The following is a 144,179-nucleotide window of genomic DNA, read 5'->3' as shown; positions in this document are numbered from 1 at the left end:
GCTATTGAATGGGGGAGATTGATAAAAGGCAATTTCTATTGATGTTAATTTAACATCTTCAAACTAACAAAACCATAGCACTTTCAATTAGATAGAAAGACGGACAAATGACTATTCTGATGACGAGTATTTTTTAAGCAACAAAGTTATTAAAATGTGTACCAAAATGGAAATAGTTATCGGTTCCAGCTTTAGTTTTTAAAACTTGTTTTGTTTTAAGATTCATAAATTAATTAAGCAAATCTACATTTTCTCCATTTTGAAAACAATTCAAGGATAAAAAAATAAAAAAGATATCAAAGATAAAAAATGGAAGGTAGAAAAGTGATCAAAGATAAAAAATGGAAGATAGAAAAGTGATCAAAGATAAAAAATGGTATAAATTTTATCTACATCATTTAATATTATGCATACTAATAAGTTTTATGTCATCCAGGACTCTTGTCCATGATCAATTGAACTGAAATTCTCCAGCTGTGCAATGCATTTTCTCTGAATAATATAGAAAAAAACCGGTTTTATGTTACATGAAAGTTATTTTATACTTTATAGCCGTCGTTGAACTGGTGACCCAATTCTGAGTTTACAAGTTTCAACGTTCAACTGCGCTGCCTTGTAATTTTGAACCCAACTAAAAAAACTCCTGAATTAAGAATTGAGACAAGCTTTTGATGAAAGTAACCCGCTTTTGAGTTATAGGAAGTGGGAAACCACGAAAACCTCCAACGGTTCGCCCGATGGCAAGGGGATTCTATACCAGGATCCGCTTAAAACTGAGGATATTATTTACGCTAGCACTGCTGTCGGTACAAGCCGGGTGCAAAACTCATATCAACCAGCCATCGCTTGGATTCAAAACTTGGGTCAACTCATTGGGAGGCAAGCACTCTATCCTCTGAGCCACCACAGCTTACATGAAAGTTATTAAATAAATGACCATGAACCCATAGCCATTTTGTTTAAATTGATGAATAGATTCTACCTGGCATGATCTAGCAATCTCAAATCTGGTCTTCTGTAGGCTGTAGGGTCAAAGAACAAGAGAAGAAACTGTTCAACAAAATAATAATTATCCCAATTATTACGAAGCATAATAAGCATTGCATTTTTTGTACTTTAAGATCAGCAAAACTTTGAGGAAATAAGGACATTAGTAAGGATGACGGGATTTTTTCTAAAATATTAAATCTAATTCAACTAAACTTCCATCTTTCTGCTATCAAAATTCCCTCCCATCAATCACCTCAAAATGCAAAATACGATTCCCCAAATGCACATATACTCTGATTCTTCATCGGCCAAAAGACGTCTTCAGATTCCTCAACATTTCTAGACTCGGCTTGAAGTGCAAATGCAACACGTAGGAAGAATCGATTAAGTATCGATTAGGGTGAAGAGAAACAGGTGCAGTGAGAAAACCCATTCCGGCGAAGGACTGATAGTTTAAGAATACAGTGTGAATATCGCTTAAGTCTGTTCTGGATGCACGTGACAGGATGGTGTAATTATGTTAAGCATTTATGCCCATTCTGAGATCCGCGTTCCGAATTTCACCTAAACACTATTCACAATGAGCATTTATGAATGCTTTCTCATAAATTCTTGTAAAAGTGGGTTATTGTTTGTTTTTTCAAGACATTTATAAAGTTATTATGCTTGAAATAAACATTTAAAAGAAAACAGAAAATAAACGTTCGAATGTGTTTTGTTACATATTCTGGTTAGGCAGAGAATATTTACTTTTGAGACAACTATCTCATCATGGGTTTTTGGTTGGTACAGATTCATTTTTTAGTAAGTTTGGCATCAACCATCTGCAACACAATTCTGAGTTACGGTCTTTGTCTTGATACCAGTCCAATTTTGACTGTCTTAAAGTTTTTCGTTGTTGAGGAGAATTATTCGTTGTATTAAGAAAAACATAGATTAATTATTAAATTATTTTACTCCGTACGAAGAGCAGGATGTTCTCTTATTTCAATATAAAGATTGATAATTACATGACCAATAAGTACCTCGTGATAGATATACATCTTTACTTATTTATTTACTTTTCTATTTACTTATTTATATTTATTTATTTACTTACTTAATTATTTATTTATTTTTTTATTTATGTTTTGCTTTGATACATTACTTTTCATTTCACTGTATATGAAATTAATATTAAATACAGTTAGCAAAAGAATACAAACGTAAAATAATTTAGATTTCGCTGTTTAGGACTATTAAAGTAAAATAATTATAATTTATTAAATAATTTTACCCCATGCGAGAAACGGAGTGTTCATTATTTCAATATACGATGGATATAACGAGCGTTCAATATAACGAGCATGACCAATAAGTACTTCGTAATAGATATATATCTTTATTTATTTGCCCATTTTATTTCATTTATTTTTTAATTTGATACATTGCTTTTTTTATTTTACTGCGCATGAAATTAATTTGAAACATGGTTGGAAAAAGATAACAATCGAAAAATATTTTGAATTTAGTTTTACTTAAATATCTCTCATCCACATAAGTGCACTTCTATATGTATACAAAATATTTGTAACTTGTTCAGCTGTTTTTTACAGCATTTATAGTTAATTCGTATAAAGTTGACAAAACAATAAAGTTTTAAAATATAGTTCAAATGCTTGAAGAAGCTGTAGTCAGAGGCAAGTTGTAGTCAGACTTCAACTCGTTCAGTATTTTTATGCCACCTTCAAAAAAGGAGTTTTGCGTTGTCTTAAAGAATATACAATTTTTCTTGAAATTCATATTGGATCTGATGAGAATACTTTTTAATACCCAATTTAAATCTGTTGACGAAATGTTACCCATCAGTGGGAGTAGATGGATATTAAGGGTCATTTTAAGAACGTGCAATCTTTTTGGGTTTAAAAACATTTTACGGTCACAGCACTATATAAGAAATTTATTTACTTTTCATCAGGTCATTATATACAACAGATGTTAAAGGAAATAATATGTTTTACGCACAGTTTCATTCATATTCACGTAATACTATTGCTATATTATATGAAACTGAGCATTTTGAATTCATTGAAATGTTTATTTAAACTTTATTCTACCGAGTTCTCAATCATTTGAACTTATTTTAAAACTTATTTCTGACTATGTAGCACTAATGGATAATTGAATAAGTAATCAAAAATTTATATGATTTTGAACAAATAAATGAAATTCTAAATTTTGACTAGATTAACTAAGAATTGAGATTTTAGTTATGGATAGCTATGAATAGTTGTAAGTGTAGTTATAAATTGCTCTAAGGGAAAATGAACTTCGAAGTGCACTTTGACGAAAATTAACACTGTATGTTTACATGCAAACGCACTGCCAAATGAAAGTGCGCTGAAAACATAATGCAATCAAACACAGTTAACAATAACTAAGCATAAAATTATAATTGAACACAGACAATAACTAATAACTAAACATATCTAGAACATGAAAAAATTTATAAACTTAGCCATAAAATCACAACTCAACATAACGAGATGTGCAACAAAATGCTCAGATTGCCATAAGTGAAGGATCACGCATCCCAATCGCCAATTTGGAGATAATCTAAAGAGCAGCTCAAAATATATCTAACTCATTACTATAAATACTGTAAGTAAAATAATAAGTTATTATGGATTGCTGCGAATATATTAAAAAATCAGTTATAAATATATTTGTGAATAGTAATGGGCGTATTATGTATAGATTTATAAACAGTTATGCATCAATAATTAGTATACTTAAAGGTGTTTATGGATCACTTATGATTATTTTTAAAAATAGTTATTGATCTGACATAAATAGTTTTGAATAAAATATGAAAATCTATGTTTCACCAAAAACAACAAAAGGATAAAATTGGAATAATAAATAGCGAATACTATTTGAACTAGAAGCTTAACAACAGTTAACTAGAGTTTTCTCATAAACAAATAAATTCATAGATTCATATTACCAATGCTCTTTAGCTTTTAATTTACATTTATGAAATAAAGGTGTTTGGGGAAAATCCACGTGGACTGTATTATCCATTCATTTAATATTTTTCTAACTCGAGTGGTGAATTCAAATTCGGAAATCTTTCTGAAATCGCAGCATTTCGTGACAGTCGAGTGATTTGACTTTTTCGAGTGCCAAATTCAATTTAGTCACACGGAAATATTCAGGAAATGTATGATAATAAGTTTAATTTCCTATTTCGTAAGTTATGCCATAATCTACATACTGCAACCGGTTATATTCATGTTATTCAATTCTGTGATTTGTCCACAGAATTGTACCTCAAAAGTAAATATTTCTTTAAAAACTGATATTTGGAATTTGTTTTAAAAAAATAAGTACTTTTACTAAAATTGCAAATAAGATTTTTCTTTAGACGTTTCTGTTCTAAGAGATTTTCTTCAGAAGAAAACAATTTTCATTGGAATTTTTTAAGTTCAATTATAATCTTTTTTTCTAGCTATCTGCAAGTATTTCGTATATAAATTTTAAAACATTTTGAAGGAAATTTTGAATTTTTAACTTTTATTTTTTAAATGTCAACGCAACTTTGACCTCATACCATTATCTTGCTTCGACCGTAACGACTGGATGTTATAGTAATAATTTATTGTTTTATAACAGAGATGAAAATAAAAACTTAAGAAAACTAAAAATAAGTTCTGAAATGAAAATATTTGGTTTTGCTTAAACTTTCCAATTCATTCTGACAATTTTTAACAAATTTCATTTAAGAAATAAAAGTTGCAGTTCCGTAAGCATTAAAAAGTTTAAAAAAATAAGAATCAAATATCTTCAGAAAAGTCAAATACCTTGCAGGGGAAAACTATTGAACTATTTTTAGTAGAGTGGCATTTTCTGACTTTGAATCGTCGAGCCTAAAAGGAATTGATTCAGAAACTTAAAAGTATTATAAATTCTTGAATGAAAATATCGTAATGTAATTTAGATAAATAAAAAAATTGAGTGTTCTTGGAAGTTTTAAAAATAACTCAAATTTATGCATTAAAACTCAAGTGAAGTTTGAAATTTTTGAAAGAGGTAAGATTTACTAAATGTTACTTAACCTGTTTGTATCCAACAATGTTGCAACCTCAGTGTATGAATATTAAATGAAATATCAAAGTACTACAATTATTCTAAAAACTAAATTTTAGATATTTCAGAAAATAATGGAAACTGGTATTAAATGTTAGCTATAACTTATGGGTCATTTGTTATACGTCTAGTAAAAAAAACATTGCTTCTACGAGATAAAACATTTTATTTTCAAATCGCAAAAGTACCCGAATTATATTTATAAATTTTTTTGAATTCTTGTTAATGGAATTCATGAACGTTAATTAGAAAAAGCAATTATAAAAATAAAATTTTATTTTCTGATATCAAGTTACTGTATGTGTATAACATATATTATTTGCGAACGAAATAGATGTTTCAATAATATACTGTAGTCCCAGAAGTACTTCTATTCGATATTTCTATACAATGTGTAGTATTTATAAACTCTCTTTTTTATTTGAGAAAAGTAGCGTGGTTTTAAAAATAGCATAGAAATAGCAGGACTTTAAATTAAAAAAAAGTTCCAAATGTAAATTTCTAATTAAAATTAATTGTAGAACAAATTCAATTAAAGGGAAAACAAGGGAAACTAATTCTATTTTATCACATATTCAACATGGGCGCATCACTTTTGAAAGACGTGCGGAAATTTTTGGTTATGATAAACATTGATTACGGAAGTGGTGCAAAAGTATTTATTACCACATGAAGTCTACTCTGTCAAAAATACTATTATTTTCTCCTACTTCGCTCACTAGAAAAACGTATATTTAAAAATTTTCATTTCATTTTATTATGTTTTTCTTTTTTATTTAATTTTATGCCCTGCTGTAATATCAGAAAGTGAGCAAAATTTTGATTTACACTAAAATAGAGATAAAATTTTGATTTAATATTTTTGAAAAAATATTGTAACTTTTACTGTCATTTGGCACAGAACGTCAATTAAAATCTGAGTATTCTAAATGATAGTGAACTAGAAAGTCGCTGAAATTTAAATCAACGGTAATTCATTTTGAAGATGACGGTCATAAAAGTATCTGTTTCTGACCATCATCTTCCAAAATGAATTTATCATTAAGTACTCCATTTAGACGAAAACTATTCGAAATTCTTATGAGCGATATTTTCATTTTAGCATAAAATGCTGATTTTGATAGTAATGATAGTAATTTATTAAACTGTTGTTAAATTAAACATGAGGTCTAGTTTATCTTTGCTCATGCTCTTGCTGGTCAATATGTGGTCAAAATTTTCCTCCACGCTATGTTCACTTTGAAAATAATACAAAGCTAAATTATGCTTAGTCGGGGTAGATCAGGATATAGAGCAATTGCCTCCCAATGAGGTGACCCTGATTCGAATCCCAGTGAAGGCTGGTAGATACGAATTCCACACCCGGCTCTTGCTGATCACAGTGCTGACGTAAAAATATCTTCAGTGGTAGAAGGATCATGGGTTAGAGTCTCCTTGTCGTCAGGCTAACTATGAATGGTTTTCACAGTTTTCCTTTCCATGTGACGGCCTGAAAGATGAAAGTATTTTTCCTAAAGAAATGAACAAACTGAAATGAAAAAGATCTCTAAAACGTTTTCTAGGTTAAAAGATCAGCAAACATATTTTATAGTAAAGTTTTGTACAGATAAAACTAAGCTACATTATACAGCACGTTATCTTTCCAAAATACATCATGAAAGAATTATCTTAAGCTTTTATGAAAATCAGCTTAGAATTTAGAATTATTTACTGTTCAAATTGCACTCAGCTTTACTTACATATATATATATATATATATATATATATATATATATATATATATATATATATATATATATATATATATATATATATATATATATATATATATATATATATATATATATATATATATATATATATATATATATATATATATATATATATATATATATATATATATATATATATATATATATATATATATATATATATATATATATATCCAAAACATACTGTGCGCGTTTTACTGATTTCGCCCTTCACGCATATCTCCATTCAGGTATGATCCGCATTCTCACAGCTTGCTCTCTCTCTCCCCGTCGGTTCTAGCTAGCAATCCGGCATGTTCTCGCCGGTTACCTTTTCGCAGTTTTTTTCTATGCTGCCTCAATGTTAAAGTGGTTGAGTTTTATATATGTTAAAATGTTTTAGTTAAATTTACAAGTTTCCTAAATGTTAATAAAGATAGTTATTTATTTAAACTTAGTGTTATTTATGAAGAAACCTATAACCCGTTCTCGGAAACATTTTCATTTGGAACGCTTTCCTAGAGTTAGATTTCTTTTTAGAGTTTAGGTGGGGAACTCTAACAAAGATACCAATCAACCCCATAGTATCTTGGCTAAAATAACATAAAGAATACGTTATAAAAGGCACCGAATTGGTCAAATGTGTGTAAAAAATTCGTTAAAAAATTCACTATAGTCAAAATAAGAATGGAATGGAAATACAAGAAGAGAAGAAAAAACACGCTGTAGGTTTTGTTAAACTAACGTAAAATTTACGTTAAGAATCTGTTATGAAATTCCCCTTGATAAAAATAAGCGTTAAAACACGTTAATATTCATGGTAAAAAACGAAATTTTAAAAATAACCCACATTTTTAACGTTTATTTAACGGATTTGAGACTACCATTTAAAACGAAAATAAAATGTTTGGTAGAAACATTTAAATACTCTTAACAGTGTGGCATTTTAATGTTATTTTCGCATAATTAATACTTATCTCTGCTGCATGGGTATATATCTCCTAAAACTATAAGTTTTGCGTTGTAGTGTCTGTTTTAAAATTAATTTCTGAAATGCACGTTGCGTTTTTCGCAAATTATAGTCACTTTTCATCAAAATTCTTTATATTAGACTTCCATTAATATAAAAAGCTATGATTCAAATGAAACGTTTTTTGTAATCAACTATAGATAGTTTCTGGAACAAAAATTAGAATTCTCAAAACCAAAGTTAAATCTGTTTTTCTCTATATATCTGAGAGCTTACACTACAGTAAAAATAACTTTATATATTTATTAACATCAGTTAGTGAAAGACTATTACGTATCAAGTGCTAACGTAACATTTGTAAAACAGAAATCTTTCAAAAGCAAAACAGAAACCAATTGAACTGGAAGCAAAACAACGTAAATGTAAATGAATTGGTCATGCCCTACATAAATCTAAGAAATTTAAAGCGAAAAAGTTTTAATTAAAACGCTCAGGGCAACAGAAAAAGAGGAAGACCTACAAATACTTGGAGCAGGACGATTATAAGGAAATTGGAAACAATAGGAAATACATGGAGCTAGACAAAATATCTCCCCACAAATAGAGTGACATGGAGAACTCTGACAGAAGCCTAATGCTCTAATTTGAAGTGAAAAGGAATAAGTGACTATGCATTTATTTGTAGATGGTACTTGAGCCATGATAGCTCAAGAGGCAGAGAATTTGCCTTCCAACGAGATGAACCGGGTTCGAATGACGGTGATGGCTGATATATACGAATTCCGCACCCTGTGCCAGATGAGTCATAGGTTACAGTCATCTTGCCGTCAGTCTAACCATGGAAGTTTTCGGTTTTTTCCTCACCATACAACTTAAATGTGGGTTAGTTCCCTCAAAAAGTCCTCCATGAAGGCAAATATCTCACAATGCTTGATCCAGGAGTTCCCTTGTCTTCTGGATTTTTTTCAAAATTACAAGGCTAAGACGTTGAACATTAGTAGTCGTAAATCCAGAAATTGGGTCGGCTGTTTAACGATGGTTATAATACAGATGGTACTTACAGAAACTGAACAATTAGTAATGTTTTTATTAATCGGATCTTGAAGCGTAACTGTGAAAAGTTTTTTTTTCTGTATTCACAGATCAGATAAACTTGTGTTTCTAGAAAATGCTTAAATTTAGATGTCATCACCATTTTTTTTACCAATAATTTTAAACTCGCAATGCAAAGCTCAATAGTATTAGAAATTTTTACTCCTTAATAAAAATAAGGATAGCTTTGCTACTTTAATTTCTTTAATTATTTTGTTCATATTCATAAAATATTATATAGAAAACGCTATTAAAGTACAGAATATAATATCTTTTGCCTTTAAAGATCTAAGAAAAGTCTTATATGATTGGAATTTCATTTGCGCCATTTGAATCTGGCCGATACTAGAATAAAATATCAAAAAGAAATTGAAGTTAGCATTAACAAAAAGACAAACAAGCTTGAAAATGAAGAATCTCTTTCTTGCCTTCTTTTATTTGAAATAGATAAGCTCTTCTCTTGCATCTGAATAAAAGCTTATTATCGGAAACCAACAGAATTCCATGCGACGAGAAAATACTGAATATTTAAAGAATACAAGACGTCAAATTTCTTTTTACTTCAAGACGTAAGACTACTAAGGGTGTCTTAGATTATATTTCATATAATAAAGCTTTGTATGGAATATTTAGATTTATTTTTCTCGTGTCTGATTTTTCTATATTCTTTTTTTTAGTTTAAAGAATATATAGTGTTATAAAAAGTAACTCCGGCATTATGTTTCGCAAAAATTTTATTTTATTTTTTTTCGCTTATTATATTTATCTATTTCAAAGCCATTATGTAAATTTTTAAGAGATAATAAAATGTTGATTGAAAAGTTCATGAATATTTTTATGATGCTAAAAGTTTGATTGTGAATATAATTGAGAATAATAATTGGGAAAAAAACTTATAATAGGGATAAAAATGATAGACTTGAGTGCGAAATAATTTTTGGATGATTTTCGGTTCGAGTGTGAAATTCACTTTTTCTAACGAACTACAGTTGATTGTAAAACTATTTGATTTGAACCGAAACTATTATTGAATTGAATTTGCATGCTTGAAGGAGTAATAATAATTGTAATCAAAATAATGGCTAAAAATAAATCATATTAAAGAAATATATTGGATCAAAACATACTAATTGCTATTGAAAAAAAGTTATAAAATAGAATTTTGGGAACATTTTACACTTATTAAAATAAGATATTAAAAAAAAATTTAAAAAAGCTTTAACTTGCTAATAAAGAACTAATTTTACTCGTTTATGAAAATTAACCTACATTATATTTCTTTTTTATAACAACAACCTCTTTGAAAAAATTTCCTTATGATGTTTTTTTTTAAACTGAATATATATTGACATATGTATAAAACTAATTTATTATACACACAGAACATGAACTAAAAACCGATTTTATAAACATACTAAATAAGGAACGAAAAATTTGAGGAAATGTTGCAAGAAAATATATTAAGTAATCAAATTTCATCGAATTATTCAGCTTCAAATATTTTCTTTCAATAACAAGACATTCGTTAAGAAATAGAAACTTAATCAGGCGTATTGTAGGGAAATAGAATCATTATTGATGCCCATCTGGATTTTTGCAAAGGGAAACATTTTCTTCTACTAGAATGAAATAAATTTCTGAACAAAAGAGCATACGGCGGAAACAACCTAATTTGTAATCATTTACTATCGTTTGTCATGGCATGTTCTGTACTGTGTAAAATTTTATGTTTTCATAAAATGAATTTAAATGAAAAATTATCTTTAAAGTAAGTATCAGAAAATATCGTTATGGTATACGTCGGACATTTATCTAGGGATCAGTATTTAATAACATAGTTTTCTCAGTTAGATATATTCTTGTTAGAAACAAACTGAAGCTAAGTATATATATAGAACCATGATGGCTCAGTAATTAAGGCTCTTACCTGTTATCGTAAGGAACTGGGGTTGAAACCCAGGTAGTAGCCTAATGCCCAGAGAACTGAAAAAGTACCAGGTACACTGTGAGACATTTCCCTGAAAAAATGGTTAAATAACAATTTATTCAATTGCTATTTTGCCAAATTATAACAAGACAGTTAAACAACCACAAACACGATTGTATTCAAACTAGTAGCTGAGAAAAACCGTTTCTTAATTGCTTTCTCTTAATAAGGTTAAACAACCAGAATTTCATCCCACCGACCTGTCCTATCATATGAAGCTACTTAGTTCCTTGAAGATGGGTACATATTATAGCCGAAGTTATCATGACTTACAGAACGGAAGATCGACTTCCAAAGTCGAAACCACAATATTTTCTCCATTTCCTTGAACATATGACGAAATTCCAGTGTCCTGCACTGTTCAATTTGTGACCTAGAATTATTAGAACACAATACTGTCATTAACGCATAGATAGCACATCCATAAACCTGTTTAACGCAAAAAAGTCTATTTCTCATCTATTACAATACATGAGACAGATATATATATATATATATATATATATATATATATATATATATATATATATATATATATATATATATATATATATATATATATATATATATATATATATATATATAAGTTCAAAAGGAAGAATAAAACAAAGAAAAATTATAGACATATGAAAAAAAGGGGGGGGGGGATATTAAGCAAAAAAATAACAAACAACAGTTTATATATAAGAAAAAAAAGAATGAAATTTTATTTGAAAACCGGAAAAAAAGATATAATCTTTTCTTCAGCCCACACGATTATATCCGCAAAACAGAGTGCTTTCTGATATTGTATCAATAAAGCCAAAGCAAAATATATCAATACAATAGTGTAAGGAGCACTCAAAATTTTTTTTTATGAAAATAACAATAAATAAAATAGATCACAAAAAGTAAAAATAAGTAAAAATAACATGTAAAAACAGAAAATAAAATGAAATAAAAAGAAAAAACATTAAAAAGGGGGTATAAAGCGATTATTGTTTTTCTTAACTTTCTTCGTGTGTTCGTGTATTTATGTATATATATATATATATATATATATATATATATATATATATATATATATATATATATATATATATATATATATATATATATATATATATATATATATATATATATATATATATATATATATATATATGTCCTCAAATCATAAAATTATTCATAAAAAAGATGTCTCGCTATTTTTCCTTAAATCATGTTTCGTAAATCTAGTCAACTTATGACTTATAGCTAGAGCAAGCAAAGACATAAAGTCGTCTTTGCGGCTCATCTTTTTAATTATATAATTATGCAAATCGATCTCAATCGGGAAATTATAGTGCTTATTGCTTGTATGATTAATAGCACAAACAAGAAACAATAAAATGTCGTCTTTATGACACATGAAAGATATTTAATGGCACCTTGTTTTAATTTTGCAACTGTTTGCGATTATATTTTCAGTTGAATTTAACATTTTCTTTCATATTTAAATTCCTTATTCTCCCTTTAAGCTATATATATTGCTCCCTCAATCTGATCTCATTATTTATCAATAACACAATAAAATTATACCGCTACATATCTGTAGTTAAGTAAAATAATCTTTTATATTTTCAATGAATTTAAAAAAAATAAAACTTATTAGATAATCATCTAAAAACAACTATTTTTAGACATAGAAGATTTTTTCATATTTTTTTCACTTTTTGTTTTATGCATAAAATTCTTGCAAATAGAAATATCTATCTATAATAAAGTGGAGAAAAAAAACCTAGTTGCAAGTTCTCCCTGTGTTAAATATATACTTAAAGTAAGCATGTTAAATGTATAGTCATACAATCTTAAAATTAAATTTAAAATATATATATATAAAATATGAGATCAGAGAAGAAAAAGATTCCTAAACTCAACTAAATTCAACAGTACTTTAAAACATTTTGCTTACATATTTGAATTCTATTTCCAAGAGAAATTTTTTCATGTGTTTAAAGTAACTCAAATCCTTTTCTAATATCAATTCAATCGAAAAGCACGCTCTCAATTTACCAAAAAATAAAGATTTTACTCTTTTGATTTAATCTCTTAAAAAGGAGTCTAAAACGAATTTATGCAATATGACGGAGAAAGTATAGGAGAAATTTCAATATCGAAATTTAATATCACTTTTCAAATATTATTTAAAATCTTCGATGTCAAAGAAGACGTTACGTACGTTTATTTTGCCATAAATCTTTTACAACCCTTTTCTATAATCTAAAATCAAAAGAGTTAGTCTTTAAATCAAAACAAACATTATTCTTTCAATAGTATGACAAACTGCATTTTCCAAATTCTAAGAAAAACCCATTTTCAAACAAATCGAATGTCACTAATGTTTACTTTAAACTACTGCCTCCTTCCATCAAATGCCGTTGCCAATCCGGTGTAAGTAATCTCATTCATCATAAATTCGAGGCTCTTATGCAACGTAGCAGATCTCGACAAATCTCTAATTGAACGGAGGATTAAACTCAGAAACATCCGATCAGAAGATTATGTCAAAGCAGATTCCACCTCTACTCCGACTGAATAACTAATATTGGATCATGACAACTTCACGTAATAATTTATTTGTGTTGTTGTGCAATCTTAGCTAGTTTAAAGTTGTTTTTTTAATGAAAGCGCTTCAATAATTTGTTTAGAGTATTTAATAATGACTTTGTACATAACCAAGAATAATTTTCTTAAATATATTTATCTCATAAAAAAGGGAACAAAAAAATTTCCGTCATTTTCACTCTGAGAAAAAAGAAACATGGTCAAAACTTCCTGAATATGGTAACATTAATCGTATTTCTGGCTCAATTGGAACTCCAAGAAGCTCAGTCATTTTTACCCAAGCGCTTTGGTAATGACTTTGGTAAGTTAACAAAAAAAGTAGGGTCTAATACGTGATAAAATTTGATAAATGGGGTAATTTTATTATGACACATTAGAGCATGGCACTAAGAACGTGTGTGTGTGTGTTTTATCAGAAATTTCATTTTCATACAGTGCGGTAATTTTACCAGAATTTCTTTCTCCTTGCATGATAAAATGCATTATGTGGATAACGCAACTTTAACTGATAGCTTTTTATTAATTTGATTTTTTAAGAAAGATGTTTCAATAATTCGGTAAAAATATATAAATGTTATTACTTATAAAATATATCTTCTGGAAATAAAATTTAAAGCAAAACATATGTTTAAATAGATTATACCTTTCCTTCAATTGAATAACTTATATCGTTTATGAGAACTAAATTTAATATTTTGCTCGGTATTCTTATTTGAATAAAAAAAATTTCTAATAAAATAATGAAAATATTTAATTGATACCGTTGATGCTATTTAAAAATAATGAGATTTATAATACTCAGACACAATCTTTGGATAATAAAATTTAGTAAGAATTATATTAAAACAGATTCCATCGCTTTTTTCCACTAATATTGATTATAACAGCTAACGTTGATTATTAAATAGCTTTACTAACTAAATAACTTTGAACCTTCTATGTTGTTATTTTGAAACCATTATTAATCTAAAAATACTTTGTCATTTTAATTAATGTTTTAACTGTATATTGATTATTATATTTAACTGTTCTCTGAGAAAGAAAAAAGCATAGTCCGAACTATCAGAAAATGGTAAAATTTACCTTGTCTCTGGCTTTATGGAAACACCAAAAAGCTCAGATTAAATTCTACAGAAATACTTTTGTAGGGATTTTGTTAAAATTAATAGAAAATATAGTCTTATAATGTGTGTCAAAATTTGTTATATGTGATAAAAGCCGAAAATTCTTAAAACATGGCATAAAAACTATTTATTAGGTTAAATTTGCTTTTCAGTTTTATGGTTTTTACTAAGTAGTTGCTAATAAGATCTATAATTTCTTAAACTAGAATCCATTATCGGTAACCATCAGAACAATTATACGGTAAACCGTTACCACATGAACGGAAAAATTTCAAGATGAATAGCTTAAGCATTGTATATTTTGCTTATTATTACCAGAATTATGGTATTTTATCCAAAAATGTCTCATTATACAGCACTGAAATTTTACCAGAATATTTTTCAGGGTAATATTAAAAAAATATTAGCATAGCATAAATAATTTTAAAATAATGATTAAACCAGAAACTATACTAAAACAGATTCCATCGTTTCTTTGACAGAATAATGATATTGATAGATATGATATTGATAGATATTGATCATGAAAACCAATCGATATAAATCATTTGGTAGCCTTTTCTTGTTACTTTAAAATTACTTCTAATATAAAAACTCTTATTTAATTCAATGAAAATATTTAATTTCAATGAGAGAAAAATAAAAATTTAAGTTACTTTGATATAACTCTCTGATAAGAAAATAAAGTAAGAAACAATGTCAAAACAAATCTCAACATTCCTTGGAGTGAATATATTACAATTGTTACGACAACTTTGATACAACTTTAATTATTTTTCTTTTCGAGTTACTTTCGAATTATATTTTTAAATGCAGGGATAAAATAAATTTTTTTAAATATTTAATAATTTTTTTATATTTTTGAAAATTTATAATTATATGCATAATCTTCTGATTATGGAATGTAGATATAAAATAACATCCGAAACAGATTTCAAATTTTTTTTCAACTGAACAACTGTAATGATTTTTGAAGAATTAAGAATGAACTCATACATTTTTGAATTGATTATCTTTCAAATATTTTTGAAAATATTTTTCTGTGATTGATCTAAAATATTTATTTTAATTTAGAAATAGTGCTATTTAGATAATCTAAAAATGAAATTTATCTCAGCAGATTATGTTAAAACAGCCAAATTTTCCTTTATCAAAATATGTATGTCTCTTTATGGTAACTTCAAGTAATATTTTGAATAGAGACTGTTTGATTAGAGACTGTTATTCTTTAATTAATTTTTAAAACAATATATTTCAATGATTTAAAAAGTAAGTGAAGCTTAAAAATGGATGCGAGATAAATTTACGCAAATATTATTTTTTTAAATTAAATCAGAATCAAAAATGAAGCAGTTTCTGAAATCTGGATGTAAAAAATTCATTATTTTACGATAGGTCATTTAAAGTATATAGGATAATCCAAACAGATCGTAATATATGAGAAACTCCAAACCTGTGATTGTCCATGAGAATGGAAAAGAGCTGAAAGGCAAAAATTACACAATATTACAAAAATAAGAAGTTAAAAAAGAAGTTTTCAATTTTCATCACTCATAAACTGTTCTACAGACTTTTGTCACGCATTGCACTAAAAGAGTTTTGATTACCTTTAATTATAGGGATAAATCAAAATACACAAAAAGTAAAATAGCATTTAGAATATCAAACTTTCTAAATAAAGAATCAATATCCTTTCAAAAACACATATGTTCGAACGAAGGATGTATGTTCATATGTTTTATTTCATATCTTTAAATATCGTCCGCTTGAATTAATTCGCAAATATAAATTAAACCTTAAAACGATAAAAAAAATCTATCTATGAACTTGGAAATCCGATAAATACATAAAAAATGAAGATGTTACAATTTTTTCCCTTTTGCGTTCAACCTAAGTCCAATGTTAAGATGAATTATTAAAAAGAGAGTTATTTTTAGAATTTTTGTGTTTTTAAAATTCGCAAGCCTGATATGACCGAAAACTATGCCATTTTAAGCACAATAACGACCATTTAGGTAAATAGAAAATATTTGCTTCTCAATTCTCCTGTCATGTTAAACAAATCAAACTATTTTCGCGTTACTCCTGTTTTGAATGCATTATTCATCATTCCTCCACCAGTTGAAAGAATCCAATCCCTAATACATTTTACGAACAACTGGCATGAATCGACTGAACGTGCTTATACAATTGCGTGGAAAATTTAAACTCTAAAATATTCAATCTTAAGATTGTATTAAAGCTGCTTTCAACATTGAGCAAAAAGTCAGTAATTTTAAAGAAGTATCTCACTTTTAAATTATCGAAACCTTTCCCGCGTTATGCAGTTGCATAACTGTTTTCATAATAAACCTGCAGATTACATCTAAAAATTTCATACTTAAACAAAAAATATAGATAAAAAAACTTTTAACTACTGAAGCTAAAAAATCTGAGAAAAAAAGAAAGCAAGTTGACGATTGAAAAATTTTAATATGAAAATACATCAAAAAATTTTAACTTGTAAACACAACATACAATAAACACACACTACTCTCAACAACCAATTTATCAACCAGAAGGAAAATTAATAATTTGCCTTTAGAGACCTACTACATGGGGTTATTAATAAAACAAATAACATTGCGTACCGTCTGCCTTTACTTCGGAAGCCAAATTCTATCCCTCAATCTGAAGCTAAGCGGGTTTCAAAGTAAGTCGGCTGTGTATTTACTATTCAAAACGAAGCACTCTTTCTCAAACTTTTAAATTCACATCCTGTCTTTTAATCTATTTTTGTTTCAAGCATGCATTAATTAAAAGTAAGTCATTTTTTCCCTTGCTCTTTGTGGGAATCTCCCGACCTATTATAATTATTATTAATGTTAACCAATAATAATTATTAATGTTTCCCTTTTTCTCTGAGATCTAATAAAACAGAGAGAAATACATGCGCTACTTTCCCTAGGATAAAATTTAAAGCAAACAGATTTTGGAGAGCGATTTGAGCTCCGCTAATGCCAGAAAGTTATCTAAATAAACGATGTGAATAACGTTTATATATATATATATATATATATATATATATATATATATATATATATATATATATATATATATATATATATATATATATATATATATATATATATCCAGAGAGAGAGAGAGTGGAACCCCGATTTTACGTTTTCAGTCGGGCAAGCGTTGAATGATGAACAAAGCTGGAGAACGTAAAATCGAGGTAAAAAAATATACGTATATTTCTTACATTACTGAAGCAATTTTTACAAAAAAGCAGAAAATAACGTAAGACGCGTTATAACGTATGAAACGGACAACGCAAACCCGAGGTTCCACAGAATATAATAAATAATTGTTGTAATTTTTAAAAACTTACAACACTTTTCGTTTTGAATTTTTCAATTAAATTACTATTTTGAAGAGCAAATATTAAATTACTACTGACATACTTTCTGCCTGATATTAAAATGTGAGGCAAAGCTGAACATCAATTCAGCTTCCAAATTTCAAAATCATTTATTTTTTTGAAAATGTTTTGAAACATTGAAAAAACCCTTGAGGCATGTTTTAAACATTGAATTGCAACTTAATACTCTATTTGCTGCATTTCTTTCAGTTACCACTTTTAGATGACATCTAAAAATAGAACATATCAGAAGACAAACTTTATTCTTTCCAGAGAGATAAGTTTTAAAAGAATGCCAGAGAAGTTAAAAGTTTGAAAAGGAGTTTATTTCCCCTCAAGTATCAATAGAAGAAGAGAAGAAGTTTTTAAAACATCAAAAAGAAATAAATCCTTAGAGCCTCGTTGGATGTTATGTCTTTCTATTTTTGTCGCTGTGTGACAAAAAATATAAAAGGCACTATCTTAGGTAAATGGATGGATTTTATCATAAAATGCACAAAATTCTTCTTTATGAATTTATAAGTTTGACAAAAATTTGTTTTTCAGTAAAATATATGTATTCCAGACAAGTTGATAGTATTTGCTATTAAACTTATACACTGGCAAAAGTATCCACAGCTCAACGTTTTATTTTTAGATTTCAGGTCAAAAATGAAGCAAAAAAGAATTCACCTTAGGAATCATGAACTGAAACTTAAATGAAGAAAAAACAAACATTATATCGAAATTTAACAAATCAACAGTTTGGAATGCGGTGCTAAGAACTTCATAACCAGTTCGATTGCCATGGGAAACAAAAAAGCATTAAAAAATAGTAATATAGTTTCAGTAAAATGTATGTATTCCAAACAAGGTGTTAGTATTTACTATTAAATTTATACACTGGTAAAAGTATCCACAACTCAACGTTTTATCTTTAGATTTCAGGTCAAAAGTGAAGCAAAAAAAGAAATTCACCTTATTAATCATAAACTGAAACTTAAATGAAGAAAAAACAAACACTATATCGAAATTTAACAAATCAATAGTTTGGAATGTAGTGCTAAAAACACTATAACAGTTTGATTGCCAGGGGAAACAATGAAGCATTAAAAAGTAGTTATTAGAAACATTTCGAAATTTTACTAGGCAGTCAAAATTGTCTCAACTCCATTCAGTCCTTTTTCTTCATGAGTGGTTTGATCTGGAATCAAATGAACATACTTGGATCTATTTTATTTAGGCTTTATTTAATGATCAATTTAATAAATATAATTTGTACTTTTAGCATATGAAATTAATCTCAACTCCTTAGAGGCATTGCAGGTAGTATTTCAACAGCATGGTATTTTTTTACTGAACGATAACAATAAATAATTTTTGAATAAGTTATCAAATAGTAGTTTTTTATTGCCGTCCTACTCTCTGTGCCTTTCTCTATTCCAAATAGTTTTATTTTATTTTATATTAGTCGTTGAAAAGTCGACCTAATTTTGAGTTTACGGCTACCAGTGCTCAACTCCGTAGTGTTGTAATTTTGATCTCAATCCGAAAGACAAGGGTACTCCTGGATCAAGAATTGTTAGAAATTTGCCTTCTTGGAGGACGCAAATGGGGAGGAGGAACTCATCCCCATTTGCGTTACATGGAGAAAAAAACTGCGAAAACCTCCCACGGTTAACTGACAGCAAGTGGACTCTAACCCATGATCCATTTACCACTAGGGCTATTTTGCATCAACACTATGGTCATTGCGAGCCGAGTGCTGAATTCGTATTGACCAGCCAGGGCTGGGATTCTAAACCGGTTCACCTCTTGGCAGGTGAGCGCTCCATCCCCTGAGCCACCACGGCCTTCTAATCGTAAGTTGATATTTTTAAGTCTTATAATTTTTGCACAGCAAGGCAAGATGTAACGTTAAATAAAGAAACGAGAAAAAAACTTGCACGCTTTTAAAAATCACTTACAATTGCGAAAAACGCTTGCAATTGTCATATTTTTTTCTGTGTTTATTTCGTAAACAAATATGGCACTTTCAGATTCAATCGCATTTAAAAACTGCATTATATAGAGAGGTCAGTACATAATTTTTTCCTGCAAGTTGAGCAGTAAATGATTCTAAATTCTAAGAAATCCTAACAGCTAATTTTCATAAAAGTTAAAGATATTTTTTTCATGATGTATTTTGGAAAGCTAACGTGTTGTATAATGAAGCATAGCTTTATCTGTACAAAACTTTACTATAAAATATGTTTGCTGATCTTTTAACCTAGAAAAAGTCTTAAAGATCTTTTTCATTTCGGTGTGTTCATTTCTTTGGGAAAACCACTTTCATCTTTCAAGCCTTTTGGGAATCCTACAGTCGACAAAATGTTCTTTTTTACGTTCTGTGGCCTGACTATTAGCCTTTTCTCTTTTTCAGAGAGACCTTTTTTCTGTAAATATTTTTTTTCAACCCATTCAATTAGTTTTTATTTCTTTTGGGCAGTTACGGCCATATTTTTGTTGCTCAGAAGTTTGTGACTTTATACTTTTTTTGTTATTATCAACTTTCACTATTTTTTTCTCATTCGTAGAGGTTAAAAACAGTTGTTTACTTAAAAGGTTTATTTATTTTTAATTTTTTAGTTTAAATAAGACTTTTTTCGGTAAAATTTACAAATTTTACAACAAGATTGTTCCCCCCTGCGTTTTTTAAGCTATAGCAAATAACGATACTCACATGGCTCGAGAGGTATGTAAGGAAGTAGTACATCATGTAATGGAGCATTAGCATGAGTTTTCTATTCTTATCTCAAGACAGAAATGGAAACAATTTTAATAAAGTGGTTAGTCTGTTTTAATGGCTATCGGACAGATTTTAAATTATTGTTTAAGTTAAGCTATTTTTAAATTATTGTTAAGTTTGTCAACAAACAAAGAACATTGTCAATATCGCTGACTTCGCGTGGAAATTGTTAAAACTGAAGTTAAAGTACTTTCACGCGTGCACAGTTGCGGGCAACAGCTAGATGGTGAAAATTTTGGTTAATACATTTTCTAAAACTAATTAAGGTTTAATGATTGGAGGAGGGATTGAAGAATTAAATCATTGAAAACTGCTGTGTAGGACATTCGGCTTGGTTACCATTAATTTTTTTAAAATTTGGAGGATAATTTTGAAAGGTGACTAAACTAGTTGCCAAAGCAGACTTGTTATTTTTTATTTTCCATTATGATGAAAATGAAGAAAAAAAATAACATTAAATTAAGCATAACGTGCAAAATTTTATTTAAATTCTAAAAAAAAACACGTGCATCTGCAGTCGAAATTATTTCAAAATTATGTGCTAAAAATAGAATGAATAATGTGCATTGCGTTCAAATAATTGTCTTTCCTGGAAATTAGAGGACACAAAAAATAAATCCTCGTTGTCCTCTTTTCTCGTCTCTCTACTGTGAATAAATAAGATAAGACGAGGCACTCATGTTTATCCTGAATATTTTTAGCTTACGTGGTCGAAAACTTTTGTTTGTGACAAATTATGAGTGCAACGTCGAGAAAGTTTTTTTTCTTCTGTTTTTGAAGTGGTTTATGGAATTTCTCCTATACTTAGAAGCTTCTAAGAACACGCAACTTGCTTAATTATCAAAATCAATAAGCTTTTTTTCGTCTTTATCAGAGAATAGAAGTTCGTTTGATTTTATCTTCTATTTAAAAAAGAAAGGAAAGAAGGGTAATTAAGGAGTGTGGTTTTCATTTTTCTAATAACATATTCGTCATTGACTTCTAAAATTATTTGAAAATATTTACTTGCAGTTCATAATGTACACAAAATAATCATATAAAAGCATGATTTCTCAGGCTTTTCTAGTGGTTCTATGACATTAATTTTCGTTCTACGCTTTCCTAACGGATTTAAAAATTTAAAATAACTGAAGCTACGAAAACTGTTTTATTGTTTTTATAATTTTAGGAATATTACAAAAAAATTATTTTTTGTTATTTCATGAATTTAATTGCATAAGTTTAAATATATTCTTTGATTAAAACTACTCTTTTTCTGCATTGAAAAAGCTTTAATTTTTTGCAGTCTAAAATTTCTTTATAAGCAAAAATATGAGTATATTCTAAAACTCAAAGAAAAAAAGATGCATGTATTTATTTATTAGTTTAAAATATGACATACTTCGATAAAAACAGCTGTTTTTCATACAAGAATTTTAAATTAATACATTCTACTAGGTGGCAAAATTCTGGTCACAAGTAATACGGTTAAAAAACCGTGAATACAAAACTATACGGTTTTGTAACCATTTTTCACTAGCATAGTTTCTGAAGCATAAAAATGAAATTTAAACGGACATTGAAATACTATTGGTACGGGTTCATTAATGCGTGAATGATAGGGTCATTTGTCTGGTTATTGTGAGGGAATGAGAGAGTTGTTTGTCTATTTCGGTTTAATATGGTTAAATAACAAATAAATAAAGGTCTATTTAACTATATTTTCCGAAAAATTTTTAGCAGTGTGCATCATGGTTCATGTTTCCTCTAAACAATATTAATTACAATCAATTAATTAATGCGATTTTAATATACTAAGTATCTTGTTAAATTAATACTAAGCAAGGTTTGTTATCAGTTTACCTTTTTTAAAATACATATTTATGGAGGATACGACTTAGCCGACCTGAAAACGGAAGATTTGTGATGACTAAAATATTTTTTCTTCAATAGGCAGATATAAATTTAAATAATTCAATGAAGTAAAAAATAATATTTATAATTTTATTGAATAATTTTATTGAACAACTTGTTCAATTAAAATTCAGGTGTGCAAGAAACTTCAGTTATTATTTTTTGATTGAAAAAAACCACTACCTGCAAAAAAAGACAAAAAAATGAAATAAAGATTAAATTTACTTAAGAGGACGCGATACCATGGGAGAATCTTCTCATCTCCAATTGTCTTTGACCTTCATAAGTAGTTTAAAAATGTAAAGTATATACCAGAATTTCCATTAAGCCGTTTCAGTATGAACGGGAAAAAAACTAAATAATTGATTTAAACTAAATAATTGGTTTCATTAACCAGAATCATGTTTTTTTCCAGAAATGTCAATACCACACGCAATATGGTAATATTACCAGAATTTTTTTTCCCTGTGTATTTATTACTTAACGTGAATCAAATAATTTTTTTCGTTTGTAAAGAATATCCTACATTAATTAATTTAATTTGACTTAAAATTGCACTTAGATAGAATGCAGCTCTTTCTATAACGTAAATTTGGAATAGAAAGCAAACGCAACACGTAGAAGGAATCGATTGTGTATCGATTTGACGAAAGAGAAACAGGTTCAGCAAGAGAAGATCTTTCTCTAAAATATCTAGTGTTCTAAACTTAAAAATTGATTTAATTCCTTTATCGTTGCAAGTCTTTGAATACAGTAAATGCTCTTTCATTTTCGAATTTTTTTTCAAAAAATAGCTAGTATTTTAATTTGCTTTTAAAAAGAACAAAAGTTATTAAAATTCTTTTCTTGTTTACACTGTTACGAATTTTTTTAATGCTGGTAATAACTTTTAATAGTTACGAATGATTTAGATTAAACTGCAAATTATTTTTGCTTACGTGATTAATTATTACAGGTGGGCTCCATCCCCAATTTACTGACACTCCTCAAACCCTAAAGATTGACATGCAATCTTATACGATTTGCTTTGCAAAGCATGCTTGCCTCATTAGCTACTAAATTTGTGGCGTAACTACCACTATAAATATTGAATACCAATTCACTAGTATATGAGACATGTTAACTTGATTCTATCTTGAGGTACCTTTTGATAGATGAAGGTTGACATAGTCGATTTATAATTCCAAACGAAATGGTGACCTGCGGACGTGATATGAAATTGTCAACATTGATCGATGGTCCACATTAAACAGTTGATTTGCTTAAAAAATTTACTGCTTGAGGAAAAAAAAACAATAATCCGGTGAAGTAAATAAAGTCTCCCGGTTAATAAACAGTATTGAAGAAATAAAATAAGAAAATAAATTAGCGAAATGCTGTTAAAAAAATTAAAAAAAAGCAGCATGAATCATCTGTTCATCGAATTCTAGCCCGTAAAAAATTTTGGAAAGTGAGAAATGTGGCGAAACTACCACTATAAATATTGAATACCAATTCACTAATATATAATTAGCGTTGACATGCTAACTTGATTCTATCTAGAGGTACCTTTTGATAGATGAAGGTTGACATACGATTTATAATTCCAAACAAATTAAATCTGTTTGAAATGTTTTTCAGAGTAAAATCTTAAGAATTTAAATCAGTCATTAAAATCGTCACAACTAATTCAACTTTAAAACATTACAATTTTTGTTTATAAGTTTTGGAATGAAATTTTTTTATTCGAAATAAATAAAAAGAAATTAAAACACTTCTGGAAACAAAACAATAACTATGCTTTTAAAAGTCATAAGCACCGAAAATGTATGTCCTACGAATTCTTCGAATATTACATCACTTATAGCGGACGTCAATGCTTTCTTCTGCTTTTCGAACATGTGTTTCTTATTTTATTTTATCACTGCTGTTGAACAACCGACCCAATTTTAGAGTTTACGACTGCCAATGTCCATCTCCATGCTTTTCTACTTACTTACTATTACTTATATGTTTCTTAGTTAAAAAGCGTAATAGTACGACTAATTCTCCTTTTTGAATTTATATCAATAATAGTTTAAATATAATTATTATTATTGAACCGGCATAAGTATAATTAAAATATAATAACAAATAGTTTGCTTGTTGTTATGTACAATTCGCTTATTACCTCTCAATACTTCCCAACTTATAAACCAGTTCATCTCAGCTCTTCGTTATCTTGCGAGAGAAGATTTTTTATTTTGAAATTTATAAATATGTACTTTTACACTTTCATGTTCATGACAGCTCACATGCTTAATTTTTCAATTTCTTGTTGCCTATGTGAAAAAGAAATGAGGGACTATCTCTGTCGCAGCATGAAGAATGGTTTATATATAGATTGCTGTTCTTTAAATGTTGCATCAGAAGAAAAATTTCATGTATTGTGTTAATTATATTTTTTTAAATTTCATACAACTAAGCAGTCACAAAATTGGTGAGTTTGCATATCAGTTATATGAAAAAATGCAAATTTTCATGGATAAAAAATAAGTGCTTGATTCTTAAAATGTGCAGGTAAATAATTTAGTCAATTATAAATAATATTCAAGTATTTATGTATCAAAATATTTGCTGCATATAATGCTTACCGAAACTATAAATAAACTAATGTTGATTTTTGTCAGTTACAACAATGAAATCGATATCATAAAGTAAAATTTAGCACAATATGTTATACAGGTTTAATAACAGTCTCTAAAGAGTGCAAAAAATGATTCGGAATGATATTCTGATAAACTATTGATATTCTGATATACAAAATTTAGTTATTAAATAAATCTGTTAATGATGATGGTAATAAAAATTGTAATGTTTCTACAATGAAGAATTTTAATTTCTTCCAGATTGCTCTTTCAAAATCTAATTTAGAATATATAGTATAAAAAATGACGAGATCACGTTCTGATAATTGATGTTCCGATAAATCCCCGTTTCAGTCTTGCATTTTTCATAAAATGCGTGGTTTTTCACAAATAAGGAACTATAATTTTCCAAACCAAAAATTCTGGTAAACCGTTACAAAATGAACGGAAAAAAATGTCAAATGAAAGTTTTAAATATAATATATTTAGGTTTTATTAAACAGAATTGTGTTTTTTTTAACAGAAATATTATTAATATACATTTTCGTAATTTTAACAGAATTTTTTCCTCCATATATTAAACTTATACAAAATTAAGCATTTGGAATTTCGATCGAAATCGAGAAAATTATTGATTAGTGCGTGCTATTTAAGAATAAAAATATATAGAAATAGGAAATTAGACAAGGGATATATTCGTCTTTGTTCAAAAACGTATTTTTTTCAAAAATTAGCATTATTGCATATAATTAATACCATATATACAATAACTTTGAACAGTTTTAACAGCTATGATAACTGAACGTTTATACTTGAAAATAGAAGCTATTTGCATCCAAAGATACACAGTCTGCGTATTCAGATAATACTTTACTCAATTTAAAATGAAATATATAAAAATAGGTCCATCATGATTTTAAAAAATACAAAATTTAAAAACAAAAACAAGCAGTTACTGTTGGAGATAATTAATTGAGCTGATGAATTTCATCTTTGTTCTATTAAAATGTGAACAAAGGAATTTCGAGAAATGCGAAAATCTTTTATCTTGAATTAAAAAATACTTAGAAGGTTAAAATTGTATCGACTTTCAAGCAAAGAATGAAAACAGCAGGAAAGAATATCAGGAATAAATCAGTCTTTTAAATTTTAATCCATAACCTCTGAAATCACCAATCCCATTCTGAATTCAAAAGAAACAAACCAAAACCATAGTAACATTCCACGCTGCTAAGCATTAATACTCTTAGCCCAAAAGACTCAGATATGTGGAATTACATTTTATTGTTACAATTTTTACGAAAAATGAAATGGTATGAATAATATAGTGGTTTCAAAACTTTTTCAATATCAATTATTATTTTGAGAACATATCGCTTCAAACAAGTAATAAAACCATCAAATCGAATCGACCGATATCGATGTTTGCTTTAGCATCTAATGCGGTTATAAAAATGTATGTCAATAAATAAATAAAAGTTATTGACATTTTACTACTTATGTTCAGTACTTTTTCGCTCGTTAAATTTACAGAAATGTCGTGTGTGTTTCGATTTGGTTAAAGCTATAATTTTGAAATTGTGCTCGTTTATTTTTTTCTTATCCAATAAATATTCAATTCATAAGTTTCGAAATGAATATTACATAAAAACAGATATGTGTTGCTATTTTTTAAAATGTGTATATTTCAAGCATCTGTATTTTGTTGGTTATTGGCTAAAAGAAAAAAAAAGTAATATAATTCTGAACACATTTAAGTTTAATATTGTAATTTTTATTTGTTGCCAACGGTTTTATTGTTGCCAACGGATATTGCATAACCTTGAGGATTGATTTTTAAGTTCATTTATTGAACTATTGCTGCGTAAATTGTGATACCTTACAATAATGGAAGAGAAACTTTCAATTTTTGACATTTTTTTCACATTTCTCAAGAGAAACTTAGAGGATTATTTTGTAACTTCGGAGGTGTTACGGTCATGCGAGTTCTCTTGCTTATCAATAAAGTTTCTCAACAATAAAACTTTCAGATAATTGAATAAATAGTAATAAATTACTAATGAAAATAATTTATTTTTATTCTGTTTTAAAATTATTATGCTTAAATCTGAAAAAAAAAATCAAAATTGTACAAAGCATGGACTTTTAAATAATTTCAATAAATAAATAAAAGGTAGCTCTTTCATAGTGCAGATGCGTGGAAAAAAGTAATAAAAAGTTTTCTTAATTTTGTAGTGAATCGTATTTGGTAACTCATGAGAAAAATTAAACTTGAATGTCTTGAAAATTTAAAATGTTTCTAGCAATTTTCAAAGTACTTCTTCAATTTTTTTAAAAAAAAGCTGTAAATCAGATGGGGTGCTCAACGAATTTCATTTTGTATCACAAAACAAAATTTAATAGCAAATAATAATACCTTACAATAATCGTCCATACACACAAATGTAATGGTATAAATAAAGAAAGCATTTGAAAAAATACATACTTTTTTAGAGTTTGATCCCCCGCAATGCTAATGACATTTCTAATAAATATCGTTTAATAGTACAAAATAAAATATGCAAAAATTCCTTATTATTTAGAGCTTTCTTCAAAAGAGCACAAGAAATACATAGAAAATTGCTAGAAATTTCATTTTTAATTTTTTCCGCCTATGCCCTCTATGAAAGAATTAATTTAAATGCTCATTTCTCGCAAAGCTTTTCGAGATTTTTTTAAAGGTTTTGAATGATAAATTTGGCATTAATTTAAAAATGTTCCAAATATTTGAGTGTTAATTTTTTTTAAAGTTATAGCAAAAATGCGCAATTAGTTTTTAACATAAAAATGTCCATATATTCATAAATATTTATTATTCTGAAGTTATTAATAAGTCACGAGCAGGTTACAAGCTATTTAATGGCATAGGATGCTCAAAATTACTTGTTTCCGTTCGTATTTTATTGACGGTCCCTCAAAAATGTGAAAACTTTAAAATATAATGATTAGAATGAGAAATCGCGTGATTCAAACACCTTTAAAGTCATAAAAGAATTTTAAAAAATAAAGCTATAAAAGAATTTCTTGAGGGTCTCTTCCATTATTGCAGGGTAGTGTATCACTTACGTTTTATCAATTTACATTTTATGAATATGTAAATTGAATGCAATTGATACATTGCTGTCTCAAAAATAAAGTAGTTCAGCTTTTTTTCCAGTGTCGCGTTACATTATTATTTATAAAATTCATTCATATTATCATAGGTTGTCTTAGCATCAGAAACAGTTACAAGCCAAAGTTTTTTTTTTTTTTTTTTTTTTTTGGTTAATGGCGGGCACTTAGGTCTATTTTCCCATTGGCCTCAGAAATGCCAGAATTGCTGCTCTCTTATCGTTACCCAGTGAGCACATATGGCTAAGCCACGACGGTGGAGTAGCGCCACCCACGTTATACAACCACAAACCCGTTTATAGGGCGGGCTACATTCACACAATCACACAGAAGAAGGGACATAGAACACAGAGTGAGAAAGAAGCATCCATGCCCTGAGCGGAATTCGAACCCGCAACCATCGGCTCCGCAGTCAGGCACGCTAACCACTCGGCCACCTGGTCGGCTACAAGTCTGAGTAAGAGACATACATTTTCTTTCGTTTACTTTACATAAAATATTACCTGAGAAAAATAACAGAATGAAATTTCACATCCAGTTATAAACACACAACAGGACATTCAACTCGTTCGTGTGTGTAAATTGCATTTTCTGCTTAATTGCAATTCTGATTACACTTAGCTTTGCAACTGGGTGAAACATTCAAATTTTTAATGTCTTTAAAAAAATTGAAATATATTTCGAACACGAATAGAAATATTCTGCGCATGTATCAACACTATTTGTTTGATTACGAACTTCAACGGTATAAAATATATGCCGTAAAAACAGTTTTCTTTCAAGATTTATTTTTCTTTTCGCCTGTGTAATGATAGGAAACGGTGGATATTCGGTTGACGTGATTTCGGGTTTGAATTCCCTTTGGAAATCAACGATGGGAGAAACTAGAGTTTACCAGCATCAATCCTTGTAAAAAAAATCTTTCGAACCTTGAAATAGATAGTATGAGACTTTTTGAGCCTCTGATCACTGTAACTGCGAGCACGTTCTTTGCGAGAACCTCTATTTTTTCCGAAAAGACAATCATTCATTTCCGACATTCAACAAAAAAAAAAAAAAAATCCTTAAGGTTTTATCCAAATATACGAAGTATATTTCTTCAACACATCCATAGTATTCACTTATGTTTATTTTAATGCGTAAAATAGTGTGCAAGTTTTACGCAAACAATATGCGGAAAATCGCAAAAATAAAAAAAATACCAATATGAAACAAGAGGGAAATAACACTAAGAGGGGAATAACACTATTGTATAAAACCGTAAATCAATAGAATCCTAGTAAAAAAACTATTTGTTTAATTTTTCGTTTACATTAAATTAGAATTAGATTCACAAAATATACTTTGGTATGATTAAAAATAGTTTTTCGGTGCAGAAATTCTATTTTAATATTTTTTTCTGAGATCATTAAAATAAATCTATTTTTGCAATAGCTTTCCATTTATGTTTATAGTCCAGTAATTATATCAAAAATAAGGTATCTCTTCGGAAAAATTAATACCCAAGATTTTTTACGGAACATTTTGTTGTGTAAAAGCAAACAATGGCTTACTTACTCCTGCATGCTTCACCTTTTTTATAGGAGAAATCGAGAAGATTTGTCTATCATTTATACAGGGAAATGTGATATTGTGTTTCTGATATATTTTTAGACGGAATTGAAGGAAATCAATTACAAGAGAATCTGACTAATAGTTTGGAAGAAATAAGGGTTTATGCACAGAAAAGTGCACGTTTGTACTTGTGCCTTTCTATTTTATCTGAATCCGCAGTCTAAGCAAGTAAAGCATTGTTCCTGCGTATTTTTTTATTTGTTTCGAGTCTATAAAATACATAGTTCAAACTTTTCCACAGTTTTCATGTGTTGCAAGCAGTGTTTTGGCTTGTACTTATGTACATACTTTATTTCCTAATGAGAATAAGAACATGCAAGGTACTGTTTCAGATATAATTTTTTCACCTTGAATTGAATATATATATCTAGTTATAGTCCATTTTAGAAGTTATAAGAATTTTATATAAAAAAGTACACTGCGATTTCCTTGAAATCAAAAAACACCAAAAAAGAAGGAAAATTGACGTTAAGGAGTTAAACTTTTGACCACTGTCCTGTCCTAACTATTGGACTATATTTTCCAGATTGAATCTACCTCCGTCTTTATCCTCTTGTGATGATCAAGAATCTGTGTTTCTCAAAAAATGTATCTAAGTTCTTAACTTAAAATGTCATCTACACCAAGGGTTGTTAAAGTGGTCGATATTGATTTTTATTGTTCGATAAAGTGTAAGGGATAGACAGTGTATAATACGGGATTTATCAGCCAATGCTGTTCAATCTCAGAGATTATAGAAAATTTTAAATTAGTGTATTATTTTCAGAAAAAAGCTAGCAATTGCTCTGTCATGCTTAATATATTATTTATCTTCATGCAATTTTCTATTGATAACCATTATAAACGATTATAACACTTATAGAATACGTATTTAGTACGTGTTGGCGCAATCGTATTGTCCTACATTCGAAAACATTCTTTCGATTTAGATTTTAGGGAATGAAATATTAAATGGCGAAATACGAAATTTGAGCGAAATCAGTCAAATAATTCAAGAGAAATCAAATTTTAAAGAAAATTGTTGTTTTGAAATTCAATTTCTCAAAATCTATTCGACCGATTTTGTTCAAATTTTGTATTCCGTTATGTAAAATGATGTTCTTTAAAATGATGTAAAATTGTATACTTTTACAATTCAAAGATTTTTCGACTGTTCTCAAATAAAATAATAAAATATAGTAAATATTTGTTAAATGTTTTTATTGCATAGAATCATCTTTGGATGAACAAATTTTATAATTGTGTGCCAAAACTTTTCAATTCACTTAAAATGTTCTCGATATATTTCGAAATACGCAAAAAAATTAAGCTTAAGTGTTTTTTTAGTTTGGACCATTCTCCTGACTAAACTATTTGGATTCCCAGATCGCTGCTACCCCCTATATTTTGGGGGTCAAAATCACCCCCGGAAAATTCATCTTTTGGAGGTCACCCCTTCTAACCATCAAAATTGAGTTCCAGAACGCGAGAATCGGTTACTATCATTAGTTCAAAAGTTATTTAGGTTGATGCATTTTCTCGTCGCACTGTACATCACATGTGCATTCATTTCATGAACAGCCCTAACATGTGCATTAGGTAAATTAGAATAATAAACATCATAATAATTGTAATGCTCCAATTTTTTATTTTATTTTGAAAGAGACTCGCACATTAGAAATATTTCCCCTATGTATTGAGAAAAGCATATCATGAGATAAAAAATTTTCCGGCAACGTAAATATGCATGTATCACTGAGTGCTTATTTAGACTATATCTCAAACATATTAATCACAAACAAAAAATCAACAGGCTTACATACAGCATTTTAAATTTCAATACCTCAAGACAAGAATACTATGAATCTTATCTCTGTTTCTTTTGGCATAGTAAAGATTAAATGAACTCCGTGTAAGAATTGGAAGAAGCAGTAATGAAAAAGTAAACACACTCAGAAAGGAAATAGTTTCTTTTTCGTTCCATTTGCAAGAGACGAGCTTTACTCTGAGTAAAAGATTATTATTGAAAACCACAGAATTCTAAGACGCAGAGAATTACTGAATATTTAAAGAAAAGAAGATGGTGGATTTGTATTTCCGGTATATGAATTCAAGAAACAGGATACAATTATTTAAGCGACTTAAAAATTTGGATATCATTTCATATGCTTTTCTTGCATAATATATAATCAATAGTTTAAATGTAGTTTTCAATAAATATATTCCATAGTTTTGAGATATATATTTGGAATTCACCTAAAAAAAATAATATAAAAAACTGTACATATTAGGTGTCATTAATTTATAAAGATAGGAAATATTATGGGTGGTTTTGGAAACTGTTGAGTCACTAGTAAAGAAGATGGAATAAAAAAATTTCAAACTGAGTTTGTTTAAAAAGAACTGGAATGTGCTTGTATACATAATAATCTCCTCACTTCTTATCTGAAAACCAGCAATTAAATAGGTTTTGATATTTTCAGTCTCGTCTTTTTGAGTAGTTATTCATTAGATTATGGATGCATGTCAGTTTCTATCTCGCTTAGAAATGGTTTTGCCACGTGCATCTTTCTAAGTTTATTTTTTAAGAAAATTCCTAGTTACTTACTCCACAGCCCTACAGTCTACGAAAGACCTTGGCCTTCTTTACCACACAGCTCCGCCTTTTTCCTGTCCTTGTTCATTACCTTTCGATTTTTATACATTTTTATCTTCCTTTACCTCATCCATTCATCACTTTCTAGGACTTTCGACCGTTCTCTCTTTCTCCAGTTCAAAAAATATATATTAAAGGTGAGCATTAGGAAACACCCTGCATGCATTCCCAGCGTGTTTTTTTCTGAAGTTGTTATAATTTTGTCTTAATATTAGTTTTGTACCGCAATATTGTAAGAAAACTCATAATAGTACATTATGTTACCTTGATAGTAATCAATTGACTGCCATTTTTTAAAATTATTCATTATTAAGTTGAAGCCATTTAATTAGTGGAACTTTTAAATTACATTTGTAAAACTGATACTCAAAAGTCACTGTGGTTAGATATTCAAATTAATAGTCATTTTGCTTCAAACATAATTAATTTATTGTGTTTTCACGCCTTCGTTAAATATATTTACATCATAGCGAAAGATATACATAAAAAATTCATGTTTATGATGTAGAAAAAGTATTGTTGTCATAGTATTTGAGTTTAATATCGCAATTAAAATCTGCATTCTTGAAATCTCTGAAATTAATCCTATAATTATGCAATTGTAATTCTGGTACTCAAAGCACTGCTTTGTTTTAATATTACTACTTTAAACACAGTAGGTGAATTCTTTGAAGTAACAATAATAAATATCAAATTTTGAAACAGCCAATGCTACAGAGGAAATTTAACTAACAATAACGCAAGTAAAGATATTTTTCTGGATTAATAATTTAGTATAAGCTAAAAAATTTTTAACTGATAATGATGAAATGGAAAATTTTGTGTTTAAAAACTTGTAAAGTATTCCAAAGTTCGGACCCCTTGATGTTAATTTTACTTTTTGAGTATTTTTCGTAACTCGAGAACATTTTAAATGAAATGAAAAAATTTTACACTCAGTTATAAAATTCTTTTATCCAAACATAATTCCATACAAAAAATAGATATCAGTAAATATTTATTATTTTTAACAAATAAAAATCGAAAAAAATTTTGAATTTTAGGATATACATTTTTTACGTCATTTTAAAATATGTCATTTTGCATGCCAAATTCCAAATTTGAGCGAAATCGGCTGAATAGTTCCTGAGAAATTAAGTTTTTAAGAAGTCGTATATTTAATATTCAATCTTTCAGGAATGATTTAATCGATTTTGCTCAAATTTTGTATTTTGCTAAGTAAAATTACATACTTTTTAAAGCAAAAAAATTTATACCTTAGAACTTAAATTTTTTCGACTATTATTAAATATAACAATAAAAATCAACAGATATTTACTAACATTTAACTTTTGCATGGAATTATCGTTGGATAAACGAATTTTATAATCGTGTGCAAAAATTTTCCGATTAGCTTAAGACATGACAAAATACGAAAAAAGTAAAATTAACATTAAGGAGTGAAAAGCTTTGGATCGCTCTTCTGACCAAACTATGGGGACCATATTTCTAAGATTGCTGCTATCCCCCATATTTTGAGGGGCATAATTTTAAATTCATTGAAGAAAAGTTTTGTTTATTCAGAGAAAGTACGTTTTTGTGTCTGATTTTTACTCTTAAACATCGTCTGCACTAATTAATTGGTTTATTTGATGTCACCCCCTAGAACCGTTAAGAATGAGTCCCAGAAAATGAAAATCTGATCATTAGATCAAAAGTTATTTAGGGTGGTCCGTTTTCCTTCACCGAGAACTGTGCGCTTAATAATTATAAGGAGACATCAGGGTCAAATAGAAAACCTGCTGATCTATTCTCTTGATAACAGTATACCCTAGAGAATACCAAGTAAAATATCCACGATGGTAGATAGTTCAGGGAGGTTTGGTGGTTTTGCTCTCCATGAAATGCATGTGCGGGTAATTTCCCCAAAAAAGTCTCCCACTAAGGTTTATATAGGCTATTGTATTATATTTCAGTGTATGGGAGTTACAGAAACAATGCCATAGTTAATCAGTTTATACCAAGCATTCTCTGGTACCTAGCTAAATGTTACGTTTTTAAGGTTCGAAACCCTAATGTCAAATTTTTATGAAAAACGTGTATATTGTAATTGAAACGTTAAATAATTTTTTGCTACAGACTTAATATTGGAAGCCATATTTATGTACGTAGCAGTTAAGGATGCTTAGCGACCACCCTTTATGTTACTGCTAAAACTCATCATGATTGTTAGACGATTGTAACCAAGCTTCATCTAGAGCGCAGCTAATCGATACGCATATAATTTGTGAATCCTTAATGCGGCCATTTTAATGAAAAGCTTGTATATTGTGACAGTGACGTTAAAGATTTTATTGCTACAAACTTAATGCTGGAAACCATATTTATCTATGTAGTAATATAGGATGCTCAGCAGCAACATGTTATGTTACTGCTAAAAGGCAGCATGGTTGCTAGACAGTTGTAACCAAGCTTCGTCTGGAGCACAGATAATCGATACACATATAATGTTCGGACTCTTAATGGTGTCATTTTAATAAAAACATTGCATATTGTAACTAAAACATCACGCTTAATGACCACCTATTATGTTACTGCTACACACTGAATAATATTTCCATCATAATCATGAAATTCATTTATTTGTTGACATATTGAATTCAAAATTCAAGAACTCCTCAAGAAATAAATAAATGAGGATGAATCGTTATTCCATATAAAAGTTTTCATCATAAAGGAGGAAGAATTTTTTTTTACCACATGCAAGTTTAGTATTCTTTTTTCTTCTGTAACACATCGAATAAGAATATCAGTATACGATAAAAGTGTTTTAAACATCAACACATAAATCATTCTGGTGAACTCTTACAATCGTCAGGAGTATACTATGTGACCCTATACTATGACTACCCTATACTATGTGAATCAAAATTGTGTCCGAGCTGTCAAAAATGACAAATGGGATATTTGCGGTAGCTTACGTCGGTGCAGGAGGTTTTCTCGTAATCCCACAGATATTCTACACTTACTTTTGTTTCAAAATATATTGCAAGAAAAGAAAGTGGGTGATATCAGAATTGTAAAAAAAGAACACAATGTATAAAATTGGGAACACTTTATCACAGAATAAGAAACGGTATACACTGTGAAAGTTAATAATATTGTTGATACCTTAAAACAACTTAAACTATGTATTTATACCTATTTTTACAGACTTCATTACATTAAAAAGAAAAAATAATTTTTTTTGGTAAATAAAAATAAATTATAAAAAATCGAAATTTAGAAATAGAGAAAACAATAAGCACCATTTACTAGTAAACATTGTTATGTTTAAGTATCTAATTTTTCAAAAGTGTTTTATTTTTTTAATGTGTTTCATTTATAGAAGTATTTTATTTTTAAAAGTATTTTATTTTTAAAAGTATTTTATTTTTAATAAGTATATTATTTTTGATTAGCAAAATTAGGACAATGTAAATGCACGTAAGCATTTTAACAGGTAAAAAATGAAGCACTGAAATGCGAAGGAGACTTAAAATTAGGCGATGCACTTTTACGAAAGTTTAAGAAAAAAAATATAAAACAGGGATGGAAATTAAAGTAAAAAATCTTCAATATTTACAAATTGTAATGAGATTTTTAAAATAAACAAACGTTTAGTCAAAATGGAGATTATAAAAATTAATTTTTATCATCTTCATTTTAACTGGGGTTCAAACTTTAAAGCAAAAAAGATAAACTTAAATTATGCGATGAGTTTTAATAACAGTAAGTTCAATTAGTAAAATAATTAAATTAAAGAGTTTTAAATTATATTTTAATAACAAATAAATTTAAAATAAGTAAAAGAAAAGAATGAAATCGTACAATAAAGTTTTTACTTTGGGATTTAATTTTACACAATTGTAAAATCAAAATCTGACACTAATTGGAATTGAAGACAATAATCAAAATCAGAAATAAAATTAATAGTTAAGCGTAAAAACAATCCACATTTAATAACTAACCAAATCAAAAATTTTAATTGTATCAGAATCGTTTCCTTTTTCTTTTTTTAAAAAAAGAAAAAATATTTGGTAATTAAATTCATACATGGTTAGTTCGTTTTACTTTCCTAGATAAAAAATAAAAAAGTTTTAATTAAATTTATTCTATCTTAAGTACAAAATTCAAAAACCTACATTTAGGCTTTTCAGTTGACAGTGAAGAAGAAAAGGCTCTAAATAAACTGCATGAACAAGTGATAAAAGCGACAGGTGCACCAGCATCCACTTACAAATGACAAAAGGCCTTTACTTACAAGATAGCTTCTGTGAAAACTCTAAAAATAAAGATTTCTTTTACCTTTATTTTCTCATATTTGAGTAAATCAATACAATTCCAACTCCCTTATCACGTACTTGAGACGAATAAGATATTTCTGAGTATAGTAAGAAAAATAAATTCAATAAACTTTACTGAAGTGTGATGCAGAATTCTAATTAGCAAAAGTGTTCGTAAAGTTCATTCTATTTGACTTTCATTGCACGTTTTCTTCTGTGACATCTCACCTGAAAGTGTGAATTCTGTTATCACAGAATAATTTATTTTCACAGTATGGGTGTTTATACGCGTTTAAATTTAGATCGTGGTTACATCAAAATAGATTTTTAACGTTTAATACAGGGGAAATTATTTCGCTTTTCATATTTTAAACTTTTGCAATATTCGATATTTTTGATGGTTTTGCAACATTTTCCCCATTGTTGCAAATCTATGTATAATAATAATGAATAATAAAACGCCATTAAATATTTTGACATTCTTGTAGATATGGCGAAATTTTGACATTTATCTTCGCTTCATTTATAATGAAATAGGCAGTATATAATAAATTCATTCTTGAATTCAGATATAGTTAATCGAGATATTGTAGATATTATTATTCTTTTTTTTTATTTCCAATGAGCTGCACAATCGGTCTTGCCGATGAGCAGACCTAGTGTGTTCTCCAGAGGTGTTATCCACTCTTTCAGGACCTCCACAATGGGTGAGATACCGTTGTTCATGTTAATTCGGACATCTAGTTTCTGCCACACTGGATGGCAGCACTGAGACTCTATTTGGATGCTAAAGTGGACTAGGAATTTAATTTTGCCGGAAATGCCAAGAGCCAATAAGACACTCCAGGGATCTTTTACATGCCGCATAATCATACGACATGGCCGCTGAGGATTTTCTGCCTATATTGTAGACATCCAATAGGTATCTGAAAAATATCGCAAAATCACGTCATAAATAATGACGCACAAAAGCACGTATGGATGGTTGACCGTGCAAAGCTAAGCAGAGATGACGCTAGAGGTTGAAAGTCATGGTAAGACTTCCGGGTCACTACTTCCGATTGATTTTAAGTCCTTAGTCTGAAAAAGCTCGCCATCCAATAATATTATACTTGTAAAGTTTGCAATGTAACACGTTCTTTCAATTTAAACTTTAACGAAACATACAACAAATAAATTAAGAAGACTCCACAAGCACACTTTGATACTATCCAAAAAGTAACAAACGGCGATATTTTAAACAAATATAGCCAAATAAGGGGTAACACGCTAAACATGGCAAACTTTACACTTTATTTCTGATGTGATATTAATTTTCTTAAATTTGTTGTAAGCTTATGATCTGTTAGAATTTATAAATTACAGAAAACTATTATGGGCAGTTAAATTACGGATAAATTAAAACACAAATTGCAATAAAAAAACTTTCTAGAATATTAAGTTTGTTCACTCATCGCCTCGTAAGCAGAACATAAGTGGAGGGATCCGCAATAAATTTCCTAAATTTCTTCCAGTTTTAAGAAGCTTGTGATTGTTTGCATTCAGTCAACCATCCATAGAATAAAACTACAAATATGTTTTAATTGAACATTGCTAAACATTACATCGTAGTAATACACTGTAAAAAAATTTCCATGAATCTAAACTCTAAAAATGGGGGAAATTAATTAACAAAGTGGCGCGCCGCTAAGTGTTCCACTAGATTAAGAATGTTCTTTTATACTACTTGGTATAAAGTTGCCTCCACCATGTTTTTTTTTTTTTTTTTTGTCTTCATTAGCACTAAAATTTATTATTACAATAAGATTAGATTCACATCAGATAAGTTATTTTTACGATACAATATAAAATAATAATCATTAATTTAGAATGCATAAACACCCTAATTCTTGAAATGAAATGAAATCAAACATACACTTATTACTGAGAGAATATAAAAACGAATTCGAAATAGGCTTAACTACTTGGAGAAAATGGATTTTACTACACGAACAGAACGGAGATGGATGGAAATTATACATGAGTTAGTACGATTCGCAGAGATTTAAAAATTAATATATAGCTATCTTTACTACACGGCTCACTTTATTACACAACTAAAAACATGCATACATATTTTACGATGATCTTTTTGTTTTGGTTGATGCATAGCGGAGTCGAAAACTTTCACTTACTCGCTCAGACATGTGTTCAAATGTAAACAATCTATAGAGAATAATCAGACCTCACCAACATCAGTGTTTTCAATAGTGAAAATAATTCCCATTTGGTGGTGAATGTGTGAGTGTTCGGTGTAAACTTATTCCTTTTTCAAGTATTAAGAATCAAATTACACACTTTTTAAATTGTCTATAAAATCTCGATTTCGGTTAACCTGAAGTAAAGGGTTCTTTAAGCACTTTTTTCGGTTGCTCACCATAAGTTGTGAGAAACATTATAGTAGTAGTACTATATTTACTTCGTTCTAGAGTTGCATAATGAGCTTTTGGAGAGGGTCTTGGAATCAGCCATGAGAATGATTCGAGACACGTGTTCACAATTTTGATCCTCTGAAGAGGGAATGGCTCCCCTTCTTTTATTAGTCAGACGACCTGCTTACGAAGTCGAGCGCTTTGCAGTAAAACAATTTGACTACCACCGATATCACAAACCATCGGTTCCTTTGCAAACTGATCAAAGCAGTAATACACAGCTTATACGGTGGATGTCCGCTGACTGACCACTGCCCACTGATGCTTAACTTCGGTGATTTATTGGAAGCCGTATTCTACAGAACTCACTCACTGTGGAACTATCATTACAGAGATTTCGCATAGCTTTTGTCTTACGGATAGCTATTGCTCAATCTCTCTGCATTCTTTAGCTTCTAGTACTAATTATAATTTTTTTTACTGATTTTATATTCTTAAGTTATTTATTAGTTCCTCTTAAATCCTAAAGTTTTGCTTTGAAAGAACTAGATCCATCAATATTTAGTTTCGAAACGTTTTGTTATCTACTGATTACATTTTGATATATTCATGGATTTGAAAGCATTATTTTGCCATTACTTCTTTCAATGAAGATAAAAAGCAATTCTCATGTATTTATTTTTTTTATACACACTATGCATTTCTTATTGCACTATGGCATTTTTTTTTATAATGGCTGAAAAGATTTAAAAGCTCTTAGGTCTTGACGTGTCCTATTCTTTTGCGGAAAAGTGCTTTTATCTTCATCTCCATTGGGACTTTAGCTTTTGGTGTATCGTTTATTCTCTCCTCTGTTAGCTGCCAACTTTTATCTCTCTCTCTTTCTCTATAAACGTGCTTTTGAAATTTCTTCTCATAACCACAGACAGTTATTTTCTTTTCTCACCCCCTCTGTTTTTGGTAATAAAAGAGGAGCATTCCTGATACGATGTGTTTTGTACGAAGTATTTGCTTGGAATGTTTATGAAATGAAATTATTAGTTTTCAATTATATGTTTCTGCCTTTTTTGTTATTAAATTGCAGTGCGTGTCTCTTGGATTTCAGGAAACAAAACGACATAGACAGTTATTTGGAAATTTCTGGTAGTACTTAAAAAAATATTCAATAATATAAATAATGTTGGTTTAAATCTATTAGAAAGAATCGTTTGCTTTTGTGCAGCGTATATTTAAATGGATTTTCTTAGAAATTTCGATAATCTCTTTTTTAAATTAATGAACTGGTTTTCAAGAATGTGCTTTTTAATACCTTTTGCCTTTTGTTTAAAATACTTTTCTTTTCTTCCCCTTTAGAATACCTTAAAAATGTTTTTCATGTTTCCTTTAACATGTTTTCAGCAAGCATTTTTTTCCATCTTAAAATGTCTTTAGTTTATTTTCATTTTCCTTTAGAATACTTTTCTTTCCTTTATAATATTTCATTTCTTCATTTAGAATATTTCATTTCTTCATTTAGAATATTTTATTTCTTGCTTTAGAATTCTTTTTTTTTTTTTTTTTTTCAGAATATTTTTTGTTTTTCCTTAGAAATACCTTTAGAATACCTTTAAAATACTTTTTTCCTTTAGAATATTTTTATTGTTTTTTTCAAAATTTCAAAATACCTTTAGAATATTTTATGTTTCTTCTATAAAATACGTTTAGAAAACTTATTTCTCAGTCAGAATATTTTTCGTCTTTCTTTTCGAATACATTTAGAATACTTTTAATTTATCCTTTACAGTAACTTTAAAATACTTTTCTCTTTTCCTTTAGAATATCTACTTTTTTCCTTTAAAATAACTTCAAAATACTTTTCGTTTCTACAATTATACTTCTTTTAAATTTCTCTTTTAAAAACAAAGATTCGGAAAATTTAGTTTTTTGAAATTGATGCATCAAATTTAAGATCTATTATGATGGAAATTAAACTATTTTCAAATTTATTACCCTATGCTACAATTTAACTTTGATAGAAATATTTGGTTTCTATACGAAATATGGTTACGGAAATATGGTTTAGATGCCTGACATGACAAGATTTAATTTTGCTGATGATGCTGTCAAGCCGGATTTGGTCTGTGGACTGTAGTTTCGAAAAGCCTAATGAAAATTAGTAGTGGATATTTTTATTTACACTTTAGAAGATTATTTCATTTGCAAATATTTTGTTTAAGCACTTTTTCCCTCCAAAAAAGAGTGTGCATTTATGCTTAAAAATCATTAAACGGTTACAGTTTCAAGCAAATAGAAATTTACAAAATTGCACTTCAAATTTCAAATGTAAGCAAAACTGGTCTAATGCAAACCATTTTCACTTATCACTTATCAAATTAATTCAGACAAATCAAAAATTTTTAACTCAAAGCGTCTGATACAACTCATTTGTTTTAACGGTGAACACGAGACTTCAAAACAAAAAAATATATTTTAATTTTACCTAAGCATCTTTTTCTTCCAAAGAGCTTGAACTGAAAAAGAAAAGTTGAAACGGACGTAGTACCGCTACAATACGCTAAAATATATTTCAATCGAATCATTTTACATGTTAGAGAGATGGGGCATTTCTAATTTCTTAAAAATCTGGAAATGAGAGCTGTTGCGTAAGCATGATATATTGACATATTGCAAAGTAAAACAGCTGAGATCTAATCATGGTACTTGGTCATATTTTTCATTGACTCGATTATTTGTGTTACCCATGAAATAAATCTGTAGAAATTTATGATCTGCGCCAGGCAATGGAAGAAGTGATCCTGCACGATGATAAATTTGGTCTTGCACTTTGAATGTTGGCATGTAATTCTCGTTCACGATACATGTAACACCGAATGAAGTCATTTAGAAACACGAATTGTACCGGCGTAAATTCGCCAAAAAATGTTTCGATTGGTTTGTTTGACCTGATAAGAAGGTTGATAATGGCTCGGCTGGAGATGTTAAATCTTGTAGTTTCAGTATGCCTCTAGAACAGCAAATTCCAGCTGTTTCATTTTTAAATTTGAGAGCATTACAAAACATACATAATTGATCTATTTCTCCGATGATGACACTTGGGGGAAGACTATAGTTTGTTGTCGGATCATAGTGAAATGCACTGAGATTCAAATCAAAGTATTGGCAGTGTCTGAATAGCGAAGTGCGTTCTCGATTGGTTTTCATTCTTGCTTCCCGTTACGTTTAAAAATCATTAAACGGTTACAGTTTCAAGCAAATAGAAATTTACAAAATTGCTCTTCAAATTTTAAATGTAAGCAAAATTGGTCTAATGCAAACCATTTTCACTTATCACTTATCAAATTAATTCAGACAAATCAAAATTTTTTAACTCAAAGCCTCTGATACAACTCATTTGTTTTAACGGTGAACAAGAGACTTCTAAACAAAAAAATATATTTTAATTTTACCTAAGCATCTTTTTCTTCCAAAGAGCTTGAATTGAAAAAGAAAAGTTAAAACGGACGTAGTACCACTACAATACTCTAAAATATATTTCAATCGAATCATTTTACATGTTAAAGAGATGGAGCATTTCTAATTTCTTAAAAATCAGGAAATGAGAGCTGTTGCGTAAGCATGATATATTGACATATTGCAAAGTAAAACAGCTGAGATCTAATCATGGTATTTGGTCATATTTTTTTCCAATCAGTTGCTCATTAAGTACAAATCTGATTTAAAATAAAGAATATTGCAAATACATATGAAAAAATATACCAGCAAATAAGCATTGCAAAAAAATTTTTCTCTCATATTTAAATTTTTTTAAAAAGAAACGAAATAAGACCTAATGCTACATATCTTGCTTATCTGAAAACATAATATCTAAATAAATAATAAAAATTTTCAAAAGTATGCATTTTTTATAATTCGAACGTAAATAAATAAAATATCTGGAATATCAATTTAACGGCAAGTCACTTATTTATATTGAACACGAAGTAAAAAGTATTCAATAATTTAATTATTTCTTTATTTTTTTATTTATTCGAAATCTGATGCAGAAAAACACCAGAAACTTTTCCCGGTATATAAGACAAAATTAAAAGAAAAAAAATTCTGTTCCGTAGTATTATTTAGTAAATATTCAAACTTTTCATAGAAGTTTAAAGTAAGTTACATAAAAAATCTAAAATTTAAAGCAAAAAGTTTTTTACATAAATTAAAATATTATGCTTCATTTTCAACAGTTTTTTTTTATTTAGTTTAATAAATCTGTCTAAATCTTAACTTGATATCAATGATTTTGTAATTGGTGAAAATTTTTATATAATTTCGAATTTTAAAAAAATTTATTTTATACTTTTTAACAGATTAAAGAAAAACATTTCAAATATAATAATTTAAAATTTCATGATGTCATTTTTTAAATTTTTGAGATATATCGTTTTGAAGTTTACAATGTGTAAAATGAGATCACGGACTCAAAAGCTTTTAAAGCATCGACATAAACTATAAACCAATCTTACTTCGTGCTCTAATTCAGAAGCAAATATCTTTATTCTAATTTTAAAGAGGGCCAATAGTATTATCGTTAAAATAATTAAGAAAAACACTTTTTTTTAAATTTGTGTATCCCGGAATTTTAAAATTGAAGCTGTGAAGGCAAAAGAGTATCAGTTATTTTAACTCAAGCTCTAACTTGAAAATTATATTACTATGAGCGGCATATTTATTATTAGTCACTTTTATGCATCGGTAAAATCAAACCTTTTTTCACTCTCATAGTTAAGATACTATAATCATTACAAATGATAAATATGTATCAAAGCAATATGCTATTATACTTATAATGAACTTGCGCTCTAAGTAATACAGTGATGAAGAAAATGGATATAACTTCAAAGTCTAGCATACTGTTAATTATTCTTTTGGTTATTTCAGATTTAGATGTTCCCAATAGGCTATGAAGCAGAACTGTTTCACTTCCGACGATTTGGGAAAAATAATTTGTTTAATACCCCCATACTCCCGCTTGAGTTGATAATGGGATGTCTGCAAGTAACGTAGTGTGGGTATCTCGATCCTGATTGGTTGTAGAAACATGACATTTGTTTACATTAGCCATCTATTCTAATTCGAATTATTACCATTATATTTCGAATATGCTAAGTCCGTTAAATATCAATTCTCTTAAATGACATATTCTATATTTGTTCACTAAGATTTCATTTCTTTCACTATCGATTTCTTACTTGACGCAACGACATGCATGAAGCCATAAACAAATTAATTATGTATCGAAGTTGCCAGGTAAACAAAACAAAAATATATCTCGGTTACAATAAAATACATTAAAAAAAATAATACATCCTAGTGAAACAAAAGACGTAAATATAGAAAGAATTAAACATTTAACAAATTCAACGCGCATTACGGCGTTATACTTTATTACTTCACGTTACTTAACGACATACGAAGTGGAGAAATTTAGATCGACTTTAACTCGCCATCTTGTTTGAAAACGATCAGCTGGCGTTGAGGTTATATGTCACGTGCTTGTGAATAGTGATTGTCTTCTTTCCGAGTTGCAAATACCCAATTACATGTTGGCAATATAAACTGGTTCGTCCTTAAAATAACTTAAAAATATAATCTATATGTCAAATATAATACAGCTTATTATTTTATCTTAAAATACTCCCTTATCGTTTCAGTAGCTAAGACTCTTTTTCTTGCAATTTTATATATTTTTTACGATATATTAACGATATTTTATAGAAAACATCATTAAAAGAATACGAGTATTTATGAACGAGTTAATAGTGATAATCACTATTTATCTGAATAATAATTAGATTAACCGAAATAATAACTAGACAGAGATGTACAGTCGGCAAAAAAAAAAAGATATCACCCTGAATAATTTTCGTTCTAATGATCGGATTTTCACGAACTAAGTGTTAATCTTAATGGTTCCTGGGGTTGACCTCAAATATGCTAATTAATTAGTGCTAACTATTAATTAAGTTACGAAATCAGACACAAAAACGTACTTTCTCTGAATAAACATATATTTTTTCTTACATATTTGGATTCTTAATCTTCAAAATATAGGGGGTAGCCGCAATCTGGGAAATATGGTCCCCATAGTTTGGTCAGGAGAGCGATTCAAAGTTCGTATCCCTTAATGTTAATTTCACTTTTTACGTTTTTAGTCATATTTTAAAAACTAATAAAGCAATTCGAAGAAAATTTCACCCAGTCATAAAACTCATTTACCCAAAGATAATTTCACGAAAAAAATAATTTTTAATAATTGTTAATTATTTTTTATTATTTAATTAAATTAAGGATGAAAAATTTTTGAATTATAAGGTATGAATTTTTTTATACCATATTAATCTACATATTTTTCAATTGAAAAATCTAAAGTTTCAACTGTTTTTATTTATTAGAAGCTGAGAAAAATTAAAATTAATTATTTTTAAAAAAATAATTTGGCGACAATGAAGAAATGATTAAATGGAGCGATTAATATTAAAATGTGATAAACTTGCGAGGAACTTGACTTCACGCGCTTAGCATAAAATTTCATTCATATTTTTTTCGCTAATAATCGTTTGCTTATCTTTTCATTTTTATTTTTTTAAGCTATAAAATACGATGTTTCTTTAGTCGTCTAAAATTCTATTTGCAATTTAGTAAAGAAATTTGAATAAAACATTTTATTGAATAAAATACATTTTATTCAGAGAATGTGGAGTTTTATAAAAGCATGCTTCTGATAGAATATGATTATACAACAGATTGTGCTTCTTTAATGTGATTTTTTTTTATTTTTATTTTCTCAATAACTGATAAAATTTCAATAATATACATACGAATGAATAAATTTGGAATAAAATATTCATCAATTTCTTGAATATATATTTTATAAATGTTAATAAAAATACGTAGTCAATATTTTTAAGCATCTCTCACAACATCGCAAATTTCTCAAAATCTTATAGGGTAAACTAACCAGTGAAGGAATACTTAAGCTTAGCTTGTCTTTAAAAAAAAATCATAAAAATTTCAAAATTTGTAATTTTAGCTAAATGACGTATTTGTTATTAAATGCATGTCGACATATTTGTTATTAAATGCAAATTATGTAAAAAAAATTTAGATAACTTACATAATATTGTTTTAAGCTTTTGGTGGTTTAAATAATAAGTAGTAAGATAACCAAGTGAAGGAACAGTTCTTAAATTGAATAAACACTAAATTTTCCAGTGAATGAACACTTAATTTTGAGAATGTTTGATGCTCGTTAGGAATCCTTAGGCCACACAGATATCTGTCGCCCTGTAGATGCCTGAATTGACTGATGTTAACACAGGCGGGCATTAGGAAAAAAAAAATCTTTTAAGTTTTCGTGCCCCCATTTCAGTATCTTAAGGGCCTTACGAGCTCTGTTTAAAAAGAGAGTATCATATCAGATATATATATAATATATATATATATATATATATATATATATATATATGTAATACAAAAATTATAAATACTTTTGTATTAATAAAAGCATTAAAACTTCATTCGTTTTCATATAATATCTTTAGTAAAAGATAAGGGTAGAAATTCTATTTTGGGACTTCAAGGCTAAAAACATGCCAATGAATAATAATTAGATTTATACTTCAACAGAGAAGTTATTTTAAGATCTTTCACTTCCATATATGGAAAGATTAAACGATTTGCTATGAGTAATAAATAAATTGATGAGGGCGTAAGAATACAGAAAAAGGCATATGACTGGGCCTCTTTACAACTAAAAAATCATCCTATAAAATGCAGGAGCAATGTTTTTGCGTGACTTTTTGGTGTATAATGTTTACCAACTAAACTCCGTCGGATCTGACTGGAACTTTGTCCCCCCCCCTCTCCAGCCGGGAGAGCGGGGATGTGACTTCGGCTTCACGATCTATTTAGTAAATAAAATCTTGTGCACAACATGTTCTCATTATTCCTGCTTTCTTGACAAATAAATCCACCAAAATATAGGGGTTGTTGCCCTTATATTAGAGTATATATATAGATATAGATATATATATATATATATATATATTATATATATATATATAGTATATATATTTATATATATATATATATATATATATATATATATATATATATATATATATATATATATAACATAAAAAGCTTCAATTAACTTTTTATGTTTGTTTCTTTGCTATAAAACTTCATCCTAATTAATTATTCTAAACGAAATACTTTCTCACACTTTTAAAAATCACATCCTGTTCTTAAATCTATTTTTGGCTACAAGTATGCATTTAATTAAGAGCAGGACATTTTTCCCTTTGCTCTTGTGTGGGAAACGTTCGATCTATTTCATAAACCAATAGCAACTACTAAGAGTTCCCTCTTTCCCCTAAATTAAGACATATTACGGATTTTACTTTGCAAGATTTTCCCTAACATATAACCAAGGAGCGCAACTTTTCATGTGCACTTTCACTCATTCTCATGACTGCTCTTGTCTAATAATTAATAAATAAATTTTGTACCCTCTTTCCCGACCTATGACCTGTTTAAATCCTTCCACTCGGCAACGACGTTATATATATATATATATATATATATATATATATATATATATATATATATATATATATATATATATATATATATATATATATATATATATATATATATATATATATATATATATATATATATATATATATATATATATATATATATATATATATATATATATATATATATATCTGATATATAACAAAAATAATCATAGTAGCAGTATTTGGTGGTAAATGTAGCTTATCGTAATTGAAGAATATGCTGTGCGACATTTTATGGTGAATTTGCGAACGTAAGTTTCAGAATGTATCGAAACATGTGGATGCTATTTGCTAATCATCTTTATCCAAAGAAAACCATGTAACGTAAATATCTAGCAAAATGAAGCAATTTTTTAAACAATGAATCATACAATATGCTACTTATTATTTCTATATCTTATTCTTAAACATAACATATTTCAATGTTTTTAAAATGCCACTAAACATTCAGCAATTCATTGAGTTATAGAAAAAAGAAATCGTAAATTACAGAAAACCTTGTGAATGTGCATTAGAATTACTATACAATCTACATTTTATTTTTCATGCACTTTTTTTTCCTTCAAACTTTCATGCCTAGAAGACTCGATTAAAGCTGTAAAAATCATTATCCCTAAAATTTTGTATATAGCTATTATAAGTTATGTTAATTTGATTTTAGTATGAAATCCTCGAATAAACATAGCAAAAATAGCATAATCTAAATAATATCAGATAAAAAGTTCATGTATTTAAATTCTGAAAACTTATAAATCGATTCAAATTTTCTTTTCAAAAGAGATTAAAATAATTTTTTATTTTATTTATTTATTTATTTATTTTGCTTTTTGGACATAAATGAACTTAAAAATTGTCTATTGCCTAGAAACTTCGAGGTGTTTTCTATTAACTATTAATTAAACCTCTCAGAGCAATCACAAAACATTATTTCAATTTTTTTACAGTCAGAAATTGGTTGCCTAGCAACCTAGTAAAATTAAGCGTTTCTCTTTTGAATCAGTCAAGGGTTATCTTAAAATATTTATTTGCGCAGGCGACTTTTTTTGGCGGTTTTCTGGACTATCGCCAAATATATAAACCTTTATTGCAACCCAATTTACGACCCAATTGTTTTAAAATTTTGTCTACCCCCCCTAATTCAAGTGTCTAGATTCCAAATATGTAAAAAAAAATATATGTTTATTCAGAGAAAGTACGTTTTTGTGTCTGATTTCGTAACTTAATTAATAGTTAGCACTAATTAATTAGCATATTTGAGGTCACCCCCAGGAACCATTAAGATTGACACTTAGTTCGTGAAAATCGGATCATTAGAACGAAAGTTATTCAGGGTGATATCTTTTTTTTTTTGCGGACTGTACATGCATTTGATAGGTATTCTTAAGACTATTTTTGAAGATAAGATGTCATCGCCCGGTTTACACTCGCTAAGTGTTCTCTGCATTGCTTTTTGTTTAAATATTTAAAGCCGTTGACCAGTATTTTCCGCACTGACGTTTATTTATGATTATGGGCCATTGCATGCTACACATTTGCTCAGTATTCCCTACAGTAATATTTTTTTTAAAGTTAAGTACTATTTTATGTTACACTCTTATCCGTTATTCTTTTCACTGAATTTCTTTCTGTATAAATAGAACACCATTACCCATTATTCCCTACAATTGTTATTGTATGATTATATAATTGTTCTTATATCCTTATTCTTTATCATAATTATTCTTATGTACAAAAATTTTTCTCATGCGAGTATCGTTACAGCCATCTCCAGTACAGTCATCTCCAGTAATAACAGCCATCTCCAGCTATTTAAACATCATCCGTGTAGCAACAAAATTTCCCCACCAATCAAGATTTAAGATTTCTAATATTTATATTACCGAAAAATATCATTTTCAAAAGTTTTATCGATATTCATCTTTTTATAATATCAGGGCAACAAAAAAGTGTTCATTTTTGTCTCCGTTGCGAAGAAACAATAAAAATTACTGCTGTTACTTAAATTTGAATAAAAACTATATTTGAAAAATTATTTTTCATATTTTGTTAAATATACAACAGATCACATTTATTTGCTCGACTACGTGACAAACCACAAGTTCCATAAATCTACAATCAAATATTTCAAGTTATGTAGTTAAAGCATTTGATGGTTATTAGGAAAGCAAATTAAACAAATCTTCCGATGTCTGGATCATCTAAAATATCCCAAACAGATTCAGGCAAATTTTAATTACGTGCACTTTCTTTGGTATGATAAGCATGTTCCCCAAACTCCGTTTGGAATATCAGTTAATTAAATCTTATAATTAATTAGCATTGTCGATCATTTAACTTAATTAATATATTCTGTACTCAGAATACAAGCTCGAATTAAATTTCAAGAAGATTCAGGAGATAAAGATAATGACAAGATTTGAAGTCAACTTTCCAATCTTAACTGGTTTGGTACAGAACATTTAAATTCTATCGCAGTCGCATACATTCTTTAAAGAAATCAATTTCTCTTAATTAAATACTTTGAATGGTTATTAGATTAGAATCAGGATTTAATATTAACGCATTCTTATTTTGGTTAGCAAATTAATTGAAAGTTATATTTCTTAATGTTAGTGATTCATTGCAAATTAAGGGAATATTGTTATTTTTGGGCCATTTAGTTCTTTTTTAATGTAATGGATAAAATATTAGTTTAATTAGACAAATAACTAGTGGAACTTTAATGGTACTTTGTTTATGTTTAAAATAGTTATTATTATAGACTAATTGTTTTGAGAAATAGATACTTTAAAAAATTAGGTGATCAATCGAACTATAAAAAAACACTTTTTTTAAAATTGAATCCGAAAATCAGTCATCTCCAGTTTTCACAAAATTGAGATTCTTGTTAAGTTTATCTGACGAATTATTCTTATCAAAATTATTCTTATTAGTCTCTTTTCGACAGTTTGGTTTTAATGCAGTTTAAAAGGCTTGAAAAACTACATGTTTTTTATTCGTTGCTTCTAAATTGTATCGGTACGATTTAGAATCGCACTCGGGGTACTCGTTAAGCAATTACGTAACATTTTAAACAAAGTGATATTCCAAGACTCAAGTAAGAGTTGGCTAACAAAGAAACGATAGAACATTAGAACGAAACAGAATAAGTTACTTAACAATTATATGTAGTGTTTAATAATCTGTGCATTACTCTTATGCAACAACATAGGATTTTCAAACATTACAATGAGAATTTTTACAACCGATGAACTGAAATAAAAACATAAAGCAAGTACAAAGCGACTTGATTATTCTATGTGGATCTCCACGTCAAATAAAGCTTCCTAATTTATCCGCTAGAGTGTGCTCCTCAAGAAATCAGAAGTGTTACGATTTGGGAGAGATACACTGTAAAAAATTCCCATTCATTTTATGGTATAACCGCAATTTTTATATTAATATTTATTTAATTAGAGTGATTCGATAAATTTACGCCAATTATTTATATAAAAATTAGGTGTATCAGATTTTTGGTTCCGTAACATGTTCTGGTAAAAAGTACCGGAATCCTGAGTGCAGTATTTTTTACCGTAATCTGATCTAAAATTTCTTACCATGTACGATTAAGGAAACTTTCCTCTGCATTACACCATTCTGCATTAATGGATTTCCGTATTATTTGCCCAACAGGTCTGTTCAATCTAGACCCGAATAATTTTAGGCAATCTATTTTAATGCTAGAATATACCAGTTACCTGCATGATAAAAAATTGCTAGCTAGGTAAAAACAGTTTATAATTAAATAAAACAGGAGGGTATACATTTATAAACATAAAACGTAACTTTGAGATTGGTTATTTTTTGTAGATTTTTTTTATTGAAGTTCTTTGTGTAACACTTACTTAGCTCCTTTTCATCTCCCTATTTAATGGCAATATTTTCAAACTATTCTGAAACAGTTATTCTGTATTCCTATATTTTTTTTATTAGAGATCATAGTCATTTAATTAAAGCATAATAAATGACGCCCATACATTAATTACAATATGGAAACATAAAGCACAAGCGTAGGCTGCTGATCTAGAATGCCATAAAACTAAAGCAAACAAGTTGTGAGAGAATACTACCCACTCATGATATTTTGCTATTTTTAGAATCTCTGCTTTATGGAATGCGGAGTGCAATTATAATTGAGACTTGATACGCTCCAGATATTATCAAAAACTCATGGTTCAAAAATACCTAAGAGATAAGTATTTAAATCTTCATAATTTAAAATGAAATGTTACTTTAAACTTTAGTTAAATGTAATAATAATATTTATAAATTAATAATAATTGAAAGCGAATAATATTTTATTAATTTACTAGCTGAATACCGTTTTATCGCAACCGTAAAAAGTAAATAATCACTCAGCAAATCGGTATTTATGAGCACTAACAAATCATGTCTAAATCTGTGAATACCGTTATAATAGCTAAACAATTATCTAAAGAAAATTATATTTATTAATAATTGCTGTGTTTTCAGTGGCTTTATGTTATTATATTAAGCGATACTCGTTACATGAAAAAGAGCTTGACTAAGAAACTCTACTCCCTGCTTTTCACGTAACTCGCTACTCCCCAAGATAATTTATTTTCGTCGTACTATTTCCCAAGATTATCCTTGTTCCTTGATGGTTTATTACATCAAAATTAAAATTAGGCAGGTACAAGATTCTTAAACTTATCATAGTATTAGCACATACTCGGTTTTTCTAATACAAGTGGGATAAAATTTAAACTTAACAACTTGCTCTGTTAATAATGTAACTTCATTTACTAATTTGCCTTTGAAGTCTGGTTACTTTGCAAACTAGTTAGATATTTAGGAACATCCGTATATATTCAAGCTTTTTTAAAGTAAAATTTTAATTTTGCTTTAAAAATTAATATTTAATAATTGTAAAATAGTAACTAAATTATAAAGCTGAATTATAAACACTAACTCAATTAAAAAATTGCAAAAAAATAATTTGTTTATAAAATGCTATATTCTAAGGAAATATCATACGACTATTTCATAGTAGAGGCAAAACACTTTTATATTCAAGACTTGAACAATAAATCAGAATAGTAATAATAATAACAAATAAAACTATTTACAATTAGAGAAAAATAGACATCACCGGTAAAAAATGTTGAATAAGGGATGCAGAAAGAACTGCGTGGAAATCACGTGATATATTTAGTTAATTTAATGCACTGCAAAAAAAATAGATATCAAAATTTCACGAAACTTTCTTCATTTTTAATGAAACCATTTCCTGGTATATGCTGTGACCGTACATTTCGTCAAAGTAACGAAAACAACTATCGTCACTTCTTTGAAGATATGACTTTCGTCAACAGTAAAGAAATATTTCGTCATTGTATTTTTTTCTTCGAAAAAAAAGGAAGAAAATAAATCGTAGTGCCCTAATATATCTAACTTTTCTAACTATCACTATCTCCTGAGCACCATACAACTGAGTCAGTGTCACCTAGAACAGAGAGATTAATTGCACTTATGCCCAAAGCGAGATTCTTTTGGTTCGAGCCAACTTCGTGGCCACTATTCAAAGATCGGCTTCATTTGACACTTTATTTTCGATCATCTAGTCTTCATTTTAGCTTCGTCATTCCAGTTGAAGATCTCCCATAATGCACTGTGATGAGATTTCTAGTTGAGGAAACATTTTCATCATATATTTGAGAGTTCTAATTTCGTCACAACTCTGGCGAATACATGACGAAATGATTCTAAAAATTAGCGAAATGCAGCCCAAATCTTAATCTTAAGAATCCTAAAAGGTCAGAGTTTTATTTCTGAAAGTGTGCTGATGAGAGCAAAAGGAATTTGAATCTTCTCTTTGTGATAAGAATTATGTCATGTGTTTTGTGTGTCTAATTAGAAAGCTTGAAACAGTAGGGTGGCAATTATCTTTTTAAGGTATATATAAATAGAAAGAGAGGCAATTCATTTCATGATTTAGTTGTCTTCTGTGTTCAGTATTTATTTCAAAAAAATTTAAACAAAGAATTAAATTTCAAAAGTTCATTCAAACATTTTGCTCATATTCAATTTTATTTTTCTAAGTATTTTGAAAATATATGATGTATTAATAGTAAAGAAATTTTGATTAATTCACAGCTTTTACTTTTTCTTAGAAAATAAAATCCTCTAACTTTCAGTGGTAAGCGATTTGTTACAGTTCTTTCTACTTCAACTGTCATTTATATATATAAAAAAAAAAGTTATATACAGACCAAGTGCGAAAAGAAACATTTTTCTAAAACCTTTCCTCACTTCATCACATGCGTCATTAAGTTGTGGATCTCAAATAATCTCAGGAGGTGTGAGACTTTGAATCATAACAGTGTCAAAACTGACAAAAATGACAGATGAGTTATTCGGCAACTTAAGAAGACCGTCTGAAATATTTTTCACTGTTTCAAAATATTTTCATAACTGTTACATAATATTTTACAGGAAAAATTTTACCATTATAAAGGCTTTGATATGTTTTATTTTTTTTACGCGTTTTTTTATTTTTTAAAGAAAATCTGAAAATTTATTATTTGAAATTTAGCTAGAAGTTAGTTAGTTAGAAGTAAATGAATAGTTTGTTTTATTTTATGCCTTAACTTATTGACGCAATTTGATGAATTCAACAATTAGAATATATTTTACGTCTGTTTGAACTTCTTTAAAGTTTGAGCTTGTGAAAAAAGATCACTTAAAATATGTAATTTTCCTTAATTATTACTACCCCTCTTACATTGAAAAAAAAATAAATATTCAATTTTCCTGAAATTTTCTTTATTCTCGCGAAATTGTTTCCTAGAAAGTGCTCTGATTGACCATTGCATCAAATTAAAGTAATAACTCTTGTCCCTTGTTCGTCATACAGTTCACACTGTATGATGTAAATAGTGCGTGAGGAAGTGCTGCTGCCTACCAAGCAAGTTTCTTATACTCAAATCCTCTTGATAACAAAGTACTCATTCATCCATCAAGTTTCTTTCCGTATTTCTTTTCTTTATGTTGTGATTTCTTATCAATTGTGGTAGGTAGGTATTTTATTTACGTCGCACTAAAGCTGCGCGATGGGTTATTGGCGACGGTTTGGGAACCATCCTTGATGATGATCCAAAGACATGCCATCGCAATTTTAATCCTCTGCAGAGGGAATGAGCTCGAATTTTTACCCTTACGGTACACCAGTTTATCGAGGACTGATACCGCGCAGCCTACGTAGGCAGGTCAAAGTGGTCACCCACCCGCTTACAGCAGCCAGTGATGCTTGACTTCGGTGTTCGACTGGGAACCATATCTGTGCGATCAATCCACCGCAGGACTATCAATTGCGGAAAAGGTATGTTACATTAATCGAATAATTTTGACGAAATTCATATCCTCCAACAAGTGAAAGGCAAATTTCTTAATTTGGCACGGTGTTCATTTTAAGCTATAATAGTGAGTCTCAAATATTAACATATCTTTATCTTATGGTGAATTCTGAACTGATACAGTTCAGCATTTTTTGTATTCATTTCTTGCCATTATTCTTACGTTAAGAAAATTATATTTGCGCCCTTTTGAACAAATATTCACTTCTCACTATCTATTCAAAAATTTCTCACTATCTATTATCATAAATTTTAATTTAAATAATTCAAAGTTTTTTTAAATGATCATAATTTATTATTATTAAATACTTATAATTTTTCGTCTTTCACTTGGGGAAATCAGTTCCTTTTCAGTATAAAGCGGTATATAAAAAATATCGCAGTCAACGGAGTACATAGACATTGGTACGCCCTCTTGCTAGATTTAAAAATGCTCCCTATCTTAAACTTAACAAACTTTTCTTAATTATAATATGAAGCGTGCACAATGAAGAGACATTCAAGTATTTAGAATCTTTTCTTTTATAACATTTTATTTTCTTCAATTTATAACATTTTATTTCAAATTATTTTAATTTTAATTAATAAGGAATTAATAAGCGATGTAATGTCGAAAATTTAAAATAGTACTAAATTGGAACATTGTATACATTACCAACATACCGCATTGAAAAGGAAATTAATCTTAAGAAGATGAGAAAAAGAACTCACTAACTTAAAATAAATATATTCAAAGTTTAGGTAGGAGTTATTTTTATTTGTAAAATGAATAAAAACTTTCCTATAAAAGAAAAATATATTTTAATTGTACTAGTGGTGCACAACCTTTTTCAATGAAGGGCTGTATGCCCAAGTATTAAGACATGTTGATGGCAGCTATAATTTTTTTGTAACCATCAGTGTTGTGTCACCATCAGACACAATTCTGTTTATCAGTCAACTAGTAATATATTTGCATAAAATCAAATTCTTTTAAGTATTTAAAAATCTTTTTCGTGTTATCTTAATTTCTGTTAATTAATTCTTTGTTTTCAGTCAACTTTTTAATATATTTTCACCTTAACACAGAATTGCAATTTAAAATAAATTAACTGAAATATTCTTTAATTAAAGTAAAAAATAAATATTTTATTGAGCTACATAGTTGCAAATTAAATATTTTAATTAAAGAAATTGTATAGTGTTTAAAATTATTTAAAATAAAATACACCCATTATAGCTCAATATTAAATTTAACATTCAGTTTAGGATTCAGTCAAGTATAGTTTTGATCTGAGGACATTTATATTTAGTGAATTATAAGAGATTTTATGAATGTTAATTCTTAAAACCGTTTTTTAAGCAACAAAAACTCGAAACAAAGTTCAAAACCAGTAATCAGTTTAAAAAGCCACATTCAAATTTCACGTATTGTCATATATTGTATTAAAAATATCAAGATAAAAAAAGGAAACAATTAAAAAATAACATGGATTGACGACACATATAGGTACAAATAAAGCTTGTCAACGGTGATAATTAAAATGACTGATTCGATGATGACTGATAATTAAAATGACTGAGTCGATGATGACTGATAATTAAAATGACTGAGTCGATGATGACTGATAATTAAAATGACTGAGTCGATGATGAATGATAATTAAAATGACTGAGTCGATGATGACTGATAATTAAAATGACTGAGTCGTAAGTCGTTGCAGCACCGGATTAAGCATATCATGACTTTTGAAACCTCGTGAGAAAGCGTAGCAATAACTGTTAAAGAAACGATAAAAAAATTTAAGATTTTAAAGTTCTGATAAAATTGGCGCAAATAAAGCGCTCATTGGAAATTCTTGATTCGGATGTCGTATTAACACATATTGAAAATATCGGGAGTTTCAAAACCGTATTGCCGAAAAAACGAGAGCTTGGATTTACGATAAAATAGAGAGAAAAAAAAACACGCCGAAAATTATTGATATTTTCCAATTAGTAATTCGCGAATCGTTATAATATCGTATTAAAAAAATCGAGATTTTAAGAAACACATGGAAATATGACCATATGTAGCCTTTTAAAGCACGATCGAAAAGCCACTTGGATTAAGTATAAAATGGACACAAATAAAGAGCTTAAAATGTGATTGCTTAGGTTCGAAATTCACACATCTTAATTTTGCTGAAACAAAAATATTGGAATTTTTTAGACTATAGAAATTTGTAGTTATAAGCACCGAAAAAAGCAATAGAAAAACTACATTAATATAGATTTGGTGAGTTCAAAACTGAAATGCGCAATACAGAATTTACTTTTTTTTTCATTTTTCAAAATTAATTATAATTGTTTCTTCTTCTTCTTATTATTATTATAATTTTTATGTTCAGGTGCCTCACATCGAGAATGCGCACCCGTATCATATAGTAATGTATTATTTCTGGACAGTACTCCCTCAAACCGCGTGCATCCATCCCAGACACCGGAGGAATTGCGGGGGTGTTATTTATGTCACTGATCCTAGTTGTTATTGAAATAGTGTTATTGAATATTGTTACTGAGTTATAGTTGTTATTGAATATTGAAATAGTTAATTTAAAGGTTAATTTAAAGGATTTTTTCTTAATTTAAAGGAAAAAAAGATTGTCTGCTTAAAATTTGTCTCAAGGTGTAGTTTGAGATTCCGATCCAGTTTTATGATGGGTTTTTTTCTTAATTTTTTAAAAAGAAAGATTGTCTATTTAAAAATTGTCTCAAGGTGCAGTTTCAGATCCCGATCCAGTTTCATGATATTTTTTTGCTAAATTTTTTAAAAAAATGGTCAATTTAAAAATTGTCTCAAGGTGTAGTTTTAGATTCCGATCCAGTTTTACGATAGCTTTTTTTTGAATTTAAAAAAAAAAAAAATTGATTTAAAAATTGTCTCAAGGTGTAGTTTGAGATTCTGATCCAGTTTTACAATGGATTTTTATCGAAATTTAAAAAAAAAAAAGATTGTCCATTTTCAATTGAGAGAGAAGTAGTGTATTAGTTTGAAGTAAATTTATGGAACTCACGTTTTACCTTCTTTTGTGACACTATATTCCATTACTTCAGCTATCGTTAGTTTAGGAAAATCTCGTAATTAATAGTTTCTCTAATTTTAGTTTAGAAATTTCTGAGCAAAAGACATTTGATCAGTCTTGTCAGTTTAAAACATATTCATGATAATTTTACTGGCCATTTAAAGAACTTTCTCCCATTAATTTGACCTTATCAAAGCATCAACTATTGCACGTATCAACCCTTTCAAAATCTTTCAGCTGATTATAAAATAGATATTTTTCAATTTATTCTCCTTTTTTTAAGGAGAAAAAAAACAGCAATAAGCTATGTATAATGTTTTATTTCTCAAAGCTGAAGCTAGTAAATGGATTATAAATAGTGCATTATCATATTCACATTAGTGCTATCTTTAATGTTTTCTTTTATAAAATAATTGTTATTATTCAATCTCAACCATTTCTAGTGTCTAATTGAAGTTAGAAACCATTAGTATAGTTACGAAAAGAAAAAAAAACAATGGTTTCGAAATAGAGTAATAAAAAAACTCTAATGATCGCATCTACGCGCTCTAGGACTCAATCTTAATAGTGTGAGGGGGTGACCTCATATATACTAATCAGTGCAGACGATATTTTAAGTTACAAAATCAGACACGATCCTTTGATTGATCTGTTTTTTGCACATTTTAAATAATGCTTACAGCGTTGTTTTAATTCGCGTTTTTTTTTTTAATTTGTATGAATATTTGTGGGGGAAATTTAATTTATTTGTTTAATGTTCTTATGGTTTTAAACCATAAACAAAAACTTGTCATAAATTTTATTTCAAACGATATTACCCATAATTAGCAATTAGATTAACCAATTAATTTTAATTATTTTAATGGAATTTATTTTAAAATATTTTATAAGATTTCTAGAAACTTTCTGTTAAGTTGCCACCGAACTCGGAGAAAACTATATTATAAATGCTGTCTTTGTTTATTATAAATGAATTATTGATTTTGTTTTTAGTATTTTTCGCTATGGTATACTACTAGAAATTCGTCGTCCTTATTTTGGTTTTATATTAAATTTCTTGAATAGAATTTTTCAATCTGTTATTGGTGATATCAGTTTGTGATTATTTATAACTTAATAAATATTTCGAAAATGAAACCAAACTAAAAAAATTATTTTTGAATCAAAAAATCTACTTTTTTATAACAAATAAATAATTCAACCTGATTGAAGAGTGCAGTATTTCGGGCAATTTTCTTGTAAGGAAAACTGCCGATGTGATTTTTGGTTAAACTCATTTATTTTTACTTTCATAAACGTATATGTATTTTTAACGACTTTAACTTCTCTTACTAAAAGTAAAAATCAAATCTTAATTTGTCTCCTTTCAGAATTAAAAAAAATCAAGCAGCAACATGTGTCTGGACGCCCAAAGAAAGTCGATTAAAAAAACATCGATAGGTACAACAAACAAGAGCAGCAAACGCCAGATGTTACTTTCCTTGTACAAAAGAAAATAGCCATTTGCTCTACACAAGCTTTTAGTAATGAAATAAAAAAAAGAAATGTCTTAATACTTGTATTTCTGTTTTCTTTGGGTTAAGAATGAGTAAATCAATACATTTACAGCTCTGCAATCTTCGTAGATTGAAAAAAATATATATAACGTGTTTAGAAAACTTAACAGGATTGGCTTATTGAAAGTTTTAAACGAACAAATGAAAAGTGTTAAAGGATTAAATATTGAAAATGATTCTTCAGTATTTAATTTGATTAATAAAAATTTTCGGATTAATATTGACTGGGCACTTTTAATTTTATTAGTATTTCTAGCGAGCAGAGCTCTTTGTTAGTTGGCCCTAACCAATCGACTGAATAATTTGTGATACTGTATTTTTTTTTAACGCGAAGCAGTTTTTTTCCTTTAAAATTCGAAATTATTCACTTAAAATTTTTGCACTAATGAGAGTTCCGTTTGTTCATGCACATGCACCACTAGATAAATTAATTAAGCCTCATTCCTCGGTTCGCTTGACAAAACACAATTCAGCTGCAACTGCAATACCCATTGCCAGACATAACCTTACTCCGTTGTTCACAGTTAAATTTCATTTTTACTGTCTTGAACTTATGCTAGTTTTAAATGGTTACAATACAGTGTTGTTTTGTATTCTTGGTTTGTTAACCATATGAATTGTAAAGAGTTTCAAGTCCATAAAACTAATGAATTTCTCCTAACTGTAAACTTTACAGATGAACAAATTGCACCTGGTTTTTTTTTTGTTTTTTTGCTTCTTACTTTAATTTTAAATTGAAAATTAGAGCAGTGTAGAACGTCTGTAAAGCTACCTTATGCTCGGGAAATTAAACATAATTTTAAAATTCGTAATTTTACTAAGTTAAGCATATTTGAAAGAGTGTGCCCCATTTTGACAATTGTTTGTAAACCACCATGTTTACAAATCTTTTTTTCATCATTAAAAATTTACAATTACTGTAAAACTACAATTTAATGAGAAATTTTTAATTAAATAGTCGATATTCTTTTCATACTTCCATACTTTCATTCGTCATACTTCCATTCAAACTCAACTAATTTTCATTCAATTGAACTTTGAAATTTTTTCCTTTTAAGAGTAAACGAGATCTTTACAGAGAAAACGTAAGAATATTTTCCTTATTCAAATTAACAGGAAATTCCTTCGTAAATTTTAAAGATTATACAGCTTAATTTTGGAATTTATACACTTCGGGAAAAAATATGGTCAGAACTACCAGAATATGGTAAAATTTATCGTGTTTCTGGCTTTATGGAAGAACTAAAATGCTCTGTAATTTTTAAAGAATTGCTTTGCTAATGATTTTTTAAAATTAAGTATGAAATATCTATATATATATTTCTCTTACACGGCACCAAAAAAAAAAAAGCCTCACTACATCTCCCCGAATGGCAACGTTAGAAAATCGACCAATGATTGCTACTAAAATTGTCACATGGCAAATGTCACATGAGGTGGCTCAACATATAGCGCATTTAAAAACGGAAACAATAACCAGAGTGAGCATTATCAGGTTGTTCAATTCAGATTAATGCCCTAAAAACATGATAATATTTAATTTAAACTTGCTCAACATATAGCGCTTTTAAAAACGGAAACAATAACCAGAGTGAGCATTATCAGGTTGTTCAATTCAGATTCATGCCCTAAAAACATGATAATATTTAATTTAAACTCAATTAGGAATTAATTAGGCTGGCCTTCTCCATGACTATAAATAAGTCACAAAGTCAGACTTTGAGAAAATCTGTTTAGTATTGACTAAGCAAGTTTTTAGTCATGGACAACGTTATGTTGGCCTGTCAAGAGTTAAGTCATTTGACAGCCTTTCAATTGCTCTAAGATGCCAAATCCATAATTGTGTTTTCAAAGAAATTCTAAATGCTTAGTGTTAATTTCTTACAGCTTTGCAGAAAAAAATGTTTTTTGGAAAAAATTAATTGAAACTTCTATTGGCAGTAGGCAGGGGAACTGCCAAACTCAAAACTCCCCGATTAGAAATGCAGCATGGCGACCTCCACGTGGTATTTCTCGGGTAATGCTAACAGCCATGCATTTTAATTTATTGTATGTAAAACATCCTTATTTTGTTCTAAAATGTTATGTACTTTATCACAAATGTTAATTAATATAGAAATTGATTTCAATAATGCTGATCACCAAAAAATATTTCATTTGGCGAAAAAACAAATTTTTGTGTTCTTGAAAATGAAAGACTTTTTGAGGGTTAACAATGAGTTTGAGTTGATAATTTTGAGTTGATAATTTTGAGGTTTTGAGGGTAATCTCACAAGGAAAAGTTAGGGTTTAAAGTTTATATTTTTAAATAATAAAATTTTTTTCTAAAACTTTCAGAATTTATACCATTAACTAATTTATTATACACATTTAGTTGAATTTAGGTGAGTAACTGCAATATTTGATAATTTATTTTGCTAATGTGTTTCTCATTTAGCTAATGTTTTGATTTTTTCACCATGTACAATGTAAATAGCTAATATACTTTTTTAAAAGCCAATAAGAACATTGATAGAATTCTTCTACATAAGTACAATGCTATGTCTTTGATGATAATATACTATGCCTTTGTGCTAGAACATTGTGTTCATTGGCAAGCGAGCGCAGCGAGCCATGATTCACGGCGTGAACCACATAGGACTGCGTAGCAATTCTCGAGGGTTGGCGAGCGTTAACGAGCAGGGGGCGGAGCCTCCTAGTGCTTATATAATATGAGATAAATTTCGCTAAATATAGTAAAAGTTATCACGTTACCATAGAGCATGGAATAAAAACCATTTAGTCGGTTAAATTTACTTAATAATATGGTAATAAGAATTATAATTTTTAAAACCAGAATTTCCGGTAAATCGTTAACAAATGAACGGAAAAATTACCAAATAAATGGTTTAAAACCATATATTTTGGTTTTTAAGATCAGAATTACGGTACTTATTACCAAAAATGTTAATACAGTACAGTACGGTAATTTTACCAGAATTCTTTACTCCCTGTGAAGATTATATAAGCATATAAATATGAGACACTGTAAAAATAAAATAAAAATTTCCTTCGCTTCTCAAATATCTACAAAAACACTTCAAATTTTGCCTTCAAGTCAATAATAAGAATAAAAATTGAGACAAGGATTAATTTTTGTTTATCTTTTGAGTGTCTGGAAAATTTTCTTTAAAAACACTGTTGATGCAGTTTATTGGCAAAATTTTTGCTCTTCAAAAATCTCGAACTAAGCCAAGAAAAATTTTAATAGTTCTTTCAACACCGTAATCCCTAACAGTCTCTGAAATCAATATTTGAAGCGTAAATCTAACTTTAAGAAAAATGAATGAATAATTGCGATTCGAGGAAATAAAATGTTTTATAATAATAAATATTTAACTTTATTGTAAATTAAAGCAAAATTACCCCAAAAAATTTTAATTATCTTTCCGTACTGGAGGAAAAATATTTTCTAGTTAAAAAAAATCCATAATTATGTACATTATAAAAAAATATACGGTATTTAAACCAGTCATACGATTACTTAATAAAGCAACCGTTCCGTTCATATACATAGTATCCATTCACCGGAAATTCTGGTTTTCAAAATTATTATTTTTATTGCCACATATTAACTACTAAATATAAAACTGGAAAAAAAAAGTTGACCAAATAAATTTTTTATGTGTCATACTCTAAAGCAGTGGTTCCCAAAAGGTGTTCTTTAGGGCGCTAGGGTTCCGGGGTAAGATCACATGGGTTTATAGAGTTGGGACCTTTTCTTTATAACTAGTAACTCGTTAACCAATAATAGGTTTTTATTTAATAATTAAGTTATAATTCTGAACTTATTTAAGCAAAATATGCTAATAAGAATAAAATAGTAAATTTTAAAACTTAAATTTACAGTTTCTTCCGTTACCATTATATTGAAGAAATTACTAAAAGGATTAGAAATACATCAAATGTTTTTTTAGCATATTTTTTCCTGCTAATTAACTTTTTTATTAGTCAGGGTTTTGCCAAACGATGTTCATTCTTTAAGTGTTCCGTACACTGTAAAAAATGGATACTCAAATATCACAAAACTTCAATTTTCACGAAACCTTTTCCTGGTATATAATTCGAGCAATTATTTCGTCAAGTGACGAGATAACTATCGTCACTTCTTCCAGGAAACGAATTTCTTCAAAATTGTGGAATAATTCGGAATTGTGGAAAAGAAATATTTCGCCTCCTATTTTTTCTAAAAAAAAACGTCAAGTAATAATTTTTTCATGGGCATCATATACATGGATCAGTGTTGTCCTATCAGCATGAGAAGGGCCGATAGAACAGAGAGATAAATTACGTCCAAGCCCAAGGTGGGATTCGAACCCCGGATCTTCTGGTACGAGACCAACTATCCTACCCCCATACATTCCGGTCAGCTTATTTAACTTTATTTTGAATCGTCCAGTTTTCATTGTAGTTTCGTCAATCTAGGTATCACTCTCTTACAATGCACTACGATTTCAAGCTGAGAAACATTTTCATTATATATTTGAGAATACGCAATTTGTCACAAATCGCGTGATTTTGTGATGAAATAGTTCACAATGGAATAGTTCAACTACAGCTCTAAGATTGATTAATCGTCAAAAGTGAGAGTTTTATTTTTGAGAATGTAGCTGGAAAAAAATAGGAACCGCTGTTCTGAGGTATCATGATAAAATTATCAAATTTTACCGTATTCACCAAATTTTAACACTTATTATAATACAATACTTTATTGTTAATTGTACTAAAATCATTAACAATGCAGCTCAATGTAAATTACCATGCTTTTTGGCTTTACCATACATCCAGATAAGGTGAATTTTATCATATTTAGGTAGCTTTTACCCTACTTTTTTTTCTCAGTGTTTTTATAATAAAGAAAGAAAATCAGTAAAAGTAGCAAAAATACATTTCCTTATAGAAATATTTTTTTCGAAAATATGCTTTCAGAGAAAAAATTTTTCGAAAATATGCTTCTGTGCCCTTAAACTATAAAAGTTCATTAAATCTTTTCTTTCAAATTTTTACTTTATGTTTATAGCTGGATCTTTTCACGCATTTAAAGTTAAAAAGCATTATCTCAACAATTAAGTGACAAGTATGAAAAAAATATTTATATCATAAAAAAATTTAAATGGAAAGTAATTAATATAATAGAAAGCCGTTAACTTCCACAAAGTATATTAATATTTTCTTTCTTAATTATAAAAAAAAATCCTAACTATTTTCGCTTTGAGTAAAAAAACACTTTATCTGTGTTTAAGTATAATTAACTGCAACTTTTTAAGATAATATTGATGTTTTTTTTAAAAAAAATTCGAATGATGAATGAAAATTCTTCATTGTTAATGAAAGGATAATTAATATTTATTGCTATACGTTCAACCAACTTGGTATAATAAGCTTACTAAGAGTAAAATTTTACTTGAATGTTATTGTCGAATTACAAATCATGAATAAAAAGTCTTTTTTTTATACAAATTTTTCAATTAGGTTATTCACCTGAAAGAAGAATTTAGTTACAGAAAAATAAAATGAATGATATTATAAGGGCTATTTTATTTTTTACTTTTTCAACAGCACACGATATAATACTTATAAAAATTCTTTTAATAATGAGAAATGACAATTGTTTTATTTTTGACTAGATATAATCTATACGAAATGCTTAGATTAAAGTTTAAAAAAATAACTTAAGATTTTTTTTAGTTTATTTACATTTTTGTACCTAAGCTCTTTTAAAAAGGTGAAATAAAAGTTTACTGTTTTTGTTTTGTTCGGTTCAAATTAACGTTAAAAGAATCGTCTTTTTTCTTTCTTATTATTTTTTCTTTTTTTTATTCATTTTTTTTATCTATAACCTTTTGATTTGATGTTATTGTATTACTTTTTTCAAATGAAAGGGAAATAATGTATGGCTTATTTTAGCGCAATTATAATTTACGAAAAAAATTCTGTATGTTCACAAAATTTGGTTGTATTTGTATGTTTGTATGTTCACAAAATTTGAATGTACTTGAATGTTTGCATGTTCACAAAATTTGTATGTGTTTTTTTGTTCACAAAATTGTTACGTGTTTGAATTTACGTAAGTTCACAAAATTTGTAAGTATTCGCATGTTCTCAAAATTTGTATGAATTTATATGTTCCCAAAAACATTCATTAAAAAAGAAATCTTGAGACACACAATAAAAACTTTATTACAACAATAATAATATATTTGTGATATTTTCAAAGCAACATATATACAATAGCATGATTTATCCCATGAGAGGTAAAATTTGATTTTTTTTCTTTTTAAATAATACTGGGAGTCCAGTAATTACTACTCTTATTTACTGGAAAAGTAGTTATCAAATTAAAACCAATTTAAAAAAATCTGAAACTAGCACTCTACTTGAAAATATTTAGTTTTATTTAAAAATCCCTTAAAATTTAGAAATGTATTATGAAATACAACACAAAATTGAAATCTAAAACTATGTAAGATTCCATGGAAAGAGTTTGTTGCCTAAAAACTTTTACTGCCTACTATGCTAAAATAATTAATACAGAATTAATTAAAAAATTTTCTATTTGTCATTGAGTTAAAACTGTACATAGTCATAATTAAAAAGAAGAAGGCTATATACTCTAAAAAATATCTGTGAAATTTCGAGAGTTGACCGTTAAATTAAACGTTCAGCTCTCTTTTTTAATAGAAAAAGAAAACATTATCCGTCATAATAACAAATTTCAGCTAAATTAGTAGATTTGGCTGTTAATTTATTCTGTTATTGTATAAAGCTTCCTAATTAAATTGGGAAATGTAATAATACATTCGCTTCCGTATTGGCTACAGCATGATGCTACGAACACTGAGTTCCCAGTTTGAGAACGGCCGATGCCAACGAACATCTCTTTCACATCTATATTATAAGCACGGATAACAAGCATGAAACACTCTAACTTCTCGTAGGCGGCAGCACTGTATTATTTCGCCTCCTTCCAAGGTTCGCCTTAAAAATCGACAAATTTCCCGAGTCTCAAAGAACTTAAATGCCAAAATATTTACAACAGAACTGCACTTTTTTATAATCATGATAGCATTATTTTTTAATTAAATGACATGAATTTATTTTAACGTTCAGTGACTGGAACACTTTTTTGTCGATCACTGACCGTAATCTAGCGATGTAATTTTTAAAATTGTATTTTAACTAAAAGAAGTTTGATAGGTGCTTATTATAAATAGAAAATATTTAAAAGTCAATTTTGCCGAATTAACACTTAAAAAAATATATTTATTCCAAGCTTATATTGCATTTTAAGTGCCATCTCAAGGAACCATCAACAGTCACTAACCAGAATTGGTCGAAAATCCTAGAATACACTAAATTTAAAATTCTTACCCCTGAAAATAATGATTTTAAAAAAAAAAAAAAATTTAATGCCGCTATATTCACTTTACAACTTAACTTTTCAAATACGGCATTTCTAAGTAAACAACTGAATACAGACAACAGGAGATTAAAATTATATGATTTTGATTTATTTGGAACAAATCACATTTGGACCAAAAACACATTTAAAATAGAATTGCGTGCCATCAATCCTGTTATATTTTTGCCTGGAGTCATGTCTCTTTCAGATTACTGTAATAAACTCTAATTGGTTTACACACTGGTTATGATAAATTCAATATTTTAAACCTCATAGATTTGAGTGAAATACGATTGCGTCTAAACATAAGAAATTTAAAAAAAAACTGTTGCCTAAACAGAGCTTGAGCCAACATTAAATGAGCTGAAAATCTAAATTAAGGGACTGCTGCCAAGCTGAGAATTAGCATACTTTAATGAAAATGTTTTAACTAATTACTTTTTTATAAGATTATAAAAAACAGTTTTGTATGATTGATTCTCCGATTAGTAAGAAAAGTCACTATGATAATTAACAACCAACTATATATTCATTTGACAATACTGTACACCAAAACATCAAATGCAGAAGAGGAGAGCATTTACAGGCTCAAATTACTTCAGAAGAAGTGAGCTGATAGCGACCTATCCTTATTCGACTCAAGCATTGACCCATTTCAGCACAACAAGGACCCAAACATGAGTCCAGTACAGTCGTCAGGTACTGGCGAACCATATAGCAGTTAATGCGACACTGACGAAGGGCTGGTACGACGCACCAGATTTGCTGAAATGAGAGACATGCAAAAGTACAACCAGAAATGAAGGCGATCGGGAGTGCACAGATTAAAGTGAGAGATTTGTAACAGCAATTTTTGGAGCACGTGAATAAGAAATGGGAGCTTTTCCATACGCAGTCTATGGAATATGTTCCTTCTGGTTCTGCAATGACATCGTCAAACTCCACCTGAAAGAACAAATAAAAATTGTCAGGGACATGCATGTGAATTTAATGCATATTATAAGAGCAACAACACCATGACAGTCACTGAATTTTCAGAAAAGTCCATTCAGCATCAGACTATATTACAAATAAATTATTGTTTAATATTTTAAAACAATGCTAAATTAAACCATGATTTAAGTATAACCATAGTCGTAAAACTAAATTACATCATAGTCCTAGTAACAAGTTTTTCCATAGTCGTAATGCATGTTGTGCCATATTGCACTGTGTAATAAAATAAAAAAATATATTAATTTTTGTGGTTATATAATCAAAGTATAGTATTTAAAAATATGGTTTAATGCAATACAATCTAGTTATTAATAAAACGTCTAACACTTCAAAAAACATTAAATTAAATTATGTAAGCCATGTTAAAGTTGTACCATAGTTGCTTACCTCGGCTATTGCACAATTTGAACTTAAAGATGGAGTAATAAAAATTATTTTCAAAGTGCCAATTGTACCAGTTAATTTCCAAGATAACACGGTTCAGATATAACTATTCGTATTATGGTTTAACATCTTATTAGGGTGCTAGATACAGTAATAAGAAGTTAAAATTATCCATGTTTCATCCTGTTTTACCTTAGTATAAGTTTAATCAAATTAAATTTAGGAAGGTTTGATTTACATGTAGATGAAGTTTAGATAATATGTGTGATATGATAGTTTAACACCCGACCAAAATGTTTTACACCTTTATGAGAACAATTTATTGATTAAAGTTGAAGTGGTAAAAAAACATGGAAAAAAATTCAAAGAAATACATGCATTAAAAAGTAAATTTAAAATATGTGTTAATCGAACTCCTAAAAAATGACGTAAGACATTTTATATTATTTCAAATTTATTTTATTATTTCTTATTAATTGCATTATTCAAAATTTTGGGGCATTTGAACAGCATAATTGTAAAAATTTGTGGCAACCTTAATATGATTTATGGTATAGTATAATATATAAGTTGTCTGGTTATCGTGCAATGATATTTAGGAAAAAAAATTTATTAAATTTGTCACCATCTTAAGTTTTCCGCAGATTCTCCCTGTTCTGTGACTCAACGTACTACATACTTTTTTTTGTTGAGTAGTTGTTCAAAGATTATGACGCATTCTGCTACTTTTTTATTATGTTAATGTATTAAATTACTATCACATGATTTGTATTTAAAAGATCAAAATTACATAAATGTCCTTTCCATCCGTTGAAAAACGAATTTTTTACATTTTCCATATTGATAGCGTGTTACACTCAATCGTAAGATGTGATTTAAAAAGCGTGAATTTTTTCATTCTTCCAAAATTGAACAGAGAAACTTTCCAACTTAAAGTTTTATTCTATGATACTAAAACAACCTTTCTGTTTTTTGTTATTTTCTACCTCAGGTACTTTCTTCGCCAATGATTGGAAAGATTTAAATGTTCTTTGCTCTTGACGTGTACAATTCTTTGATGGAAACTGCTTTTATCTTTAAATCCTCTGGGACTTTTACAGTTGGTGTCTCGTTTTTTTCTGCCTTTAGTATTTACCCTTTGTATTCTTTCTGAAGAATCAAAAAGCCTCGTTCTCATATCTGCAAAAAGCTACTTCCTTTCTGGTAGCTTTATTCTTTTTACTTTGATAGCTTTTTCGTGACCTTGTCGTCTTCATGAATGTATGATACAGAAAATTGTTTTTTATTTGCTTTACTTGTTTTTAAATCTTTAGGTGTTTTTCTTTCTTAAATCTTGAAACAGAATCAACTCTTAACTAAGTATTTTGCAACTGAAATCGCCTGTGTGTTTGCGTATATCTATATAGTTTATAGAGGTAGACTATACGAATGTATGCATAGTCTGCATCAGGTACTTCCTTCGCCAATGATTGGAAAAATTTAAATGTTCTTTGCACTTGACGTGTGCAATTCTTTGATGGAAACTGCTTTCATCTTAAATTCCTCTGGGACATTTACGTTCGGTATTTACGCTTTGTATTCCTTCTAAAGAATCAAAAAACCTCGTTCTCATATCCGCAAATCGCTACTTCTTTTCTGCTAGTTTCATTCTTTTTACTTTGATAGCTTTTTCGTGTCCTTATCGTTTCCATGAATGTTTCTTATGAAAATGTTCTTATTTGAGTTAATTGTTTTTTCAATATTTAATCTTAAGGTTTTTGTTTTTTATTTTAAAGTAGAATCGTTTTTTAACGAAATATTTTGCCACTAAATATTTTGTAACCATTTATTTTGCCTTTGTGTTTACTTACAAAATTAAAAAAGAAACAATGAAGCACATTGAATGACTTTTAAAATAAAGAGTCCACCTTGACTGTATTTCTAGTCCGCAAGCTTTCAATTGACTTATATGTAAATACATGAAAACGCACTTCTTTAATGAATTCGACTGGGTAAAAATCGGTAATTTCTAAGAACGTTTTGATTTCCTTCTTATTGCTTAAATTTAAACTTTTGTTCATTAATTTTCTAAATATTTTTAAATATTTGTCCTCCGATCTGAAGTTGTAGTAATTTTTTGTTTGTTGACCAGCGAAACCAGAATAGCAATCGCTTACTTCAAATGCATTTTCAAAAAAACGTTGGTTTTGAGAAGATTTTACGCTAACACACATTACAAGAAAAGTTTTACATGGAATTCTTTGAAACTTAGCATGAAGATTTCATATAATGTTAGCTATATTTTGAAACAAAAGCTAAAGTCTAAGTGCAAGGTCAGGTGAGATAAGGTCTAAGGTCTAATTTTAACATGCTTTAAGTAAGATAGTTTAAAATTTTTAACTGAAGAATCAATACTGAACAATAAATTTTGTTCCATTTCATTCTATTTCATTGTATGATTGAAATTTCGCAAAGATCTGAGCTCAAAGCACAGTTAATCTTTTTTATTGATCTTGGCGAAAAATTATCTTGATATTTATGCATTATAATTTGCTATAGAGCTGTTGGCATGATACAAAAAATTTTTAATTTTTGTGCTCAAATGTTTCTTATTTGGAAAAATATTTTATAAATTTTTAAACTTTACTTTAGATTTATAATGTTAAGATCTAAGCTTACCAAAATAAAATTAAACTTTTAATTAAGGAAATTTTCTGAAAACAATTGTGCCGAACCCAGTCGCATACCTTAAGCATTTCGTGTCTTAGGCTCTCCCAGCGTAGTTAGTGGTTAAATAGCAGCTTTTCTCAGGTTACTAGGCATTTATTTGTGACCAGATGAATTTGAAACCTTCATCCACTTCCAAATTTGTTACTTTGAACTCGGAATTGATATTTCCAAAAATTAATAACTTGAAAATCAATGCATGTTGTTAAATAAAATTAAACTAACTTTTTCACTTTTTGCCGCATAGCTCCTTTGCATAGAAAAGTAGAAAATATAGGAATAAAGAAATCTCATATAAAACCTTCTTTCACAAATTGCTTCAATTTTAAAATTTTTACAAGCACTAAGCAATATACGCCGTTTTTTTCTTACTTTTCTTTCTCTTTTTTTCCTAGTAGTTTGCAGTTCTATTTTATTTTTAAGCACATAAAATATCTGCCTTAAACGAATTTTAAATTAAGTATTCAAATATAATAAAAACTAACAATTCAGATCACTCGTTTTGACAAAAAATAAGATATTTTCAAGCAATCAAAGAAATCAAATTACTTTGAAACATAATTTCAAAATTTAACATTAGTATCTAAATTACTTCTATTTACTTCCAGTTGGTAGAAAGTAACTATAAAACCTTTGAGTCTGGAAGAAAACTAAACAAAAATAAATACTATCCGGAAGATAGAATCATTAATTGCAACAGTTTTTTTCGACGATTATTAAGACATGCCCTGGTTGTCATGGTAATTGTAGACTACCCACTGAGAAGTTTGGCATTTACTTAATAACTAAAGAATGGTTAATTAAATTAGTCATAAAAAGCGAAAGATGCTATATATAATTTTCTATTGTCTCTCTTCAAAGGTTACTTTGTATTTTCGAATTAAAATTATTTTAGCTTGGATACGTAGAATCAAAATATCCTGCATAATGATCGAGATGAAAGGTCTCATAGATTTCAAACAGAAATTTCTATATTTGTGCATTTTAAAGCAGATTCAGTTAAAGTAAACAGTTAATATTATGAAAAAAAGGCAAATTATTTAAAATGTAAACGAAATTAAATAGCTATATAGTTAATGACGTCAAAAATGGAGTAGTGAATGTATGACGTCATATACTGAAAGCAAGTGAGTGGATGATAATAAAGCTGCCAAAATGGCGAGAAATATTTCACAAGCGAATTTGTCTTTCCTCTACGTTTAGCATTGCAATAAAAAAAAAATTTCGAGAAAAAAGCTCTTTCTGCGTGAAATATTAAGATTGGTTATTTAAAATGTATAATCATCTTTACTTAAATATAATACTATGAAATAAAAATGCAAATTAAAAGCTAATGGTCTGAATGTATAAAAATGAAATATGCTACTTTAAGACTAAATACATAAATATACGAGGGTTGTAAATTAAATAGTGGCAACTTAACCTTGAAACTCACAAAAGGGCGCGCATGCGTAAATAGGGTATGGGTGCGGTGAGGTGGCGCTGTTGCCGATGTGTAGAATGCAAAAAACAGTCGATTTGCTTAGAAGGGTAGTTGTTGCGTGGCGTTAAAGTGAGGAGTTTCATTTCCATCGCTCTAAAGCATGTTGTGAAAAGGCTTAATGACGAGATGCTTGAATCCATCGTGCTACTGTCCTATATGGTAAAGCATTTGCTCCAAAGGCTTCCACTAATCCTCGATAGCATTCTGTTGCATTTTTGCCACGGGCAACCTCGATTGTAAGCCACGACCGCTGATCACCTTTTGAAAACATGCTTTAGAGCGATGGAAACGAAACTCCTCACTTTAACGCCACACAACAACTACCCTTCTACGCTAATCGACTTTTTTTTGCACTCTACACATCGACAACAGCCCCACCTCACAGCTCTCATATCTAATTTGCGCATGCCCGTCCTTCTGTGAGTTTAAAGGTTAAGTTGCCACTATTTAATTTACAACCCTCGTATATGTTAAGTACTGTGCCATCATGTTTCAAGATGTTTCAAATAAAATTTGAAACGCATTTAATAACATATATATATATATATATATATATATATATATATATATATATATATATATATATATATATATATATATATATATATATATATATATATATATATATATATATATATATATATATATATATATATATATATATATATATATGATCGTTAAATTGCTACACCAGGAGGGCGACGCACCACGAACATGAAATTTGCAGGATGGATAAAACATGGCGTCGTATGCAAATGATTAGCTTATCATCGCATTCGTGCAAAGCAAGCAATGGGCGCGATGCCTTCAATGTGTATAAAAGAAGAGATTTGGCAGTAAGTTTATCATACAGAAATTGAATTTGAGCGTTGTGCTTGGGAAAAAAAGTTTTTGTTACCCCTCGTGTAAGAAGAAGAAAAGATTACCAGCACGTGTCTGAGTTTGATCGAGGTCGAATTGTGGCCTAACGGGATTGCGGTTTATCATACCGAAGTATTGCTGCTCGCGGTGATCGAGACTGTTAGCAGAATATGGAATCGATGGGTTCATGACGATCATATGGAACGCTGCGCAGGATCTCAGCGGCCCCCCCATCACTAACAGCCAAGAAGGCAGACATGTTATCCACATGGCCTTAAGGGATCGCACAGCTACGTCAAGAGCCCTGAGTCAACAAATTTGGTCATTTCCAAGACAACAAGTGTCTGCACGAACAGTTTGACGATGTTTACGGCAGCATTAACTGTCAGCACGGTGACCATGACTTCGGCTGCACTTGACACTGCATCACAGGCATGTGCGCCTCCAATGGTGTGATCGACGACGAACCTGGAAGCAGGAATGGCATGGCATCGTCTTTTCAAACGAATCCTGGTTCTGTATACATCATCATGATGGCCGCATCCGTGTTTGGCGATATCCTAGAGAACGCCAGTTAGAAGCTTGCATTCGACATCGTCATACTGGCCCATCACCTGAAGTAATGGTATGGGTTGCCATTGGATACATGTCTCGATCCCCTCTTGTTCGCTTTGCACTTTGAACAGCAGCCGTTACATTTCTGATGTGTTAGGGTCAGTTGCTCTGCCTTATATTCGAGGCCTCTATAACAATACATTTCGGCAGGACAATGCACGACCGCTTGTTGCCCACGCTGTCCAAACCTTCCTTGACACAGAACATGTTCGTCTGTTGCCCTGGTCAGCACGTTCTCCTGATCTCTCGCCAATTCAAAACATCTGGTCAATGGTTGCCGAACGACTGGCCCCACTCGTCAGTTACTACATTCGATTAATTGTGACATAATGTTGAAGCTGCGCGGAATGCTGTACCAATCCATGCTGTACCCGTCCATGCTATCCTATCTCTGTTCTAATCGATGCTCAGGAAAATAACTGCTGCTATTGCTGCCAGGGGAGGCTGCTCTGAGTATTGATTCCTCAGGATCTATACATCCAAATATCCCGAAGATTTAATCACTTGTTCTTCCAACTATAATGTATGTGCCCAATAAATATCATTCTGTTATTCGCATTCCTTTCTAGCATAGCAATTTTAATAGCCAGTAGTGTATATAAAGCGACTAGCGCACTCAAATGTACTTACACTTTCAGGCCTTGTTCAAAACTGATTTAAAACGTTTTCGTAACAAGTTTGCCAGGTAGAAAAATATGAAAATAGAAGAGTGGGAATTCGACCCACAATCACTTGTGACTGTAATTCTTACCAAACTAATCCTGGCACTATTTTCTCTAACTACTTAAATTAAATTATTAACAATATTATTAAAGAGGATTTTTTTGGGATTATCTCTGATAATCAATCTATTTTAGAATTTATTAAAGAAAATTCTACTAGTTCTATTGCGATTTTCGATTTTCAAGATCTCTTTAATAACAGTCGTCTCCTTTCTAAACTAAAAGTTTTTTTTTTAATTTTTATTACAATTATAAAAATATCCTGATTTGCAGCTTACTTGCGAGCTTATTGAGAAATTCTAATTAATTTTTGTCTTTTTAATTGTTATCTTTGCACTGGAAAACATATTTTTGTTTAAATTAATGGAATCCCACAAGGATCTAATTATTCATCGCTCTTAGCTAACTTATTTCTACACTATATGAACTCCTAATTTTAAATTTGTTTTTAGTTTTGTGGGCGATTTAATTATCTTTATCTTTTAAAATGATTCAATTTTGTTAAATAGTGTTTACCCTGAGGAATTATTTTAGCTGCGTAATCGTGACGACAATATTAATTTTTATTTTTTTGGATTTCAGAAAATATCTGCATTATGGATTTATACGATAAAAAAATTAATTTAAATTTAATGTATATAAACTAATTACGTGGAACTCTAATGTTTCCAAAAACATTGATAGGAATAACATTTTTAATCAAATAAATGGAATTAAAATAATTTATAGTAATGTTTTATTATCGAATAAACAAATCGACGAACTATTCAAAAATTTAATAAAAAACAATGGATATTCAACTCATGTAATTAAGTTCTGTTTAAAATCGTTGAGTTAATTGTATATAATAATTTAAAATTTCTTTGTTAACTAAATTTATATTTTTACCATATGCAAATCCGATTCTGGAAAATCATTGGATAAAAATCTTCAAATATTTATAGAACTTTTAAAAATGAAAAAAAAATTAGAATGAAGAAACCATTTAAAATAATTTTTTTTCATTACATTTTAATAATTTCTCTAAATTCAAAACAATTAATATATTGACATTTTATAATTAGCGTTCAACCCTATTAATTATTATCAACATTATTATCCAGCATAATGTAATTACCTTGCGCACACCCAGATTCGGGAGAATCCAAGGTAACATACAAATTGAACGCGCTTCCTTACGTCAGTAAGAACGCACCATTAGTTGATTCCCTTCCTCTATTACGATTCTATTTTCATATTTTGTAATCTAGAAAATTTGTTAAGGAAACATTTTAAATCATTTCTGAAAAAGGCCTGTAAGTGTAAGTACATTTGAATTCGCAACACGCTTTAGGTATTGCATTTTGCGTTTTATTCTGTATTTGCTCGAATTTATATTTTCTATCTTTGCTTGATTGTTTTATACTGCATTTTTATTTTAAATATTTATTTTACATTTTCTTTAAAGTTCTACTCTCGTTTCAATTTTTTTATGTCCCTCACACTGTTGTATTGTATTGTATTGATATGTCTTGTTTTGGCTATATTAATACAATATTAGAAAGCACTAATATTACATTGTTATATAATTATATTGTTTAAAACTAAGTAAGGTGTTTGGATTAGAGGAGAAGGGGAAAAATTAGAATATATAATTAATTACAGTTGTGCTGTATATTCGGCTCGGTTACGATTAAAGCTTTATAAAATAATTTTGACAGGTCGCCCCTGGTGGCTAGTATGTTATTAGTTAATCCTTATTTAGCACCTTATATGATAAAATGTTACAGCACCATTTTTTCCTGAGGTACAACAAGGCGTTGCACATTTAAACTGTTTGAAACTTCAACATCATGTGGCTGTCAATTTTTTTGTACTAAATTTGTTTGTTTTGGAAAGAAAATAGACCAAAGGAAACATGATGTATTTAACGCTTGTCTTTCAATTTTAAATTTTAAAATAATCGATAATGAAGATAAAAAATAAGAAATGAAAAATTTCAAAAACTAAAGCTTTTCCCTAAAATAAAATCAAAGTACTATCCTTTTTTATCTCAAAATATCATTCTTTAATTGATTTTATCGTATCAATCAGTATGAATCTTAAGTCTGTAAATACCTTAAGCTATTTAAGAAACAACAGCAATGGATTTGAAGAAATCAATTTGTGCCTTTGCTTTCAGCAAAATATCCTTTCTTCCTTATTTTCTGACAGCTCAGGGAGAGCCTCGGCCAATTTAGGGAGCCATTTCTATGCCAGCTTTCTTCCTGCTAGTGTTTCCCAATTCTTAGTCCCCAAGAGCAATAGATCTTTCACAAGGCCATCAATTCATCTTTGACTGAACTAGCCTTTTCTCCAAGTGCCAGCTGGTCGGGCATTGAAGAAATTTTTGCAGGGTGATCTTCGTCTATCCGACCAACTTTACCTGTCCATTTTATTCATTGTCATATGAAAAAGTTAATGATGTCAGTTTTATAAAATGAGCGATCGTGATCCAAATTTGATTTTCTTAACCACACGTCAGTTTTTTTTTATTTCACCAAAAATAGCTCTTAAAACTTCCTTTCAAAGGTAACAATCATGTTTTTATCAGACCGAGACAAGAACCAAGTTACACACAAAATAGATCTTATAAGACTTATAGAATAAAACCTTTGTTTTTTTTTTAATACATTCAATTTCAGATAGTTTCTTATTCCGTTAAAATACTGATAAATCTGACCAATACAATATAAAAGTGCATTAGTATTTTGTATAATCATCAAATCGTTTTACAATTTTTATTCCAATGGCTATCGCTAAAGAACATTTTAATCATCTCTTAAAAACAATGAACTTTCCTTGTATCTAGTCAATGTTTTAAAAATCAAATAATTCAGTAAAAAACATCAAAATTATAAATAAGAATTTTCTCTAAAATAGCATGTAGGCAAAGGGAATTTGAATTGCTTTTCCATTTCCATACGCGAATAATTTGTTTCAATCAATTCACTTCAAACAAAAGCAACTTGATTGGAAAATGTAAAGTTTTTTTTTTGTTTTTTTAATAAATGAAAAGGTTTTTTATGATTGAGTCTTCTTGTATTTTTGACGTTGGCTGACGTAAATATAATTTCAAAACTCAAATGAAATGTCGAAAAAAACGTTCTCCTAATTTGATGCCACAACACCAATTTCTCTGAAATCTTAAGAATATTTTTCTGTTCAATTTAAAATATAAACTACAATCTTAGATAAATATTTGTTATTTATAAACTTACAATACTCTTCTAAATAAATACAATAGTTTGTACTTCACCTTTTATTTATTTATTTAATTTTTGTTTTTCTAAATCTCATTATGAGAGACTATCCGATAATTTTGCAGCTAAATATATGTATCAGCAGAAGCGAACGTATTAACTGTAACAAAGGTATATTTTGAAAAATAACACTTGATTAGGTATATTTAAGTAAAATTTTGTTTTGTTAGGTATATTAAGTGATATTTAACAAGCACTTCATTATTCTCCAAACTTTCCTTTAAACTAATTATGTAGTGCTCTCATCTTCTATTATTTCCTTATCAATACTAAAATCATATAAAGTGTCTTGTTGTTGTTTCTAATGATCCTTGGAGAAGCCAGGCTAGCTAGGCATTGACCTTTTCCGAATAGTTCAGGAAAGTGTGCCTTTTGTTTGGCACAAGAGCACCACAGGGGTTAAAGGAGGTCTTAGCTCAGAACCCCAAGGATAGATGGCAGACCCACTCATTCGAGAGGCCACTTCCAAAATTTAGACACGTAAAATTTTCTCCACATTCCTGTACCAGCGGTACTGCTCAGCGACCAACCACAGGACTACCTATTCCACAAAAGAGCACACATATCGCATGTACTTGATGGGATTTAGAGAAGTCTAGGATCGAACCCTGGTCCCTGTCAACCGATTCTCTACCTATTCGGTTACCACGGTAATAAATTATCTTTGTTAGAAGATACTGGTAAATTTTTTATAGGATTAAGATCCAGGGATTTTCCTGGGCACTCTAATTACCCAATTGATTTTATCGAATAGGCTATTCATTTTTTATTCATTCATATTTTTGAAAAATGAGAGAAAATTTAAAATAATTCATACACTGTGTTTATTGTCTAATTTCCAAATTCACAGTAGCTGATCCCAATCGTTTCCATCGCAACATTAAAAGAATTTTAATTACGAATTTAATTTTGATCTTTTATCTTTAATAATTATGTTTATATGTTACCAATACGTTATACGTTTTATTCGATGTGACGATCTCACATGGAATCTATTTGTGTTCTTTTGTATTTCGGTCAAGTAACCTATTTATGCAGTAATATACAAGCTGATGCACAGTGCGCAAAAAAAGGAAGAAAAAAACGGACCACTCCGAAAAACTTTTAATTTAACGATCGGATTTTCACGCTCTAGGATTTAATCTTAATCGCTCGTGGGAGTACACCACAAATATGCTAATTAATTAGTGCAGAAGACATTTAAGGCAACGAAATCAGACACAAAAATGCACTTTCTCTGAATAAACATACCCTTCTTTTTTCGACAGATTCAGATTTCTGACCCCCAAAATTCAGGGGTAGCCGCAATCTGAGAAATATGGTCACCATAATTTGTTCAGGATATTAATCCAACGATTGGACCTCATACTGTTTTATTTTTTCCGTTTTTTGCCATATCTCAAAAAAAATTTAAGCAAATCGACACATTTTTGCACACAATTATAAAATTCGTTTATCCAAAGTTAGATTCGTTTATCCATGCAAAAAATAACGTTCTGTAAATATTTATTATTTTATTTCGTAATGGTCAAAAAATTTTGAATTGTAATGTATACAGTTTTTTACATCATTTTAAAGTATATAATTTTAAACGGCAAAATACAAAATTTTAGTAAAATTGGTTGAACAGTCCCTGAGAAATTGAATTTTAAATATCTGACTTTTTTACGGGGCTAAATATCTCAAATGAACCCTAAATAAGCAGTTTAATTAGAAATTCTGCAAGAAAGTAGCGTAATTTGGAGAGAAAATAACGTCTAACGTATTTCTTATGGAAGACTCGGTTTGATATTATTTTTGCCGACTTGGCAATAATCTTGGCGACTTGGCGATGATTGGTTACAACGTAATTATCCGGGAAACTTTGAGTTTCAAAGCGATGGGACTAATATTCGAATTCAAATCAAAGCAAGTACAGAAGTTGGAGTCTGCTTGAAACTGTATTAGTGGTCTGACCTGAATTAAATCATTGACCCGTCTAAGGTTGTACGCCTGTGTTTTGCGGTACTACGTTTTTATTTAAGCTGCTATTGAATGCTATGAATAGTGAATCTGAATGTTTCTACTAATAAATTTTTGGAGTAGTAAAGACTGTTTTATTCAACTTCAATTGAAACGAACCCTTAAGCTTGGTACAATATACATCTTAATTTGGAGCGTTTCACTTAGAAACAGCAACAGCCTATTATTTCCTCTGTTATATCTTTCTCAGTTTTTTACTAATGGAAATTTAAAAACAAGAATATAAAAAAATTCTAGAAAGCTTCAATTCAAGTCATTTTCTAAAAAAAACTGAAGGATTGGTTTTTCATTCAGTATTTTAAAATACATGAATAAATCAAGATACTTATTTACAAATTATTCTACGGTAGTCTATAATCTACAAACTTCGGCAGTAGACTTTAAAATGTTCCATAAAGACAAGTTTATACCCATATTTAGAAACAAAACTACAATTTTTGATGATTCAGTAATAATTTAGCTGTATTTCATTAATATTGGCATTCATTCATCTAATAAAGCAAGTAATTTTTGACAAAACGCAAACTTTCAAATATTTGACAAAATATTATCATCATTCACATGTTAACTCAGAGCACACTTATTTTACTCCTCCAATGATTTTATTTTTAATTTTAAATAATTTGCTTCGTATGACAGGATGATGCAGAAGTTAGTGCTTTCATCTAGCTGGCAGGCTGAGTACTCATATACTAGTACACCTAATTCTTCATGTTGTAAATTTTAATCAGTATGTTAATTGATAAGCTTAACATAATGGCTAAATTTATTTCCATAAATAAGTGGTTAATAATTTCTTCACTTTGACAGCTTGGAGCATTTCACCGGTCAAAAACAAATTGTGTAAGTTTTATAGTTCATTTTTTATAATGTACTTAAGAAATAAATTCTACAATCCTTCAACTAATTTGCGTGAAAAATAATAATTTTTACAGTTCTTACAACTAAGGAATATCTACATCAGCAGTCTCGAAGATAAAATAAAAAATATGGGAGTCGCTCGCATAAAAATGAAAAGAATAACGCTTGTAAGATAATCGATCTTTCACATCAGCGACAATATCTTACCCCGGATATCAAAAGAATCTCTTTTACAAACAAAAACATGAAGATATGAATTGATGACATTAGTTGATAGTTCGTAATCTCCTCATCCTGGGGCAAGAAGTGTCGTCGGAATAGATATTAAGTGAATTCTTTCGACATTCTCCAGGGATGTGTCCATAAGTGATTATTCCGTTGAAAGTAATCCAAGATGTTTCTTTGAAAAAGTCATTTCAGGCTTCAACCAAAGGCTAAAATCAGATTTATTCAAAATTCTTGTTGTTTGATGAGAACTAACATGTTCTAGGAAAGAATTTTTCTACCAAATGAAAATGATGTTTTTATAAGTAATAAATGCGTGTTATTATTTTTTATATTGTATTAACAAAAAACATACACATTGATGTTTCTTAATATAAGTATTTTTTTAAATTTTAAATGGCTATATATAATATATATATATATATATATATATATATATATATATATATATATATATATATATATATATATATATATATATATATATATATATATATATATATATATATATATATATATATATATATATATATATATATATATATATATATATATATATATATATATATATATATATATAGTTCTGGTAATCGAACCAGAAGAACATACATATTTAAACCATTCATGTGGTAATGGTTTACCAGGAACTCTGTATTTCAAAATTATAGTTCTTATTACCGCACATTTAGTAAAGATACAAAACTGAAAATTAAGTCTAACCAAATGAATGGCTTTCATGCCATGTTCTAAGGTATCATGGTAATTTTACCAAATTTTAACACACATTATAAAACAATATTTTCCTGTTAATTTTATCAAAATGATCACCAAAGCGTTTATGTAAAAGTTACCGTGCTTTTTGTGTTCTCATAAAGCAGAAACACTGTAAATTTTACCATATTCTGGTCGTTTCGATCATACTTTTTTTCCCGGTGTATTCTCACAAATGTCATTAAAACGAAACACGTAGTTAGGTTCGAAACAAAATTTGAAACAAGATCTATAATGTCAATCAATGACACTAAATTCTAAATGTATGTTTATCTAATACACGACACAAGTGACACATGAGAAAGAAGGTGACGTGAAGTGTAGCACTTAAAGACAAAGGTAAGAAGCGGGTCACAAGCAAGTTAGGCAACATTTATGATCTGCACCCACACTAAAATACCTCATCAAATGCAATTATTTTTAATATATCGATTTCTTCAAGGTGTTGCATCGACTGCGATCACTTAAGCAAAGTTTAAACACACTTCATTAATTATTCCTGCAGAAATTAAGAGCTAACAATCACCTTCGAGGGCTTTGCTTCCTTGGAATTTCCTGACAAAGCTCTTCTCTAAAAGAGGAAATTAGTGGTTATTAAATGCAAACCACGATTACCTGTTCTCTTCCATCGATTTGCGGTTGAGACTAATGACTGTTAATTGTGGCTGGAGTTGTCTCGGATGATGTATCGTTTAAATTATCTCTTAGGTGTAAAAGCCCTGAATCTGAAATAACCCTATTATTCTATGGGTGCCACCGTTAATTCTTCGAAAGTTTCATTTACAGGGGACATAACTCACTTGATATCCATTTACTCAACGCTGAAGATTGGTTTTAGTGTAAGAAATGTTATAAGTCTGATATTGAAAAGTTGATACTATTTGCTTTTATTTGGACTGTTTCAGACGTGGTATTTGAGAGGATTAAGTTAAGACCTGAATAAAATTTCATCTTTGTTTCAAATTTAATTGAGTAAAATATATAATACTTTTGATAGTTTAAAAGGTTTTCATTAACAGTGGTTCAGAACTTTGAAAATGTCGTACGTGTAAAATAACTTAATAAAATTTCATAAAATTACTTTTCATTACTGAAAATCCACGTCTGTTGAGCTATCACTTTTTTCATTATCATCATTATCCATATATTATTATCAATATTAATATTGAATCAAATGCTTATGAGCAACACTGCATTTTATTTTCATAATTAACTATATATTATTATCAACATTATTATTAAATCAGTAGCATATGTAATATTAATCTAACAATATTAAAATTAAATGGTAATTATTATCAGTATTTACATTATATATTTTATTATTATTAACGTATTATTCTAACAATCATTTACATTACATTTTTATCTTCTTTAACATGACTTATTAACATTATTTACTAAATTACTATCCTTTTTACAAGTAATTACAAATATCGGCATTAAATTATTTTGATTACTAACAATATAACATTATTCAAATTAATGATACCATTAACGCACAAAATAACTCAAAAACTTAAAACACAAGATAAGTAATAGATTTGAAATGTGCGAGAAGACTGATATTTTAAAAAATACTGTTATTAGCTCGTATTTTGAAGGTGGAGCTACCTATGGAGCTATTAAAAGAACATAGTTATGAGGTGAATAATTTTACATAAGCAATAATAGTTACTATAGAGTAATTGTTATTTGTTGAAACTGGTTCAGTACTTCGCAATTTTATTTCATGCAAATATTGGAAAATTGTACAAATTATTTTTCATTCAAGCCATCATTATTAACACGAATTTATTATTAATAATTACTTAAAATTTTTGTTATTGTTAACATTGAGTTACTATTATATAGTTATCATTAATTTTTTTTCAATATAAACATTAAATTAATATCCTATTAACAACTAATGACTGACATTATTAGCAGCAAAATATTATCATTATTGAGCTTTTATTATTTTTAAGCAATTATTACAATTTTGAACAATTAAATAATGTCAGTAACATTATAAACTAAACTCTAGTGGCGTGACAGCAGATGGAGGGTCAAGGCCTACTGCATCCATCTCAATTTTCTTGATTCTTGACTCTAGGGTGCAAATGCAGATATTCCGGTTGAATGGTCAGTCGAACGCGGAACTCCAGTGATCAGCCCCCATACAAGCTTGGTATTCATTTTATCAACCAACTAAAGGGATAAAAGTCTGAGGCAACCTTACCCGGATCAAGGATAGAACCCCGAATCTGTGGCACGGAATCGCAAAGTGCTACAGCTCAGTCCTCGGGCCTGCATTAATATTATATCATAATTAAAATTAATTTCACGATATTATCATTAACATTTCACTTAATTACTAATCATATGCATTATCATACACATTCATCATGCATTGATATAAATTATGTATCATTATATCAAATTGTAATTTAGTTTGTTAATAAAAAATGAATTTAATTTTAAATGCAAATAAATTTTTCTCGCATTTGCAATTAATAAAACAGGGAAAAAAATTGATTTAAAAAGTATAATATTTACACATATACATACATATTATTACACTATTGTATTAATATATTTTGATTAGCCAATATTAATTCAATATTAGAAAGAACTTTTTTTTCTGATATAATCACGTGAGCTCATGACAAGATATATTTTTCTGTTTTTCTTCCATTTTTCTTTAAAGTTTTTTAATATTTCTTTACATTTTTCTTTTTTAACATTTTCCTTCTCCTTTATTTTAACGTCTTTCTTTTTCTATAAGCCACTGACGTTTCTGAAGTCACATTTTCTTAAGATTCTTTGCATAAGATTCTTTGCATAGCAAGAAAAAAATTTTTATGTTAATAATTAGGGGAATAGTATATACTGGAGAAAAATCCTCCTAATTTTGACCATTTGCTAAACAGCCAGTGGGTTAAAAAAATCTTAACGTATTTTTCCATTTCTCTAAGTTTTTAACTTATTTTATGAGTTCTATATGCTTGCATTTAAAGCGCATTTTCCTCAATTTTAATCGTTAATCTCTCTTTTTTAATCTTTATTATTATTATATATATATATATATATATATATATATACATACATATATATATTATATATATATATATATATATATATATATATATATATATATATATATATATATATATATATATATATATATATATATATATATATATATATATATATATATATATATATATATATATATATATATATATATATATATATATATATATATATATATATATATATATATATATATATATATATATATATATATATATATATATATATATATATATAGAAATAGATAGATAGATACAGATACAGTTTACAAGCTCTACACGATCTTTTTCTACAAAAAAGGGTGATTTATTTAAATTTTTATATGAATAAAAATTTATAACTGCTGTTTGAAATATATCTAAACATGTGAATCCCTAAACGAGTATAAATTATTTTTAAAAAACATTTTATTATTCTTTCGCACCTTGAAATAAATGAGATCATTAACTAATACCGTATGGACCACGAAGGTGGTAAAATATGGGGAATCTAAACAAAAAGTTTTACCATATAAAATAGAATTTTTCTTTACAACTCTATTGGAAAGAATACAACAAAAAATAATGTTCTCTGGAACATTTCTTTCAAGAACAACCTCAAACAGTATTATCTTAATGGTTGAGAAGCGAATGTTCCTTTATCATAACGCAGAAGATAAGTCTTCAATAGCCCGCCAAATGGGACGGTAGAATACGATATTACGAGCTCCGCCAAACACGAGCACAAATTATGAGCCCCGCCAAACATGTTCAACTGTAGCAAAAGAAGTAGAACCATAGGATAGGCAAAAGAGCACATTTTTATCTCTTCCATAAATTCCTAAGTGCATAGACGTCATGTCGACCTGTATTCTTCGTTTTTTTTTAGTGAAATGGAAGAAAATAATGTAATAAATGACTATATGAAAAAGAATGAAGGAGAAACTTTGCGAACAACAAGTGACGTTTTTATTATTTTGCTGGAATTGGTAGATTTGTCACGAACAGGTGTCTATTTTGTGATAAAAAAATATATAATTTTTGTCTATGAATCGATGCATAATTTGTGTATAAAAATGCATTTCGAAAATGCTTAAATCTAATTAAAAAGCAAACATACTTTCATTACTGGAAACAATATAATGTTACTCAGTAATCTTAAACATAATATATGCATCGACTTTGAAGAGCTTTGTAGGTAATGAATTTTTCTTAATTCGAAACTTTAAGTTAATAAAAATTCGTCCGTGTGGTCGCATATTTACAAAATAAAATTTTAGTCAAATTAAAAATTTATTTCCTCAGAATGACGCTAGACTTTTCATTTCCTCTAAATTTCATTCATAAAATCGTAAATATTTAAAAAAAATTAGTTTTCAAGATAAATAAAATGTAACTCTTCGAACATGAAATAAGAGCAAAATATTTTGTACCTTTAAATTAATTATTTAATAAAATAAGTAATAAATGAAATGTATAATGTTTAACTAAGATTCAATATATAATTTTTTTGTGTATTGAAATGTATTTTGAAAATGTTATCTAATAATTAAGAAGCAAAAATGCTTCCATATCTGAAAACAATTTGACACTTTTCTTAAAATATAGACATTTAATTTGAAGTGTAAAAATAACATTTCAATGTAAAAGAGCTTATTTTTTTCAATACGGGTTTCCGCAGATATACTGCAGTCGCATATTTAGTAAAAACAAATTAGTCGAATTAAAAGTTAAATTATTTCAGAATGACGTTACACTTTTCATTCCCTCTAAATTTAATTCATAAAATCATTTACGTAAAATAAATTTTTATTTTCAAGTTAAAAAATGTAACGCAAAGAGCATAAACTAACAATACAAAATTATGTATAAATTAGTTCATTTGAAAAAATAATTTATTAATAAGGTATATAATATTCGACAAAGAAGTAATGTGAATTTTATGTATGAAAATCTTTAAGAAAGTTGAAATATAATTACGAAAAAAAAGCACTTTCATATCTGGAAGCAATTTTGAATTGTTCAGTTATAATATACAAGATGTACATCTAGTTTGAAGTGTAAAAATAACATCTGGATGTAGTGATATTTTTTTTTAATACGAAAATGTAAGTTAATAAAAAATTGTCTGTATGGTCACACATTTGCTAAACACAGTTTTAGTCAAATTAAAAGTTTTATTGTTCCCAGAATAACATGACACTTTTCATTTCTTCTCACTTTCATTTATAAAATCATAAGTATAAAGCAAATTTTAGTCAAGTTAAAAAATTTTTATGCTTAGAGCCTAAAGTAACAAAAAATTAGAATGCACCTTTAAAATAATTAATTAATAATTGCGTTTAAATTTACTGACATTTATTTGAAAACATTAGCCTAAACCAAAGTCTCCATAAGACGACAACAGCTAAATCTAAATATTTTTCAAATTGACAAAGCTTTTTTTTAATAAATATGCAAGCATGGTGACAATTTTTCTGTTTTTTATGTTCGGAATTTGAGAAAAGGTTTTAGTGATACCTGCTAATAACCATACATTATACATTTTTTGTCAGTGATAATTAAAACTTGCTACAAACATTCTGTAAAACAATAAACTTTTTTCTAAAGCAGAATCGATTGGTGACGAAAAAGAGTACGTTTTATAAAATATGAAATCTATTTAAATAAAGCATAATATTGACAAGGATGCGTGTATGTACCTTATACAAATCAGCAATTTCTGAACAGATAAGCACAAAATTTGGTGTAAATACATTCAAAGACGCAGCGGATGTCTACTTTAAAAACTCTCTCCGATCACTGGTTTGCACATCACATCTCAAAGAAAAAGTTCTCCATAAGAATTTATAAATATTTTAAAATAAAATGAGCCGTGGTGGCTCAGAGGATAGAGCACTCGCCTCCCAATAAGGTGACCCGGGTGCGATACCAGCGATGACTGGTAGATACGAATTCTGCACCCGGCTCGGAATGACCACAGTTCTGACGAAATATATCTTCAGTCGTAGAAGGATAATAGGTTAGAATCCCCTTAGCGTCAGTTTAACCGTGTAGGGGTTTTCGTAGTTTTCATCTTCATGTAATGCAAATGCGGGTTAGTTCCATCATATAGTCCTCCAAGAAGGCAAATTTCTCCGAATAATTGATCCAGGAGTTTCCTTATCTTCTTTGGGCTCACAATTACAAGGCTACGGAGTTAGTAGTCGTAAACTCAAACATGGGAAGGCTGTTCAACAACGGTTATAAGATAAAATACAAAATATTTCAAAATCTTAGTAATTTGCAAGCTTTCGGCTCTATTGAATCAAAAATTATGTTTTATCGCAAGTCTTTATGAATTGGGTACTTGCTCTCTAAGAAGAAGAAGACAACCAATACCCATGCATGTGACCTATGACGTCAGTACCAGCTGATCTTTATCAGCAATATGGAGTATTAAAGTTGAGCTAAGTCTCTCTACATAACTTAAAATATTAATTAACTTTGAGTTAATTAAATAGAGAGCCGTATAGCAAATCAAATTTGTTGAAATATAATTCTTTCTAGTCTACTTCTTTTACTTAACTTTAATTTATTATTTGTTCATGTATTTAATTGTAACTGTTATATATTTTTGTTTTGTGTACCTGGCAACTTCGATTACATAATAAGTTTGTTTGTGTTCTACATGGCTTCGTGCCTGTCTTTGTGTTATTATATAGTGGTAGAATTGAAATATTTGTGAAAGATTATAGGCTGCGTTTCTTAAGAGAATTAGTATTTGACAGGCTTGGCTTCTTCGAAGAAGAATAAAAAGAACAGTTGCTAGCGTAAACAAAAAACACGTTTCAATAACCAATCAGGATCGAGACATCCCACACTACGTCACTTGCAGGTATCCCATTACACTGGGGATCAATTTTTCTGCTGCACTTATGCAAATAATTGATCGCCGCAAATTCGAATGGAGGGATTTCAGATTTGAAGTTTGTTTTGCTCCTAAGGCTGTTGATTTTTTAAATGGCATTTTTAATCCATTTTGTGATGAAATGTACAAATTTTAAAACGTTATATGTAACAAAAATGTTTGAAATTTTGCGACATACATTTAGAAGGGTTAGGGATTTGTATAGAAACCCATGACGGAAGTACCATCATACGTGGCTAAGGGTGCTATCTCTATTATGACCTGTACAGAAGTACACGAAAAAAACAGCTCATAATAGGGTAACGCCCCTAAAGACGTATGATGACATTTCCGGGCATGGGTTGCTATGCAATTTTAATTTTGACGATGTGCTTTAACTCCCCTAGAAGTTTGTCGCAACATTTTTGTTTGTTGATTATTATTGACGTCAATGATATTTTATCATTTATGGTAATAAGTACAAATTGAAAGGGAAAAAAAGTTATGTACTATCAATTATTTGTTACAATATGAGAGGAAAAATTACCAAATGAATGTTACCGTATAATTTGGTAGTTATTACTAGAATTAAAAGGTATTTTTTTAACGGGAAGTAACTTTATCATACAGTACTGTAGTTGTGTCAAACTTTTTTCCCGTGTATATAGAAACAAGAGTAGCACAAAATTCAGTTTTCGTGAGATTGGCGGACACTATTATACACTGAAAAAAAAACTGCACGATATTTTTCGAAAGATGATCTTTTCTCTTCCTCTAATAAAAAATGACCATTAGTTCCAGTCTGGTTAACATTTCAAATGTGTAGTCATCAATTGCTCTAGACATAATAAATAATGTAAAAACTTACATTCCAATGACGTACTGTCGCTTTCTGTTGGAGATAACAACAATAATTTTTTTAATAAAATTGAAAGGTTCTTCTTGCATGTTGCGCAAAGTCTAAAACATATTTTTTTACCATTTCAAAAAAGAACCGAATAAAGATAGAGGATAATTGTTTTTTTTTTTTAATTTTATTTAAGAATTATTTTAATTCAGTTGATCATTAATTAAATGCCCTTAACATGTTTAAATTTTAATTTTGACCAAGAAAGTCTTTTTTGTTCCAGTGTTTTAATCTACAGTACATCGCAAAAAATACCAGATGTAGTAATTATTTTATAATAACAGTTACTTAAAATGACATAGGCATTCTTACTGTTAATTTCATTTCATATTACATGAAGCTTTTTGTTTTTAAGCTGTCGCCTATAAAAACTAAAAACGTTCTGTAAAAATTTAAATTGAAACCTTAAAGATAATAATAGAGATTTTTTAAACCCTGAAGACTTTTTAAATAGAAGCCCTGAAACCCTAATGAATGGCCTTCCAAATCTCCAGTTCTTATTCTTTCTAAACGCAAATAATTATTTTTCTTGTTAGGAAGGCCATTTGGTTTTAAGAAAATACATATCGTAAATTTAAGACTCGCTTTAAATGCGTACATCCTATAACAGGGATGGCGAACCAATGGCACGCGACACAATATTTTGGGCACTCCACCGATCACAATTGTTGTTACACTAAGAAGCATATGCAACAATTAAATTAAAATTCACAAAAATAAACAAAATAATAAACAACTATTAATAAAATAATTAAAAAATTAATGCTGAAAAAACAATTAATAACCATAAAAAACAAGCTAACAATAAATAACGAGAAAAAAAATTTAACAGTCCTGCTTTAACTAACATCTTACAACCTATTATAAAATATTTTTCATCTAATCTGCAACAACAGAAGTCACACTGATGTTACTTGAAAGTTGAATTACGCGTTTAACTGAGATACAGGACTGAAAGCGAGACGGGAAAAGAGAAAGTACTGGTAGGAGAACTCTTTCAATATTAGATAATATTCGGGAGGAATTAATCTTTTCTTAACAATAAACAATTCACTGTAATTAATTTTTTCTCGGCGTAGGAGCAATTCAATATAAAATTGTATCCGTTGAAAACAATTGGTAGTTATGGATTTTTATTATTCCCGATCAAAAGCTAAAATATGAAATTTATTTGTTACCAGTTTTTACTCTTTTCCGTCTTGATATATATGGGCCTTCAGCCCTGCTGAGATATTGCAAAATGTATTTTTTTTTTCAATGTAAATAAAGAGTTTTGAGTTGATAGTATTTAGTATAATTATTTTCCCAATAATCACGAAACCAAAATTATTTGACGGCACTTCTATGATCTTATTAAGCAATTTTTTTAAGAAAATGGCACGTTGGTGTATAAAAGTTCGCCACCCCTGTCCCATAAGATGCTTAAGGAGTTAAAGTTGGCATAACTATTAACTGTTTATTTATAACTAATAAAAAAAACTAAAATTTACCGATTCAACAACAAAATGTTTGTTATCAAAAAATTCCACTTCGTTGTTTTTATTAAGCTGTTAACTACAAAGTATGTAGAAGGAGTTATATTTAGGCAATTTCGTAATGCTTTTGTAATGCCTGTTATTAATTATAAAATATAAAGATAATACAATATAAAATGAAAAGGAAAAGAAAATATAGTTAATTAAACTAGCTAAATTTCTCGTTTTGAGAATTAATAGAGTTTGATATCTTATTTTAGGTATACTTTCAAAGCACGAGAAAAAAATTAATGTCAAATGTGCATTATATGCACTAAATCTTTATAACATATTAAATTAATTAAATTTCACTTATTGAGTTTTAGTTGCAAATACCTTCGTATTTGAAAAACATAATATTCTTGTAAACAATTTAAATTTAAAAGAATATATTTTTTAGGCATTACTGACTTATACCTCTGTAATTTGAAAATGTTTTCAAGCTGGAGAAAAAAATTATAATTCCAAACAAGCATAATACACACTAAATGCATATAATTGCACTAAATGCATGAAACTAAATGTAATTAGTTTAAGCATATCCAAATTATTAATTAAGTTCAATATATTAATTAAGTTCTCTATTCCAAATGCAAACTATTCATTTAATTCATTTGAACAAACAAAGATTCACTTTTTAGGCATTAATGGTCTATACTTTTTCATTAAAAAAATTTTTTAATTTACTTTTTAATTCGAAAACTGATTTTTATGGACTTATTTGCATATTATGAATTAAAGGCATTCATTAAACTAAAAGTCACATTGTAGGTATGAATGGCTTGCATTTTTTCATTTATTTAGAGATTTTTTTTCTAATATTCACTAAAATACATAATAAGCTTTCAAATTTTAAAACGCAATCCTGCGTAATACAGATGAAATGCATTAAATCCATTAAGTTAACTAAAAATCCTTTTTCATGCATTAATGGATTATGCTTTCTCATTTTGGTAATTCTTTTAACGCACTAGAAAAAAAAATTAGAATCAAGCACGTATAGTACATAAATAAAATAAGCGTAAATATCTATTCTGTACTGAATACTCAGAGTAAAAGTACATAAAATATTTTTCTTCATTTTATTTTCTACTATAAAAAAAACATTATCTTAGGTGAACTAATATTTTTAAGGCAATAATGCATCTTCTACGTAGCAAAAATAAGCTTTAATTAACTTCCAAAATCAGGACATCCTTACAAATTAAAATCTCTTACCTTCGTTGAGTAGCTTCTACAAAAGTTTATGTTTAACGAAAAAGCATCATGCATTCCCAGAAGACTATTTTTCTGCGTTTTTTAAAACTCTTAGACAAAATATCAACATAGAGTAGCTTCTACAAAAGTTTATGTTTAACGAAAAAGCATCATGCATTCCCAGAAGACTATTTTTCTGCGTTTTTTAAAACTCTTAGACAAAATATCAACATAGAAAAAATATGAAATGTTTTGAGAAAATGTGACATTTATTTTTCGAGTTTCGCCCCTTACCTGTTTCGAAAAATGGAAAAACTTGTAGCGATGACAAGAAGGGAGTATATTATTATTTTAAAATGTGTCCAAAAAATAGTAAACAGAACCTTCACTTAAGCTTGCTTTTCGATTGACAATAACATTATTAAATAACGGATTTTGCATGGAAAAAAAACTATATATTCCTTTTTTGCTACATTGTAAAAAAATTAACTTGAAAGAAAGGTATTTTTTATGAAAGGAACTTTTTTATTGAAAATACTTATTTCATATCTTTTAACACAAACCTAGTGTCTTGTAAGTACTTCGAAACCTTCAAGACATACGTATGTGGAGAAAGTAGTCTACTGAGATATAAATGTCTTGTAAGTTACGTCATAACTTACAAGACAATATGAGTATAGATAATATTTGAATGCATGAATTATAGAAAACCTGATACTTGAAAGAATGTTATTAGAGAGATTAGGTTAGATGGGTAATTGGAAAGATGAATGGTTATATGTGCATAAATAGAAATATAAAATAGATAAGATAAGATAAGGTGAGCCAAAGCAGAGCAAATAAGATAAATAAGATAAGATAAATAAGATAATATATATAGGATAAGACAGATTGGATACGACAAAACAGATCAGATTAGATTAATAAGATAATATAGATAAGATAGATACGATAAGAGAGTTAAGATACGATTGATTAGATGAAATAGTTAAAATAAAATGGAAGAAATAATTAGATAAAATATGTAAGTTTGACGTACATAGGCATACAGAGAGATAAAATTTTGTGCACAGCAAAACATCGAGTGCATATTATTCAACAATGAAAAATTCAAAACCTAATTTTTTTAAATATAAAATTTCTTCTAAAATTGATGTTTTTACTTCCATATTTATTATTAATAAGCAATTTTTATAATTTTTTATTGATGTTTTCATTTTAATATTTATTATTAATAAGTAATTTGCATGATTTTTGAAAAAAATCATCTTTTGTCTGTTTTATATTTGTTTTTTAAATGCTTTCTCTGCATATATTTTTAATCATTTGATTTCGAAAAAACTTGAGTAATATAATCACTTAAATACTTACTTCCAATTAATGGAATTCATAATTTACATAAATGTTCTTTATTTTTGAAAAATGTAATTGTAAAACATATCACTCCGTTTAATTATTACAGTTTATGTCTCAGGGTTTTTTATTTATACTTAGATAAAAAAAAAGATTCGGTTACAATTTATATTAAGATTTTATAAATAAATCATTTTTTTATCACGCAACCTTGAATTTCAATTGAAAAAAATAATTTGGTTTCCAAACAAGTTTCTATTGTAGTTTAAACAAAATAAATCTGTCACAATTTGCTGTATTCATGTAAAATTGATATAATCCAGATCAATACACAGTAAGTATTAATCGATAATTTGTAAGTATTAATCGATAAGCCCTTAAATTGATTCCAGTATAAAAGATTGAATTTCGTTGTAAACATTTTATTTAAAGTATGTAGCTCATTATCGTTTTACCATTATCTTTTTTATGTCAGCAGGAGAAAAAAACAAAAAAAACTTGAAAATAATGTTTTACGTTACTCTCAACTTTTATTCCAATGGAGTTAAAAATTCACATTAGAGTTTAAATTTTTTTCAAGGGAAAAAACTATACTGTACTTTAAGTAACTAATCAATTGCGGCCAAAGTCACGCAAACGTTAAATTAGAGTTAAAAGCGCGATGATTATTATTCTATAAGTACTTTTATTCATCATAAGGATAATTTAAAATTTATTTATCTTGTTGTTGATTAAATATTTCTCAGTTTCGCTGCATTTTTAATGAACAACTTCTACTTTTCATGATAAAATTTTAATATTGTATATTATACTTGAATAAAGTTCAACTCCCCCTGCTCGCTATTGCTCAACAACCTCCAATAATATAAAGTACCGGCAATTTGGGTGCATCATCCTCAAAATCCATTTTACCGTAAAATATTTTTGACCATAAAATACTATACCGTAATTCTTACAGTAATATTAATTGTATTAGAGTGATTCATTGAATTAACTCGAATTATTATTGTAAAAAATACAGTAAATCAGGTATTTTTGACCTTAACATGTTCCAGTAAAGTAACATGTCACACCATAACATGTCAAGTACCGGCATCCTGAATTTCGGTACTTTTTACAGTAATTCAATTCGGAATCTTTCACAGAGTACAAAAATGTTTCTATTTATCTCTATATTAATACAGGGAGAAGGATTTCTGGTAAAATTACCGTACTGAATAGTAACGAATTTTCCGGTAAAAAAAAAAACATTGTTTTGGTTAATAAAACCAAAATATACTGTTAGTAAATCATTCAATAGATAATTTTTCCATTCATATGGTAACTACTCATCGAAAATTCTGGTTTTCTAAATTATAGTTCTTATTACAACACTTTTTAGTTAAAATACAAAACTGAAAAGTTAATTTAACCGAATAAATAACTTTTATGCTATGCTCTAAGGTATTCTAACTTTATCTCATTTTCCAAGTTTATCGCATGTTATAAGACTAAATTTTATTATTAATTTTACCAATAATATTATCAAAGCACTTCGTAAACAGATTTCCAATTTTTGATATTCCCATTGAGGTCAGAAATACGGTAAATTTTACCATATTCAGGTAATTTTGACCATACATTTTTTTTCTTAGTGTATACATTTTTGAACCAATTTTAATATACCCTATAACTTAGAAATGTCTGTTGCTCTGCTTCTATAAATAAAAGATCATTTACGCTTTTCAAAGTTCACATAGGAATTTCTCTTATGCTTTAGTTATTGTCAATTATATCTATAGTGACCACCAGAATTTTTACCCCTTTATGATTTTATCATCAAAACCCTGGTTCTCGCCATATGAACCAGAGTCCTGCTGTCAGCTCTTCATTGCACACGAAATCGGCTTTATAGCAACAAAGATTTGTGCAGGTATGTTGCGCATGAGCCGCATGACCCTCAACGTCTTTGAAAGCAGTGCCTAGACTTATTGAGGGTACATGATTTTCGAGATTTGTGGTTGCTACTCATGAGCAATTATTAGCTCTGATTTCATTTTAATGGATGATAATGCACTACCACATCTGCACTGTAAAGCATTGCGGATCAAATTACTGTAAAAAAGAGCACTGAGGGTGCCAGTACCATATTCCGTACCGCAATTTTTGCAGTAACGGTATAAAGTTTTATGGTGAAATGGATTATACGAATGTTGAACTCAGGATGCCAGTATTTTTCAATGTAATTTGATCCAGACTTTTACAGTGTAGTCAATAACATTTTGGGAAGTAATAATATTACCCATATGAAGTGATCAGCTTGGTCCCTAGACTCTTACCCTATAGAACATTTATTAGATACTTTGAGAAAGGTCATTTAAAACTCAAACTTCTTCTCCGGTAACCATTAGATTATCTACACGAGTGAGAACAGTTGAAACAGTAAGTTCTATTAGCCCGTTATTTTTGCTCGAATCTGTAACAATTGTTTTTTTAGGACCATCGTAATACAACCGACCCAATTTTGAGTTTATGACCTCTAATGTTCAACTCCGTCACCTTGTAATTTTGAACACAATTCGGAAGACAAGGGAACTCCTGGTTCAAATATTAGGAGAAATTTAAATTCGTGGAGAACTTTTTTTTATGGAGTTACAGCATTTGCGTTACATGGAGAGGAAAACCATGAAAACCTCCCACGGTTAGACTAACGGCAAGAAGACTCATGATTCGTCTATCATTGAGAAGATTTTAGGTCAGCACTGTGGTCGATGCTAGCCGCTTGGGGAATTCGTAACGACCAGCCATCTTCGGGATTCGAAGCCATTTCACCTCATTGGAAGGCAAACGCTCTATCCCCTGAGCCACCGCGACTCCTTCTCTATACCGGAATTGATCTCATTTATCTCAGAGTGAAAAAACACACAGGAAACAATGTTTCACCTGTCTAGAAAAAATTCACGTATCCACTTAAATTACCACTGTTTCCCTCAAAAAAAGGAAGTGTACAGGGAAGGGTCAAGTGTCATTTTTAAATAATATTACAAAGTTTTCTATGAAAATAAATCTTGAGTATCATTATTTTCGAAAGAAATGTCTAATTTTGCAGGACAGTACTGAATTGTTTTATTTTACTCTTACAAAAATGCAAATCAAGATTTAAGAAGTCATGTTCCCAAAGTAGAACCGAAATCGAATTAAATCCAATAGTTAACTAGATTAAGGAAGAATCGAAAAAACAGATTGTTCTTCTTTCGGTATCACGTATTTATTTTATTAGATTAAACAATGGACTTTTCAACAACGTGTCTTTAGGCTATGAACAAAACAAGACCAAAAACATTTGATTAAAGTCATGTAAAAAAAATAACACAGTTAACGTTTGAGATTTGAAAAAGAAATCCATTAAGTGGTTGAAAGATTCCATTAAGCAGAGTTTTTTCTTCCGCAGAGGAACCTAAATGCGTTATCCGCTGAAATCATATATAAGTGAGTAAAATTATTTATTTAATATTTTCTATTTAACTCTATTATTCATAGGTAATTTTTCACTTTTTTTTAATAAGCATAAGAGACCATTACGCTGTTTACTTATGCAAAACATGTCTTTTAACGTGTAGTAAAAAAAATTAAGACAAAACATTCTCATTTAGTAGTTTTATGCAAATGAGCTCAAAACAGTTTCTTAAGCCTATTATGTAAATAAGACAGTAAACCAATCGCAAAACCCAAAAGAAACGTATAAGGACGTGCTTTTTGCATTTTTTTCTTTTTGGTAAGGATTTAGTGCGAGCGAAATTGACATAAAATAAATACATTAAAATTTAGAACTTATGCACTTGAGAATCGAAGCTAGAAGTTAATTTAAAAATTCTTTTTAATCAATAGCAGGAATTTGTTTATTTTGCTTCGATAATTTAAACAGCATAAAGAAATCTTAGAACCCTAAAACAGATATTCCTAATTAATTTTGTTTTGAATAAATTAAACTTCTTTGATGAGTAAAAAATAGTGGGATTATAGTATTTTGAATTAATGATAGGTTGAATTTTAACTTTGAGTTATAAAAATTCCTCTTCGGTACATATTCAGTACTTTTCTGAATCATATCATTATAAAATATGTATGTAAATGTATTAATATTGTAACACGCATTATAATTGTGAATAATAATACTTACATGCAAATAAATATAATACGATTTAGATTATGTTAATTTAACCAAATTATTTATGATTATCTGTCTATAGCTCTGTCATAATGCCATGCTATTTTATTCCTGAATGCATATTACAAGACTGCGATTGGTGTAGAGTGGTAAAAATTAATCTAAAGGAAGTTTTAAACTATTTCTTGTCTAAGATTTTTGAAATGAACTCTCGGGTTACATTTGATTGATTTAAAGTTCTTCTCTTGAATGATGTATAGTAATTGTTTCACAACATATTGAGAACTCACTTAGTATGATATGCTGCCTTGTTCTGTAAACAATTTCTCGGAAAAAATGGGTAATTAACAATTTATTTAATTGTTATTTTGCTATAGTACAACACAAGTATCTAACCGATGAATATTTTTAACTGTTAAGCTATATAAATTTACTGGTTATAACCATAAAAAGTCATTTAACCATACATAAAATGTTACTCAAACTGTTAAGTGTGAGAAAAACAGTTTATTAACTGATTTAATCTAATACGGTTAAACAACCAGAGTTTTATCGCACCGAATAGGCCCACTCAGTCAAGCCACTTAGTTCCTTCCAGCTGGGTACTTATTATCGTAGAAATGGCAAATCTGTTAATCTCATGACCGGTAGTACAGGGGTTTGAGTCCCAGCGTTGACACCACAATATTTTAACCATTCCCTTCATCATGTAAAAAGTTTCCAGCTTTCTACACTCCCTAGTTTGTGACCCTGGATTAATAGAATATACCCTGATTCATCTTTAGATAATAGCATCATAAAGTTGCTTGACACAAAAAAGTTTACTATTTCCCATATCTTGAGATAGGTGAAACCAGATAACTAATTGTACCACATTTCAAGATTTATTTAATTAAACGCAACTCAAGCGCAACCTAATGCTAATTATTTAAGAAGTACTTATCTCCAATGTCCAGTTAAATTTCTCTTTTACAGTTTTGAACCCATGCTAGTTGTAAATGGATAAAAAACTATGAATACTAAACTACACAGTTTCAAAATCACAATGGTAAAATCTGTTCTTTACTGTTAATTGCATGGATAATTGGATGGATAGACTGCTGCCGGTTATTTTACCATAATTTTAAAATGAAAATTCTGACAGTGTGGTTATGGAAGTCTTCGCTCTCTCGCCTAATCGTCGTAAGTTATCCTCTCCTGATCTTTTCATTAAATCATTCGCGAGAAATATTTTTCAACTTCTTTTTTTTTTAATTTTTTAACAGTTCAAAATTGGGGGGAATCCCATTTTCTCTGCCATTTCCTTTGCCATTGTCGCGAATTTCCCGCTAAAATTGGCCTTTTTGCCCTACATTGAACTCAACTACATGGCAAGAACGATAGGTCTTTATGGTTAAAAGTTCCATTTTAGACTTGGCATATCAATCACGACTGGTGCTTTCACCTATGGCACCCTCTTCATACACAGCACAAATGTCAAGAACAGCTTTTGCTGCCAATTAAAAGCAAAAAGAAGAAAGTGCCGAAAATGCTCAATTTTCTCAAATTTATATTCACTTTTAATGATCTGAAACTTAAGATAAAGCAGTAAACAAAAATATGTTTATACGAATTATCAAAAACATATAATGAAACGCGTAATGTTAAAATTTAAAAAAAGAAAAATAGCGAAAACATGGCTGTCATCCCCATCCCCCAGTCAGCCATACTCCTAGATTTAGTCTGATAACCATCTACATTATACAAAACGCTTATACGTCCGATTTTATAAAGTATCCTTTCGCGCGTTGGCATAAGTATGAAGCAAAGCAGCTAAACGCTGTCTCATTATATCAAATTTTGAGATTAATTTTGTTTTGTTCTAAGTTAAACTAGGAGGCTTCGCCCCCTGCTCGCTGGCGCTCACCAACCCCCGGAACTGCTTCCGCAGTTCATTTCGGATTGCTTCGCAATCCGATGCTCGCTTTGCTCGCTCATTGGATACGTTCTTAACGTTCAGCTTTTGTATGCTTTTTTGAACACTGAAGTTCCGAAAACTTTTCACTGTAGAAAATTCTAAACCTGTGCATTTCAATATTAATTTGGAATTGAAACCAGTTCACATATTTTTCTTAATCACACTATTCTAAATTTCAGTTGTTGAGAAAAGTAACTGTTGTAAGTTTTGTTTTAAAGTCTTTCCCACCAGAGGGCTAAAACCATGTGTTGTAAAACAATATGAAATAGTACTGAACGCCGGGTGTAAAGCATCGGCTTCGATGAAGATAGTTTTGTGAGAATTTTTTTGATGTTGTTGCTGTTAATTTAAGTCGCACTAGAGCTGCACAATGGGCTATTGGCGACGGTCTGGGAAACATCCCGGAGGATGATCCGAAGACATGCCATCACAATTTTGATCCTCTGCGGAGGGGATGTCACCCCCGCTTCGGTAGTCCAACGACCTACGCGCGAAGACGAGCACATTACGGTAGCACAGTTTAACGAGGACCAATACCGCACACCCTCGGTCCCTACGCAGACTGATCCAAGTGGTCATCCACCCGCACACTGACCGCAGCCAGTGATGCTTGACTTCGGTGATCTGCTGGGAACCGTGTCTTAACAATCAGTCCACTACGGGACGATTTTTTTTTTCTTTTTTTTGATAATTCGGTGAGAATTCACCCGATTAGACATATGATACTCACTACGTGTTCTTGCGCGCCGAAGCCTATCAATTAAAACGTATTAGCGTTTTATATAATATAGATTAGGCATATGATACTCACTACGTGCTCTTGCTCGCCGAATCCTATCAATTAAAAATGAAAACTGTTGCCAACGCGAGAAAAGAAATATCATCGGTTTTATTGATACATACGTATTAGCGTTTTATATAATAAAGATTATGTGTTTCGTCAAAGATTAAATTTTATTTTCGAAATAAATTTTGTTACAGTTTAAATTATACTTAATAGTCTACGTACCACGTATAATAATCGACGGAGAAGAAAGTACCACTCTGATGAAACATCAGAACAATTAAGTCAGCGGAGATGATCCAGAATGATTGATTCATTCTGAACCTAAAGTCTTCAAAAAAGTATACAAAGCTATACGAAAGAAAGTATCCAAAGGGTGAGCGAAACAATCTGAAGAGAACTACAAAAGCAGTTCCGGGAGAAAGCGAGCAGGGAGCAGAACCTTTTAGTTTATCTTTAATTGACTATTGTAGGTAATTAGAGGTAGACGGTGCAAAGTCTATAAAGTTCAAAGGAGTCGTGGTGAATTAGGGGATAGAGCACTCGCCTTCCTATGAGGTGACCACTGTTTCGAATTCCAACAATGGTTGATCGATTCAAATTCAACACCCGGCTTGCACCGATCACAGTGCTGACTTACAATATCCTCAGAGGTAGATTCAGACATGTAGAGACGAGCCGATAAGTTCCTGACTGGTAAAAATTAAAAAATACCACCTCCGTGAGGTAGTGAAATACACAAAAGATGAAAATTTCATTAAAAGGTGGAATCTGCTGATTGCTGTTCTGCTTAAACTATTGATACCATATTTTATTTAACTCCACGAAAACAAATTCCTCTCCATGCTTGATAATGTAGTTCCCTTGTCCTTGATTGGGTTCAATATTACAAGGGTACGGAGATGAACAAGAATAAATGCAAAAGTGGGTCGGCTGCTCAACGACGGTTATAAAATTAAAATAAAATTGCAGCTATCAAGCAGTGGTGATCCGGGGCCATCAGGGCGCCTTCCAATGAGGTGAATCGGGTTCGAATTCCAGCGATGTCTGGTCAATACGAACTCCGCACTCGGCTCGCACTCACACAGTTCTGACGGAAAATATCTTCATCAGTAAACGGATCATGGGTTAGAGTTCCCTTGTTATCAGGTTAACCGCGGGAAGTTTTCGTTTTTTTTCTTCTAAATGTAACGTTAATACGTGTTAGTTTCATCAAAAAGTCCACCACGAAAGCAAATTTATCCCACTACCACAAGAGTTCCCTTATTTTCTGGACTGCATTCAAAATTACTGAGACTACGGAGTTGAACATTGACTGTCGTAAACTTAAGAGTGAGTCGGTTGTTAAATGAAATAAGATAAATTTTACTGTGTACATCCAGACACAAGTTAAAACAATTTTAACTTTTCTATTTTAATACTATTTTGAAAATTTTAAAATTTATAAAATAAAATGTTTGATTACAAAATGTATTTAAGTTTTCAGTCAACGTTTCTCAAAATATGTTTTAAGCTAATTTAATATGCATTTATTCAGTATTCGTAAAAACTAAAAAAAAAGAAATAATAACTTTTATTAATTTTGCTCTTTGATCTCTAGTCTAATTTACATAGGCACTTCTAACCTCGTTTCCTCAATAAAGTTTTGTTTTATTGTAAAAGAAATGTTTATTAACTTGTAAAGGAAACTTTTAGTTGCTTGATGATCTTGCGCTCTCTAAAGAACTTTTTTTTTATCCTTTATCTTTTTCCGAATATTTTAAAGAATCTCATTACGCTTAAGGATCAATTTAATCTTACATCACTTTATAGAGACTTCATTTAAGTAGTTTTGTAATATTCTTAATGTTATTTTATGTATTTTTCGAACAACTTTGAAGAGCTTGAACTTATAAACTTCGCTGTGCAGAATTAAAAATGAACTATGAATAAATTCAGAACCAATTACTAGTAATGTTTTGTTAAAAGAAAAGATTACATTTTGTTCCGGTCTATTTGTTATTAGTAAAATTTACGGTTTCCTTTTTTACGGAAGGCTTTGTAAGGCAAAATAGATTTTCAAAACCGCTGTTTTTTTTGCACTCCTTACGTTAACATATGTGAAAACTTTGCATAAATGTTTTCTTCAAAACAGAAGAGAGAAGATTCAGGCTTATTTCCGCAAACCATTACTGTAGATCAAATTGCTGACCATAAACAAACACAATACACAATAATAACTCTAAAATGCAAAGTTACCCCCAAAACCAAGGTTTATCTGTCTGTTCCTATTTTTATATTCGTAGTGATTGATTTATGATCTCCAAACCCTCAATTTTTTACACGCTTTTCTTTTTTTGGCAGCAGAAAATGAAACATTCTTCGAAATAGTATTTCAATTAAACTCCTACCTTAAAAATGTATACTTACATATCACGCTATCAAATTGTAATAATTTAGTGTTATGGTAGTATTTGAAGTGCATTCCAGTGACCCAAAGAAATGAATTTCAACTTACTCTTTTAATTAAGACAAGCACTTTTTTTAATAATCTAGTTAAAAAAAAGTTTAAAAATTCTTATAGGAGACCGGGGTTCGATTCCGCTGATGCACAACTAGTATATGCGATATATTTGTTCGTAAAATCTGTGCAATCGAGATATCTGTGGTTGTTAAAATCCCACCTTACAAATTTATACTTACATATCACGCTATCAAATTGTAATAATTTAGTGTTATGATAGTATTTGAAGTGCATTCCAACAAAGTTTGCAAATAACCAACAGTTTAAGAGGTTGACTTTTCCAAATGTCAATGAAACAAAAGAAACAACGAAAATAAATCTATTAAAAACGCAACGAATCATATAATCAACGAAAAGAAATCTACACATGGTTTACTATACTTTATTAACTGTTAAGAATTTTGCAAAAGTATTAAGCGAAATTCAAGTTTAAATTTTGCTGCAACAGCAATACGGAGCCAGATTGCACCATAATATCAAGCAAACCAATTTTTTATAGAAAATGATTACGTTATGTAATGAAACCTTAACAGAAACATAGTTCACTTTAACAATTTATGAAGGTTGAAACAAATGTGAACAATGAAATAATTCAAGGTACTGTTACAATGATGAACTGATTTTTCTGGTGATTGTATGGCGACACATTCGGATAAGGAAAATAAATAGAAACGTTTGCGTACTATAGTAGCCATGGTACTAAATCATGAGAATGAAACTAGCTCCGATAAAAAAAAGAATAATCAAAACTACCAGAAAATGGCAAAATTTACAATGTCTCCAGCGCTAAGGGAACACGAAAAGTTCGGCAATTTTAACTGAAGCGTTTTGATAATAATTTTGGTAAAATTAACAATAAAATATGGTCTTACATGTAATAATATTTGGTAAATGTGGTTAAATTTGCTAATTTTATCATGATACCTTACCCTAGAACATGACATAAAAATCTATTTTTCGGTTAAATCTACTTTTCAGTTTTGCATTTTGTTTAAAAAAATATTATTTTAAAAACCAAAAATTCAAAAAAGAAAAAACTTTATCATATCAACGGAAAAATTAGCAATTTTGTTTTTTCATTACAGAATTATGTTGTTTTTTACCAGAAATGTCAATACGACACACTACGGTACTTTTATCAGAATTTGTTTCCCAGTGTAAAAATTTTTAATTGTGATTAGAAACCTCTAAAAACTTCATACTTGTAAAGAAAGACCATTCACATATCAATCTCATTCGCATACAAAGTTTATGAAGTGTGAAAAGCTGGCATGTTTTGAAACATAACAAGCTACGAAGCAGAAAACAAAGTGAAAAACAAAACTAAAAAAAAAAAAACGCAATGGCCGAGAGAGATAAATCACGGCAGTGGTCATTTCTATATGCACTGGGAGAACTTCAGAATCATTGGCAACTTACATCTTTTCTTTTAAATCTCTTTTATTTTCCTTGGTCACATCTGGTGATTCTGGAAACTGGGTGCCGCTTTTGGAGAGCTCGAAATTTGCAAAATAAATATTTTACAAAATATTTCATTTAACATTAAAACTTCAGAAACCAACTGTTGCTAGAAAATTATTTCGAATGATTTAAATAAATTCGTAAGAAAGAACATACACACTATTAAGAACATACACACCCATATAGATTTTGTGATTTCTTAAAACATATTTCTTTAACCAAGGGAACCAGCTTCCCGTAACTGGTAGAATAAACAAACTCAATCTATATTTTCCAGACAGTTCAGTCATCAAAAATACAAAAGCCAGAAATCCTTCTTGAGTCTCTGAAAAAAAAATTTCTGCGAATTTCAAATCACATTTAATAAGCGTCTTATGGGAAAACAATCCAGCGTTCCACTATAGCTTTCTAAACCAAAATTTCCGCCATCGCCAAGTTCTGGGATCTTCATTGGTTGTATTGTAAAAACATTGCGCCAGTAACGAATTTCACCAGCGATTTTTTTCCTTTCTTTGGCGCTCATTTCAAAAGAGAAGTATTGGATCGATAGAATGGTAAATCTAGGACCAACAATTTCCTCTTCGAATTGTCTCCAATGCTTTTATCCATTCTTCCTTTCCTCTTTTTTTTTTAAATCAATGAAACAGAGTTTTGTGCCGTTGGGAAAGAATTCTCTACGTTAGTGTAGATATTTAAGATGAAAGGGAATGATGTAAACAGGTGGATAGAAGTAGGAGTTGGTAGCTTTATTTTATTTTTGTAAGGATTCCCGGGAATTATTCTCGAGCCATTTTGTAGATATTGGACTTGCTTTAACAATTTTCTACAAAGAGAATTCAAAATTTAAACGGAAGAAATGTTTGCATTTCGTATTTTGTTTTTATTTATTTAGAATAAAAATTCTAAAAGTAGACAGGAAGAAGTCTTCTTTTGAGTAAACTTTTTCTATTATATATTTTCTATCTATTACATGTGCAAATTTCTTTTTAAACTCTTAATTGTATGAACTTGTATTGATCAGCAAGTTTACAAGAATTAATTTAAACAACTTAAAGAAAAGGCGTTTTTTTATAATATTTGCATTTTTCTTTCGTTCTAGAAATTTTTAAAATCGTAAAATATACTGTTCGAATTTTCATTCTAAAATTATTGTAAAATAATCGGGAGCTGTCTGTCCATCCTATTAACAATAAATTTTATGGTAAAGAACATTTTTTATCTTTACATTTTTGAAACCGTTTACAACCAGTTTGATTTTCAAAAAAAACCATGAATGCAAAACTTTGAGGTTTTTTTAACCTTTTACAAATAACTTGGTTTCAGAATCATAAAAAATTAGCCCTCTCTACTATAATCTGTACCAGAGTTGGCCGTTGATTACAGTAATCGATTACAACTGTAATTGATTACAGATAATTACAGCTATGTAATCAATTACTTGTAATCACGATTACAAGTAATCAATTACTTGTAATCGTGATTACAACTTTCAAAAAATTTTGATTACAGCTGTAATCATGATTACAATTTTGATTACAGTAATCAATTACTTGTAATCACGATTACAAGTAATCAATTACTTGTAATCGTGATTACAACTTTCAAAAAATTTTGATTACAGCTGTAATCATGATTACAATTTTGATTACAGTAATCAATTACTTGTAATCATGATTACAAGTAATTGCGATTACAAGTAATCACAACAAAAACGATTACAAGTAATTATGATTACAAGTAATCAAAATATATGATTACATGTAATCATGATTACATGTAATTTGATTACATGTAATTGTGATTACTTGTAATCAAACTATACGATTACAAGTTATTACGATTGTATACTATAGTCAAATTTTTTATGTAAGTATTCATGTGGTTACATATTTTTATGTACATAGAATGTACGCACCCATGAACGTACAATTTGCGATTCCTATACATACAATGTATGCACAAACGTTGTTTGTACATACAATATTCATAATTATATTGTAATATACTTAATGCAATGCGCATATGCTTAGTACATATAATTATGCATTTATGATACATGTACGCATGTATGTTAGTTTGTACAAAAAGGCAATGCTTTGTATCTTTGTATACATAGACAATGTATGTATGAACGTATATGAAAATAATGTTTATGCGTTTGCATGCTTTTATGTACTTAAGTGCATATATTGTATAAATTTACGATAATAGCACGTATATACAATGTACGTTTGTATATAAAATTGTACGTATTTGCGTCCAATATGTAAAAATGTTATTTAAAGGTACAATATATGCACATAGTTGCGTAAATAAAATGCGTACATGTATACATGCATATTTATATGTACATCGATATATGTGCACGCAAAGTATGTACTTATGTACAACTTACGTATGTACTTGTATAACTACATACTTTGTTAATACTTATGCGCATGTAATGCATGGATGTACAAAAAAATAGTTATATGCACAATGTATGCATGTGCACACAACGTATACATGTACATAATTACAAGTAATGTACAAATACGTGCGTACATTTAAATATATGTAATTACAATATACACATACATTGTGCATACATTAAAAAATTTATATGAGTAAAGTTATTAAAATTTGTTTTAAAATTATTCTAAGGTACATGAAACTCGACCTCATATTTTTTAGAAAGAAAACGATAATTTTATTTGGAATTTCTAAATATTAATTCCACACATAAAATTTACCGTTTTTCTTACCATTTAAAAAATTTCTATGAATCATGCATTATGTTATAAAAAAAATAAATCTGTATTGTCAAATATTTCATGAAAATACCTGAAAATAATTTTGTATTCAGAGAATTTCAAAATGATATAGAACAATTAAAGCTGAAAACTAAATTTAAATATCGTTTGATTTTGTCATTTAACTTGCTTGAGTCATTAAAAGTTAACTTACATGCATTTTATTTATTGCATGGTACACATATTTAGACATAAATGTAATGTACATATGTATACGTGTAATGTATGTACGCATGTACAATGTATGTACATACATTCATGTATTGTACGTGCATATATAGTACATATGGATATGCATACGTGGAACATAGGTGTATTGTTCATGTGTGGATACATTCATTGTACATATATACATTGCACCATATGCATAGATAGGGATAGCATGCATGTACACATGTAAAATTTGTACGAAAGAATTATGCCCAATATATTTATGCACATACGTACTGTATATGTATACACATATGTACATTATATGAACATTATATGTTCATTTCATCATATGTACATTATATGAATATACATCTGTACGCTATATGTATGTACATCTGTACAATATATGCATCTCAAATGTGTGTATGTACGTACGTTATGCATGTCGAATGCATGTATGAATATATGTGAAATATAAATACGCCCAATGTACGTACAATAGTTCACAAATGTATTATGCATATTTGGATACTTACATTGAGCATGAACATATTATGTACATGTACATAAATACACAGGACATGCATATCATGTACATGTATACATACATATATTGTACATCCTACAGATATACCTATATTGTACATGCATATATATATTGTACTGTTCATAAATAAATTGCACATACATGCATGGGACATACATTGTACAGACAATGTATGTATGTTCGTACAAACACAAGTACTTGTATATACATGCGTACATGAACATAGATATACATTTTACATACACAAATATTTGCTAAAATGCATATATTCATTGTGTATAAATGTACATGCCTACATTGTTTGCACATACATACGTAATTATTATCTATATACATACATACATATATTTTATACCTACAATATAAGTGTATGTACATGTGTATGTACATGTGTGTGATACTAAAATGTCTGAAAATATGCACTAGATAAAATCATATGTACATACATTTCAGTTACATTCATTTGTACGTATACAAATACGTACAAAATGCAGTACATGTTAATACGTGCAAAATGCATCATTATAAAATACATTCTACTATCTACTGTAAAATATAATCATTTATAAGAATATAATAGTCTTGTAATCGTGTAATTAGATTACAAGTAATCATAATTACATGTAATCAAATTACATGTAATCAAATTACATGTAATCAAATTACATGTAATCATATATTTTGATTACTTGTAATCATAATTACTTGTAATCGTTCTTGTTGTGATTACTTGTAATCGCAATTACTTGGAATCATGATTACAAGTAATTGATTACTGTAATCAAAATTGTAATCATGATTACAGCTGTAATCAAAATTTTTTGAAAATTGTAATCATGATTACAAGTAATTGATTACTGTAATCGACTATGTAATCATGATTACAGCTGTAATCAAGCTTTGTAATCACGATTACAAGTAATTGATTACTGTAATCAATATTGTAATCATGATTACAGCTGTAATCAAAATTTTTGAAAATTGTAATCATGATTACAAGTAATTGATTACTGTAATCAAAAAATGTAATCGATTACATTTTTGGCCAACTCTGATCTGTACCCTGCTGCAAGGAACTAAGTAGCTTCCTTAGGTGCACCTATTTTTTGCCAAAAAAATCTGGTTGCTTAACCGTATTAGATGAAAGCAGTTAATAAACACACTCATACACACTTAACTGTTTGAATACCATCTTATTTATGGTTATTTGACCTTTTGTTTAAATAAAGTAAAATAACGCTTAAATAATTGTTATTTAATCATTTTTATGAGATATTTCTAACAGTGAGCAGACAAAGCATTTAATGCTTTCTGAATAATTCCTCCTTCAAAAAAACATTTTGTGTTGAAATCATGCTTGATTTCAACGTAATCATACGTTGATCATACTCGCTGAATCCTATTTGAAGGAAAAATAATATTGAGGGGGCCAGTAATTAAGATCCTTGACTCTGGTAATAAAAGCGTTTTTTTTTTTTTTTTTTATAAGATTTTCGGGAGTTGTTCCCTAACCATTCTCTAGGCATTAGAAATGCTTTAACAATTTTATACAAAAAATTCAGTACTTAAACGGAAATAATTTTGAATTTTAAAAAAATCTTAACAAAGACATTAGGAATTTTTTTGCTAGTAACATAATAGCATTTTTTTTATAATTTTCCTGTTTTATTTTTTGATTCACTACAGCAGCACGATTGCAAACCGATCTATTTAAGCTTCGTCCTGCTACCATGCTTATCACCACTCTGGTAGTAGATGAGATACCAGCAGAGGTTAAACATATGGCCCAAGATCTCCAAATAATTTTACTACACCCTTTTGATAAGGAATCAGTCCCATAGCAGTCTTCAGTAGGGTAGATTTACCTGCGCCATTCTTTTTGGCGATGTATCATGCTTGTTATAACGATTAAAATATTGTAACGCTTTATTTTTATTTTCTTGTTAAAAAGGCAACTTTTCTGGCCATCTTGGATTTTAGTTGTTTTTTCTTCTTCTCTTTTTCCTCCTTTCTTCTGTTTTTTTTCCACCTTTTTTTTACTTTTGTAATTTATTCTTAATAAATTAAAAAATTAGATGCAATGTTCATCAACAGATGGCGCATGCAAAATGGATGAAAACATTGTCTTCAAAATAACCAATGGCGTGCCACAATATAAGGGTAATATTACAGGACGCACGTTTAAATATTTCACTTGAAATAGTTTAACATTCATCAGAAAGCATATTGTTCATAAATTCCCCAGTCAGAAACGTCACTTTTTAATGAACGTTGTTACTAATTTTGAAGCTTAGCGAGAAGAAATTATTTAATTTCTGAAGTAAAACGCAAAATACCGTACATTTCTATTTAATTGTTTTTCAAATCATCGATCAGTTTAGAGAAAACTCGGTACTACAAATCGTGGATAGCGTACTGCAAATAAGCCCATTAAATTTTCTTCTTAATCAAGAAATTTTTAAACATAGAACGCTAGCCAACTACACTGTTACAGCAAAGAAGAAAAAGTCATTAATATTTTAATTTGTCAGAAAAATATATTTTACACAGCAAGATTTTAAGACAGCTCTAATGAATACGTAAATTGATTTCATTCTCAATATCCAGATTAACAATTAATCCATTTGTAACTTTGTGATAAAGGAAGTTTATTACCCTGACAGCATAAATGATTAATAATGAAGAAACTTAGAATAAATGATTGGCGGTGTTTATCTAAGTTAAATGTTCTGTATTGAGAGTAATATATCATCGCTAAATAACCCATTCTGCCAAAGTTTCTTGGGAAAATCAAGGTTTATCTTTGCGAACGAGTTTTCAGTTTTCTCTTTAATCAATACCCAGACTTATTTTTCTGGATGGTTTCATCTCTATTCAATTAATGGACCAAGCTTAGCACAAGACACTGAATGGTTAGCGATATTTGTATGTGAACAGTCGCACATGGTAGTCAAAAACAAATTCTTAATCAAGAAATAACGAAATGGTCTCATAGCAACCAAAAGAAAACAATAAACTGAAAGGTTACCCTATATTTATTTATTTTAGTCATTGAACCTTGTGAGAATTGGTAAAAAAAATTAAAAAAATATTTGAATCAGATGCGAATATATGTATGAATAAATGAAAATGTAACAAATAAAAATTGTAAAAAAATATAGAGGAAATTAATATTATTTTATTAATGTCATTTAATCTTTAAAATCATAAAAAAATCAAGGGTTAATGTTATATTTGCTTATTTCAGTAATTGGACATATTTAGTACCAGCAAAAAAATAAAAATCATATTTCAACCAGCTGTGATTATATGGAAATATATGGAATATATTTAAAATTATAAAAAAAAAATATTTTATTCTTTAAAAGCATGAAGCAAATCAAGGGTATATATTATGAGCAATTACCCTCTATTTATCTAAGTCATTGAACCTATTTAGAATCAGTGAAAAAAAAATAACATGAATTTGTATCAGATAGGAATATATTGAAATAGATTAGACTAAAAGTCACAAAGAAAATAAATAAATTTAATGTCATTTTAATTCGTAAAAACTTTTTTAAAAAATTAAGTATGTAAGACATGAGTAATTTACCATACATTTCATTTAGTCATTGAACCTATTTAAAATCAGCAAAAAATAAAGGGCATATGTGAATTGGATGTAAATGTACGGATTATTAGACTTGAAATTATAAAAGCAAGTAAATTAATTTAATGTCATTTCAATCTGTGAAAAACAAGGTTCAGGGTTCTATGACATGAGTAATTCAATATGTAACGTAAACGAAATTTACATAAATAAAGATATTTTTAGACAGTTTTGGACACAATTTATTGTTTAAATAGAATTTTACATTTACTTTTTTAACAGACAATAAAAAAATTATCTAATCTGCTAATCTAAATCAATATTTGCCACTGCTGATCTGCAATCTGCTGATCTATATTCTAACAATATTTCAAACTCGTGATTTTAAAAAAACTGAGCATTTAAAAGTTTATTGAAATAAGTTCCATTGAAGTGAATTTATAGATTGTAAAACCTTAAAAATTAATTTATTTAATTTGCGACTTAATCATTGTTTTATTTATTCTAAATAAATTGATGAATCTAATTTAAAACGTTTCGGTGATCCATCATTGCCTGCCACTCTAAAGAATTTCGGATCGAATTATAGTAAAAAGTACTAGCACTCAAGTTGTTAGTACTTTTTACCATAGAATACATCTTTACCGTAATATTTTACGGATCAAAAAATTTAATAAACCGTAGTTTTTACAGCAGTATTTTTTGAAAAATGGCAGTAATTAAGTAAATATTACTGTAAAAATTATGGTATAAATTTTTATGATAAAAATGAGTTTTAAGATAAGGAGGATGCTGCACTTAAGGTGCCACTATTTTATTCCGTAAATTGATACGGAATTTCTAACATTGTATTCTATCCTTCCCCAGCTATGCAGCTTCAAATAATAATTTTCATTTCTTAATACTGAATACTATTTCAGGATTAAGACACTTAAACCAATCCAACACACCTAATATTGTGATGATTAGTATGGGTAAAATGTCTAATGATTTTTAATTAATAAATAAGTTAGGTTAACATTGGTATTCCTCTTTAAAAGCGTTTAATTATTAAATATGTTAGGTTAACATTGGTATTCCTCTTTAAAAACATAGTCATTAAATAAAATTTTATTTCGTCTGAATTACTTTTCTTAGGCTTGAATTACACTGTAAAAAAATTCGGATCAAATTACCATAAAAAAGTTACCGTGAAACTGTAAAAATGGATTTTGCGGATGATGCACAGGAAGTGTCAAAACTTTATACTGTAATTCGATATGTAATTTCTTTCATATACAGTGCTCCAAAAAAGTGGACCACCCTAAATAATATTTGATCTAATGATCAGATCACGTTTTAGGACTCATTCTTAATGGTGTAAGGGGTTGACTTCAAATATGCTAATTAATTATTGCAGACAATATTTTAGGTTACGAAATCGGCTGAACAGTTTCTGAGAAATCGAAATTTAAATATACAGCTTCTTTAAAATTTATTTTCTCAGGAACTATTCAACCGATTTTGCTCAAATTTTGTATTTTGCCATGTAAAATTTACAAACTTCAAAATGGCGTAAAAATTAATATATCAATTTATATATCAAAAATTCTTTGACTATTATTAAATAAAATAATAAAAATAATAAATATGTACTAAAATGCATTTTTGCATAGAATTTCTTTGAGTAAACGAATTTAATAATTGTCTACAAAAATTTTCCAATTCGCTAACAAAGTTCCCGAAATATGGCGAAATAGGCAAAAAGTGAAATTAATATTAAGTTGTGCAAACTTTGGATCGCTGTCTTGACCAAACTATTGAGAACATATTTCCCAGATTGCGACTACCTCGTACATAGTGAGGGTCAGATATCCGAATCTGTCGAAAAAATTTGTGTTTATTCAAAAAAAAGTACGTTTTTTAGTCTGATTTCGTAACTTAAACTATTGTTTACAATAATTAATTAGCATATTTGAGGTCACTCCCTTGAAGCATTAAGATTGAGTCAAGTTCTAAAACATGAAAATCCGATCATTAGATCAAAAGTTATTCAGGTTTGTCTTCTTTTCAGAGCACTGTATATCCGTTATAAAAGATTAATTAAGAAATATTCGGCTCCTTCTTTCGTCACCTCTTCATCAGCTTTTTTTTAATCGTGTATTTTTTATCATACTATTTTCCTTTTCAGTTAATTTCATTTCCCTTTTTCAGTTAGTTCCATTTTTCAGTTTTAGAAAAACCGTAACAGATATTCTATAAAAGAATTCAAATATATAGAATTTTTTTTTCTTGACCATGTTTCTGAGCTTTAATTTCCACACTGAGGAAAAAGCATGGTCAAAACTATCAAACTATGGTAAGTGCCGATACTTAATACCGTAATTTGATGCGGAATTATTTACATCCTTTGTTATCACGATTTTATGCATTTGAAAGGAACTTAAATAATCATTATTTATTTTTAGTAGTTATTTATTAAAAAATATTTTGATTTAAAAATAATTTTTTATGAGTAAGGAAAGTTAGAAAAAAAATTCTAAATCAATTAAAACTTACATTAAAGTTAGAAACAGAAATATAAAGATTTCCTAAACATCTTTTTAAAACTTGAATTAAGATAAAGATTTGTACAATGAATAAAATAAACATAACTAAGCAAACATTGCAATTATTTTAAGTAAAATATTTGAATTGTTACAGAAATATATTACTCAATTATGCAGCTTAGGAAAACAATTTGAGTAGAGAGAAGAGCATTCTCAAACAAAAAGAAAATTCATTTGTAAGATAAATTAAATTGCTCTGAAACAATCTCTTTTCAGCATTTAAAGCTTACATTTATTTTTAAATTAATTTCTATACACGGTATGTTATTCCACCTTTTTAACCTGTTTAAAATTAGGTAATTATAATAAAAATTTCAATAAATATAAATTAGGAGTTTGTTTAGTCGTTTTAAGATAGAGACTGAAAAAAGTCTAAGCTGATTTTTTATCTTGTTATTCTCTTTTATATTTAAAGTAAATTGTTAAGAACTGATGACAATAGCAAATATTTTGCAACATTTTAAAGTCGTTGGCTACCATTAGTATGTAATTTAGTTTAGAATGCATAATTAGTAATCAAAATCACACGTTGCAAAAGCAATGATTAAAACGTCACAAGAGATAGAATCCAAATTTAAGATTTCAATTTAGTTTCTAGTTTTTTGTTAAAATATCAGACATATCTTAATACCTAAATACTAAATTAAAGGTAAATTAATTACTTTATATCTAAAAGCATACTAATGCTTTTAAATCTAAATCTAATTATCTAAATTTAACTATCTGATTCCTAATTATCTAAATCCTAATGATATAAATCTTAATTATCTGAATCTAATTATCTAAATCTAATTATCTAAATCTAATTATCTAAATCTAATTATTTAAATCTAAATATAATTATCGAAATTATATTAATATCTCAAATGTGCTTTCCTTATAACTCTTATTTTCCTGCTTAAAATATTTAGTGTGGGTATTTTTCTCAAGCAGCTTTAAGAAATTTCATTTCTCAAAAATGAACTACTTTCTACAACACACAAAAACATTTATTTTCAACAAACAATTTTTCCAAATCCATGTTTTAAATTAAGCTCCTTTAAACATATCATATTTCCCCTTGTATTTTTAAATCAGTCCTTTCGAAATATGTTTGATTCATTTATGTTTTTAATTCATCTCTCTAAAATATATCATTACATGTTTATTTTTCATATTACTTTTCCTAAAGCATGACGTAATACATTTATGTTTTAAATCAAGTTCACTGAAACAAAATATTACATTTTTACAAAATATTATAAATATTTCTCAGCGTTTTTTCAGTTTATATTTTACTTCAGTTTATATAAAACACAGCAAGAATTAATTATTTTCTCTTTAAAACATATCAAAATATTTATATGTTTTTAAATGATGTATGGAGTAAAAAGAATACTGGTAAAATTACCGTATTATATGGCAATGTTTGTATAAAAAAAAGCCATTATTCTGTTTGATAATACCAAAATAGACCGTATTTAAACCATTCATTTGGTACTTTTTCCGCTCATATGGTGACAGTTTCCCGGAAATTCTGGTTTTCAAAATTATAATACTTACTACCACACATTAGTAACAAACTGGAAACTGAAAAGTAATTTTAACCGAATGAATGATTCTTATGCCATGCTCAAAGGTATCATGATAAATGCAATAAATTTTATTGTATTTACCAATTTTTATCGCACATTATAAAGCAATTAATAAATCTTATTTATTACCAAAACCAATTTAAATACTATTTACAAATTACTTTTTAATTACAGTCTAATTTACAAATTATCATCAATTTATTTAAATGCCTCTGTTATAACTATTGAGCTTTTTGGTATTACCTTAGAGTCAGAAACATGGTAAATTTTAACATTTTTTTGCAATTTTTCTCATACTTTTTTATCAAAGTGCATCGTGTAATCTTTGTAACATAATATTTTGATTGTATACAAAACAATTTTAGAATATTATTTTTTTATTTACTTAAAAATGTAACAATTTTAGATTTCGATACCAAATTTTTTTTTTTATTTCTCTCTCTTCTAATTTATTAGTTTTCAAGAAAAAGATTAGAACAAATATTTTTTTTTTTAAAAATTAATAAATTTGCGTAAAAAATTCATAAGAGTATTCGAAGAATTTTCTCAAAAATTTTTACTTCGATATTTTTTATTTAATTTTTGTATTATTATATGTTTTCCTTTATTATGCATGTTATTTGCTGTGGCACTAAAATATTGCAAGCAATTAATATTATAATGTTTTTTCAACAATTCCAAACGGGTTCTGATGTGACCATATGATTGCTGTTCATTACATATTACAGATACATAATTTTGATATTTCTATTTGAAATTTAATTAATTTGTAAAAGCTTGGCAATAACATACCGGCAATTAAAAACTAAACATACTGTCCTTAAAAGCCAGTATTATCCAGATTGTATGATGGTAGTCACACTACTATCTTATAAATTCTTTAATTAGTTGCAAGATTTATGAAAATCCAATTTAAAAAAATCTGCAGCAAAATTAATAAGCAGACCCTGAGCTTTAGTCATTAAAAGTATAATCTTTTAATTCTACGATAACATGGAATGGTAAGTATAAATTTACATTATTAAACACTAATATCAACAGCCTTTTCAACTCGAAAAACCAAACTTTTTCAAACACTAAAGCTAAAGAACAATATTAAATACAGTAAGACTAAAAATTGACGTTGAAATATATTTTTTAATTATTTAAATAAAAATCATTAATATTCATTAGTTTTTATTTAAATATTAAAAATTGCTTTTCGTATAATGATCATTTGATGTTTATGAAAAAAACGTTACAAAAAGCCCTCTCAAATAATTTAGCAGTTTCATAAATAATGCAGTAAGAAAACATTGTTGACAGCTGTTCTTCTTAGAAAGTATTGACATTAATTTGATTTATCACCAACAGTTATGGCTAAATTCATAAATGAAAATAATGCATTCATTCTGAACTGAAACACAGTGTTTCTTTCGATAATCGATAGATTAGCATTTATGACAGCAGATTTCCTTGAAAAGTTATCGACAGTTTTGTTTTTTCAATATTATTACATTGAAGTTCAGTGAACGCCTATATTTCAGTTTTCCAGTAACCATAGCAATAGCTTTTCGAGAAAACACTTAAGATATACCCAAGAGCAGTAATTAACTGTCTTTCCTGAAATTTGAATACGAAAATAGTAGCACTTAACATAGGTTAATGAAAAGTGAAGTTTAAATGTCATGATAATGCAGATAAGCTAAGCTTTTAAAAAATTAATATTCATTATTTCAAAACATTTTTGATAAAAATGTAAAAATTATTTATTTGGTTATAAATCTATTTCTATAGATAAATACAATGATCAAAATACAATGGCTTACGGTGTTTTATAAAAATGCGTAGTTTCTGCTATTTATATTTATCATATTCGTTTAAATGGCGTAAAAACCGAAATAGTTTTAAATTAATTAAATAAATCAAGAATTGGTAGATTTAAGATCATCCATTGTATATGCCAATTCCAGGTTCGCTTGGTATTTGGATATATTTTCTAGCCACACTGTGTTAAAGTTTATTAAAACAGAAACATTTCAAAATTGTTTTAATTGGTGATATGCCAAACGAAAGTTAGAAAGTATGATAGGAATGATATGTAGTAGGATAGAAAGTTAAAAAGGCAATTAGTTAGATAGAAATGATCTGTAGTATGATAGAAAGTTAAAAAGTCATTTAGTTGGAAATGATATGTAATATGATAGAAAGTTAAATAGTCATTTAGATAGAAATGATATGTAGTATGAAAAAAAGTTAAAAAGTCATTTAGATAGAAATGATATGTAGTCTGAAAGAAAGCTAAGAAGTCATTTAGATAGAAATGATTTGTAGTATGATAGAAAGTTAAAAAGTCATTTAGATAGAAATGATATGTAGTAGGATAGAAAGTTAAAAAGTCATTTAGATAGAAATGATATGTAGTATGAAGAAAAGTTAAAAAGTCATTTAGATAGAAATAATATGTAGTATGAAAGAAAGTTAAAAAGTCATTTAGATAGAAATGATATGTAGTCTGAAAGAAAGTTAAAAAGTCATTTAGATAGAAATGATATGTAGTATGAAAGAAAGTTGAAAAGTCAATTAGATAGAAATTATATGTAGTATGAAAGAAAGTTAAAAAGTCATTTAGATAGAAATGATATGTAATATGATAGAAAGTTAAAATGGCAGTAAAAAAAGAGTATCCCACCCCTCCGACGTCGCATCCTAATTCTACAAAGGACAGCTTCGGTATAATTAGATGTATTTTTTTAACGTTGTTTGCTAACGTTGAAATTTTCAATATTTGGCAGAAAGAAAAATAACTTTTCAATCATATATTCAATTTATTGTAAATTAGAATTTATTTTTTGAACTAATAATTTAAAAATATAATTTAATTATTGAATTTTGAAAATGAATAAATAAATATTATATAGTGTAAGAGTCTTAGACTGTTAGTGTGCGCTGTGTAAAAGCGAGGTCAAATTTACTGCAACTTCTGACGACATATTGAAACTTAATGACACAATAAAAAAAACGCTTTTTTATAACAGAATTCAAAATCATTTTGTACGGTACTGATGTTCCTTATAATAACTTCTCACTAAGTAAGCACTGTTTTGCTAAAATAAATCAAAACAACGTGAATGAAGCACAAATAAAGGTACAGAAATGGGAATACTATAGTTTCGGTTCTATACACAAGAACCTTCCTCAGTGTCTAAATATAAAATGAATGCACAATTTTGTGTTTTGACACTGAGGAATATTCGTATTTATAGAACAGAAACTATTTGTGTCTATTTCTGCACCTTTGTAACTTTTTTCATATTTTTTTGGTTTATTAAGTAATTCAAAGTAAACCCTATCTTAATTTGGACTCTTTACTTATTTACACGCTATAAGATTTAGAAACATGTTGTGTAATTTGGAATCAACAATGATTTGAGAAAATTTTTATTATGTTGATACATATTCATAAAAGTAAAAAAAGAAGAAGAAAAATCTTTTTTTTTCACTTATTTTTTCAAAACGATTCTTTTTGTTGGTTTTGATTTCTCTTACTTAGAACATGAAGCATCGTTTGCAAATGTAACTAAAATGCATTCCACTTTTGGATGTGACAACACTGACAATCATTTCAGAGAAAGCGGCAAAAATGAAACCATTTCCTTCTCCCGCTCTTTTACTTTCCCTTTTAAGAGTCCTCGGAAGTATATGGAAATAGTTCTACGAAAAGGGGAGAAGAAAAAAATGTCACCTGTTTGCAGTTTCCCTGACGTCTGTTCGTGAAACGAATTTGTGATAAGGCCCCGAAATGTTTATGAATAGAATCGTAAGAATAAAACGTTCTCTACACTTTTTCAGTCCTTCTTTTTTTATGCTTCAACACTGAACTACATTTAGCTGAAATTTATTTTCAAGGTAATGATTTATATATCTTACCGCTAAAGTGAAGAAATCAGTAATTGATCAAATTATATCATACAAAATGCACAGATTAATTGAGGTTATCTAAAAAAGTGACAATTTTTTTATTTACTAGACCCTTGTTCAATGGAGAATAAATATTTGCAGGAAAAACAACAACGTTTTCGTACACTTGAATTAACATAATGTTATTTTTGTTTTAAGCTATTTAAAAAGTCCAATTACAACAGTTAAATGCATAAGTTGATAGAATCAATCATTAATCACTTTAAAAACTACAATGCAAAGAATCAAGGGGTTAAAATATTACTACAATTAAGGCAATTAGCGTAAATTCATTTTTCTCAACATCTAAAGAATTGAGTCAATAAAAGGCAATCAAATAACCAACAATTAAATTGATAGAATCAGCAAAACGAAATTTTGAACTTTAACGATACGTAAACCAATGAGAAATTTACCTGGGTAAATTGCATAAGCCTCTTTATTCCTCCCTATAACGGATTACCTCAGTTAATCAGCGGATTATCTTGTTAGAGTGCACATTAATATACTTCATCATATTGCATACATATTGCATATACACCGAAGAGCCATTACACTATGACCACCCTGCTAATAACATGTAGGACCATCTTTATCCCTCAAAACTGCTAGCACCCGCCGTGGCATTGATTCCACAAGATGCTGATAGGTAGTCTGAGGTATCTGGTACCAAGCGTTCACCAACTGGACCTGAAATTCCCTCACATTGCGAAGCACGTGACAGCACGAAGTTGGTTTTTCAAGTAGGACCAGAAATGCTCTATTGGATTAAGGTCAGGTGAATTTGGGGACTAAGATATGACTTGAAAGTCACTGGAATGTTCCTCGACGATTCGACCCTTATGATGTGGTGCACTATCCTGTTGGTAAACACCATCCCCCGCAGGAAAAACTGTTGCCATGAATGGGTGAACCTGGTCTGCAACTATGTTCAAGTAGCTTACAGGCGTCAGGGATTGTTCTATGAGGATTATGAGTCCTAATGTGCCCCATGAAAACATTGTTCCTGGGCGAGAAACCATGAAAACCTGGGCGAGCTCATTGTTATAGATGGAGGGTGGTCATAATGTAATGGCTCTTCGGTGTATATCCAACATATTATAAAATAACATCTTACATGCTCCTTTCGTTTCCTCACTCTAACGGAATGTCTTAATTGATCTGTTGCCTAGCTTGATAATGCTTAGATAAATAACATATCAACAGCGTTCGATGTTAATTGTAACATATTAATTACATGATGGTATTTTAAATAGTTATTTTTATTCCAAAAAAAGCAAACATCATTATTATACTCTCTCAAAAGAATTGGTACTATGTTGAACTATAATACGGTGTAAATTTGTTTCAACCTTAATATATAAGCATGCTAAGTTAACGTCAGCATACTTCGTTTAAATTGAGCCAAAGTATCATACTATCAAGGTGAAGAAACACAGAAATATGGTTCAATTCAATACGATTTTAAAATTTCTCAGCAAATTTGAACTGTACTGTGGTTCAAAAAGCTTTGAAGTATCTAACAGTTTTCAAAAATTTTTAATGTGGTTCAAAAAGCATCTTTAATTACTTAATCAATCAGAAATTTCTTAATTACTGTCACATTTAATTTGCTTTTAGAAAATATATTAGAAACAATTATAAACTTATTTTCATCTAGTGATGAGGTCGAAACTATTATTTTGTAGTGTATTTAATTATATAGAATGGAACAGCAACTATTCTAAAATTACTTCTTCAACAGCAACAGTTCTAAAACTATTTCTTATATTCAATAAAAATAAATAAATGATATTTAGCCTAGTAAGCGAAATTTTATAAAAATGCTTACTTAAAATTACAACAGAATTTTCATTTAGGGCATTTTACTAGGGATGTTCTAAAACAAATTTTATGTTTTTGATGGTAAAAAAAAAACATTTTATAATAGGTTTTTTTTTATAAAAAAAAAGTCATTTCATTACATAGTTCATTATACAAAAAATTCTGTTTCTTTCAATTTTCAATACATATAGATCATCGTCAAGAAGAAAAAGCGTTTCAACTTTTTTTTTTTATTAAGTGTCCTAATTTATAAGATATGAACTTTGACAAAGAAAGTGCCAATTACTAAAATCTTTCAAAATGTATCATTTTTTTGGCAAGATAAATTTTCCACGACTGCCCGAGCGGAAAGAAAATGGTATTTTCCTGAAAATAGCCTTGAAAATTTGTTACTCAACCCAAAAGACTAGGGAACCTCTAGATCAAGCATCGGTACAAACAAAAATCGGCGGAGGACTTTTTGATGGAACTAAAAGACATTCGCGTTACGTGGAAAGGAAACCCATGAAAACCTCCCATGATTAGCTACCGGCAAGGGGGATCTGCCACTTTGTCACTGCTTCATCTGCCTCTGAAAATATTTTATGTCAGCACAGTTGATGATGCGAGGAAAATTCGTATCGATCAGAAAACGCTTGGATTCGAACATTGATCACCCCCTGGGCCACCGTGCATGACTCTCGAGTGAAAAATTAATTTTAAGAGAAGGTAGAACATTTTAAAAAGACTGAGAATTGCACAGCAATCGAAAATTTTATCCCACGCGCTGCTGGGGAGGCATCTCTATTATGAACTCTCTGTTCTTGTACATTAAACTGATGCTTTTAATTATCAAAATTGTCTTTATTTTATGGTTCTTAAACGGATTGTTCAAAATTGTAATAAACTAGAAGCATAAGTAGTTATCGCAAATTACATTCATTAAGTTGGCAAAGTCGAGTTAGCTGCCAAAGCATTAATTACAACTTTTTGAGTCCATTTGAATGTGATAAGTAAGAAAATTTAGTACCAGTTCAGAAGCACACGAAAAGAAATTTAATTATAAGGAAAAGTCAAGTCTCAAGCGACATGCATTGATGTAATATTTCCTATCATGGGTTGCTATGTACCATTTTCTTGATATGCCCCCCCCCCCCTTTCGTCAACAGTTCGAACCATTATGCATGGAAACCCTGTAGAAACACAGAAAAGGTAAATAGGAGTTAGATGAATCCAGATCTATAAAAGATATGAGTTAGGTAGAATTAGATCGATATTAATGCATAAAAACTGTTTTGATAGAGATTGTAAAATTAAGTACACATATATCCCCAGATTCTTATATTTTTGTAATATGTACAAAAGTGCTCTTAAAACTAATACTAAATAAGTGTACAATTGCTCCAAACATTTATAGCTATTTTTTGCATCAAACATTAGCAATGGACCTACAAATTAAATATAACTTCTAAAACTCTCTAACAAGATCAGCTGTAATTTGAAATATTTTTGTCCACAGAACATACCCAAAATAGTAGAAAAGAGACTCAGGTACACGAAAACTATTTTATATTTAAAAAAAAAAGATATTTTAAATTTAACTTAAATATTTTTTGCAACTTACTGCCTGTGCCTTAAAACATTTTTAACATAAAACATTTTTAAACAGTTTTTGGAATGACTCAATTTTATCGAATATAAACATAGTATATGTCTTATGTGGCGTCATAGACACGGGCATTTCTCTATCTATTAGCAATACTAGAGTTATGATTCATTTTTTAAGTTGTCTTAGGTATTAATTCAAATAGTTATATATTCAATATTTATTCAGAATAATTTTTTTATAGAAATGAAACCTTAGTTACGAAGTAATTATTTATATATTTTTAGCCTTTCTGAAATGATTGTTGAAATTTTGAACACAAACGGTGCAATGATGTCGCATATTGTCATATCAAATACTGGTGACGGAATTTGCTATTTTTTGAGCAATAACGGATATATATATATATTATCCGATACTCAAATTACCTCTCCAGAGGTGCTTAAGGAAATAGTAAAGCAAGTAATTGAGCTTAGAAATAAGTTACCTATCTTATCCCAAGACAGAGGTGTAAATAATTTTAATACTTTTGCCTACTATGCTATATTATCCAGAACTCATATTTCCTGTGGTTTGTGTGATTTAATGGCTGACGAACAGAATTTAAATTATTGCTATTAAATACATAAAAAACTTCGACTATAACGCGGTCATCTCTTAAAAATAGTTAAAAATTAAAATTTAGGTAAGTGAAACATTGAAGTTTAAGTACTTCCGATTGGGCAACTCCTAGTCTATGAATAAATTTGGTTGATATATTGCTAAAAATTAATACGGTGTTAGGATTGAAGGAGGGGTAGGAAAATTAGAATATTTAATGGCAGCTGTGTCGCGCATTCAGCTTGATTAAAATTGAAGCTTATATGTTGCAAAAAATATTTTTGAAGGGTGACCAAACTGATTTCACCAAAGGCGGTCAGTATTTAATAAAACTAATGCAATTTTTCAGGGGAAAAGAGTTTGAGAATAATTTTTAAAATAATTTTTCATACTAATTTTTAATACTTTTTTGAAAAACGTTTTATTTCTTGTTGCACTTTGTTTCACATAAATATTTGACCAAATTTTTATTAGAGGTAAAATATAATTTTAGCATATTCATAAAAACTACATGTCGATCAATTAATTATTTATAAAATATATTTCTTAAAGTTAATTTATTTAATAGTTATTTCTTTTGGGAAATTTCAGTCATAAAATAGTTAAAACGTTAAGTTTAATTCACTAATGGTTCAAACGTTTTCAGTCATTTATAGTTATGGTATTAAGTTAAATATTGACTTCATAGCACCATAAGGATTCAAGAGCTATTTTTAAACACAAAACAAATTTCCTTACGGAGAAAATGTAAGCGTCAAGCAATAAAATCATATGATTATTTGAATTTTAAACATAGCAATTTATCAAAGAATTTTGGCAGCAGCAAAACTTCAAGCGATCAATCTATTTGCTTCTTACCTGAAGATACTCATTGAGTGTGTTGGGATCCCTGTTTTGCATATCAAAACCATTTCCGGGACTGCTAGGCTTATGCAGTTCTTCTCCCGGTGGCTCCAGCGTGGCGATGGATGCCGTTTTGATGAAAAGTCTGGGTCCCGTATTCTTCTTTTGAAAAATTTCGCCAATTTAGTAAGTGACGTTGGAATTTAAAATTTACAGCCACAATTTCTTGGATGATTATGAGTTCTTGAATAGTTCACTAACTTTCTCTCAGTTTTATTCCACAATTTTTAGCAAATTTACTTTAAGCGAATACTTTATCATAAAATGCTATATTTAAATTAAAAATTAACTTCAAACAATTTTAAAACTAGTATTGATTTTCTTGAAAAAAAAATTATCAAACGAGTTTTCACAGTTGATAAGAATATCAAACGATTTCATAAAAAAACAGCAGCAAACGATTTTTTTTAATTAAAAACTAATGCTTTTAATCTAAAAAATCTATGAAATTTACATGTACGCACACATTGTTTTAAGTTAGATTATCACGAATGTTTAAAATTACGTTTTATACTTATAATATATTATACTTTTATATGTTATTACAGTTTATCAGACGAGAATTTCATCCATGCGAAAGGAATGTAATGACCGTGATACTTTGAAATAACACTGTTTCAGAAAACGATATCAAAAAAGAAGGCAATAAATATTCCTTTTTCTTTGTTTCATTTTCTAAGGTTGTTGTCATCGTGAATCTACGTTGTTTTGGAATTCAACACTCGTAGTAACCATAGTGATGAAGTCAGATAGAACAACTCGTCAGCACGCGAAGAAATTTGATTGGGTCAACAGAATTCGCGATTCTTGAGTGATTGGTTTCGACAAAAGGAAGATCGTGATATTTTTTGTACGTCACGAAGGCGCAGATATTCGAAATGATTTTTCACGCACTTGTACAAAAGAAATATCATTAAAGATTTAGTTTGAATGGCTTGAACTGTGTCATAGTAAATCACATGCTTGGTCATTTCATTGTGTCCGTTAAATATTGTATTTTAGCGTGTGAGCTATTTTTCCTACTTAATTTCCCCTTTCGATTATTCTATAAAGTTTATTTGCGCTTTTTTTTATGATCATACTAATAATACTAATTAACTTATGGGTGTTTCTATTCTACGAACAGTAGTAAAAAAGAATTTTATTTAAATTATTATTTTGTTCTCATGCTTTTGTAATCAAATAAATAATTTTCTAATTAGGTTATTTATTTTATATATATCCTCTAGTTATTATACACAAAATCAAATATCTTTGCGATTAATTTATTAAAAAATATTTTATCTTTTATGACTAATAATTTCATGTTTTTCTTTTATTTCTTAAATAAGCAAATACTTTCAACCATATTTTTTCTTAAAAATACAAACACACTGTTGATTTTTAATATCTGTCTGAATTTTAAATTAGGAATCAAAAACAATTATCATATCTAAACTATAAAAATATTGCAGTATTCCGGCTTTTCGAATGGATTTTATTTGATATTGATAATGGAAATTTATAAGAATGTAGTTTTGATGAGCTACTTTGCCTTCAAGGTAAAATTAGCTTTTTTTTTCTCTCACATTGATGTTTACCCTTGGATTCTGTCTTTCATAGGACGCAAACATTTTTCTAACTGCTAAATTTATTGTCAGTAAATGTCACTGACAAAATATCCCTTATTTTTGTATTTTATATTGACTGCTTGCTTTTATAGAACCTTTTTCACAGAAATGTTAACAAGCGAGAAAGCATTTTTCTTTTTAGAGAAAGCTTTGTCAAATTTTAGAAACAAGTGCGATCATTGAAAAAAGTGGCTACTGCACATGGATACTCAAATTTCGCGAAACATGGTATATGCTACGAGTTTCTCCACTGATACCGTTTCCTGGTATATGCTTCTAGCGAACTTTTCGTCAAAATGAAGAAATGTTCGTTGTCATTTTTTCGAGGAAAGGAATTCAATAGTAAATAAATACTTCATTGTAGTTTTTTTCAACATAAATCCTCATAGTTCCTAATGTATCTAACTTTTCTAGCAGTTCGTGGGAACCATATAGCTTCGTCATTAACATCATAAAAACACAAGAAAGGCGAATAGAACAGAGAGACTAATTACACCCATGTCCGAAGCTGGATTTGAACCCAGGATCTTTCTGATATGTTGCAAACTCCTTGACCCCCATACAAGCCTGTCAGATTATTTTGTCACATTATTTTGATCATCTAGTCTTCATCCTAGTTTCGTCATGCTATTTAATAATCTCGCACTCTACAACGAGGTTCGAGTTGAGGAAACATTTTCATCACATATTTGAGAGTTCCCATTTCGTCACAAATCATTTGATTACGTTTTAAAATAATTTTCAAAATTAACGAAATATAGCTCAAGCACTGCGGAATTGTCAAAAGTGAGAGTTTTATTTCTGAAAGTTTGTAAAAATAGAAGCATTTCAAAATTGGGCCTGATCATTTGTGTCACGTTTTCATAACGTACTGGGATTAGGAGATCCAAGTTATCAACCTGAGTTTTTATTGAATAATAAGTATTTTTACTTATTTCATATATTTTATTTTGCTTAGTGAATCAAATTTTAATTGCATAATCGCTTACAGAAACATGTGAATTTAAAACACGCAAAATAAAAATGCAAACATTTAAATGATCTATAAACCACAAACCAGCTCGAAAATATTATGGTTCAGGCATTAAATATTAAACCGAATGCTAATTTCGAAAAGCTGTTTAATCCAGTCAACTATTAGATGATTTTCAATTACTCTAAAAATGAGATTTTTTTTTAAACCTGAAAAGAAAATCGTAGGTCACATTAATTTTGAAATAAAATTCGGTAAACTTCCCCCACGTCTTTAAAAAATGATCCACTCTGTATTTTATTTTACAATTCGAAGAAGGTGTGGTCAAAACTATTAGAATATGGTAAAATTTACCATGTTTCTGGCTCTACGGAAACACCGAAAGCTTTGGTAATTTTTCCGGTAATGATGTTTCCAAAATTTGCAATAAAATATTATTTTATGATATGGGTATATTTTGGTTGAATTTGGTAATTTTATCATAACTTAGAGCGATGGCATAGAAACCATTTATTCGAATAAATTCACTTTTCAGTTTTCTATTTGAAACTAAATGTGACGTAATAAGAACTATAATTTTGAAAACCAGAATTTCTGGTAATCTATTGCCATAGAAACAGAAACCGTTACCAAATGAATGGTTTAAATACACTATAATTTGGTTTTATTAACCAGAATTATGTTTTTTTTTTATTTAACAGGAATATCATTCCCATACAGTGCTGTAACTTTACCAGAATATTTTCTTCTTGTAAGGTGTACCAAGAGATAAAGTTCTTTTTAACTTTTTAGTATACTTGAAAAAAATATTTTCTTTTCAAATTTCCATTTTATTTCCTCATAAATATTCACTTCACAAAACAAAATAAGGATTTTTGAAAATTCTCTGTACATTAAATTGATGCTCAAAATTAATTTTAAAATTTACCATAATAAAGATTAAAGCTTATAAAATTCTTAATTAATAGGCATTTAATGATTTGTTCACATTTCAGTTTGAAAGAGAATAGCTGCTGACGTATTATAAATAAAAATACCATCCAATTACTTGTAAATCAGTTTTAATATTAAAATATAATGCGCTAAATTAAAATATAATAAATCTTTTCCAATGTAATAAACATAACTTACTCATTAAATTGTGATCACACTTATTGCCCCAAATCATTCGAGACAATGAAAACTCCATTAAAATGAAATAATTAAGAACAATTTTTAGAAATAGCTAATTTTAATAGCATTTTAATAGATTATCTGGCTTATATCAAATAACCTTGTGTTAGACACTAATTAAACTATCCTTTAAGCCCATTTATCTCTAACGAAAATAAATGATCGTCCCTCGTATTAAACTGTACCTTTATTAACCACGTAAGCATTTAATATGTTTAGAATCTTGCATGCATATATTCGAATCCAAAACCTTATCTATCCATGCTGTAATGCAAAGTGGATTTATCTATTCAGCGAAAGATTACATTTATAGAGAAAATAGGATGATGATGAAACGCATTTGTAATCTGAGATAAAATTTTAATGAACTTTCTAATATACAAACAGTGCTATATTTAATATGTACGTCAAAAGTAATCCTGAAATTTGGTTCGAATGTTGGGCTAGTGCATAAATATCGAAAAAGTCATTTCTAAGATGAATATAGACAGCAACCATTAAAGTCCTATTTCGAAACCATTAAAAAATGTAATAGATTTGTGCATTTGTGATATTTTAAGCCTCCAAGAATTTAATGCCATTGTGTTCTATTTAGGAAAAGAAACATCGGGTTTAATAAGATTATAAATTCATAATTATTAATATTGCATTTTATTTACTTTTTTAATATATTTAATCATCTAAATTTGTTTTTTGCTCTATTATGCTATAATTATGTTTATTTTGAGGTTATGAGGATTGAAGGACTGGGGTTCAATCATCGGTAGCTGCTTGAAGCCTACCCATATTAAGATCGATGGGTCTTATTTATCTTTGACCAACTTATCTTTGAAGAAAAGGCAGTCGGTGCGCAATAATGGTAACATTGCCACTACCTGGAGTTGGTCACGAAAAAATTAAACCTTTTAACCACCGTTAACTCCCTGGATCTCAGCGAGCTCTTGCGGAAATTATTTACTTTACAGCAAGAGGATTATCCGCGTGACTTTATGAATGACTCTCAATTTTTGAGCACTATGTATTCCATGATTTCTGCTATAGTATGCATTCTTAAAATTGATAATGTTTGGTTCGTAGCATAATATGGAACTAATTATGATCATTTTGTAAATCATCATCATCTTCAACCATTATCAATCGAAAAGTGGATGAAGTTCTTCTTCAAACTTTCCCGAAATTTTCAATCATTTTCCAATTCACATCAGCTGTTTTTCTGATTTCACATGCAAGTATGAGCCAATAAGGGCTAATTACCTACCCTCCGGTACCCGGGAAGTCTACGTGAAAAATGAGGTTTGATTATTTGTGTCGGCATCTTATTGAATGTCTTCACAGCCATCACCTCATAGAACTGGACCACCAGCTCTAGGAGGTGATGTCACAACCCTGTATGCCTTTAAAATTTGTACTTTGACTGGTTTGAGGTATATGAATAAATAGTTGAAACCTGATGTTTTCTTCAAAAGACTTTCAGCATTCGGCTTTAATTTGGTTTCAGTGGGCGACAGCACTTGGCGACACGGAGATCATTTGGTCCTTCATTTTCATCGAAAGTGAAAATCTTCACCTGATGGGTTCTCCAGTAAGGTCTCCAGACTTAATTTGATAGAGTATCTCTGACACACTTTTGAGTAAAAACTCGGAACACCTGTCTGAAAACTATTTAGGATCAGAAAATGTATTTTGTAAACATATACTTAATCGATACATAATGTTTTTTTTCTCCAATTGTAAGTAAAGTAGTCCTCTAGTTTCCGAATATCTTGATGATTCAAACGAAAATAAGTATAAATGTTTATTTTAATTTCTGTTGAATGTGTTAAATAATAAGGTCTTTATAAAAATATTCTTAACTGTTACATAATGTTTTTGTCTCCAATTGTGAATAAAGTAGTCCTCTAGTTTCCGAATATCTTGATCATCCAAATGAAAATAAGTATAAATGTTTATTTTAATTTCTGTTAACTCTGTATTAAAATAAAGCATTTATAAAAATATTCTTAAACGTTGTATGACATTTTTATCGTCAATCATATGTAACCATTTTGTTGATTCAACAAAATTTCTTGCTTAAAAATAGAAATTAAAATTAAAATAATTTCTATTAAGGAGGGTTTTTTTGCAAATTTATTCAAACCTAGTCAATTTTATCTGTGAGGAATTAGTTAAATTCCATACACCGTTCGAAATTTCTCCAAAAAAATAGTTAAATATCAATTTGTTTAATTGTTATTTTACCATATTCAAACGAAACTGTCAAATAATGATAAATAAGATGGTAATAAAACTGTTAAGTTTGAGAGAAATCATTTATTAACTGCTTTTACCTAATACGGTTAATCAACCAGAATTTTATCGCACCAACTAAGCCCACCTAATAAAGCCACTTAGTTTCTTGCTACTGCGTACATATATTATGGCCGAGAGGTCAAGTCTGCCAATCTCATGATCGTCAGAACTTGGGTTCGAATCCCAACGTTGACACCACAATACCCTCTCTTTCACTTCAACAAATGAAAAATTTTCAGTGTCTTGCACTCCTTAATTTGTGTCCTACAATCTCCAATGCCCATTATCTAAGTTTTGTATTCATGGTTTTATAACCATACTAGTTCGAAACGGTTTCAAAACCGTAAAGGTAAAAAATGTTCTTCCCCGTAAACTTTACGGTTAATTGGATGGACAGACTACTGCCGGTTATTTGACCGTAATTTTAGAATGAAAATTCTAACAGCGTGAGTCTTTTTACTTTACCAAAATAACGACAGTAAATAGTTCTAAAGTGACTTTACAAAATAAAAGATATTAATTACTTCGTTAATAATCTTAATAAATTTGTCTAATTTAGTCTTGAACAAGTTTTTACTTTATTTTCAAAGCACTTTTATTTTTATTTTGTTAATAAAATATATTTCAAAAACACACATGTTTTTTAATGTATAAAACATAAATATTATATCGTTTATAAAATGTATTACACTTGCATCATATGTTTTTTTTAATAAATTAAAATTAATAAAATATTTAATCATGGAAAATAATAGTATGATTAAAACACTTGTTTTATATTCAGAATAAAGATTTTGTAAAAGATATGTTTTATGATACAGTTTTGAAAGAAAGAAAATATGGCTTTCATAAAATAAAAGTTCTAATTTAATTCTTCTTTTGTCTTATTTCTTGCTGTGAGCTTCATAACTTAATAATTCATCGCCAATTTACATAACAAAAAAATATTAAAGGAGTATTTAAAATAATGATTATGTAAAAACTAATTAAGCTATCTTCCATTTCTCTGCTTTCAGATTTCAAATTGCTTTTTTGTTTGTATTAATAATAAATGAAAAATGTTTAAGTAATTACTCATTTTTCTGAACAACACTCATAATTTTCTGGTTTGCTAGGTTTTAAAGCATTTCTTTAGATTTTATATCTTCAGGGTTTTTCAGCGTTTAAAGTTATTAAAAAAAGTCTAAAGATAATTGATTTTCTCCATTTACTTTATGATGTTGAGCTGCATTACCGTTAGGTAAAATTGTGTGCTGAAGAAAATTGAAAACCTAAACAACATCTTTAATGTTTTCCTTTTTATGGTACTTATTACTTAGTAAAAAAGGAAAACATCATTTCTTTTAAATACATTTTTATTGTTTTATATTACTTAAAATCATACTATAAATACTATCTAAAATATATATTAAGTCGAAACGATTCTTATGTTCGAAACTTGATGTCATGAGTCTTTCTATATCACGAAAAAAACTGTAAGCCGTACGTACTTCCGTACACTCTTCTTATACGATATTAAAAAAAACTATTTCTAAAATTTGGGTTGAGCATTTAAAAGGCTCATTTTGTGCTGTGACCATCTTCTTAAACACGCATCTTTTGCTGTGCCCATTTTCTTAAACACACATATTGAGCTATGCTGATTTTATTAAACACGCATTTTGAGCTGTGCTCATTTTCCTAAACATCTAAACAGGCATTTTGAGCTACGCCCATTTTCGTAAACACGCATTTTGAGCAATGTATATTTTCTTAAACACGCACCTTAAGCTATATCTATGATAAAAATCTCAACGACAATCTGTTTAAGCTAAACTGCTGTTTGTAGAAAATGCAACACCATGAAAGAATCATCAGAATCAAATGAAATTTAATGCAGAAACGACTTGTACTGATACAAATAAATGATGAAATTTTCAAAACAAAAGAAACAAATTAAGCGTCCGAAATCAGTATTTGGTGCAGCCACCACGCGCTGCAATAAGTGCTGCTATACGACGTGGCATGGAGTCAAACAGATGTTGAATATCTGCTTGAGGAAGAGAATTCCATATCGCTTGTATGCGCAACCAAAGTTCGTCTTTGGAAACTGCAGGACGCGGATCACGAGTGAGACGCCGACCAACCATATCCCACACGTGCTCAATAGGCGACATATCCGGCGAATAAGCAGGCCAAGGAAGAAGTTGCATGCGTTGTGCTGAACAGAAGTCTCTAACAGTCCGCGCAACATGTGGGCGTGCATTATCCTGCTGAAAGATAGCTCCAGGGATGCCTTGAAGGAAAGGAACGACTTCGGGCTGTAGCACTTCACGGACGTATCTGTTGCTATTGAGATTACCCTCAATTCGTATCAAATTGGATCGTCCATGATACGAAATCGCACCCCAGACCATAACTCCGGGTGTTCGACCACTATGTCGTTCAATAATACACTCAGGAAGGCAGCGTTGACCGGCATAACGTCTAACACGAACACGGCCATCATGGGTCCACAAATTGAAGCGTGATTCATCTGAAAAGACAACTTGGTGCCAATCAGCTCGCCAGTCTCTGTGCTCAAGAGCCCACTGCCGACGCAGCCGTCGATGATCCGCCGTGAGGGGAATCCTGTATAATGGCACCCTTGCACGCAATCCACGGCGCAGCAGACGACGACGAATTGACGAAGCCGACAATTGTACACCTGTAGCAGTAGACCAATGTGCTGCCAGCTGCCTGGAGGAAGCTGTGCGATCATTCACCGCCATGCGGAGCAGGTGTCGATCATCGCGCTCTGACGTCACCTTCTGTCGTCCAGTGCCTGTTTTTCGAGTTGTTCGGTGCTCGTCGGTCCACTGCTTCCAAACTCGCATCACTGTGGAACTGTTCCGCTGCATACGAGCTGCTATTGCGAGATAGGAAAATCCTCCTTCTCGAAGGCCGATTATCCTCCCTCGTTCAAACTCCGTAAGTTGCTTGAATTTCTTATTCTTCCGTCGTGGAGGCATACTCAGGTCTCACTAAACGTTTGCCACTAACAAATAATCATAGACTATTTTCAACGTCCCGCTACAGCATTTTATTTATACGCTTTCAGCATCAATTCAGAGGGCGCTGCGCGCGCCACGCACGCGCGATGGCTCTGAAACTTTATTAATTTGCATAATATCCTATAATTGACATTTGCTGCGAATTTCATTTGATTCTGATGATTCCTTCATGGTGTTGCATTTTCTACAAACAGCAGTTTATATTTTATATTATTATATTAAGTCAAACCAATACTAATTAATTTTTTCGTTACTCTACTTTTCCAATACTGTAAAAAATATTGTTCAATGAACACCAGTATTTACATTGGCGTACCAAAAAGAAGCAAACAATATTTGCTCTGAAATATTAAAAGAAGTACACAGTATTTGTTAACAAACTTATAACGAAAACGCATGTCTGGAAATATTTGCTGGTTAAACGTTTTACCTCATACTTAGATAATAATATTTTGTACGAACAGATAATTGAAAATTCTCAGTACTCAAAGGAAAGTTTAAAGTAGTTTGCAAAACGATAATTATGAAAAATCCAGTTACCCTCGGTTCTCTACATTTCTTTTTTTAAACTCGGATAACTTTTTAACCAAGTTCGTCTTTTATCTGATTTAAATATTGATTAAAACCATTAAATTGCTCCGTTCTTTTTTAACATGACTTTAGAATTAACTTAACTCTTTTTATACCTTGTGGTTTTATTAATTTAAACGCTGTATTTCTTATGATGTAAACAGTTGATTTGACTAAATTTATTTGATAAATGTTAACGAAAAAAAAGTTCATTTTGTCTTAAACGTTTTTGTTTAAAAAGTCAGTGTTTCTGTTAAAAAAAAATTGTGAAATAACAGAGTTGTGGTGATAACTATAAGTCGTATATTCATTTAGCCATATTTGTGATTAACTTTCAAACTATTTGAAGTAGTTTTCTAGCTCTAGGTAGGACTAAACAAACTATGACATCATTAAATTATATAGAGGGGTTAGAAAAAATAATGAGAACACTTCTATTTCATATTAACATAAACATATTTTTTTCACATTTCTCAAAAAAACACCTATAGAATCATTCTATAGCTAACTGCATAAGTGCTTAGATTGCATGATTTCTAATACATATCCGTAAAGATTTAAGGTTTTGTATGACGATTTTTGAGGTTTGAGGGACCGACAATAAATTACAAACCGAAAATAACGTTCTGAGCACCTTATACCAAAGATGCAGCAATAAGATTGTAAATCATAACAATAATTATAGTTATTAGAAGCAATAATTACTCCTAACTTTATAAATCTATAGCTGTTTGTCTAACGTTCCTTTGCCAGCAATTTAAAAATATTTAATTAAGCTAAACAAAAATTTTGGAGTAATTAAAAACGAGTTACAAAATTATTGCTTTAAAATTTGAGAAAAATTGTTTTAAAACTGTAAGATATAAGTAATTGTAAGATAAAGTAGTTCTTTTATACAGAGCAGACGCAGAAATATTAATATTTTTTTCATAATTTTGTGATGAATCGTTTTGGGCAACTAATTGTAAAAATGTGATTTAAATATATTAAAAATTTGAAATTTTTTTTTATATTTTCGAAGGAGTTTTTGTACTTTTTGAAAGAAATTTCAAAATAATGAAGGGATTTCTACAAATATTATTTTGCATCATAAGACAAAATTTAATAACAAATATTAATGTCTTACAATAAAAGTTCAAATACTTAAATGTGATTCTATACGAAAAATAAAGCAAAGAAAAGACACTCTTTTGGGGGATGATCCCTACAATGCTGGTGTCATTTATAATAAATCTTGTTTAATAGTACAAAATAAAATGCAAGGAAAACCTGTTATCGATTTGAGCCTTCTTTTAAAAAAGCAGAAAAACTACTTGAAACTTTTTAAATTTTCAAGATATTCATATCGAACTATTTTTATTTGTTATCAAATACAATTCACTGTAAAATTAAGAAAAAAAATTTACATTTTTTCGCGAGTGTGCTGTATAAAAGGACTACTTTAATTACTCATGTCCTGCACATTTTTAAACGAATTTTTCTCAAATTTTAAAACCATAATTTTGTAATTAATTTAAAATTGTTCCAAATAATTTGTTTAGTTTCATTTAAAATTTTCAAAGTTATATCAAAAAAACATAAGACAAAATAATTATTTTTTTTTTATAAAAATGCTAATATCTTCATTAACATTTACGCTAGGCTTATGAAATTTTGTACAATTATTGTATATAACAAAAATTATGGTTACAAGTTACAAACTTATAGCTATAAGTTTTGGCATAGGGTGTTCAAAAACACTATTTTTTGTTGATAATTTATTATCGGTCCCTCAAACCTCTAAAATCTTCATTGACGAATAGATTTAATTTAGCACTACTATGAAAGTTATAATTTAACATTGCCATAAAAGTTATTATTTACACTAAATTGACAAAAGTCTTAGCATACCTCTTTATATCGTGTCGGACCTCCTCCAGTTGTACGAAGTGCAGCAACTCGACTTGGCCTGGACTCAACAAGTAGTTGGAAGTCTCTTACAGAAATTTTCAGTTATGCAATCTCAATAGTGTTACGAAAATGCTATGGGTGCATGAACTGAACCATCAATTATATCCAATGGAATTCATGTCAGCTGATCTAGGTGTCCAAATCACTCTCTGGAATTGTCCAAAAAGTTTTTCAAGCCAGTCACGAACAATTAATGTCTGTTGACATAGCGCATTGTCATCCATATCGTCGTTTGAGTACGTGAAGTTCATGAATGGCTGCAAGTGGCCTTTAAGTAACTGAAAGTTGCCATTTCTAATCAATGATTTATGCAATCGGACCAGAGGAGGAAGTCTATATCATGAAAAAGCAGTCTACACCATTATGGAGCCTCTACAAGATTTCCCAGTGTCTAGCTGACAACCTGAGTCCAAGGCTTCGTGGGGCCTGTGCCACACTCGAACTCTCCCATCAACTGTGACCAGCTGAAATCGTGACTCATCTGACCAAGCTACAGTTTTTTAGTCGTCTAGGTTCCAACCAATACGGTCATTAGCCCAGATGAGGCGCTGGACGTGATGTCGTGCTGCTAGTAAAGGCACTGGAGCCGATCTTCTGCTGGCATATCCTCTTACAACAAAGCGTCACAGAACTGTCCTAATAGACACGTGCATTTCACGTCCCGCATTCACATTTGCGGATATTTTACGCAATGTTACTGGTCTGTTAGTACTGACAATTCTATGCAGCGGTCTCAGTTATTAAATGCGGGCACCCGGTCACTACTTTGTGCATGGTGGAGGATTTTATGCCTGGAATTAGGTATTCCTTGCACACTCATGACACTGAATGAATTCCATCATAATTTCTGAAATGTAATGTCCCATATGTTTAGCTCCAACTACCACTTCACGTCCAAGGTCTGTTAATTCTCGCTTGACGGTCATAATTACATCAGAAACATTCTCACATAAATAACTTAAACACAAATTGAAGAACTGCCAGTGCACTACCTGTAAACACATTTTGTATATATGCATATTTTTGCCATATGTATATTTGCATATCGCTATACCATGACATTTTGTCACCTCTGCATATTACTATGCAGATTTATCTTTGAACATTACAATATACTACTACTAATACATTTCAATATACTACCACTAATCTTTAAACATTGCTAATACTAAAACTCTTACATTTAGCAGCAGAAAATGAACGTTCATTTATGCATGCTACAAAGTTTACTTAATATTTTGATAATAGACGATATTTGACAAATAACTTGATGGGAGAAAATAAATAGTGAATATAATCAATCAATAAAATGCAGCAAAAACTAACCGAGAGCATGCGATAAGTTTACACAGTAAAATTAGAAAAAAACCATCTAACATATTTTAATATATATTTTAATTTATTAATATCAGAAACTGTAATTATATATTCAATAATTACCAAACTTTATTGGTTGTGAAATTCAAAAACATGTGTAAATTTAATTAGTTTCAACAGAATTCTTTCTACGTTTATGGAAAGTTGTTTTCGTAACGCAGAGATCGATATTTTTATTAAGACGCTTGGGAAAATATGTATTTAAAAAACGTGTTAAAAAAAAGCATACAATGTAAACATGATTATAAATTCAGTTCATTTCATTAATTCTTCGAGTCACTTTTTTTATTATTTTGAAATCACTTAATTAAAATAAAAAGAAGTCTCTAGATGTCTCTAGAATTAAAATAAAAAGGTTTTTGATATATTTTGACATCCTCGTGGTTATTTTCCTTTTTTTATGCCCTTTTTTCTATTTATTTATATTAATATTTCATTTTCCATTTCTTTTTATAATAAAACATTTATTTTATCTCGCTAAATAAGCAGTTTCTTAGAAGGGATAGGCTAACTTTGTTTTGTAATAAAATAAAATTGAAAGAAAAACTTGGAAAAAAACTCTAATATCACCTGAACAACAATGCGAACATTGCGATACTAATACAACTCCTCTTTACCTCTTCAATTTCTAAATATGTCAATGAAAGAAAAGTCATTCACACAACAGCCAATTGATGACCAATTAATAATGAATGATTTAATAAAAGTACGTCTTAGTTTTTAATAATAGTTTTTTTTCACCAGAAATGTTATTAATATACAGTGTGGTAATTTTACCAGACATTTTTTTCACGGTGCCGAAAGTAACGATATGATTTAAATTTCATTAAAAACGGCGTTTTAAAATCACAAATAATAGAAATTTAATTGTTGTTACTCTCCAAAGGTCTGACGGCGTCAGACCAGATCTATAAATCCTTCGACGAGTAAAAAGTCGAAAACAAGGAGGGGAAAAGTGTAAATTTCTTCCCAAAGAAGTCTCAAGCAGCTTTATGTTCAGCTGAAGCCTGATGTTGGGGCATTTTGGGAAAAGAGGGTAGGATTTTATGCCCTGAGAAAAAGTCAGACATTTCAGATGTCCACTGGCAAGGCGTGAAAGGCAAGTATTTTTTTCTCTGCTGCATGGAAGAACCAACGCCTGTTCCGGCTTACTAGCCCTATACCAATCATGAGTGGGAGGCACCGGCCAAATCCTCATTTTTAAGTTTTTCATCTGAGAAAAAAGTTCTATGTAGGTAAGTTCATCAGATGCAGAAGTTGGCAGGCTGCAACCGTCTGCCTGACAGTCTGCCTTCTCGTTACCAAATACACCGAAGAGCCATTACATTATGACCACCCTCCATCTATAACAATGGGCTCGCCCAGGTTTTCATGGTTTCTCACCCAGGAACAATGTTTTCATGGGACACATTAGGACCCATAATCCTCATAGAACAATCCCTGACGTCTGCAAGCTACTACTTGAACATAGTTGCAGAGCAGGTTCACCCATTCATGGCAACAGTTTTTCTGCGGGGGATGGTGTTTACCAACAGGATAATTCACCCTGTCATATGGATCGAATCGTCATGGATTGGTTCGAGGAACATTCCAGTGACTTTCAAGTCATGCCTTGGCCCCCAAATTCACCTGGCCTTAATCCAATAGAGCATTTGTGGTCCTACTTGGAAAACCAAATTCGTGTTGCCACGCTACCCCCTTTCAATGTGAGGGAATTGCAGGACCAGTTGGTGAGCGCTTGGTGCAAGATACCTCAGATTACTTATCAGCACCTTGTGGAATCAATACCACGGCGGGTGCTAGCAGTTTTGAGTGCTAAAGGTGGTCCTACATGTTTTCAGCAGGGTGGTCATAATGTAATGGCTCTTCGGTGTAGATCCACATGGGATGGGATCCACTGGATATGATTATCATGCTAAAGTGAGACTCACTTCAACTTATGAAGGATAGATACACTTGTCTTATCATTAATATAGATCCAATTATTAAGATGTTCCATTGAACTTCGGCTATCAGTCTGAATCCAGAGATTTCCATAATCATTTTCCCTCAAAATGGCTTCATTCAAGTCCCGCCAAGACACGAAAAAAAGCCCGTCCGCCCGTCCTCGGGGGTCAAAAATTTCCCGCGGACAGCGAATTTCTCGAACCAGACGTCCGCGCGGACGGCCATTTTTCCGTTAATGTTCGTGATGCACTTTCAATTTTTTTTATGTTACAAGAGTCTAGCGCCTCACATCTAAAATGACCCTCTAATATAGAAATCCCGTACAGCAGCATACTGCGCATGGTGGATTGATGTTTTTTTCCGTCTGGGAGTACTGCAGCAGTTGAAAGGGACTTTTCAGCAATGAACTTACAAAAAAACACATTACGTAAGCGTTAAACGCAATTATGAACATCCACCTAAATGGTAAACCCCTTTCAGATTTCTGTGCAGAAACCTCTACAAATCATAGGCTTTATTGTGGTACTGGCAAACGTCATATTTGATTCATTTAAAAAACGCAGTACCCTCGGATAAATTGACATTCCAGATAACTTGACCTTTATCATTTAAATTATTTCATAAGAGAAATACTAGGTTTCACTATTAGTTACCTAGTATTTCTTTTATTACTGTATAATGTAATCCTAGTAGCTATTAATTCATTGTGTAATTTATATAAATGCTTGTAATAAATAAGAAGAAAAAAATATTTTTATTTATTTAGAAGCGACGAGTTAGCTTCAAATGAGGTCAGGTACATTGTTGGACAAGCCGTCTTCGGGGACGGGTAAAATTTCTGAGTTTTTTCGAGCCCTGAGTCCCGCATCCACTGCTGGTAATTCACTTCTAAAAACGGAGCAGAAGTCTGGGTTACGTTGACTAAGAGTAAATTTAACACCCATACACGTTACGATGCCGCAATGGTGTGTATTTATAATTGGAATAAAAGACAGAAATAATATAAACAGAGATGGTTAAAATTGGGCAGAGAGTTACTAAAAGAGATAAATAAACAGTTAAAAGATCCAAAAAATGAAAACAAATTTTAAAAAAATCAATTATTTCCAAATATTAGACTAATATGATACAGCAGTAAAGTCCTTCACAGTAAAAAATTTTTGTTTTTGATGATGTAGTATATAATTCTCCCAAAAATTCAAAACAATTACTGAAATACAATTATGAATGATGTGAGGTGAAAAAAATCATTTTAACTATTAGCTTTAACTAGCTTATTTTATTTATTTATTTTAATCCCTGGTTATTATTAACAAAATCATAAGTTCCACATTCAAACCTCTGACTCTGAAAAGTTTTAATTTTAAAAAATATTTATTTTGAATGTATGCTTAATCATATAAACGATAAAAGTATTTTCAAACCCTTTATTAAACTTCCTCTTTAGAAAAAAAATTATAAAGTTACATTGCATTTATTTAAAATTAATTGAAAGAAAAGGAGAAAATCAAAAACTCTCGAATTTCAAATCATTTTTAAATTTAAAAAAAAAAGTTCACTGCTTCCAATACATATGAAACTAATCAGACAATAACTTTTTTTAGGATTGAATTAGAGCTTTTTATTTAAACTCTTGAGTGCTTTACAGTTTGAAACATCTTCTAGGTGAGCTTAAATATTCAGAAATTATTTTAGAATTTCTTCAAGCTATTCCAGATTTTAATGCAGTTTCAACACAAATATTGAAAAGAAATAAGAATTTCAAAGAGATTCAGTTTTTAAATATTCAGTTTTTTCTGTTCAGTTACTCATACTTCACATTTGAAAAGAAGCCTTCAGAAGTAAAACACTTTTCCCTTCGGCTGTTTTTGAAAGTGGTTAGAGGAAAACAAAATAAAAGAAAAATTTAAATATCATGTACATCAAAGTTCTAACCCACGGGTATCTTGCAAGCCATCCAAAGTATTTTCATTGTCTGTAAGTGCAGTTGTTGCCCTATGTAGATATAAAATTTTTAACACTAAAATATTCATCGCCTTAAAATGCCTGAAACATGACATATTACGCTATTGAAATATGGTTAAAAAATTCCATGACTTAGGTTTGACTTTAAAAAAAAGCCATTTTATTTTAAAACATTTTTTATTGTTAAAGGTGAAACTACGAAAAGACTTATTGTTAAAACACATAGTAATCAAAAATTCTTATGGTTTTAACTTTTAAAAATGAAAATAGAAAATAAAAATTAATGATCATGCATTTCTATGTAGAATTTTTTTAAGGTAATTTCTGTTTCAAATGATTAACTGCTATATACTTCCCTATAAATTTTCCACTATAATATCTTTCCCTTACACAACATTTTCTTACAACTTAAAAAGATGCATATATTTAATATAGTATCTAAAAATTTTCCGATGGTTAGATAGTTTTGGAACACGATGCGAAGAGCTGGTAATTACCATCATGTGCCTCCTATTTATATTGTAGAAGTGCAATGTCTGCATGCACCTGGTATTGTCTTCAGATCAGTATACGGGCCCATTAAGCCAATTGTTATCATTAATAGCCTATTAGTGCAGCTTTTGAGATTAATTAGTGCAAAACAACGTACCAAACAAAAATTTACTAATGATTTGGAAATTCAGTAAAGAAAAAATGGAAAGAAATAGAAATGTATTGTTTGCTGCGTTAAGTTAAGGAAACCATTTACTCCGAATTTTAAAATAAGTTACGATGTTTGTCAACAGAATGAAGCAGCTAACTTAAAATAATTAAATAATGTTTTGAAAATATCGACTGTTTAAAGCAACTGGGTGGAGCTGTAGAGAGGCAAAAATAGCAGGGTTGCTAAATTTTTCAGTTTAAATCATGTGAAATGGTGCAGAAAACATTGCCTTATCTATATTAAGTCTGCTACACTATCTGATAACGGACTTTCATGCAGCTGTATTGTATATATTACTAGTAAATACCGTAATTACTATTATTAATTTCAAGTTGATGACTTTGGCTGTCATTGATCTTAATCGATCTTCTTTTTTATTAAAAATCTTATATGTTTTTCTTCCTTTTCTTTTTTTCCAATAAAAATGCCCCGACAACAATAGAAAACGGTTTTAAACTATTATTATTTTTTACGTTATATGGAAAAACTGATTGTACAATCAATATTTTTCAGAAAGGAAAAGAAAAATTGAGGAATTACTAGATCTTTCATCAATAAACTCAAAAATTATAAGCAATTAAAGGTATCTTTAAAATCCCCCAATATAAAGCCTTTTTATCACCAAATGTGATTTGTCGCATATATTAATTGTGATGAAATAGTTTGGAAAAGAACTTCTAAAGTTCAGTCAATAACTATTTAATCTAACGTAGTGTCAAATATAGCGCGACGACATTGCTGTGTTGAATGGGCATTAACGGATCAATATTGTTTGCCGCAAATCCCTAATTTAATTCAGATAAAGCCTATAAACTGATTATTTGGTCCAACTTCCAGGAAAATGATTTTCAAAATCCAGTTTTGAGAAGACATAAATATTTCTATTTAATATTTTCCATATGGAGTGATAAAAATTTATTTCGGTAACTTTAAAATTAAGTGCTTTGCTTTCAAAGTTAATTAATTTTACATAACTGATAGAATTATGACCCTGCCATACTGCTCTTTAATAATTTCTCTGAAGTTGAGGCATTTTTAATCATAATTCCAACTAAATTTTAGGACTATTTCTAAAGGGTTTCTATTTAATTTCATAAAGAAAATCGAATTTTGGAATGCATATTCCAACTATTGAACTTTATTGAAATGGTAATTTTAATCTTTTCAAAATTTAATTTCTTCGTGCCAATTCTATGAAAGAATAAATTCCTCCAGTCCCGCTAAGATAAATTTAAGATATAGTTGGCTTTTAAAATTAATCATATAAAATGGGTAAAGCTAAAACTGAAAGTCTAGGAAAT

General features: G+C 29.1%; 1 protein-coding gene across 1 annotated transcript; it reads right to left on the bottom strand.

Annotated features, from left to right (window-relative positions):
- Positions 1-66,254: 66,254 nt before the first annotated feature.
- On the bottom strand, positions 66,255-125,973 carry LOC147807761 (caveolin-2-like). Its single transcript, XM_087165603.1, has 2 exons — positions 125,245-125,973; positions 66,255-68,445 (listed from the first exon to the last, which is right to left on the bottom strand). The coding sequence occupies exons 1-2, from the start codon at positions 125,284-125,286 to the stop codon at positions 68,089-68,091; spliced, it is 399 nt and encodes a 132-aa protein (XP_087021729.1). The 5' UTR covers positions 125,287-125,973; the 3' UTR covers positions 66,255-68,088.
- Positions 125,974-144,179: the final 18,206 nt, after the last annotated feature.

This window comes from Parasteatoda tepidariorum, chromosome 6 (assembly GCF_982258835.1).
Source record: "Parasteatoda tepidariorum strain Cologne lab strain chromosome 6, Ptep-v5.0, whole genome shotgun sequence".
NCBI classification, from domain to species: domain Eukaryota; kingdom Metazoa; phylum Arthropoda; class Arachnida; order Araneae; family Theridiidae; genus Parasteatoda; species Parasteatoda tepidariorum.
This window is presented reverse-complemented; position numbering and strand designations above follow the sequence as displayed.

Bases quoted from the DNA above. Each gene is read 5' to 3' on its own strand.
- LOC147807761 (XM_087165603.1), bottom strand. From the start codon at position 125,286: ATGCAAAACAGGGATCCCAACACACTCAATGAGTATCTTCAG. The intron at 68,446-125,244 runs GTAAGAAGCAAA...TTGTTCTTTCAG, and splicing joins CACTCAATGAGTATCTTCAG to GTGGAGTTTGACGATGTCAT.